We start from the raw sequence: 144,179 nt of genomic DNA, 5'->3' as shown, positions 1-144,179 counted from the left end.
CATATAGGAGGACGGAGGAGGAAGGTCCTTAGCCCTGGCAGGCAGTACTCTCTCTCTCTGTGTCTCTCTGTCGCTCTCTGTGTCTCTCTCTGTCGCTCTCTGTCTCTCTCTCTCTCTCCCTCTCTCTCTCTCTCTCTCTCTCTCTCTGTGCTGCGATCCAATAAAAAGCTGCTTTCACAGCAAGATCCTCCATCGATCTCTCCTCACCCTGTTACCCCCAGTTACCCCCCACATTACACCTCTTAATGAAGGGCTGGTTCTAATGGGCCTATCAGGAGGAATTAGACCTCTTAGTGAAGGGCTGGTTCTAATGGGCCTATCAGGAGGAATTAGACCTCTTAGTGAAGAGCTGGTTCTAATGGGCCTATCAGGAGTAATTAGACCTCTTAGTGAAGGGCTGGTTCTAATGGGCCTATCAGGAGGATTTAGACCTCTTAGTGAAGGGCTGGTTCTAATGGGCCTATCAGGAGGACTTAGACCTCTTAGTGAATGGCTGGTTCTAATGGGCCTATCAGGAGGACTTAGACCTCTTAGTGAAGGGCTGGTTCTAATGGGCCTATCAGGAGGGTTTTGACCTCTTAGTGAATGGCTGGTTCTAATGGGCCTATCAGGAAGAATTAGACCTCTTAGTGAAGGGCTGGTTCTAATGGGCCTATCAGGAAGAATTAGACCTCTTAGTGAAGGGCTGGTTCTAATGGGCCTATCAGGAGGAATTAGACCTCTTAGTGAAGGGCTGGTTCTAATGGGCCTATCAGGAGGACTTAGACCTCTTAGTGAAGGGCTGGTTCTAATGGGCCTATCAGGAGGAATTAGACCTCTTAGTGAAGGGCTGGTTCTAATGGGCTTATCAGGAGGAATTAGACCTCTTAGTGAAGGGCTGGTTCTAATGGGCCTATCAGGAGGAATTAGACCTCTTAGTGAAGGGCTGGTTCTAATGGGCCTATCAGGAGGAATTAGACCTCTTAGTGAAGGGCTGGTTCTAATGGGCCTATCAGGAGGAATTAGACCTCTTAGTGAAGGGCTGGTTCTAATGGGCCTATCAGGAGGAATTAGACCTCTTAGTGAAGGGCTGGTTCTAATGGGCCTATCAGGAGGAATTAGACCTCTTAGTGAAGGGCTGGTTCTAATGGGCCTATCAGGAGGACTTAGACTTCTTAGTGAAGGGCTGGTTCTAATGGGCTTATCAAGAGGAATTAGACCTCTTAGTGAAGGGCTGGTTCTAATGGGCCTATCAGGAGGAATTAGACCTCTTAGTGAAGGGCTGGTTCTAATGGGCCTATCAGGAGGAATTAGACCTCTTAGTGAAGGGCTGGTTCTAATGGGCCTATCAGGAGGAATTAGACCCCTTAGTGAAGGGCTGGTTCTAATGGGCCTATCAGGAGGAATTAGACCTCTTAGTGAAGGGCTGGTTCTAATGGGCCTATCAGGAGGATTTAGACCTCTTAGTGAAGGGCTGGTTCTAATGGGCCTATCAGGAGGAATTAGACCTCTTAGTGAAGGGCTGGTTCTAATGATCCTATCAGTTATTATTTGAGGTACCAGATGATCTAACAGATGAGAAATGTTGATTAAAACATCAGCTACAGTATATCTGCTGGCTCTTGAATGACACGGCCATTTAGGATTATTTACTCAATAGGTTGATTATTTAAAAGGTCATTTGTGTATTTTTAATTCTTTGGAATACTATCCATGTAAGAAGGTGGCTTTTGCTTATCTAGTTGTAGTTTTAGTGGCGTTTCTTAGTTTTCTATAGGATTCCCAGTCAGTTGGATCTTTGTCTCTACGGTACTTAACTCAGGGCAGGTCCCTTAACTTTCACTGTTCTTTATGTGGAACTCTGTGTTGTTGTATGTTGTCGAACTGCTTTGCTTTATCTTGGCCAGGTCACAGTTGTAAATGAGAACTTGTTCTCAACTGGCCTACCTGGTTAAATAAAGGTGAAATATATATATTATATATTATATATATATAAAAAAAATGTTTTATCACAAACCTTTGTGAAATCAGTGAAAAAGTGATCCCATGCATTCTGGGATGTCGGGATTAGTTGGGATCTTTGCCAGGTTATGGGTATCAAGTCATCAATTAAATAATCAATATTTACATTTGTACATTGTCTTAAATGAATACGTTTTGGGTGGTGCTTTAGGTATCTTCCTTTTCCTGCCATAGTAGATGATGTAATGATCACCGATACAGTCTGGAAGGACACCTGTATTTAGACTCCTGTCAGGACGTCACCATAGTAGATGATGTAATGATCACCGATACAGTCTGGAAGGACACCTGCATTTAGACTCCTGTCAGGACGTGTCACCATAGTAGATGATGTAATGATCACCGATACAGTCTGGAAGGACACCTGCATTTAGACTCCTGTCAGGACGTCACCATAGTAGATGATGTAATGATCACCGATACAGTCTGGAAGAACACCTGCATTTAGACTCCTGTCAGGACGTCACCATAGTAGATGATGTAATGATCACCGATACAGTCTGGAAGAACACCTGCATTTAGACTCCTGTCAGGACGTCACCATAGTAGATGATGTAATGATCACCGATACAGTCTGGAAGGACACCTGCATTTAGACTCCGGTCAGGACGTGTCACCAAGAGCCAATCCAGAAAAATCCCATTATGGGTTTGTAGATTTGACACTTGTTAGATCTTTAATTAATTGAATTAAAACCAGATTTCTAATAGTGTTTCTATCGTTAGCAGAGGATTTATACAGACCTATCTTAATAAAGTCACCTAAGATAACCATTGAATGAATATTGGTGATAATGTTGTTTATGGAGTATACTGGGGTATTTTGGTGGTCTGTAAATGTCACAGGAAGGCCAAAAAGATCATCAAGGACAACAACCGCCTGAGCCACTGCCTGTTCACCCTGCTATCATCCAGAAGGCGAGGTCAGTACAGGTGCATTAAATCTGGGACCGAGAGAGTGAAAAACAGCTTCCATCTCAAGACCATCAGACTGTTAAACAGCCGTCACTACAGTAGGCAGTCACCAGCCGGTTACGTAACCCTGCACCATAGAGGCTGCTGCCCCATTTACATAGACTTAAAATCACTGGCCACTTTAATAATGGAACACTAGTCACTTTGATAATGTTTACATATTTTTCCTTTACTCATCTCGTATGTATATAGTGTATTCTATTCTAGTGTATTTAGTCTATGTCACTCTGACATTTTTAACTCAGTGTCTGAAATGTTTTTATTCAGCCATGGCTCTGAATGATTCGTGTGGGTTGATGAGTTTCTCCCCGCGCTCTGAGCACGTCTATTATGGGTAGCAAGCCACGGATGTTTCCATGGAGAAGCCTTTAGTATCTGTTATTCTATCTGCATTAGACATGATTAAATAATAACAATAAAATGAATAAAACTAAATCGAATGCGTCACTCGACTGAAGATGATGTTCGGTTGGTTATCTTCTCTGATTCAGTTTAGAGATGCTGTTGGGTTTTTGCAGACCTACGGATTATCTCAGCATAACTCGCTGGCTGAGCTCCTGGGATTCTCTCTGCTGACTGTTCTGGATCTCTGTTGTAGTTCTGTTGGATGGGTCCTGTGGGTGATTCCCATGGATGCTACTGGAGCATAGCTGTCTCTCTAGGTAGAGGTCCTGGGATTCTCTCTGCTGACTGTTCTGGATCTCTGTTGTAGTTCTGTTGGATGGGTCCTGTGGGTGCTTCCCATGGATGCTACTGGAGCATAGCTGTCTCTCTGGGTAGAGGTCCTGGGGGTTTGCTGGTCCTTTTCTCAGGATGCGTTGTGTTGTCCAGGGATATGGGGGTTGTGTTGCCTTGGCTCAGACTCCATTTGAGGTTGTTGGTGGTTGGTTGGTCTTAGCAGGCAGGCCTCCCTATTAGCAGGCAGACGTCCCTATTAGCAGGCAGGCCTCCCTATTAGCAGGCAGGCGTCCCTATTAGCAGGCAGGCCTCCCTATTAGCAGGCAGACGTCCCTATTAGAAGGAAGGTGTCCCTGTTAGCAGAGGTTAAGAGGACATAGGTTGTGGAGCCAGAGAGGGATAGATGTACAGTATTCTTTCTAACAAAGATACAGTATCTACATATATCTCAGGATATTGTGTATCTCTGGAAATAATGGCCATGGCCGTTGGCTCAACTTTCTCAACTATATTAGCTCACATAGCTACAAGGATGCCCTTTCAAATCAAATCAAATGTTATTCGTCACGTACACATATTTAGCAGATGTTATTGCGGGTGTAGCGAAGTGCTTGCGTTCCTAGCTCCAACAGTGCAGTAGTATCTAACAATTCACAACAATACACACAAATCTAAAAGTTAAATAATTGAACTAAGAAATATATTTGGTTTATTTAAAAGAATCATGAAACCACTAACACAATAAATTCATTTGAATTGGTGAAAATCGGTTTTATAATTTTTGGGAGTGAAAATACACTCCGAGTGCAACCCAATTCTACATGTAGAAACGAGCAAAAATGACGGTTGTTAGTCACCCACCGACGGATGGTCCGGTCCCTATAACACACCACGCCGACAGGAAGTGAAAGAACATTTGACAAACAACAATCAGTCTGATGTGTTCTCCTTAGTAGTTTGAAAAGCCCTTCAGTTCTGTCAATAAATAATGCTCTAGAAGAGTAAACACCTAACAATTTATACTGAACAAAAATGTAAACACAACATGCAACAATTTCAACAATTTTACTGAGTTAAAGTTCATATAAGGAAATCAGTCAATTGAAATAAATGCATTAGTCCCTAATCTATGGATTTCATATGACTGGGCAGGGGCGTAGAAATTGGAAAAAACGAATTCCGATTGGCTGATTGGCGTAGAAATTGGTGAGCCTGGGAGGGCATAGGCCCACCCACTGGGGAGCCAGGCACACCAATTTCTACGCCAATCAGCCAATCGGAATTCGTTTTTTTCCAAACAAAAGGGCTTTATTACAGACAGAAATAATCCTCAGTATAATCAGCTGTCCAGGTGACTGGTCTCAGACGATCCTGCAGGTGAAGAAGCCGGATGTGGAGGTCCTGGGCTGGCGTGGTTACACGTGGTCTGCGGTTGTGAGGCCAGTTAGACGTACTGCCAAATTTTCTAAAACAACGTTGGTGGTGGTTTATGGTAGATAAATGAACATTCAATTCTCTGACAACAGCTCTGGTGGACATTCCTGCAGTCAGCATGCCAATTGCACATCCCCTCAAAACTTGAGACATCTGTGGCATTGCGTTGTGTGACAAAACTGCACATTTTAGAGTGGCCTTTTATTGTCCCCAGTACAAGTGGCACCTGTGTAATGATCATGCTGTTTAATCAGTTTCTTGATATACCACACCTGTCAGGTGGATGGATTATCTAGGAGAAATGCTCACTAACAGGGACTTGAAACCATTTTTATTTGTGTGTACTAAACTTTTCTGGGATCTTTTATTTCAGCTCATAAAAGATGGAACCAACACTTTATATGTTGTGTTTATAATTTTGTTCAGTTTACAAGAAATGATATCTACAAAGGTAAACAATTAGCAACCAGATAAGTGAGACAGTATGAAAACATAAGATGGGTGATGTGTTTTGGAAATGTTGTGGTTCTCATATAGAAGTTAAGAAATCATCCATTCACAGATCCTCATCCTCAAAGTCCGTTGTACAACAATCCAATTATGCCGTGATGTCACTATTTATGTGAAAATGTGACCAAAAATGTCCAAAAGGTTTGGCTCTTACAACAATAACTTTGGTTGAAGGTCGACATCACCGCCTGAAGACACACCAACACAGTTGTTCAGATCCCAATCCAATTCAGTCCTTTATATGGCATTTTCATTTGATCCATCAAACAAGCTAAACAGCTTATATTTCTGGGGCCATCTGGCAAGAAAAACAAGATATATGCCCTCCTCTCCCCTTTCCCTGTAAAACCTGAAATAGCCACAGACCAAAGCCCAGAAAGACCAAGGGACCTCATCTCAAACAATCCGCAGGGATAGAATGAAAGGCAGACCAAGGGACCTCATCTCAAACAATCTGCAGGGATAGAATGAAAGGCAGACCAAGGACCTCATCTCAAACAATCTGCAGGGATAGAATGAAAGGCAGACCAAGGACCTCATCTCAAACAATCTGCAGGGATAGAATGAAAGGCAGACCAAGGACCTCATCTCAAACAATCTGCAGGGATAGAATGAAAGGCAGACCAAGGACCTCATCTCAAACAATCTGCAGGGATAGAATGAAAGGCAGACCAAGGGACCTCATCTCAAACAATCTGCAGGGATAGAATGAAAGGCAGACCAAGGGACCTCATCTCAAACAATCTGCAGGGATAGAATGAAAGGCAGACCAAGGACCTCATCTCAAACAATCTGCAGGGATAGAATGAAAGGCAGACCAAGGACCTCATCTCAAACAATCTGCAGGGATAGAATGAAAGGCAGACCAAGGACCTCATCTCAAACAATCTGCAGGGATAGAATGAAAGGCAGACCAAGGACCTCATCTCAAACAATCTACAGGGATAGAATGAAAGGCAGACCAAGGACCTCATCTCAAACAATCTGCAGGGATAGAATGAAAGGCAGACCAAGGACCTCATCTCAAACAATCCACAGGGATAGAATGAAAGGCAGACCAAGGACCTCATCTCAAACAATCTACAGGGATAGAATGAAAGGCAGACCAAGGGACCTCATCTCAAACAATCTGCAGGGATAGAATGAAAGGCAGACCAAGGGACCTCATCTCAAACAATCTGCAGGGATAGAATGAAAGGCAGACCAAGGACCTCATCTCAAACAATCTGCAGAATGGGGAGACCATTTCAATAGAAATAGAAATAGAAAAATAACAAATAATTAAAGAGCAAAAATAAAATAACAAAAACGAGGCTATATACAAAGGGTACCGGTAAAGTGTCAATGTGGAGGTTATATACAGGGGGTACCGGTAAAGTGTCAATGTGGAGGTTATATACAGGGGGTACCGGTAAAGTGTCAATGTGGAGGTTATATACAGGGGGTACCGGTAAAGTGTCAATGTGGAGGTTATATACAGGGGGTACCGGTAAAGTGTCAATGTGTGGGGGAACCGGTTAGTTGAGGTAATTGAGGTAATATGTACATGTAGGTAGAGTTATTAAAGTGACTATGCATAGATAATAACAGAGAGTAGCAGCAGCGTAAAAGAGGGGGGTGGGGGGCACACACAATGCAAATAGTCTGGGTGGCCATTTGATTAGATGTTCAGGAGTCCTATGGCTTGGGGATAGAAGCTGGTAAGAAGCCTTTTGGACATAGACTTGGGGCTCCAGTACCACTTGCCGTGCGGTAGCAGAGAGAACAGTCTATGACTAGGGTGGCTAGAGCCTTCCTTTGACACCGCCTGGTATAGAGGTCCTGGATGGCAGGAAGCTTGGCCCCAGTGATATACTGGGCCATACGCACTACCCTCTTGTAAGAATAATCAAAGATAAATACTAGAGGTCGACCGATTATGATTTTTCAACGCTGATACTGATACCGATTATTGGATGACCAAAAAACCCGATACCGATTAATCGGTCGATTTTTATATATTTGTAATAATGACAATTACAACAATACTGAATTAACACTTATTTTAACTTAATATAATACAGCAATAAAATCAATTTAGTCTCAAATAAATAAATGAAACACGTTCAATTTGGTTTAAATAATGCAAAAACAAAGTGTTGGAGATAAAAGTAAAAGTGCAATATGTGCCATGTAAAAAAGCTAACGTTTAAGTTCCTTGCTCAGAACATATGAAAGCTGGTGGTTCCTTTTAAAATGAGTCTTCAATATTCCCAGGTAAGAAGTTTTAGGTTGTAGTTATTATAGGACTATTTCTCTCTATACCATTTGTATTTCATATACCTTTGACTATTGGATGTTCTAATAGGTACTTTAGTATTGCCAGCCTAATCTTGGGACTCTGCTTGCACAGAATGCAAGAGAAGTGACAATTTCCCTAGTTAAAAGAAATTCATGTTAGCTGGCAATATTAATTAAACACTGTCACATGTTACTGTCATGTCCGATTTAAAAATATATACTTGTGTATTGATTTTAAGAAAGGCATTGATGTTTATGGTTAGGTACACATTGGTGCAACGACTTTTTTTTCGCAAATGTGCTTGTTAAATCACCCGTTTGGCGAAGTAGGCTGTGATTCAATGATAAATTAACAGGCACCGCATCAATTATATGCAACGCAGGACAAACTAGATAAACTAGTAATATCATCAACCATGTGTAGTTAACTAGTGATTATGTTAAGATTGATTGTTTTTTATAAGATACGTTTAATGCTAGCTAGCACCTTACTGTCACGTCCGTTGTAAGAAGGAGACCAAGGCGCAGCATGAGTATCGTTCCACATCATTTATTTGAATGTGAAACTTAGCCAGACAAACAATAAACTAAACACAAAATAACAAACCATGACGACAGAGGTGCAACATGCACTAACTCAATATAATCTCCCACAAACACAGGTGGGAAAAACAACTACTTAAATATGATCCCCAATTAGAGACAACGATGACCAGCTGCCTCTAATTGGGAATCATACAAAAAAAAACATAGAAAAAATAAACTAGAGCACAACATAGAAAAATAAAACTAGATAAACCCCCCAGTCACGCCCTGACCTGCTGTACCATAGAAAATAAGAGCACTCTATGGTCAGGACGTGACACTTACCTTGGCTCCTTGCTGCACTCGCATAACAGGTAGTCAGCCTGCCACGTAGTCTCCTAGTGAAGTGCAATGTAATCGGCGATAATCGGTATAAAAAAATGCTGATTACCGATTGTTATGAAAACTTGAAATCGGCCCTAATTAATCAGCCATTCCGATTAATCGGTCGACCTCTAATAAATACACAACGCAGAGGACTAGAGGTCAAGAGGGAATTAACGATACATGGAAATAGTTGTTTTTCAGTTCAACATCTGTTTAGAATCTGTTTAGGAATTTCAGTCCAGGACAGCTACGGCAAGTTCTCATTGGTCCGAATTGTCTATACATTGGGCCTGAAACAGGATACTTAGTATTTGGCCATTGGCCCAATTTTACTGCAAATAATTCTAATTGGTCAACCACAGACTATGGTTGTGTTATAAATTACATCCTGTCCCTTTGTTCTGTGGAGGAGAATCATTGAGGACAGGGAAGAATGACCATCTACTTCCCAGCATAACAACTATGATTTGTTCTCTTTGAATAAACCTATTTTTCTCCCCCTGATTTGCTTTAGGGTCTGTGTTATTGAAGAATAACATCAACTGCTAACACACTGTAGTGCCTTGCAGTCAGAAGTCGAGCAGTTGCCATACCAGGTAGTGATGCAACCAGTCAGGATGCCCTCGATGGTGCAGCTGTATAACTTTTTGAGGATCTGAGGACCCATGCCAAATCTTTTTAGTCTCCTGAAGGGGAATAGGCATTATCGTGCCCTCTTAACGACTGTCTTGGTGTGTTTTTACCATGATAGTTCGTTGGTGATGTGAAAGCTCTCAACCTGCTCCACTACAGCCCTGTCGATGAGAATGGGGGTGTGCTCGGTCCTCCTTTTCCTGTAATCCACAATCATCTCCTTTGTCTTGAGCACGTTGAGGGAGAGGTTGTTGTCATGGCACCACACTGCCAGGTGTGTGTCTGTGTGTGTGGACATGTTTTCCTACATTGTCAGGACCAGAATGTCCTGACAAGTGACCAGAATGTCCTGACAAGTGACAAGAATGTCCTGACAAGTGACCAGAATGTCCTGACAAGTGACCAGAATGTCCTGACAAGTGACCAGAATGTCCTGACAAGTGACCATAATGTCCTGACAAGTGACCAGAATGTCCTGACAAGTGACCAGAATGTCCTGACAAGTGACCAGAATGTCCTGGCAAGTGACCAGAACGTCCTGACAAGTGACCAGCATGTCCTGACAAGTGACCAGAATGTCCTGACAAGTGACAAGAATGTCCTGACAAGTGACCAGAATGTCCTGACAAGTGACCAGAATGTCCTGACAAGTGACCAGAATGTCCTGACAAGTGACCATAATGTCCTGACAAGTGACCAGAATGTCCTGACAAGTGACCAGAATGTCCTGGCAAGTGACCAGAACGTCCTGACAAGTGACCAGCATGTCCTGACAAGTGACCAGAATGTCCTGACAAGTGACCAGAACGTCCTGACAAGTGACCATAATGTCCTGACAAGTGACCATAATGTCCTGACAAGTGACCAGAACGTCCTGACAAGTGATCAGAACGTCCTGCCAAGTGACCAGAATGTCCTGACAAGTGACCAGAATGTCCTGACAAGTGAACAGAATGTCCTGACAAGTGACCAGAATGTCCTGACAAGTGACCAGAATGTCCTGCCAAGTGACCAGAATGTCCTGACAAGGAAGGAAAACAAGACATTTCAGGAAAGTCAGGACTTGTTTCATGTCTTGAATTTGTTAAAATGCTATTTTTGTCTTAAAGGTTAGATTTAGGGTTTGGGATTAAGGTTAGAGTTAAGGTTAGGGTTAGGAGTTAGGTTTAGAGTTAGAGTTAGGGGTTTGGGGTTAAGGTTAGTTTAAGGGTTAAGTTTAGGGTTATGGAAAATAGGATTTTGAATGGGAATGCATTTTTCCACATAGATAGACCTAATCCATACACAGGTTGATGAAGCCAACACACAGAGCTGTCGTGCCAAAGCTGTTAGCTGTGTTAGTTAATCAAACCAATCTAAATGGGAGGGCTCTTTCAACAGACAGACAGACAGACAGACAGACAGACAGACAGACAGACAGACAGACAGACAGACAGACAGACAGACAGACAGCTGTGGTACTAAGCCAGAAGGCTATGAAGGGAACCAGGGAATCGTAGTGAGTGTTCTAGCTCGGGGGATAGGAGGATGTATAAGAGATGGATGGAGGAATAGAGTGAGGGAATGTCCTTTACACCTTTCATCCCTCTCCTCTTAGCATCATGGCTCCCCTGTGAGTGTTGTTGTCTGGCGGGTAAACAGAGAGGAGAGGAGGGGAGACTCTGGCTCCCGATCTGACAGGAATAGAGAGGGAGCAAGAGAGAGAGCAAGAGAGAGGGGGGAGTGAGAGACAGAGAGAGTGAGAGTCAGAGAGTAAGAGAGTTATAGAGTGAGAGAGTGAGAGAGTGGAGTTAACAGCATGGAGCTAGCCAGTGGAGCTAAGAGCATGGAGCTAGCCAGTGGAGCTAACAGCATGGAGTTAGCAAGTGGAGCTAACGGTATGGAGTTAGCCAGTGGAGCTAACAGCATGGAGTTAGCCAGTGGAGCTAACAGCATGGAGCTAGCCAGTGGAGCTAACAGCATGGAATTAGCCAGTAGAGCTAACAGCATGGAGCTAGCCAGTGGAGCTAACAGCATGGAGCTAGCTAGTGGAGCTAACAGCATGGAGCTAGCCAGTGGAGCTAATAGCATGGAGCTAGCCAGTGGAGCTAACAGCATGGAGCTAGCCAGTGGAGCTAATAGCATGGCGCATGGAGCTAGCCAACAATTAGTGGTCTCCCTCCCTTCACTGGCTCCTTATGTCACATTTTAAACCGGATAGTTTGGGCCTGGATGCTGATTGGCTGAAACAGCATTTCAGCATGTGTATATTAGACGATATACCACGGTATGACGCAAAAATACTTATTTACTGTTCTATTTATGTTGATAAAAAGTTTGCAATAGCAACAAGACACCACTGGGTTTTATGGTATATGGCCAATATATCACCCCCCTCAAACCTTATTACTTCATTAACCAGCAGATCACCTCAGGGTACCTCAGAGGTCCAGTCCAGCTGACTTGCATTAACCTCAGAAGAAGGTTGACATGTCCTTAATAAATACAGGTGGGATTACCATGTCCTTTTAATGCAGGTGTCCTGATAATGCAGTATACTGTAGATACTTGTTATTATAATGCAGTATACTGTAGATATTTGTTATTATAATGCAGTATACTGTAGATACTTGTCCTGATAATGCAGTATACTGTAGATATTTGTCCTGATAATGCAGTATACTGAAGATAATTGTCCTGATAATGTAGGGCCGTTCTGTATCCCAGCAGTCTGATATACATGACTGTCTCTGTGTCCCCACCCCTTCCAGTCCAGTAGTCTACATGACTACTGGGGGAAGAGGGAGCGAGAGATGAAGAGAAGAAGGGAGAGATGAAGAGGAGGAGGGAGAGAATAGGAGGGAGAGAGGAGGGAGAGAGGAAGAGGAGGAGGGAGACAGGAAGAGGAGGAAGAGGAGAAGGTAGAGGAGGAGGGAGTGAGGAGGGAGAGAGGAAGAGGAGGAGGGCGAAAGGAAGAGGAGGAGGGTGAGAGGAAGAGGTGGCGGGAGAGAGAAAGAGGAGGGAGAGAGGAGGAGGAGGAGGGAGAGAGGAAGAGGAAGGGAGAGAGGAGGAGGAGGGAGAGAGGAGGAGGAGGAAGGAGAGAGGAAGAGGAAGGGAGAGAGGAAGAGGAGGAAGGAGAGAGGAAGAGGAGGAAGGAGAGAGGAAGAGGAAGGAGAGAGGAAGAGGAGGAAGGAGAGAGGAAGAGGAGGTGAGAGAGATGAAGAGGAGGTAGGAGAGATGAAGAGGAGGCAAGACAGAAGACAAGGTGGAGGGTGAGAGGAAGAGGAGAAGGGAGAAAGGAAGAGGTGGAGGGAGAGAGGAAGAGGAGGAAGGAAAGAGGACGAGGAGGAGGGAGGTTCTGCATGAGGTTCTTCTGTCTCTCTTCTACTCCTCATCCCAAATCACTCTGTCTCTGCCTCCTCTCTCTCAGCCCCCCCCCCCCCCCCCCCCCCCCTCTCTCTCTCTCATTCCTCCCTGTGAGGGTCATTCATCATGTTGGGTCTGGGGCCAGACTCAGCCTGAGTTTAAATTCCTCCAGGACAATATGTTTTCCACTCCTGTGAAACACAAACGCCTACCACAGTGATTTCCCCTGAAGGGAAATACTGGAGACGCAATTATTTCTACCAACATCTAATGACAGATGAAGAGGAGTGTTGAGAAAAACTAAAAACAGAGGGATTGCTATTTGATAGATAATAAGCGTACTTGATAACTTCTTCATAGTTATGGTTTGGTGTTGTGTTTTATCCCATGTGAAAAGACATGGACAAGAGGGGACAAGAGGAGCAAAGGGAGCCTCCAAGCCAGATGGCAGAGAAGAGAGGATGAGGAGAGGAGGACTGTCAGAAGAATACTCAGTCTCTCCCTCTTCCTCTCTATTCCTCTCTCTCTCTCTCTCTCTCTTCCTCTCTATTCCTCTCTCTCTCTCTCTCTCTTCCTCTCTCTTCCTCTCTCTCTCTCTCTCTCTCTCTCTCTCTCTCTCTCTTCCTCTCTATTCCTCTCTCTCTGTCTCTCTCTCTTCCTCTCTATTCCTCTCTCTCTCTCTCTCTCTCTTCCTCTCTATTCCTCTCTCTCTCTCTCTGTCTCTCTTCCTCTCTCTTCCTCTCTCTCTCTCTCTCTTCCTCTCTATTCCTCTCTCTCTCTCTCTCTCTCTCTCTCTTCCTCTCTATATATATATATATATATATGTATATTTCACTGTCTCTCTGAATCCCCACTCTACTCTCTCTCCCTCCCCACAGGGCAAAAACTAGTTGAATCAATGTTGTTTTCACATCATTTCAACCCCATAAATTAATGTGATGATGTTCAATGTGGAAAACTAATTGGATTTGCATCAAGTCAACAACATAAGGTCATTTTGGGGTTTTTTCACCCAACTTTGAAACTCTATCCAATGACATGGTGATTTTGTTGTTGTTGATTTCACGTTGAATTCATGATAGTTGACAACTCAACCAAATGTAAATCAAAACTAGATGTTGAACAAACATCTGCACCCTGTGGCTCTCCATTCATTTTAGACATACTGTACCTAAGAAATCCAGCACAAAGCTGTTGAATGAGTTCCCCTGAGTCAAGGCCACCACAAATACCACAAGCTTTTAGTCTGGCAGCCTTGTAAAAGTCTACCGTTTCACCTCTGTATTGATCGAGACAGGCACTGGTCAAGTTATGAAACGGCTTTCAGTACTTTTGAGATAGAGAACATTCCAGTAAATTGAAGGATTAAACACAATATATGTGTCCCAAATAATATTCTATTCCCTATGGGCCCTCGTCAAACAGCACCCTGTTCCCTATGTGGCCCTGGTCAAACAGCATCCTGTTCCCTATGGGCCCTGGTCAAACAGCACCCTGTTCCCTATGTGGCCCTGGTCAAACAGCATCCTGTTCCCTATGGGCCCTGGTCAAACAGCACCCTGTTCCCTATGGGGTCCTGGTCAAACAGCACCCTGTTCCCTATGGGCCCTGGTCAAACAGCACCCTGTTCCCTATGGGCCCTGGTCAAACAGCACCCTGTTCCCTATGGGCCCTGGTCAAACAGCACCCTGTTCCCTATGGGCCCTGGTCAAACAGCACCCTGTTCCCTATGGGCCCTGGTCAAACAGCACCCTGTTCCCTATGGGCCCTGGTCAAACAGCACCATGTTCCCTATGGGCCCTGGTCAAACAGCACCATGTTCCCTATGGGTCCTGGTCAAACAGCACCATGTTCCCTATGGGCCCTGGTCAAACAGCACCCTGTTCCCTATGGGCCCTGGTCAAACAGCACCCTGTTCCCTATGGGGCCCTGGTCAAACAGCACCCTGTTCCCTATGGGACCTGGTGAAACAGCACCCTGTTCCCTATGGGCCCTGGTCAAACAGCACCCTGTTCCCTATGGGCCCTGGTGAAACAGCACCCTGTTCCCTATGGGGCCCTGGTCAAACAGCACCCTGTTCCCTATGGGGTCCTGGTCAAACAGCACCCTGTTCCCTATGGGCCCTGGTCAAACAGCACCCTGTTCCCTATGGGCCCTGGTCAAACAGCACCCTGTTCCCTATGGGACCCTGGTCAAACAGCACCCTGTTCCCTATGGGCCCTGGTCAAACAGCACCCTGTTCCCTATGGGGTCCTGGTCAAACAGCACCATGTTCCCTATGGGCCCTGTTTGACCAGGGTCAAATGCAAATCAATTTATAACATTTTTGACATGTGTTTTTCTGGATTTTTTTGTTGTTATTCTGTCTCTCACTGTTCAAATAAACCTACCATTAAAATTATAGACTGATCATTTCGTAGTCAGTGGGCAAATGTACAAAATCAGCAGGGGATCAAATACTTTTTTCCCTCTGTATCTGCACTGTTTTGACCAGGTTGTTATCTGCACAACGTTTTGACCAGGTTGTTATCTGCACTGTTTTGACCAGGTTGTTATCGGCACTGTTTTGACCAGGTTGTTATCTGCACAACGTTTTGACCTGGTTGTTATCTGCACAAGGTTTTGACCAGGTTGTTATCTGCACTGTTTTGTCTTTCACTTATTGTTAAAATAATTGTATATCTTGATGATAATAATCAATAATCAATAAGCCTTGACTAATTCCCAAGGTTTGTAAGACAATGGGTTAAATAATTAGGCAAGGACTCGGCTTTCTGCAAAAGGTTCATTCAGCTTTATTCAGAGAACGTTCTGGCGTCAGGATAACAAAACAGTCATTATATAGTTTCTTCCTTACTTACGCACATGCATTTACACACAAACTGTTGGTGACCTGCATCTCCCCTTTGACTTCCCACACTGTTTATCACTATCCTGCTCAGCCTGTTCCTTTCCCTCAAGGTTAGGAACCCCTTGAAGTTTTTACTCCCTTTACCATCTGGCCCCTGCCCTCTTGGGCACATTAAATACACACACACATTTCTCTCCATCTCCAGCCTCTACTAGACTTTCTGGGACTAATCGATCATTACATTGATTATTCATTAACCATGCTACGTGACTTATAATTCATCATGGTTTATTGATTCATTTACCTTTATTAGATCATTCTCTTAGCACTTATTTTCTTTGGTGTGAATAAATAAAACCTAAAAGACTTGAAATATCAGCATAATGGAAAGTGACAACCAGCCAGTCAGAGACAGGAGAGTGAGTGACATCCAGCCAGTCAGAGACAGGAGAGTGAGTGACAACCAGCCAGTCAGAGACAGGAGAGTGAGTGACAACCAGCCAGTCAGAGACAGGAGACTGACATCAGCCAGTCAGAGACAGGAGAGTGAGTGACATCCAGCCAGTCAGAGACAGGAGAGTGAGTGACATCCAGCCAGTCAGAGACAGGAGAGTGAGTGACATCCAGCCAGTCAGAGACAGGAGAGTGACAACCAGCCAGTCAGAGACAGGAGAGTGAGTGACAACCAGCCAGTCAGAGACAGGAGAGTGACATCCAGCCAGTCAGAGACAGGAGAGTGAGTGACAACCAGCCAGTCAGAGACAGGAGAGTGAGTGACATCCAGCCAGTCAGAGACAGGAGAGTGAGTGACAACCAGCCAATCAGAGACAGGAGAGTGAGTGACAACCAGCCAGTCAGAGACAGGAGAGTGAGTGACATCCAGCCAGTCAGAGACAGGAGAGTGACATCCAGCCAGTCAGAGACAGGAGAGTGAGTGACAACCAGCCAGTCAGAGACAGGAGAGTGAGTGACAACCAGCCAGTCAGAGACAGGAGTGAGTTGATAGCATGAAGCCATCTTGAACGTCGATAGCAGGCTAAATCACACACACACACACACACACACACACACACACACACACAAGATAGCAGGTTAAATTAGGCCACATGAATCCCGCCTGCAGACAGACGAACGCAGCCTCTAGAGCAGAACTCATTTACACAGAGCTCCAAATAAGATCCAGTGTTGGTAAAACCCAATTCATTCATTCTGCTTGATTCTATTCACATTTTGATGAGATGTTAAATTTGAAGATAATTGAATTAGACTCACTGATTGGACTACTTTGGCAAGTTTGAGCGCACACACACACACGTTACACAGATGTAAGAGAACACACACACACACACACACACACACACACACACACACACACACACACACACACACACACACGCACACACCCACCCAGCCTTCCCTGCTGAATTATGCATAGTTGTATCACTTCTCTGGATAATGTAATGTTTCTACGTGGTATATGTGAGTATTCTGGCGTTGCCTAGGGATATTCTCCACCAATGTGAATTCCATTTATTCACATTCAGATTCTCTGCTGTTTTCAAACAATTGAAATGGTAATATCTGATGCCTCTCTAGTAGAAAAACACGATGGTGTGTTTGGTGAATTCATTTAACGCTACTCTTCCTCTGCAGTTTAGCCTCTGCTCACATTACTCTGTTTCTGTACGCGCAATGTGTTCTTATCGTTTCAAAGAGACATTTCTCAAACTACACAGTCTTAACTGGTTTACTGTCTCCTTACGTACCAAATCCTAACTAGGTGTTGACGGAGAACAGGAGAGGAAAAAGTCCAGGTACCATTCACTGCATCCATAATATACACTGACTGGACAAAACATTAAGAACACCTGCTCTTTCCATGACATAAACTGACCAGGTGAATCCAGGTGAAAGCTATGATCCTTTATTGATGTCACTTGTTAAATCCACTTCAATCAGTGTAGATGAAGGGGGAGGAGACGGGTTAAAGAAGGAGTTTTGACCCTTGAGACATGTATTGTGTATGTGTGCCATTCAGAGGGTGAATGGCCAAGATCAAAGATTTAAGTGCGTTTGAACGGGGTATGGTAGTAGGTGCCAGGCGCACCGGTTTGTTTCAAGAACTGCAACGCTGCTGGGTTTTTCATGCTCAACAGTGTCCTGTGTGTATCAAGAATGGTCCACCACCCAAAGGACATCCAGCCAACTTGACACAACTGTGGGAATCATTGGAGTCAACATGGGCCAGCACTCATGTGGAAAGCTTTCGACACCTTGTAGTCCATGCCCCGACGAATTGAGGCTGTTCAGAGGGCAAAAGGGGGCTGGTGCAACACAATATTAGGAAGGTGTTGTTAATGTTTGGTATACTCAGTGTAGGTCCACCCACACAGACAGCGTGGTGAAGAAGGAGCAGCAGCGCCTCTTCAATCTCAGGAGGCTGAAGAAATTTGTCTTGTCACCTAAAACCCTGACAAACTTCTACAGATGCACAATCGAGAGCATCCTGTCGGGCTGTATCATAGCCTGGTACAGCAACTGCACCGTCCTCAACCGCAAGACTCTCCAGAGGGGGGTGCAGTCTGCACAATGCATCACCGGGGGCAAACTGCCTGCCCTCAAGGACACCTGCAGCACCCAATGTCACAGGAAGGCTAAAAGATAATCAAGGACAACAACCACCTGAGCCACTGCCTGTTCACCTCGCTTCCATCCAGAAGGCGAGGTCAGTACAGGTGCATCAAAGCTGGGACTGAGAGACTGAAAAACAGCTTCTATCTCATGGCCATCAGACTGTTAATCAGCCATCACTAACTCAGAGAGGCTTCTGTCTACACTGAGACCCAATCACTGGACACTTTAATAAATGGATCACAAGTCACTTTAAATAATGCCACTTTAAATAATGCCACTTTAATAATGTTTACATATCTCACGTCTATACTGTATTTTATACCATATATTGCACCTTGCCTATGTCGCTCAGCCATCGGTCATCCATATATTTATACGTTCATATTCTCATTCACCCATTTAGATTTGTGTGTATTAGGTCGTTTTTGGGGAATTGTTAGATTACTTGTTAGATATTACTGCACTCGCATTAACATCTGCTAACCATGTGTATGTGACCAATGAAATTAGATTTGGAGATTTGCACAAATGTGTTATGTGCATGCATCTCAACCAAGGCTTCAGTCCTAAGCAATTCAACAGTAGTTACACGATGGATGGTTGTGTAAAAACAGTAAGCTCTCTGTTTAAAGCAGCGATGGTAACATGAATAAGATATACAACGTGGGCAGTATACTGAAGCAGCAGTCAGGAGATAAACACACTCACACAGGCCTTGTGACAGAGCTGTATCACCCATCTGTTGAACTGAGTTACTCCAGTGCATGTGAGCAGAGCTGTACCACCCATCTGTTGAATTGAGTTACTCCAGGCCTTGTGACAGAGCTGTACCACCCATCTGTTGAACTGAGTTACTCCAGGCCTTGTGACAGAGCAGTACCACCCATCTGTTGAGCTGAGTTACTCCAGGCCTTGTGACAGAGCTGTACCACCCATCTGTTGAACTGAGTTACTCCAGGCCTTGTGACAGAGCAGTACCACCCATCTGTTGAACTGAGTTACTCCAGGCCTTGTGACAGAGCAGTACCACCCATCTGTTGAACTGAGTTACTCCAGGCCTTGTGACAGAGCTGTACCACCCATCTGTTGAACTGAGTTACTCCAGGCCTTGTGACAGAGCTGTACCACCCATCTGTTGAACTGAGTTACTCCAGGCCTTGTGACAGAGCAGTATCACCCATCTGTTGAACTGAGTTACTCCAGGCCTTGTGACAGAGCAGTACCACCCATCTGTTGAACTGAGTTACTCCAGGCCTTGTGACAGAGCTGTACCCCCCATCTGTTGAACTGAGTTACTCCAGGCCTTGTGACAGAGCTGTACCACCCATCTGTTGAACTGAGTTACTCCAGGCCTTGTGAGCAGAGCTGTACCACCCATCTGTTGAACTGAGTTACTCCAGTGCATGTGAGCAGAGCTGTACCACCCATCTGTTGAACTGAGTCACTCCAGGCCTTATGACAGAGTTGTACCACCCATCTGTTGAACTGAGTTACTCCAGTGCATGTGAGCAGAGCAGTACCACCCATCTGTTGAACTGAGTTACTCCAGGCCTTGTGAGCAGAGCTGTACCACCCATCTGTTGAACTGAGTTACTCCAGTGCATGTGAGCAGAGCAGTACCACCCATCTGTTGAACTGAGTTACTCCAGGTCTTGTGACAGAGCAGTACCACCCATCTGTTGAACTGAGTTACTCCAGGCCTTGTGACAGAGCAGTACCACCCATCTGTTGAACTGAGTTACTCCAGTGCATGTGAGAAGAGCTGTACCACCCATCTGTTGAACTGAGTTACTCCAGGCCTTGTGACAGAGCAGTACCACCCATCTGTTGAACTGAGTTACTGCAGTGCATGTGAGCAGAGCTGTACCACCCATCTGTTGAACTGAGTTACTCCAGGCCTTGTGACAGAGCTGTACCACCCATCTGTTGAACTGAGTTACTGCAGTGCATGTGAGCAGAGCAGCGCACGATGGAGACTCAGCAGGGTCCACTCCTAACTACTAACCATGATGCACTGCTCTGTGTGTGAGATTTCTCTCTCTTTATTCCTTACAAGTCATACTCTCTCTCTCACAGCGAAGGGAACAAAAATACCCCCCCCGACCATAGCCCCCACCAAACCCCCCCATAGCCCCCCACTGGGAGTGAACAGAGAAAGACAACAGTAGGATGTTTTAATGCTCTCCCCACCAAACCCCCCCATAGCCCCCCACTGGGAGTGAACAGAGAAAGACAACAGTAGGATGTTTTAATGCTCTCCCCACCAACCCCCCATATCCCCCCACTGGGAGTGAACAGAGAAAGACAACATTAGGATGTTTTAATGTTCTCCCCAGTGACCCTCAACTAGTAGATGTTGTTTCTTCCTTCAACAGACTGTCATTATCTAAATCACTGTCTACCTCTTCTCTGAGATAAACCGAACCCTATTCCCTATATATTGTTCACTACTTTAGACCGGGGCCCATAGAGCACAATGTAGGGAATAGGGTTCCATTCAGAACGCTGGGCCCGTCTGTGTTTATCTCAGAGGGAGACAGTGAGGCATCTTGGGGAGATGCTGCTATGAAACACCATTCCTGTGTGTCCTCTGCATGCCACGGCAAGGTCTCAACCACACACACAACTAACTAGGGACATTTTGAAGGAACGGGCCACGAAACCAGACTTTTGCAAAGGTCCACCAACTGCAACTTTAAAAGAAGAGAGAGCCATGAAAGCCAGACATTTCGTCATTAATCCCAAAAATCCCCCCAACTGTAGAAACCTTTTTTATTCGTTTGGCACAGCGGACATGATCTGTTCCTCTCTTCCGCCCTCGGAAACAGGGAAAGAGGGAAGACGGTCCCGCTCTACATAGTTCCTGGGAAGGTAATGAGAGGAACTGAATGATACTCAGCCTGTCAGGTTGGTGGACACACACACCAGGGAGTCTGATGTAGGCAGCGACAGGAGATCTGTCACTATGGGCGGCCCCTTTAAAGGCTCTGATGAGTTCATTACAGTATGTTTAGGCAGTGTGTGTGGCCCAGGCCTAATTGGCTAGTATTCATTATCATTTACAGAACCCCCCCCCCCATCCATCCAATACACACCAGGGTTGCACCACCTCCACAGTCCTACCTGGCCAATTACAGAGGGGAAACCATGGACAGGTCCCTACTACTGACAGAACTCAGGTTATAATGAGGCCCTGCTCAGCGGTGTGTGTGTTGAGGTGTGTGTTTAAAGGAGTGTGTGTCAAGGTGTGTGTGTGTGTGTGTTTCAAGGAGTGTGTGTGTCGAGGTGTGCGCTGTGTGTGTGTGTGTGTGTGTGTCAAGGTGTGTGTGTTTAAAGGAGTGTGTGTGTCGAGGTGTGCGCTGTGTGTGTGTGTGTGTGTGTGTGTGTCGAGGTGTGTGTGTGTGTGTGTGTGTGTGTGTGTGTGTGTGTGTGTGCGCATACGTGTGAGAAGTAAGTAAGAAGCAAGCACGAGCTAGAGACAGCAAGCAACCCTCTGATGTTTAAAGGCCTTTCCAGTTTTCATATTGCTGACAGATGGACATCCCAGAGAACAGCTCAATACCTGACGGCTCAGAGTCACAGAGTGTAGCCATGATCGATATACCTTACATGTACTGGAGTCTACAGCATCATCTCTGAAGGGAACCCTCGGCTGTGTTTCAGACGGCAGGGACCATAGGGCTCTGGTCAAAAGTAGTGCACCGTATACAGAATATGATGTGATTTGGAACACAGTCCTAGATCGTTCACCCTATTGGACTGAAAATAGTCTCTTTAGGGATAAAGACTTGGGGAACTTCCCTGGAAGAAATTGCTCCACATTTTCTGTCCAAAAAGATTAGTGGTTGGACATATTCCATTGAGACATCTACAAGTTGTGAAATTTTGTCTGAAGAATTGTGGCTTTAAGACGAATCAATCCCGTGGATTGTCAAATGGTTTCTTACTGTATCTTCCATCAGGAGTGAGGTGGAGAGGAGTAAGATTAGGTGCCTGTGTATCTCAGTTTACACTGGGGCCTGTGTGTTAGAGCAGCCTGGAGGAAAGGCTTTGTAGCAGACTGGAACAGCCTTAGGCAGACTGACTCTCTGTGAGGGTTTCAGTGGTTTGCATCTCTAATGGCACCCTACTGTATGCCCTATGTAGTGCACTACTTTTGAACAGGGCCCATAGGGTTCTGTTAAAAAGTAATGCACTATGTAGCGAATAGGGAGCCATTTGGGATGCAGCTTCTGAATCATTTGAGCAGGGCTTGTGTCTCCTCTTTCAGAATATCTCACGGATGTGATTGATACATTATGTGATGGATACGGTATGTGATGGATACACAATGTAGGATGTGATGGATACGTTATGTGATGGATACAGTATGTGATGGATATGTTATGTGGGATGTGATGATATGTTACGTGATGGATATGTTATGTGTGATGTGATGGATACGTTATGTGATGGATACGGTATGTGATGGACACACTATGTAGGATGTGATGGATACGTTATGTGATGGATACGTTATGTGATGGATATGTTATGTGTGATGTGATGGATATGTTATGTGTGATGTGATGGATACGTTATGTGATGGATACAGTATGTGATGGATACGCTATGTAGGATGTGATGGATACATTATATGGGATGTGATTGATATGTTATGTGATGGATACGGTATGTGATGGATACGCTATGTCCCGTGTGGCTCAGTTGGTAGAGCATGGTGTTTGCAACGCCAGGGTTGTGGGTTCGATTCCCACAGGGGACCAGTACGGAGAAGAAAAAATGACTAAAATGTAAAAATGTAAATGATGGATACGCTATGTGGGATGTGATTGATATGTTATGTGATGGATACAGTATGTGATGGATACGCTATGTAGGATGTGATGGATACATTATGTGGGATGGGATTGATATGTGATGTGATGGATACGCTATGTAGGATGTGATGGATACGCTATGTAGGATGTGATGGATACATTATGTGGGATGTGATTGTTATGTTGTAGGATGTGATGGATATGTGATGGATACATTATGGGAGGATACGTTATGTGATTGATGTTTTATGTGATGTAGTGATGGATATGTTATGTGATGGATACATTATGTGATGGACACTTTGTGATGTAGTGATGGATATGTTATGTGATGGATACGTTATGTGATGGATACATTATGTGATGGATACGTTACTTTATGTGATGGATACGTTATGTGATGGATACGTTATGTGATGGATACATTATGTGATGGATACGGTATGTGATGGATAAGTTATGTGGGATTTGATGGATACGTTATGTGATGGATACGGTATGTGATGGATACATTATGTGATGGATATGTTATGTGTGATGTGATGGATAAGTTATGTGATGGATACGTTATGTGATGGATACGTTATGTTATGTGATGGATACGTTACGTTATGTGATGGATACGGTATGTGATGGATACGTTATGTGATGGATATGTTATGTGTGATGTGATGGATAAGTTATGTGATGGATAAGTTATGTGATGGATACGTTATGTGATGGATACGTTATGTTATGTGATGGATACGTTACGTTACGTTATGTGATGGATACGTTATGTGATGGATACGTTATGTGATGGATAAGTTATGTGATGGATACATTATGTGATGGATATGTTATGTGATGGATACATTATGTGATGGATACGTTATGTGATGGATATGTTATGTGATGGATATGTTATGTGATCGATACATTACGTTATGTGATGGATAAGTTATGTGATGGATACATTATGTGGGATGTGTCGGATGTGAGGGATGCGTTATTGCCCAGACCTGGGTTCCAATCGTATTTGAAATCTTTGAAATTCTTTGAGCGTTTTCTTTCATTTGTCAGGAGTGCAAGGCACTTTTGGGACTTGTTCTACTGGTTCCGTCGCAACAGGCAAACTCAATCAAGCACAGATATAGGATTTGAAATGATTTTGAATAGTAAGGAACCCAAGTCTCTCTATTGCCTATCCATTACATCATGTTTGATTTGTGTTTTTGATGGACATCAAATAACATTGGAGGGAACATTCTCACAGAGGTCGATGTACATCATTGAAACTGAATGACTTCAGAGACAAGCCCTATTCACCAAAGGGGGAGTGAAAAGAGAAGCCCTATTCACCAAAGGGGGAGTGAAAAGAGAAGCCCTATTCACCAAAGGGGAGTGAAAAGAGAAGCCCTATTCACCAAAGGGGAGTGAAAAGAGAAGCCCTATTCACCAAAGGGGAGTGAAAAGAGAAGCCCTATTCACCAAAGGCAGACTCATTACGATGAATAAAATAAACCATCACCACCAATATTATACACATACAGAGCACTCATATGTTCAGCTTGACTTGTTCTGCCCAGTCCTACTGTATAACCCAGGTTGAATTGTTCTGCCTAGTCCTACTGTATAACCCAGGTTGAATTGTTCTGCCTAGTCCTACTGTATAACCCAGGTTGAATTGTTCTGCCTAGTCCTACTGTATAACCCAGGTTGAATTGTTCTGTCTAGTCCTACTGTATAACCCAGGTTGAATTGTTCTGCCTAGTCCTACTGTATAACCCAGGTTGAATTGTTCTGCCTAGTCCTACTGTATAACCCAGGTTGAATTGTTCTGCCTAGTCCTACTGTATAACCCAGAAGAGAAGCAAAATGTTTTTTCTATCACATTGTGAGGAAGATATCTTTGCACAGTAACTACCTTCAACAAGTACAATGGGTATAATTAGACCATAATTAACAGCTATAGGCCCAAAGCGAAATATGCTAAATATGTTGTCATCACATTTAAAAGCACAGCAGTGCTTTATACAGGTTAGATTATACAGCACTAATAATCTATTTCATACAGGTCAGATTATACAGCACTAATAATCTATTGTGTACAGGTCAGATTATACAGCACTAATAATCTATTGTGTACAGGTCAGATTATACAGCACTAATAATCTATTGTGTACAGGTCAGATTATACAGCACTAATAATCTATTGTGTACAGGTCAGATTATACAGCACTAATAATCTATTTCATACAGGTCAGATTATACAGCACTAATAATCTATTGTGTACAGGTCAGATTATACAGCACTAATAATCTATTGTGTACAGGTCAGATTATACAGCACTAATAATCTATTGTGTACAGGTCAGATTATACAGCACTAATAATCTATTTCATACAGGTCAGATTATACAGCACTAATAATCTATTGTGTACAGGTCAGATTATACAGCACTAATAATCTATTTCATACAGGTCAGATTATACAGCACTAATAATCTATTTCATACAGGTCAGATTATACAGCATTAATAATCTATTTCATACAGGTCAGATTATACAGCATTAATAATCTATTTCATACAGGTCAGATTATACAGCACTAATAATCTATTTCATACAGGTCAGATTATACAGCACTAATAATCTATTGTGTACAGGTCAGATTATACAGCACTAATAATCTATTGTGTACAGGTCAGATTATACAGCACTAATAATCTATTGTGTACAGGTCAGATTATACAGCACTAATAATCTATTGTGTACAGGTCAGATTATACAGCACTAATAATCTATTTCATACAGGTCAGATTATACAGCACTAATAATCTATTGTGTACAGGTCAGATTATACAGCACTAATAATCTATTTCGTACAGGTCAGATTATACAGCACTAATAATCTATTGTGTACAGGTCAGATTATACAGCACTAATAATCTATTTCATACAGGTCAGATTATACAGCACTAATAATCTATTGTGTACAGGTCAGATTATACAGCACTAATAATCTATTGTGTACAGGTCAGATTATACAGCACTAATAATCTATTGTGTACAGGTCAGATTATACAGCACTAATAATCTATTTCATACAGGTCAGATTATACAGCACTAATAATCTATTTCATACAGGTTAGATTATACAGCACTACTAATCTATTGTGTACAGGTCAGATTATACAGCATTAATAATCTATTTCATACGGGTCAGATTATACAGCACTAATAATCTATTGTGTACAGGTCAGATTATACAGCACTAATAATCTATTGTGTACAGGTCAGATTATACAGCACTAATAATCTATTTCATACAGGTCAGATTATACAGCACTAATAATCTATTGTGTACAGGTCAGATTATACAGCACTAATAATCTATTTCATACAGGTCAGATTATACAGCACTAATAATCTATTTCATACAGGTCAGATTATACAGCACTATTTATCTATTTCATACAGGTCAGATTATACAGCACTAATAATCTATTTCATACAGGTCAGATTATACAGCATTAATAATCTATTTCATACAGGTCAGATTATACAGCACTAATAATCTATTTCATACAGGTCAGATAATACAGCATTAATAATCTATTTCATACAGGTCAGATTATACAGCATTAATAATCTATTTCATACAGGTCAGATTATACAGCACTAATAATCTATTTCATACAGGTCAGATTATACAGCACTAATAATCTATTGTGTACAGGTCAGATTATACAGCACTAATAATCTATTGTGTACAGGTCAGATTATACAGCATTAATAATCTATTTCATACGGGTCAGATTATACAGCATTAATAATCTATTGTGTACAGGTCAGATTATACAGCACTAATAATCTATTGTGTACAGGTCAGATTATACAGCACTAATAATCTATTTCATACAGGTCAGATTATACAGCATTAATAATCTACTGTATACAGGTCAGATTATACAGCACTAATAATCTATTGTGTACAGGTCAGATTATACAGCATTAATAATCTATTGTGTACAGGTCAGATTATACAGCATTAATAATCTATTGTGTACGGGTCAGATTACACAGCACTAATAATCTATTGGGTACAGGTCAGATTATACAGCACTACTAATCTATTGTATACAGGTCAGATTATACAGCATTACTAATCTATTGTATACAGGTCAGATTATACAGCACTAATAATCTATTGTGTACAGGTCAGATTATACAGCATTAATAATCTATTGTGTACAGGTCAGATTATACAGCATTAATAATCTATTGTGTACAGGTCAGATTATACAGCATTAATAATGTGTTTCATACAGGTCAGATTATACAGCACTAATAATCTATTTCATACAGGTCAGATTATACAGCACTAATAATCTATTGTGTACAGGTCAGATTATACAGCATTAATAATCTATTGTGTACAGGTCAGATTATACAGCATTAATAATGTGTTTCATACAGGTCAGATTATACAGCACTAATAATCTATTTCATACAGGTCAGATTATACAGCACTAATAATCTATTGTGTACAGGTCAGATTATACAGCATTAATAATCTATTGTGTACAGGTCAGATTATACAGCACTAATAATCTATTGTGTACAGGTCAGATTATACAGCACTAATAATCTATTGTGTACAGGTCAGATTATACAGCACTAATAATCTATTGTGTACAGGTCAGATTATACAGCACTAATAATCTATTGTGTACAGGTCAGATTATACAGCACTATTTATCTATTTCATACAGGTCAGATTATACAGCACTAATAATCTATTTCATACAGGTTAGATTATACAGCACTACTAATCTATTGTGTACAGGTCAGATTATACAGCATTAATAATCTATTTCATACGGGTCAGATTATACAGCACTAATAATCTATTGTGTACAGGTCAGATTATACAGCACTAATAATCTATTGTGTACAGGTCAGATTATACAGCACTAATAATCTATTTCATACAGGTCAGATTATACAGCACTAATAATCTATTGTGTACAGGTCAGATTATACAGCACTAATAATCTATTTCATACAGGTCAGATTATACAGCACTAATAATCTATTTCATACAGGTCAGATTATACAGCACTATTTATCTATTTCATACAGGTCAGATTATACAGCACTAATAATCTATTTCATACAGGTCAGATTATACAGCATTAATAATCTATTTCATACAGGTCAGATTATACAGCACTAATAATCTATTTCATACAGGTCAGATAATACAGCATTAATAATCTATTTCATACAGGTCAGATTATACAGCATTAATAATCTATTTCATACAGGTCAGATTATACAGCACTAATAATCTATTTCATACAGGTCAGATTATACAGCACTAATAATCTATTGTGTACAGGTCAGATTATACAGCACTAATAATCTATTGTGTACAGGTCAGATTATACAGCATTAATAATCTATTTCATACGGGTCAGATTATACAGCATTAATAATCTATTGTGTACAGGTCAGATTATACAGCACTAATAATCTATTGTGTACAGGTCAGATTATACAGCACTAATAATCTATTTCATACAGGTCAGATTATACAGCATTAATAATCTATTGTATACAGGTCAGATTATACAGCACTAATAATCTATTGTGTACAGGTCAGATTATACAGCATTAATAATCTATTGTGTACAGGTCAGATTATACAGCATTAATAATCTATTGTGTACGGGTCAGATTACACAGCACTAATAATCTATTGGGTACAGGTCAGATTATACAGCACTACTAATCTATTGTATACAGGTCAGATTATACAGCATTACTAATCTATTGTATACAGGTCAGATTATACAGCACTAATAATCTATTGTGTACAGGTCAGATTATACAGCATTAATAATCTATTGTGTACAGGTCAGATTATACAGCATTAATAATCTATTGTGTACAGGTCAGATTATACAGCATTAATAATGTGTTTCATACAGGTCAGATTATACAGCACTAATAATCTATTTCATACAGGTCAGATTATACAGCACTAATAATCTATTGTGTACAGGTCAGATTATACAGCATTAATAATCTATTGTGTACAGGTCAGATTATACAGCATTAATAATGTGTTTCATACAGGTCAGATTATACAGCACTAATAATCTATTTCATACAGGTCAGATTATACAGCACTAATAATCTATTGTGTACAGGTCAGATTATACAGCATTAATAATCTATTGTGTACAGGTCAGATTATACAGCATTAATAATCTATTGTGTACAGGTCAGATTATACAGCATTAATAATCTATTGTGTACAGGTCAGATTATACAGCACTAATAATCTATTTCATACAGGTCAGATTATACAGCACTAATAATCTATTGTGTACAGGTCAGATTATACAGCATTAATAATCTATTGTGTACAGGTCAGATTATACAGCATTAATAATCTATTTTGTACAGGTCAGATGATACAGCACTAATAATCTATTGTGTACAGGTCAGATTATACAGCATTAATAATCTATTGTGTACAGGTCAGATTATACAGCACTAATAAACAGCAGACTCCTACAGGGATAAAATAAGCGAAGAGCAGAAGTTGGCAAAAACAACAATAGACAAGTGTAATGTGTTGTCAGCTGATATATTGGGTCCAGATGAAACGTGTCAGGTTGTTGTTGAGACGGAGCGGTGAGGAGCATCTAGGACTGGCTCGACACCCCCGCTTTATCTTTCAATCCACGGCTTCCTTCAAATTATTTCTGCTGCTTTTCAAAAGTCACATGAAAAGCTTCTAAAATGAAATCAGGCGGAACGTAGCGAGGCTAAAACAAGGGAAATAACAAGCTGGTTTGATATCTCAAAAGGCAGTGAAAGGTCGGTTTTGTTCAAGCCATAAAGACAGACACATGCAGAAAGCAACAGAATAAGTGATACAGCTAGCTACGATGTTGATCCGCCACAAAAGATGAGAATTCAGAGATGAAACGGATATACCTAACAGTATGTTAAATAAGGACTGGAGCCACTCTAGTATTGTATAGTGTCTAGTATTGTATAGTGTCTAGTATTGTATAGTGTCTAGTATTGTATAGTGTCTAGTATTGTATAGCGTCTAGTACTGTATAGCGTCTAGTACTGTATAGCGTCTAGTATTGTATAGTGTCTAGTATTGTATAGTGTCTACCATCAGGTCTAGTATTGTATACTGTACCATCAGTGTGTAATGTATGTTTATGGCTCCATACAGTAATGTAACCATGGTTATCTGCACCAGTGTGCCTATCTAGATGATAGTCCCAGTTCTCTGCTATTGTGAGAATGTGCTCCCATCCACCATAGAAGACCGTTGATGAGCCTCTCTTGTATTGTATAGAGTGTATCGTTATTATAATGGCTACAATACACACCCACAACCAAGCACCTAAGCATGGCTATGCGCCACTGAACAACACAAGGTGTGCTTTCTTTCTCCATACAAGTAAAACTGGAGATGAGCCTCCATTTCAACAGCAAATCAAACTCAATCACATCAAAAGTGAATGCCTGTCTGTTCGTCAGTAGTACCCGTCTCATATCAACTTCCATTAGAAGTAACACTCTGGCTTTAGATAACCTCAATCTGACAACGCTGTGTAGTAGCAGGGAGGCGTTGTATTGTGAGACGTTGATCTTGCCAGTAACACTGACAGATTGGTGTCAGGTTTCTGAGAGTTTAACACACTAACACAGGGCCACAGCTCCTCATCACCTCTCAGAGTTCCAGTTCCTCATCACCTGAGAGTTTAACACAGGGTTACAGTTCCTCATCACCTGTAGGGTTTAACACAGGGTTACAGTTCCTCATCACCTGTAGGGTTTGACACAGAGTTACAGTTCCTCATCACCTGTAGGGTTTAACACAGGGTTACAGTTCCTCATCACCTGTAGGGTTTAACACAGAGTTACAGTTCCTCATCACCTGTAGGGTTTAACACAGGGTTACAGTTCCTCATCACCTGTAGGGTTTAACACAGAGTTACAGTTCCTCATCACCTGAGAGTTTAACACAGGGTTACAGTTCCTCATCACCTGTAGGGTTTAATACAGAGTTACAGTTCCTCATCACCTGAGAGTTTAACACAGAGTTACAGTTCCTCATCACCTGAGAGTTTAATACAGGTGTCATGACATGCCCTCTTGGGTGAGGATCATGGGTGCCAGATTCCCCCTCCCCTCTCTCTCGCCACAGTTTTATGACGGTCGTAAATACCTAAAACTCTCTCCCACTCTGCAGAAATGGAAGTTAAAAATCCCTTTGTTACCACTGATAGAGACTTTGCACTACGGTAACATCAAAAGGTTGAATAATGAAACAATATCTCTCTAATCCAAACAGTTGGAATGGTCCATGGGTACTTTAAGAAGAATTACGGAAGATCAGTTGTTGTTTTGGGATCTCATTAAGTATGATATAACAACATAACTATGTCTGAATGGGTATATTTCCCAGTTGTCAGGTTTACATCCAAATGTTGTGGGCGGCAGGTAGCCTAGTGGTTAGAGTGTAGAGGCGGCAGGTAGCCTAGTGGTTAGAGTGTAGAGGCGGCAGGTAGCCTAGTGGTTAGAGTGTGGAGGCGGCAGGTAGCCTAGTGGTTAGAGTGTAGAGGCGGCAGGTAGCCTAGTGGTTAGAGTGTAGAGGCGGCAGGTAGCCTAGTGGTTAGAGTGTAGAGGCGGCAGGTAGCCTAGTGGTTAGAGTGTAGAGGAGGCACGTAGTCTAGTGGTTAGAGTGTAGAGGTGGCAGGTAGTCTAGTGGTTAGAGTGTAGAGGCGGCAGGTAGCCTAGTGGTTAGAGTGTGGAGGCGGCAGGTAGCCTAGTGGTTAGAGTGTAGAGGTGGCAGGTAGCCTAGTGGTTAGAGTGTGGAGGCGGCAGGTAGCCTAGTGGTTAGAGTGTAGAGGCGGCAGGTAGCCTAGTGGTTAGAGTGTAGAGGCGGCAGGTAGCCTAGTGGTTAGAGTGTAGAGGCGGCAGGTAGCCTAGTGGTTAGAGTGTAGAGGCGGCAGGTAGCCTAGTGGTTAGAGCGTTGGACTAGTAACTGAAAGGATTCAAGATCGAATCCTTGAGCTGACAAGGTAAAAATCTGTCGTTCTGCCCCTGAACAAGGCAATTAACCCGCTGTTCCCCGGTAGGCCGTCATTGTATATATGAATTTGTTCTTAACTGACTTGCCTTGTTAAATAAAAAATAAATACAGAGTTACAGTTCCTCATCACCTGAGAGTTTAACACAGAGTTACAGTTCCTCATCACCTGTAGGGTTTAACACAGGGTTACAGTTCCTCATCACCTGTAGGGTTTAACACAGAGTTACATATATGTATGTATACTTTGACAATGTAAGTAATTATGAACTTACCATGTCAATAAAGTCAATTTAATTGAGAGGTGAGAGGAGAGAGAGAGACATGGCATCTCAGAGAGACAGAGACATGGCATCTCAGAGAGACAGAGACATGGCATCTCAGAGAGACAGAGACATGGCATCTCAGAGAGACAGAGACATGGCATCTCAAAGAGAGAGAGATTAGGTTTAAAAATAAGCTGAACTGGACACCTTAATGAGGCAGTGAATGAACTGAGAGAGAAAGCACGCAGGGCATTCTACGCCATTAAAAAGCAAATTCAAATTGAAATACCTATTAAAATTTGGCTAAAACTAATTGAATATGTCATTGAACCAATTGCACTTTATGGCAGCGAGGTGTGGGGTCCACTTGCAAAACAAGATTTCATCAAATGGGACAAACAGCCCATTGAAACCCTGCATGCAGAGTTCTGTAAGATTCTCCTACTTGTCCAGAGGAAAACTACAAACAATGCATGCAGGGCAGAATTAGGCCAATATCCACTAATAATAAAATCTCAAAAAAGAGCAATTAAGTTTTGGAAACATCTAAAATACAGTGACCCCCTCTCATATCATTACCAAGCCCTGCAATGCCAAGAGCTGAGCATAGAAAAGAGTCCCCTCATCCAGCTGGTCCTGGGGCTGAGTTCACAAACCTGTTCTACTAACACACTGAAGCCTCAGGACCAGAACATCCAATCAATCAGAATAAACCAAATTACAACACAGTCCAAAAAAAACTACATTGTTTATTGGGAAACACAAGCACAATCACAAAGCAAAATGCAGTGCTATCTGGCCCTAAATCGACAGTACACCGTGGCTAAATATTTGACCATGGTTACTGATCAAAACCTTAGAAAAACCTTGACAAAGTACAGGCTCAGTGAGCACAGCCTTGCCATTGAGAAGGGTAGACACAGGAAAACCTGGCCCCCTGTAGAGGAAAGGCTGTGCAACCACTGCACAACAGCAGAACCTGAGACGGAGCTGCATTTCCTGACAAAATGTAAAAAATATTAAACAATTAGAGAGTGTCATTTTCCCAAATTTGAAACCCTTATTCAAGGTTTTAAAGACCTCTCTGATGAGGATAGGCTACCCGTCCTGTTGGGGGAGGACGCAGAGAGCTGTGTGTTGGCAGCACACTACATTGCTGCCAGCCATAAGTTGAGGGACAGTGTCTGACAGACCAATCAACCTGCATATGTCCTCTACTGTATGATTATTGTTATTGTTGAATGTATGGTTATTTTGACCCTTGGTTATTGTTGTTACTGTTGTCACGTTGACATTTTTGATTCTCATTTTTGTATTGTAAATATCCAAAAGAAGCTTTGGCAATATGTACATTGTTACGTCATGCCAATAAAGCAAATTGGATTGACACACACGAGAGAGAGAGAGAGAGAGAGAGAGAGAGAGAGAGAGAGACAGAGAGAGAGGGCATCTCAACTTGCTTTGGCAATGTTAACATATGTTTCGCATGCCATAAAGCCCTTAAATTTAACATTTAATTGAGACATGGTATCTCGGGAAGAGAGAGAGTGTGAGAGAGACATGGCATCTGAGAGAGAGAGAAACATGGCATCTCAGAGAGAGAGACATGGCATTTCAACTTGCTTTGGCAATGTTAACATATGTTTCGCATGCCATAAAGCCCTTAAATTTAACATTTAATTGAGACATGGTATCTCGGGGAGAGAGAGAGAGAGAGAGACATGGCATCTGAGATAGAGAGAGACATGGCTTCTCAGAGAGAGAGAGAGGCATGGCATCTCAGAGAGAGAGAGGCATGGCATCTCAGAGAGACATGGCATATCAGAGAGAGAGAGAGGGGCATGACATCTCAGAGAGAGGGAGACAGGCATGGCATCTCAGAGAGAGGGAGACATGGCATCTCAAAGAGACATGGCATCTCAGAGAGATACATAGTTACAACACTACATTGCCATAATATGACATTTGAAAAGTCTATTCCTCTGAAACATTTTCATTTGTATTGTTTATTAGCTGTTTCCCTTGCTTTGGTAATATAAACATATGTTTCCCATGCTAATAAAGACCCTTGAATTGATAGAGAGAGAGAGAGAGAGAGAGAGAGCGAGAGCGAGAGAGAGAGAGAGAAAGAGAGAGAGAATGAAGGAGAGAGAGAGAGAGAGAGGAGTGTGAAGGCATCTCAGAGAGAGAGAGAGAGAGAGAGAGTGTGAAGGCATCTCAGAGAGAGAGAGAGAGAGAGAGAGAGAGAGAGAGAGAGAGAGAGAGTTTAGGAGAGGGTGACTGATGCTGAACTGGTCTTTGCCTTTTAAACAGGAGGGGTAACAGGAGGGCAACAGCACACATCATATGTGCCAACCTGTAATGATAACAATAACAGACCATAAGACTATGGCACTTTTCATAATGCTACAGCAGATTTAATTCAGGATATCTGTGTGCTCTGGCTTGATGCTGGACAAAGGGTCCAATACACCTGGTCATCAGTTACTTCAATATGACTATTATGAGCCCCTGATATTTTCTGCTTCTTTGTGCTGCCATACAACTGGAATGAGGTCAGGAAAACTGCCCAAAGCAGTGCTCAGAGAGGCACTCGTCTTAGGCACTTTGTTCTAAGAGAGCAGAAAGAAAGAAATAGAGAGAGTGAGAGAACAGTCACTGAACCGTGTCTGTGATAAGGCTGACAACACTGCTGGCTAGATCAGCTTTAACACCCTACTGGCAGCCATCTTGTAAAAGCTTGAGAAACCTCCAGAGGATGCTTTGGAAGTGATGGAGGATTCCGGAACACTAGAACACTGGCCACTCTCCATTTTTAACAGACAACTACATCCACTTTACAGCCATTTTAACAGACAAGTACAGCCAAGTACAGGCACTTTAAGGCAATACTATCAGACATGGGCGCTATAAATATTCTCATCCACTAACAGGTTGTGAGAGGAGTGCTAGGGGAAAACGCAGGACTCCTCCTGTAAATGTTTGAGACAACTTTCTGGTTTTCCATTTTATGAATGTATGGTACTGCCTTCCCTGTAGCTCAGTTGGTAGAGCATGGTGTTTGCAACGCCAGGGTTGTGGGTTCGATTCCCACGGGGGGCCAGCACAGAAAAAAAAATGTATGAAATTGTATGAAATGTATGCATTCACTACTGTAAGTTGCTCTGGATAAGAGTGTCTGCTAAATGACTAAAATGTAAATGTAAAATGTACTGGATGAAACTAAACCCTTACTGATCAAGTAGGTGCTTCTGTCCCAAACTACAGGTGCATCTCATTTCTGAGACCACTGACTAAGGTTTTTCATGGTCCTTCGGGACAGATATTTGTCATGGTCCTTCGGGACAGATATTTTTCATGGTCCTTCAGGAACAGATATTTTTCATGGTCCTTCAGGACAGATATTTTTCATGGTCCTTCAGGACAGATATTTTTCATGGTCCTTTAGGAACAGAAATTTAGAGATAAGGAATCTAGTGAGGAGCTCAACCTGGTCTAGACAGCAGCTTTACGGAGGTAAGCTGTCGTCCCTGCTCTCTTCTGGCTTCCGTCGTAGCAGTTAGCCAGTCCTCTGTCCTTTCAGAAGTTTCCTATTGGCCGTAGCAGTTAGCCAGTCCTCTGTCCCTTCAGAAGTTTCCTATTGGCCGTAGCAGTTAGCCAGTCCTCTGTCTCTTCAGAAGTTCCCTATTGGTCTTAGCAGTTAGCCAGTCCTCTGTCCTTTCAGAAGTTCCCTATTGGTCTAAGCAGTTAGCCAGTCCTCTGTCTCTTCAGAAGTTCCCTATTGGTCTAAGCAGTTAGCCAGTCCTCTGTCCTTTCAGAAGTTCCCTATTGGTCTAAGCAGTTAGCCAGTCCTCTGTCTCTTCAGAAGTTTCCTATTGGCCGTAGCAGTTAGCCAGTCCTCTGTCCTTTCAGAAGTTCCCTATTGGTCTAAGCAGTTAGCCAGTCCTCTGTCTTTTCAGAAGTTCCCTATTGGTCTAAGCAGTTAGCCAGTCCTCTGTCCTTTCAGAAGTTCCCTATTGGTCTAAGCAGTTAGCCAGTCCTCTGTCTCTTCAGAAGTTTCCTATTGGCCGTAGCAGTTAGCCAGTCCTCTGTCCTTTCAGAAGTTTCCTATTGGCCGTATCAGTTAGCCAGTCCTCTGTCCCTTCAGAAGTTCCCTATTGGCCTTAGCAGTTAGCCAGACCTCTGTCCCTTCAGAAGTTCCCTATTGGCCTTAGTAGTTAGCCAGTCCTCTGTTCCTATCCTTTTTTAAAAAGACAAAATCAAATCGAATGTAAAACCAGCGAAATACAGCACGACACAAATATTCAACAAAAACAATGACATTTCTCAATAAGAAGCTCCCCAATCAATAATGTAAATTGCCCGTGCAGCACCAGCACATTCAATTGTAATCTATTTTGTAGTTTGTTCCAGTAATGAGGTGCTTTTAAACTAAAAGCCTAGTTCAGTACCCGAGGAACATCAAGAGTTAGTGAAGGGGTTTGGTATCCCAAGATTTTATATTTTAACAGCAAAGTTAGGTAAGTCAATCAATCACATGTATTTATAAAGCCCTTTTTACATCAGCCGATGTCAAAGTGCTGTACAGAAACCCAGCCTAAAACCCCAAACAGCAAGCAATGCAGATGGTAACTCAGAAGCTTGTATGGTTGAGCTTTGTTAACAAAACTTGAATAATGAAGTGACCAACGGGACTTTAATGAGGACAAACCAAACCTTTTGATACAGGATGCAGTGATGAGTATTAAAAACTGTCACCTGTGATAAAGCAAATGGTGCTATGGTAGACGGCATCCAATGGTTTAAGAGTAGTGGCTGCTGCAATCTGGTGAATGGTGTCACCATAGTCAACAACTGTCTGGAAAGTCGCTTTCTGCTATTTAGGAAAAGGCAAGATCGATAATAAAAAAAATAAGCCCATATTAAATGTTTGCTTTTTAACTAGATCCGTATGTTTTTTAAAACAGTACATTTTTGTCAATACAGATGCCCAGATATTTATAGGGGCGAACCCGATCGATGGGAGAACCATCCAATGAATAAATATGTAGTCTATCAAACGTTTTTGCGAGAATTACAGAACATAGATTTAGTCTTGCCCGCATTAAGCAGTTTTATACCAACCAGGGCGTTCTGTTAGGTAACAAGGTCAGATCTAACATGGCCTGTTCAACAGTTGGGGCAATGGCATAAGTAACAGTCTAGTCTGCATACAGAAACATATTACACGTTAACAGAGACCAATACTATTTATATAAATAGTAAAAGAGAACAGGTCCCAATACTGACCCCTGCAGTACACATTTTGTAATATCCAGGAAACTAGACTTGCCACCATCATCAGAAATCCCATATTGTGTCCTGTCTGACATAATTCTCAAACCCCTTACCAGAATCCTGATCCAGGCCTATTTCATCCAGGCCCATTTCATCCAGGCCTATTTCATCCAGGCCCATTTCATCCAGACCCATTTCATCCAGGCCCATTTCATCCAGGCCTATTTCATCCAGGCCTATTTCATCCAGGCCTATTTCATCCAGACCTATTTCATCCAGACCTATTTCAGTCAGACCTATTTCATCCAGACCTATTTCATCCAGACCTATTTCATGCAGGCCTATTTCATCCAGGCCTATTTCAGTCAGGCCTATTTCATCCAGGCCTATTTCATCCAGGCCTATTTCATCCAGGCCTATTTCAGTCAGCCTTTGAATGAGTAATAGTCAACAATGTCAAAGGCCTTGGAAAAGTCTATAAGGCAGCACAATGGTTTGTACCATATAAACAACTTAACACATCATCTTGAACAAGCATAGCAACTGAAATGTTGCTACAGTGCCTTCAGAAAGCATTCATACCCCTTGACTTATTCCAGTGTTGTTACAGCCTGAAATCAAAATTAATTAAATATATCTTTTTTCACACCCATCTACACGCAATACCTCATAATGACAAAGCGAAAACATGCTTAGATTTTTATGCTAATTTATTGAAAATGAAAAACAGAAATACCTTATTTACATAAGTATTCAGATCCTTTGCTATGAGACACAACATTGAGAGAATGCCAAGAGTGTGCAAAGCTGTCATCAAGGCAATGGGTGGCTACTTTGAATAATCTAAAATATATTTTGATTTGTTTAACACTTTTTTGGTTACTACATGATACCATGTGTGTTATTTCAGAGTGTTGATGTCTTCACTATTATTCTACATGTAGAAAATAGTAAAAATAAGGAAAAACCCTGGAATGAGTAGGTGTGTCCAAACTTTTGACTGGTACTGTAATTATTCAGACCCCTGAGTCAATACTTTGTAGAAGCACCTTTGGCAGTGATTGCAGCTGTAAGTCTTTCTGGGTAAGTCTCAGAGCTTTCCACACTTGGATTTTGCAATATTTGCCCATTATTCTTAAAAAAATTCATCAAACTCTGTCAAATTGGTTGTTGATCATTGCTAGACAACCATTTTCAGGTCTTGACAGATTTTCAAGTAGATTCAAGTCAAACGTGTAACTCAGCCACTCAGGAACATTCACTGTCTTCTTGGTCAGCAACTGTAGTGTAGATTTGGCCTTGTGGTTTAGGTTATTGTCCTGTTGAAAGGTGAATTCATCTTACAGTGTCTGATGACGTCAGTTGTACAACTGAATGCCTTCAACTGAAATGTGTCTTCCGCATTTAACCTAACCCCCTCTGAATCAGAGAGCCGACAACCAGGTTTTCCTCCAGGATTTTGCATGTGCTTAGCTTCATTCCGTTTCTTTTTTTATCCTGAAAAATGCCCAAGTCCTTAACGATTACAAGAACACCCATAAAATGATGCATCCACCACTATGCTTGAAACTATGGAGAGTGGTACTCAGTAATGTACTGGATGTGCTGTATTGAATCTGCCTCAAACATTGCACTTTGTATTCAAGACAAAGCTATTTGCTTTGCCAAATGTTTTGCAGCTTTACTTTAGTGCCATGTTGTAAACAGGATGCATGTTTTGTACAGGCTTTGTTCTTTTCACTCTGTCATTTAGGGTAGTATTGTGGAGTAACTACAATGTTGTTGATCCATCCTCAGTTTCCTCCTATCACAGACATTAAACTCTAACTGTTTTCATGGTGAAATCTCTGTGCTGTTTCTTTCCTCTCTGGCAACTAAGTTAGGAAGGACCATTGCATCTTTGTAGTGTATTGACACACCATCCAAAGTGTAAATAATAACTTCACCTCAAATGGATATTTCATGTCTGATTAAAAAAAATATATATATAGGTGCCGTTCTTTGCGAGGCATTGAAAAACCTCCCTGGTCTTTGTGGTTGAATCTGTGTTTGAATTTCACTGCTTGACTGAAGGACCTTACAGATAGATAATTGTGTGGGCGGTACAGAGATTAGGTAGTCATTCAAAAATCATATTAAACACTATTATTGCACAAAGAGTGAGCCCATGCAACATATGTGACTTGTTAAGCATATTTTTACTCCTGAACACAGTTAAGCTTGCCATAACAAAGGGGTTGAATAGTTATTGACTCAAGACATTTCAGATTTTCATTTTTTATTAATTTGTAAAAATGTCAAAAAAAATAATTCCACTTTGACATTATGGGGTATTGTGTTTAGGACAGTGACAAGACATCTCAATAGAATCCATTTTAAATTCAGGCTGTGTGAACACTTTCTGTAGGTACTGTATGTCCAGGGGCTGTATGTATCAAGCATCTCAGAGCAGAAGTACTGATTTAGGATCAGGTTTGATCATAATGAATAAGAATACATGGACAGGGAAAACCAGTTCCTAGATCAGCCCTCCTCTAAGACGCTTGATACAGTGCTTTCGGAAAGTATTCATATCCCTTGACTTTTTCCACATTATGTTACAGCCTTATTCTAAAATGGACTAAATTGTTTTTTCCCTCATCAGTCTACACACAATACCCCATAATAACAAAGCAAAAACAGGTTTTTACACATTTTTGTAAATGTATTACAAATGAACTGAAATACCTTATTCACATTAGTATTCAGACCCTTCGCTATGAGCCTCGAAATTGAGGTCAGGTGCATTCTGTTAGCATTGATCATCCTTGATACGTCTTAACAACTTGGAGTCAACCTGTGGTGAATTTTATGAATTGGACATAATTTGGAAAGACACCTGTCTATATAACGTCCCACAGTTGACAGTGCGTGTCAGAGCAACAAACAAGCCATGAGGTCGAAGGAATTGTCCATAGAGCTCAGAGACAGGAATATGTCGAGGCACAGATCTGGGGAAGGATATCAAAATGTCTGCAGTATTGAAGGTTCCCAAGGAGACAGTGGCTTCAATCATTCTTAAATGGAAGAAGTTTGGAACCACCAAGACTCTTCCTAGAGCTGGCCGCCTGGCCAAACTGAGCAATCGGGGGAGAAGGGCCTTGGGCAGGGAGGTGAACAAGAACCCGATGGTCACTCTGACAGAACTCCAGAGTTCCTCTGTGGAGATGGTTGTCCTTCTGAAAGGTTCTCCCATCTCTGCTGCACTCCACCAATCAGGCCTTTATGGTAGAGTGGCCAGACGGAAAGCACTCCTCAGTAAAGCCCAATTGGAGTTTGCCAAAAGGCACCTAAAGGACTCAAACCAGTAGAAACAAGATTCTCTGGTCAGATGAAACCAAGATTGAACTCTTTAGGCTGAATGTTAATCATCACGTCTGGAGGAAACCTGGCACCATCCCTACAGTGAAGCATGGTTGAGGCAGCATCATGCTGTGGGGATGTTTTTCAGTGGCAGGGACTGGGAGACTAGTCAGGATCAAGGCAAAGATGAACAGAGCAATGTACAGAGAGATCCATGATGAAAACCTCAGACTGGGGTGAAGGTTCACCTCACAAAAGGACAACGAACCTAAGCCCACAGCCAAGACAACGGAGGAGTGGCTTCGGGACAAGTCTCTGAATGTCCTTGAGTGTCCCAGCCAGAGCCTGGACTTGAACCCGATTGAACATCTCTGGAGAGACCTGATAATAGCTGTGCAGCAACGCTCCCCATCCAACCTGACTGAGCTTGAGAGGATCTGCAGAGAAGAATGGGAGAAACTCCCCAAATACAGGTGTGCCAAGCTTGTAGCATCATACCCCAGAAGACTCGAGGCTGTAATCGCTGCCAAGGGTGCTTCAACAAAGTACTGAGTAAAGGGTTGAATACTGACGTAAACGTGATGTTTTTTATAAATTAGCAAAAATATATAAAAACCATTTTGGGACTTTCATTATGGGGTGTTGTGTGTTGATTGATGAGGGAAAAAAACAATTTAATCCATTTCAGAATAAGGCTGTAACATTACAAAATGTGGAAAAAGTTAAAGGGTCTGAATACTTTCTGAATGCACTGTACATACGGCCTCAGGTCTAAAACCAGACTGGTGCACTTTTAGAAGAGAATGACAATTTAAAAGCTGAGAGTTGGCCAGGGATTCTAAAAGTTTGGAAAGGCAAGTTAACTTGGAAATTGGCCGGTAGTTACCCTTAAACCCAGCCCCAGTGCTTTCTCACTGAAGCATCTGTCTCAGACTCTCCATGGTCTGTTGCTCCCAGGGGGGCGATGCAGAGCCTAATACCCCAGCTCAGTGCACTGTTTCCTGCCTTGCTACCTCCTGGAGACCCCCTCATCGGTCTGGAGGGGAGAGATAAGGACTGGCTTAGCTTCTCTGAGTCTGAAGTCACACTTCCCATCAACCATACATGTGGTATATACAGGTGTGTTAGTCACTGTCTGTTTCTGAAATGGGAATAGGGTCCAAACTCTGGTCAAAAGTAGTGCAATATATAGGAAATAGGGTGCCACTTCGGATGGCGCTGCCCATTCTCTCAGACGCCATAATGGGACCGGTACAATGATGCAATGTCCATGAGGAAAACACTGTAGCCTTGTTTCCCAGAGGACATGAAATCCTGCTGCAGAAGTGATGTCACTTCCTGTGGAGAGCAGGTCGTGATGTCATAGGTCTCGCAGACATTGCTTGCATTAACTGATGGTGGTGTGCCACGTCATCGACTGGAAGATTGCTGTAACATATGAGTTGGTTAGCTGATATGTAAAATACCTCTCCAGACTGTAAGATCTGGAATGCATCAGCAACACCTTGTCAGAAGAACACACCCACTGTTGGGAACTCCAACAGAAGCGTTGACTGTGAAAACTAAAACAAACCTATATTTTGCAACAAAAAAGAAAGTATTACCCCATTCTTATAAAAAAAAGGTGTATTTTATTTTATGTTGAAATAGAAAATATTGCAAGGTTTGTCTTTTTCTGGTCCAGGTATAGAGAATGACTGAGGCCTCTATTGGCTAAAGGTCATATTAGAATGAGTAGCGCCATTGAGGGCTTCCACAATTTGAATGTAGTCGACTTCCAACTTCATTGGCTGAGCCCTCCTGGTGACCCTTTTGGAGTAATGTCCAACTGGGTCATCGGGAGGGATCAGCCAATCGTGAAGAAGAAGGTTGACTACTTTTTAAGATGGAGATTGCCTCAATGGCGCCGCCCATGCTGTCACAGAAATGGCACAGAAACAAAGAGGAGTCCTCTATCTCTCTAGGTCAAGTATGTGGAGCCTCCAGGTTTACTATTTTTATTTTAGATTTTTTTCTGTCTTATGCACATGTCTGAGTATAATTTTTTTTCTCTCTTCCTGCGGAAAGAAGACAGGACTAACAGAGGATAGAACACGACCTCTGACCCATACAGAACTTTATTTTTATTTTTTTAAATGAGGTCACAGTTCATAAGCATCCTGAATAATGTGTGTCTCTCAAACTCGTCTCTTGAGAATATATATTTCCATAAAGCCTGTACAAAGCTGCTGTAGCTGAACAGTGATTGTTGAAACGGACCCACTCTGCAGAATGTTAACATTGGCTACTTATTGTCAAAGACGGACGGGGAGGTTGTTCCGTTGACGTTTTGGAATTTTCATTATCGATTTTTATTTTTTTTAACATTCATAATGTGTTGTGATGACATGCTGATGAATCTGAGAACAGTCATGTCTGTCTGTGTCTTTGTACCATCCAAGAGCCAGTCCCAGTTGGTTTCCAGGACCTAGGAAGTGTGAGGGCTAACGCTAACCCAAACCCCTGGTCCCTTGTCTGGAATTGTGTTCCTCTGTTATGGTCCGTTCAAACAGCAAAAGCCGGGAAGGATTAGCTTGTTTTGGAACTAATTGTTTATTACTGATTAACAAAACCCTAGAGGGTGTCGTGAACTATCCCTAGACGGACCGAGCCACTTTAAAGAATTACAATTTCTTTGTCTTGTATCAGAAAAATATACAAGCTTATGTTTGTTGCAAGATTCTTACTTGCCAGAGAAAAGTTGTTTTTAAAGAACTTAATAATAAAATGTCAGTGTTTTGGCCTTAGTTTCATTTTATACATTTTAGATTGAATTCTTCTCTTTTAAGGTGGCTCGCTGATGCTTTCAACTCTTGTGCACATTAAAGACGTGAGTGAGTGGAAATTCATTGTGCCTTTTTTGTTTTTAATTTCTACGGAAAAAGAAAAAAAAAAGACAAATGTACTAATGAAAAAAGCAACAAAATGCTAGGTGTTGGAGCATCCAGAATGGGAGATGTTCGTGTGGTGTCTCATTGCTGGAGTCTGCCACTAGGATAGTCAATGCTGTGCTCTGCTGAAGAGAGTGATTGTTCTACTCCTATTTTGTTGTTTGATAATTGTAACCCATTTTGACATATCACCCCTCCTTCCACCTACAGTGTCTTCAGAAAGTATTCATACCTGTTTCAAAATTGATTAAATCAACAACCAAAAAATTCTCACCCATCTACACATAATACCCCGTAATGACCAAGACAAGGAAATACTATAATCTTAATTTGGAGAAATATTTACACCCCTAAGTTGATATGTTGGAGTCACCTTTGGCAGCGATTACAGCTGTGAGTCTGGGTAAGTCTCTTGAGATTTGCACACCTGGGAAGTGAGACATTTGCTCATTATGCTTTTAAAAATTCTTCATTTTGTCATTGTTTGTTGATCATTGCTAGACAGCCATTTTCAAGTCTTGCCATAGATTTTCTAGCTGATTTAAGTCAAAACTAAGTAGGTCACTCAGGAACATTCAATGTTGTCTTGGTGAGCTACTCCAGTGTGTATTTGGCCTTGTGTTTTGGGCTGTTGCCCTGCTGAGAGGTGAATTTGTCTCCGTGTCAGCTATAAAGTAGACTGAACCAGGTTTTCCTCAATGATTTTGCCTGTGCTTACAGTAGCTCTATTCTGTTTCTTTTTATCCCTCCCCAAAAAGCTCCCTAGTCCTTACTGATGACAAGCATACCCATAACATGATGCAGATGACAAGCATACCCATAACATGATGCAGCCACCACCATGCTCAGTGATGTTGGATTTGCCCCAAACATAACTTTATGTCCTGAATAAAAGAGTTAATTTCTTTGCCACATTTTTCACTGTTTTACTTTAGTGCCTTCTTGCAAACAGGATGCATGTTTTGGAATATTTTTATTCTGTACAACCTCTTTTTTTTTTTTTCACTGTCATTTAGATTAGTATTGTGGAGTAACTACAATGTTGATCCATCCTCAGTTTTCTCCCATCACAGCCAATTTGTAAGTCGCTCTGGATAAGAGCGTCTGCTAAATGACTTAAATGTAAATGTAAATGGATGCAGACACTACTCACTTATATAAAGCTTGGAAGAGAACTCTCCAGTCAAACTATCTGCCAATCAGTTAACATGTTGGAGCTACTGGTGTGCTGAGGGAGCTCACCTGGACAGACATGACACAGCCATCTGCTCACCTACAGCCCCATGAATACACCAGCTTCTCCTGGAATTAGAGGACTCAAAGCACCAATAAAATATGATTTTCATACGACTTACCGGTTATAAAAATAGTCGCACACGTATATATATATATATATATATGTCATGTGTCTTTTACTGAGGAGTGGCTTCTGTGGCTTCTGTCTGGTCACTCGACCATAAAGGCCTGATTGGTGGAGTGCTGCAGAGATGGTTGTCCTTCTTGAAGGTTCTCCCATCTCCGCAGAGGAACTCTGGAGCTCTGAGTGACCATCTGGTTCTTGTTCACCTCCCTGACCAACACCCTTCGCCCCCATTTGCTCAGTTTAGCCGGGCGGCCAGCTCTAGGAAAAGCCTTGGTGGTTCCAAACTTCTTCGTTCAATAACTATTTTGGTACCCTTCCCCAGATCTGTGCCTCGACACAATCTTGTCTCAGAGCTCTGCGAACAATTCTTTTGACCTCATGGCTTGGTTTTTGCTCTGACATGCATTGTTAACTGTGGGACCTTATATAGACAGGTGAGCACCTTTCCAGATCATGTCCAACTAATTGAATTTACCACAGGTGGACTCCCATCAAGTTGTAAAACCATCTCAAGGATGATAAATGGAAACAGGATGCACCTGAGCTCAATTTTGAGTCTCATAACAAAGGGTCTGAATATTTATGTAAATAAGGTATTTCTGTTTTTTTTAATACAATTGCAAGCATTTCTGTTTTCACTTTGTCATTATGGGGTTGTGTGTGTAGAATTGATGAGGAAAAAAATGTATTTAGTCCATTTTAGAATAAGTCTGTAACGTAACAAAATGTAGAAAAAGGGAAGGGGCCTGAATACACACATACACATATATATATATATATATATATATATACACACACACACACACACACACACACACACACACACACACACACACACACACACACACACATACATACATACATATATACACACACACACATATATATATATATATATACACACATTCACACACACATATATAAACACACACAAGGTGAGAGAAAAAAGTATTTTATCCCCTGCTGACTTTGTACATTTGCCCACTGACAAAGAAATGATCAGTCTATAATTTTTATAGTAGGTTTATTTGAACAGTGAGAGAATAACAACAAAAAAAATCAAGAAAAACACATGTCAAAAATGTTATAAATTGATTTGCATTTTAATGAGGGAAATAAGTATTTGACCCCCTCTCAATCAGAAAGATTTCTGGCTCCCAGATGTCTTTTATACAGGTAACGAGCTGAGATTAGGACCACACTCTTAAAGGGAGTGCTCCTAATCTCAGTTTGTTACCTGTATAAAAGACACCTGTCCAGAGAAAGCAATCAATCAGATTCTAAACTCTCCACCATGGCCAAGACCAAAGAGCTCTCCAAGGATGTCAGGGCCAAGATTGTAGACCTACACAAGGCTGGAATGGGCTACAAGACCATCGCCAAGCAGCATGGTGAGAAGATGACAGCAGTTGGTGCGATTATTCACAAATGGAAGAAACACAAAAGAACTGTCAATCTCCCTCGGCCTGGGGATCTCACCTCGTGGAGTTGCAATGATCATGAGAACGGTGAGGAATCAGCCCAGAACTACACAGGAGGATCTTGTCAATGATCTCAAGGCAGCTGGGACCATAGTCACCAAGAAAATAATTGGTAACACACTACGCCGTGAAGGACTGAAATCCTGCAGCGCCCGCAAGGTCCCCCTGCTCAAGAAAGCACATGTACATGCCCGTCTGAAGTTTGCCAATGAACATCTGAATGATTCAGAGGACAACTGGGTGAAAGTGTTGTGGTCAGATGAGACCAAAATGGAGCTCTTTGGCATCAACTCAACTCGCCGTGTTTGGAGGAGGAGGAATGCTGCCTATGACCCCAAGAACACCATCTCCACCGTCAAACATGGAGGTGGAAACATTATGCTTTGGGGGTGTTTTTCTGCTAAGGGGACAGGACAACTTCACCGCACCAAAGGGACGATGGACGGGGCCATGTAGCGTCAAATCTTGGGTGAGAACCTCCTTCCCTCAGCCAGGGCATTGAAAATGGGTCGTGGATGGGTATTCCAGAATGACATTGACCCAAAACACACGGCCAAGGCAACAAAGGAGTGGCTCAAGAAGAAGCACATTAAGGTCCTGGAGTGGCCTAGCCAGTCTCCATAGGCAGCATTCCTCTTCCTCCAAACACGGCGAGTTGAGTTGATGCCAAATATATATATATTTGGCATCAACTCAACTCGCCGTGTTTGGAGGAAGAGGAATGCTGTCATGCATACATACATACGGCAAGTATTCAGGCTCCTTCCCTTTTTCCACATTTTGTTACGTTACAGCCTTATTCTAAAATGGACTAAATACATTTTTCCCCTCATCAATTCTACACACACACACACACACAAATATATAATTGTTTGGAATAATCTTTTGGTTCAACCATAATGCATAATAAGCAGCATCAACAGGGGAACATATTGGGTGTATGCTGATAACCTGCAGAAAGAATAGATTTTAATACTGTTTTTTAATACTCTAAATATTGTTCATAATAAGGGTCTGAGATCTAAGTCATTATTCAGACCACTAGGGGTCAATGTTTTTAGACAGGATATCCAGTAGGCTTCCCTCTGTAGTAGTAAGACCTCCATGCTACCTCCTCTCCTCTGTAGTAGTAGGACCTCCATGTTACCTCTCCTCTGTAGTAGTAGGATCTCCATGTTACCTCCTCTCCTCTGTAGTAGTAGGATCTCCATGTTACCTCCTCTCCTCTGTAGTAGTAGGACCTCCATGTTACCTCTCCTCTGTAGTAGTAGGATCTCCATGTTACCTCCTCTCCTCTGTAGTAGTAGGACCTCCATGTTACCTCCTCTCCTCTGTAGTAGTAGGATCTCCATGTTACCTCTCCTCTGTAGTAGTAGGATCTCCATGTTACCTCCTCTCCTCTGTAGTAGTAGGACCTCCATGTTACCTCCTCTCCTTGGTAGAGCAACATGCCCCATGCGGTGTATTTGAGGGAGGAGATGGGACGGTTAGCTTCAACAAAGTGAGCTGCTACTGGATGGATAGTCAGTGTTCTTACACCTGATTGAGCTGCGGTGTTCAGCTATGCGTCGTTTCAGACGGCTTACAACAGCTGGTAGTCTTAGCTAGATGAATACTGGCACTTGCTATGAACCATCTGGTGGTCTCAAGATGTGTGAAGTTCTATTTCATTTGTAAAGAGCTATTTTTTTCACAATTTGCAGGCTTTCAAACATGTGCAGCCAATTCACCAGCCCATCAATAACTCACAAGTAGTTTGTTACAAAACCACGATAGCATCTATAGCTCTCATCTCAAAGAACAACTTCATTTTCTCTGGGCTATTTATCCAAGTCTACGCTAGAAAAGTTTTTGATATCTGATCTCAGTTTATTCTTCAAGGCCAGGCCAACAGAATCCTTGTATTTTGGTTTCACATTTCTGGGTGACAGGAGGGCAGGCACGCAGAGTTAGGGGCCTCAGGCTGTAGCCTAGAAAGTGACATAGCAACTGAGGTAATTTCCTATTGGACAAGGATATGAAAATCCTCACGCTGGTTTTTGTTAAACGCTATGAACACTGAAGATCCTTCAGATGCTGAATCTCAGACACTGATTGTTCCCCTATTCACTTTTGACCAGAGCCCTAGGCTAAGTAGTGCACTACGTAGGGAATAGGGTGCCATTTGGGAAGCAGACTGTTTCTAGGAACGACTCCAAATCTCTTACAACAACAACAGAGACCAGAGAGAACAGCACATCAGCTGAGAGCCAACAGATTCATTGTCTCATCGGTAAATAACTAACATGAAAGTGTTCTGTTGTCTCACTGTTACATCAAGCCTTTGAATGAGCGGCATTCATTGTATTGGAAAACCAAAAAGGTACATAGTTGTCCATTTGTGTCGGTGTAAAATAGGGAACAAAATAAGGGACATAATAAGGGACATTATGGTTCATTTTGTTATATTTCTAGCCACAGGATATGTGGAACTGTGAACAGACTGTCTCAAATGGGGAGAACCTCAATTGTTTTTCAAAACATAATTGGTTGTCAAAGACGGTATCATATATATATATATATATATATATATATACTGCTCAAAAAATAAAGGGAACACTAAAATAACACATCCTAGATCTGAATGAATGAAATAATCTTATTAAATACTTTTTTCTTTACATTGTTGAATGTGCTGACAACAAAATCACACAAAAATAATCAATGGAAATCCAATTTATCAACCCATGGAGGTCTGGATTTGGAGTCACACTCAAAATTAAAGTGGAAAACCACACTACAGGCTGATCCAACTTTGATGTAATGTCTTTAAAACAAGTCAAAATGAGGCTCAGTAGTGTGTGTGGCCTCCACGTGCCTGTATGACCACCCTACAACGCCTGGGCATGCTCCTGATGAGGTGGCGGATGGTCTCCTGAGGGATCTCCTCCCAGACCTGGACTAAAGCATCCGCCAACTCCTGGACAGTCTGTGGTGCAACGTGGCGTTGGTGGATGGAGCGAGACATGATGTCCCAGATGTGCTCAATTGGATTCAGGTTTGGGGAACGGGCGGGCCAGTCCATAGCATCAATGCCTTCCTCTTGCAGGAACTGCTGACACACTCTAGCCACATGAGGTCTAGCATTGTCTTGCATTAGGAGGAACCCAGGGCCAACCGCACCAGCATATGGTCTCACAAGGGGTCTGATAATCTCATCTCGGTACCTAATGGCAGTCAGGCTACCTCTGGCGAGCACATGGAGGGCTGTGCGTCCCCCCAAAGAAATGCCACCCCACACCATGAATGACCCACCGCCAAACCGGTCATGCTGGAGGATGTTGCAGGCAGCAGAACGTTCTCCACGGCGTCTCCAGACTCTGTCACGTCTGTCACGTGCTCAGTGTGAACCTGCTTTCATCTGTGAAGAGCACAGGGCGCCAGTGGCGAATTTGCCAATCTTGGTGTTCTCTGGCAAATGCCAAACGTCCTGCACGGTGTTGGGCTGTAAGCACAACCCCCACCTGTGGACGTCGGGCCCTCATACCACCCTCATGGAGTCCGTTTCTGACCGTTTGAGCAGACACATGCACATTTGTGGCCTGCTGGAGGTCATTTTGCAGGGCTCTGGCAGTGCTCCTCCTGCTCCTCCTTGCACAAAGGCGGAGGTAGCGGTCCTGCTGCTGGGTTGTTGCCCTCCTACGGCCTCCTCCACGTCTCCTGATGTACTGGCCTGTCTTCTGGTAGCGCCTCCATAATCTGGACACTACGCTGACAGACACAGCAAACCTTCTTGCCACAGCTCGCATTGATGTGCCATCCTGGATGAGCTGCACTACCTGAGCCACTTGTGTGGGTTGTAGACTCCGTCTCATGCTACCACTAGAGTGAAAGCACCGCCAGCATTCAAAAGTGACCAAAACATCAGCCAGGAAGCATAGGAACTGAGAAGTGGTCTGTGGTCCCCACCTGCAGAACCACTCCTTTATTGGGGGTGTCTTGCTTATTGCCTATAATTTCCACCTGTTGTCTATTCCATTTGCACAACAGCATGTGAAATGTATTGTCAATCAGTGTTGCTTCCTAAGTGGACAGTTTGATTTCACAGAAGTGTGATTGACTTGGAGTTACATTGTGTTGAAGTGTTCCCTTTATTTTTTTGAGCAGTAATACACACACACACACACACACACACACACACACACACACACACACACACACACACACACACAGCTGAAATATACAAATCTGTACACAGAAAGATTCAGGTAGGAAAAGTCTTCCAGCATTACATTTTCTGATACATCACTTGAAGGCTAAGTGTTGCAGCATGCACCATAATCAATGACTACAACAACTACTTTACAATCTTTCTCAGAAGTAAGACGTGTCAATATTAAACACATCAAGAACCATATTCACTATGTTTTGGGAGGCGAGTAAGCTAACAGACGATATAAATGAGTACATGGAAGTAAGTCTGTCTGTATATGTTGACAAAGGCCTCGTGGTAGGCTTAGCATGAAGTCTACATTTTAAAAACGTTGCTGTAAGGTTGGGTGTTTGACAAAGCAACTTGTGGGAACCTCCAGTCCAGAGGAACATACGTCTAATATGTGTACATATATTATCACCGTGCCAACCCACACATTCTAATATGATTAACAATATGGTTTCAGAAACAAAGTACATATTTCAATATGAATCATGTCTCTTTCAGTCTTACCAAATCAGATGTCAGTAAGGCAGATACATGGAAAAATCCCTGAGTTGACAAAACATTGTTTAATATTGAGTATCGTCCCTTTTGCCCTTAGAACAGCCTCAATTCGTCAGGACATGGACTCTACAAGGTGTTAAAAGCGTTCCACAGGGATGCTGGTCCATGTTGACTCCAATGCTTCCCACAGTTGTGTCAAGTTGGCTGAATGTCCTTTGGATGGTGGACCATTGTTAATACACACGGGACACTGTTGAAAAATACAGCAGCGTTGCAGTTCTTCACACACTTAAACTGGTGCACCTGGTGCCTACTACCATACCCCGTTCAAAGGCACTTAAATATTTTGTCTTGCCCATTGATCCTCTGAATGGCACACATACACAATCCATGTCTCAACTGTCTCAAGGCTAAAAAAATCCTTATTTTACCTTTCTCTTCCCTTCGTCTACACTGATTGAAGAGGATTTAACAAGTGACTTCAATAAGGGATCATATCTTTCACCTGGTCAGTCTATGTCATGTAAAGATCAGGTGTTCTTAATGTTTTATACACTGGGTATAATCTGTCAATGGGCTGCAGGGCAGACAATCCTTTTCAGTTGGTAGAGGAGAGTGGCCTTGCCTTGAGATAATACAACCACATCTTCATTAAAGAGTTAGAGTTGAATTACACCTACAGTAGGACTCCTATTAGCTGAATACTACAGTGAGATATAATAAGCCCTGTTTATATAAAACCTTATCCATTCCTCAGCCCTTCCACCTCCATTTAAACCACATGTCAACTACTTCAGCATTACATTTGACTATTCACATGATTCAGGAGCGATTAACAAGTCAGGGGCAATAAGGAGCAATCTGCTGAACACTAAATACCTTGGAGTCAGGGGCAATAAGGAGCAATCTGCTGATCACTAAATACCTTGGAGTCAGGGGCAATAAGGAGCAATCTGCTGATCACTAAATACCTTGGAGTCAGGGGAAATAAGGAGCAATATCCTAAAAACTCAGACCAACCTCTAACAAGAAAAATGAGATGATTAATAGACAGAGAATCATTACAAGAATTATTTGATTTGCAAAACTTCCTTTAAATGAATACCTCTTGGGCTCTATTATAATGATACTGCCCCGAGAAGCCATTTCCTATCTCTCCTCTGTCTGTGAGGTGGGAGAGAGACAATCCACCTTTTTCACTAGGCTGTGAGCCCCATCTCAGCCACCAGAACCAAATCTCTCACTGGACAAGAGACTACTGTTAGCCAGGCTGGCTACGATATGTAGGCTAATTTGTAAACGTCACGCGCTGCGTCCCGTAAGTGTCTGTTGTCGGCGCTGGGGCTGTAGTCAGAGACTAAGTCCTGCTGGTCGTCTGACGGTGTAGAAGGTTCCGGAGAGTCTGGTCTGTCCATTCGCTCAGTGTCCTCTGACTGGGATGATGACTCGGTGTCTGTGCTGTTGAATCCAAGGATCTCAACCACTGAGTTTGGCAAATCCTACACAGATAATAAACATAAGATTAAAGATCTGGTTGGAACCATAGGTCAATACAAGGTGTTGAAGTGTGTTAGCTATGAATATAGGTACAATCGAGTCTGAGTTCAGTAAGGGTTTCAGAATACAGGCACAAACATTCTGAAGGTGTCTAATGTTCTGCCATGGAGTTGGACACATCTTAAAAGGTTATCATCAGAAGAAACTATTAAAAATGTGTGTCACAGACAGTTTTGATGAGGTTTAGATTCAACTGCATTTATTCACACACCTTGTGTATATAGTTATACCACCAAGTTGGAGAAATCCTACACAGTTTTCTTAGTTTTATAAAATAAATAAAAATACATATTAAAAACATACGTCACAGATAGGTTTTTTGAATGAGGGTTAGATTCAACTGCATTCATTCATACCCCCTGTGTGTTTCTAACACTGTTGGGTAAATACTATAAAGATGTTGTTGGAATAAACAAACAAGTTAACGAGGGTTGTGTTGAAAACCCCCTTCACACCCTTCTACTGGAAACTACACAAACCAATTGTATCCCACTTCCTTTCCCTCTCCACACTCAGCAAACCCTCCATTATTTACCATGGTCCTTCGAGCCGGATGGGTGAGCTTCTCAAAACCCATGTATGTATTTCAGAATATACTGGAAGCACAAACGTTCTGAAGATAGGACATCTATCTATGGATACATACCTTACAACTCTTCAGCTGCAGGCATATAGCTTCAGCTTTGTTGAGGATGGCCGTGATGTCCAGTTTCATCGGCAGTTCATTTATGAGCTGGAAAGAAGAGAGGAGGACATTCTTTGATCAGTGACTTGCTAAAGCAGAGATGGGGAACTGACGGCCTGCGGGCAGATCAGGAAAACATACACTACTGTACAAAACTTGAAAACATCCTTGTTTTTTAAAAAGCTAATTTTTTGTCCTTTTAAAATAACATCAAATTGATCAGAAATACAGTGTAGACATTGTTAATGTCGTAAATGACTATTGTTGCTGGAAACGGCTGACTTTAATGGAATATCTAAATAGGCCCGTTATCAGCAACCATCACTCCTGTGCTCCAATGGCACGTTGTGTTAACTAATCCAAGTTTATCATTTTAAAAAGGCTAATTGATCATTAGAAAACTCTTTTGCAATTATGTTAGCACAGCTGAAAACTGTTGAACCGATTAAAAAAAGCAATAAAACTGGCATTCTTTAAACTAGTTGAGTATCTGGAGCATCAACATTTGTGGGTTCGATTACAGGCTCAAAATTGTAATTTCTTCTGAAACTCGTCAGTCTATTCTTGTTCTGAGAAATTAAGGCTATTCCATGCGAGAAATTGCCAAGAAACTGAAGATCTCGTACAACGCTGTGTACTACTCCCTTCACAGAACAACATAAACTGGCTCAAACCAGAATAGAAAGAGGAGTGGGAGGCCCCGGTGTACAACTGAGCAAGAGGACAAGTACATTGGAGTGTCTAGTTTAAGAAACAGATGCCTCACAAGTCCTCAACTGGCAGCTTCATTAAATAGTACTGGCAAAAACACCAGTCTCAACGTCAACAGTGAAGACGCGACTCCGGGATGCTGGCTTTCTAGGCAGAGTTGCAAAGAAAAAGCGATCTCTCAGACCGGCCAATAAAAATAAAAGATTAACATGGGCAAAAGAACACAGAGCCTGGACAGAGGAACTCAATGTTGACGTTGAGACTAGTGTTTGCGTAGCGAGAGAAACAAAAATCTATGCGTAGGCAGATAGTCCCACATCTAAAACAGGGAGCTATCGGAAATTGGTAGAATGAGTGTAAAGTAGAAATGGAGCCTGTTGTATTCGGAGGAAATTATGCTATACAAGCGTTTACATCTTTTTCAAAAGAGCAACAACAAATCCTCTTGAGAGCAGCGGGACAGGAACATTTTACATAGCGGTGTTTGATCAATGAAGGGGACATGTGGGATTCTATTTTACCATTACTTAATGAGATACCATTATTTCCTTATGGAGTTATGACTTGCCTAGTTAAATAAAGGTTAAATAAATAAAATAAACAATTATCAAGAATTGTAATTCTAAGATGATTGGGTATTCAAATGTGTTTATTTGAGTTAACATGCAGTGTTTGTTTTTGAATCACGATGTGAATCATGTGTTCAAAGTGGAAACTACCAGTTCCCAGGGTCCTGGTCTTGGGTAAATATACACATGTACTTTGTTCAGTCTACATATAGAAATACAAATATATGTAATGAGGGTTGACAGTTACTCCAAATGGATTGTGATGTGTATTGCTGATTTCATGAAATGGATTGTGATGTGTATTGCTGATTTCATGAAATGGATTGTGATGTGTATTGCTGATTTCATGAAATGGATTGTGATGTGTATTGCTGATTTCGTTTCAATAGAAATTTCACCAGATTAGGTCTGCTGGAGTGTTGGGATTCCCCCCATGGGTTAGGGTGTTAACTCCCTGCTGGAGTGTGGGATTCCCCCCATGGGTTAGGGTGTTAACTCCCTGCTGGAGTGTTGGGATTCCCCCCATGGGTTAGGGTGTTAACTCCCTGATCTGGCAACTCTTCCGAAAGGTTGCCAGTAAAATAGGGGAGTAAGAACTAAGTAGGAAAATGGTTTCAACAGTAACAGTATATATTGTTATGCTATTTGACATTTGTCATAGAGATAATGCTATTAAAAAAAATTGGAATGTAATAATTTGTGATATAGTCAAAGCGTCTGGATTTCCTGAAATAGAAATGAATTGAACTAAAACTGTTGTTCTGATCTGTCCTCTCTATAGGTTATCATGGAAGGTGACGTCAGATGGTGTCTTAATGCATGTAGGAATCATTTGGCCACAAACAGTGTGTGAACCACAAAACCCTCCCAAACCGGCTGAAGAAAGAGCAACAAAGGCGTTCAATGTGACAGTGACCTTTAACACTCCTATCTGAGTCCAAGCCATTAACCTGGGTACAGGCGGCAGGGGCGCTGAGACCGCGCATGTGGAGTGAGCATGGAGAGATATAACATACAAACTTCTCTCATGCTAGCGTGCTGATGGGAGAAATTGACCAGACAGAATGGTGATAGCGGCTCAGGTGAGAGACTTGTATTAGTGGGAAAAACATTTCTTTACATTGAAATCGGGACATTATCAAGGGCCATCTAATGTGACAGGCAAGAGTTACATGTGCCGTTGGGAAGATGAACTGCAACGCTATCTGAAGAAGACACACTAGAATGATAAGTGCAGGGAGAAGGGAGGTCTACACACTGCAAACAATTTGGACTAAGTACGCATTGAGAAACCGATCTTTCATTACCAGGAAAACAGGGACAAAGGGGGGCTGTAATGAGAAGATTTATTACCGGCAATAAAAGTTCCCGTTTATAAATGTACATTCTAACCGGGATGATGTGTGCTAGGATGAGAAGACTCAAAGTAAAGGACTAAGGACTGTCATTCTCAATTTGGGTTGGATCATTTATAAAATGTTTTAGTTATGATTCAGCGAGAGAGAGAGTTGTTCTCAAACTGGAGGCGTGGGGGCACTGCTAAAATGTATTAGCCCCAGGAAGGCTCTAGAAACCTTATCTTTAAGTGTCCTCCGAGAGGGAGGTATTAGAGAACTCACTGGATGATAGCTTGGGTCAACCATGAAGATGTATCTTTTGTTTTACCATGTCATCAGAATATTAATGTTAAATCGCATCAATACATAGAGATTCCTGGATGATACGGTATAATTAATTGCATACAAGGTTCATAGTCTGTCTTGCGATAACACCCAAGGATGAAAATGAAGGAGACGGCATGGAGACCAGTGTCACATGGCTATAGAACGTAACGGATAGACGGTTCTGTCCCCAGTCCTAGTAGCATCAAGGCTGGTGTGAATTATTAAACATGTACTTTCTCTCTTTCCTGTTCAAGTCAATATGTTTTTAGGTGTCGTGGAACATAAGACTGATCACTGTTCCAGAGGAGGGACTGATGTATATTGACTAATTGATTTAGGATTGTTTTAGTATGTTTCTAACTGTAGAAGTGCATTAGGAGTTGTGACTAGTGTGTTATGGGTTAGATGGTATGATACATGTGTAAATGTCTCTGTAGCAGGAGGTGAGGTACACATGAGGCCTGTGTTTGAGACAGAATGTTTACATCAGACTGTTAAGTGGGATGGAATGTGATCAGGGTGATAGAATGGTATCATCCACAGAGACTGTGTATATTGTTACAGGAGATAGTTCGTAGGAAAGGGAGGACAGCTAACTGTGCACAGTATAGGGACTATTACACAGACCCAGATCATGGTGAGAGTAGCAGAGATCATGTTGGCATTTCAGACACTACTGTCAACTTTCATTAAACCTGTGAGGTTGTCAGGTCCAATGCCATTACTCTCTCCTCATTACATGCAGTAGCTATTCTCAGAACAGGAAGTGAAGGAGGATATAGTCAGGGGTCATGTTAGTAGTAACAGTAGTTATTCTCAGGACAGGAAGTGAAGGAGGATATAGTCAGGGGTCATGTTAGTAGTAACAGTAGTTATTCTCAGGACAGGAAGTGAAGGAGGATACAGTCAGGGGTCATGTTAGTAGTAACAGTAGTTATTCTCAGGACAGGAAGTGAAGGAGGTTATAGTCAGGGGTCATGTTAGTAGTAACAGTAGTTATTCTCAGGACACGAAGTGAAGGAGATTATAGTCAGGGGTCATGTTAGTAGTAACAGTAGTTATTCTCAGGACAGGAAGTGAAGGAGATTATAGTCAGGGGTCATGTTAGTAGTAACAGTAGTTATTCTCAGGACAGGAAGTGAAGGAGGATATAGTCAGGGGTCATGTTAGTAGTAACAGTAGTTATTCTCAGGACAGGAAGTGAAGGAGGTTATAGTCAGGGGTCATGTTAGTAGTAACAGTAGTTATTCTCAGGACAGGAAGTGAAGGAGGATATAGTCAGGGGTCATGTTAGTAGTAACAGTAGTTATTCTCAGGACAGGAAGTAAAGGAGGATACAGTCAGGGGTCATGTTAGTAGTAACAGTAGTTATTCTCAGGACAGGAAGTGAAGGAGTTTATAGTCAGGGGTCATGTTAGTAGTAACAGTAGTTATTCTCAGGACAGGAAGTGAAGGAGGATATAGTCAGGGGTCATGTTAGTAGTAACAGTAGTTATTCTCAGGACAGGAAGTGAAGGAGATTATAGTCAGGGGTCATGTTAGTAGAAACAGTAGTTACTTTAGTAGCATTGTTGGGATATCAGTTTATGAGGACTCATGTCACATGGCTTGGTAGCTGGTAACTGGGGGACCGATGGGAGTACCGGGAGCTGTTATTCACCTCACAGACTAGTGATCTGGCCATAATGGGACAGTCTATGTTGTCAGGAAATGACCCATGCGTTGCAGTGTGTATATTCCCAGGTGGAAGCAGCACATGAGGAGCAGGAGATAACCGAGGGCAGGGCTGAATGCTGGAGGCTGAGTGTACATCAAGATACACCAGGCGGAGGTGTTGGGACAGTGTTGGTCTGGTCCACACACAGTACTCCTTACAGCACCTGCAGTGGTAAAGATCATCATGTCTCTGTAGCAGGGGGTGTTGGGACAGTGTTGGTCTGGTCCACACACAGTACTCCTTACAGCACCTGCAGTGGTAAAGATCGTCATGTCTCTGTAGCAGGGGGTGTTGGGACAGTGTTGGTCTGGTCCACACACAGTACTCCTTACAGCACCTGCAGTGGTAAAGATCGTCATGTCTCTTCTCGGTGGGTTTACACTTCTCACGTGAAGTGAGGTCCAGCTGCATAATGTGTGAGCTTGAAGACACCATGACAGAGGAAGTGGAGCTAAAGAGAGAGAAAGACTAGACTCCACTGTAGACAGGCAGATGGGTTGGGTCTGGGAGCCACTTTAAACACCATAGTTGGGTTAGCTGCTTTATTGGTTAATGGATCAGATGGGTTGGGTCTGGGAGCTACTTTAAACACCATAGTTGGGTTAGCTGCTTTATTGGTTAATGGATCAGATGGGTTGGGTCTGGGAGCTACTTTAAACACCATAGTTGGGTTAGCTGCTTTATTGGTTAATGGATCAGATGGGTTGGGTCTGGGAGCCACTTTAAACACCATAGTTGGGTTAGCTGCTTTATTGGTTAATGGATCAGATGGGTTGGGTCTGGGAGCCACTTTAAACACCATAGTTGGGTTAGCTGCTTTATTGGTTAATGGATCAGATGGGTTGGGTCTGGGAGCCACTTTAAACACCATAGTTGGGTTAGCTGCTTTATTGGTTAATGGATCAGATGGGTTGGGTCTGGGAGCCACTTTAAACACCATAGTTGGGTTAGCTGCTTTATTGGTTAATGGATCAGATGGGTTGGGTCTGGGAGCCACTTTAAACACCATAGTTGGGTTAGCTGCTTTATTGGTTAATGGATCAGATGGGTTGGGTCTGGGAGCTACTTTAAACACCATAGTTGGGTTAGCTGCTTTATTGGTTAATGGATCAGATGGGTTGGGTCTGGGAGCCACTTTAACCACCATAGTTGGGTTAGCTGCTTTATTGGTTAATGGATCAGATGAAAGGAAAGATGGTGGGGTAATTGTACACTAAACAACATGTTGGAGGCATTAATGTGAAAGTCTATCCAGTGCTGAGTTAACTCAAGAGGATGTAGTGTTGATTAGGGCTACGCACCCGCCTATCAGGTGACCCGCCTATCAGGTGACCCCGCCTATCAGGTGACCCCGCCTATCAGGTGACCCCGCCTATCAGGTGACCCCGCCTATCAGGTGACCCCGCCTATCAGGTGACCCGCCTATCAGGTGACCCGGCCTATCAGGTGACCCCGCCTATCAGGTGACCCGCCTATCAGGTGACGTGCCTATCAGGTGACTAGGAAGGAGATGGGGAGCAAAGTGAGGATGACATGGCTTGGGAACACCTCTCGGAACCTGTGGTCTGACGGTGAAGACTGGGTGAAAGCATGAGGAGGCTTTTGAGGGCTTTCATTTTTGTGGAATCCAGCAGAAAAGTGTTCTGAAGACAAAGTCAGGCGAAGAGAGAGTGGGAAATGTCATGTTGTCATGCATATATAATTGTGCATATCTTAACACATTGTTAATGCTGTTGTGTTTTGGTGTTTATTTGTACTTTGCAAGTCTTGCGCTATCACTCTCTTAGGAAGCAGAAAGTTGAAATAGAAGTCAACAGCTCCAGTGGACAAGTTATTATCAGTGTTCTGTAATACATGGAAATGAGAGGGTTTGGTGTGATCATAGAACAGAGGCCATAAGTCTCGGAGTTTGTAAACCTCACTGTGAATGAGAATTATGTTTATTTTGTGTTTTATTATCATTGGTTTTCCATTTATAGGTAATTTCCAAGTGTATGTAATGTTGAACAGTATGATATCAGATATTCAAAAAGGGGGGGAGACTGATAGGTTTCTGAGCTTGAATGAAGCTTGGAAGGGGCTGATTGCAGGGAAACGATCACGTGGCAGTACAGATAAGGGGAGGAACCGTTGAAGGCCCAATATCCCTTAGCTCCCTGCCAGGCAATAATGATGCAATGTTTGGCGATACCGAGGAGACTCCATCCAAAGTGGGGTCGGTAAGCTACCACGGGTGGGACCATGTCTTTGTCTAATGCAGCTGTATTGACCCTCTGGGAAGAATAAACTTGGTTTAAAGCGTTCATAGTGACCGTTGAGTTTTTACTCTGAACTCATTGGAACCTAACAACGCCTACGTAGATATTCCATTTAAAAAAATCTGACGTTTCAAGCTACAAAAGTAATTTACAACATTAACAATGTCTACACTGTCTTTCGGATCAATTTGATGTTACTTTAAAAAAAATGGGCAAAATATGTGCTTTTCTTTCAAAAACAAGGACATTTCTAAGTGACCCCAAACTTTTCAACTCACTGTTGAGAGTTACACAAGGTGTAATTTATACATGTGGTTGTACATCAGCAGATTCTATCATGTCAGTCAGTAACCACATTTCCATCCACAGATTCTCCCATGTCAGTCAGTAACCACATTTACATCCACAGATTCTATCATGTCAGTCAGTAACCACATTTCCATCCACAGATGTTATGCTAGTAAAGTCATACTGTATAAAAACACATCACAACATCTATGATGGAAACAGGAAGTTTCGGTACAATTTCAGAAATGTGACAGATAATTTGTTCGTTCGACATGGTGGGATGTTTTTCTAATCGGTAAAATGTTTTGTGAGAAATGGCGTTGGAAACGCCTTTACGCGCAAATATTGATAGAATAACCATCATATGGGAGTAAACGCGGAGTCACGTGATGGCTGATCCTCCAGCTAGGACTCAGGAAACCACGCAGTTTATTAGGCTACAGATGAATAAGTTCTGATGAACTTCACAGGGAGGTGAAAGTGCACAGTGATACTCCTTTTGATAGGTCACTCAACTAGCCCATGTCATCAAAGGGGTCAGATCAGCTTTCATATTGCAGATGCAATTGTCTGCATCATTTCCAATCCCCCATTTTGGTTACTACATGATTCCATATGAGGTATTTCATAGTTTTGACGTCTTCACTATTATTCTACAATATAGAAAATATTTTAAAAAATAAAGAAAAACCCTTGAATGATTAGGTGTCCAAACTTTTGACTGGTACTGTATGGGGCTGCAGGTAGCCTAGTGGTCAGAGCGTTGGGCCAGTAACCGAAAGGTTGCTGGATCGAATCCCCGAGCCGACAAGGTAAAAATCTGTCGTTCTGCCCCTGAACAAGGCCGTCACTGTAAATAAGAATTTGTTCTTAACTGACTTGCCTAGTTAAATAAAGGTTAAAAAATATAGATAAAAAAATACACCTTCTCATTCAAGGGGTTTTTCTCTATTTTGACATATATATAAAGAAATATATAGTAAAAATAAAGAGGTGTATTGTTTTTTTTCCAAAAACTTCCTGTATGGGGCGGCAGATACCATAGTGGTTAGAGCATTGGGCCAGTATCCGAAAGGTTGCTGGATCGAATCCCCGAGCTGACAAGGGAAAAAAATCTGTCGTCCCCATTCGGAAAGTATTCAGACCCCTTGACTTCTTCCACATTTTGTTACGCTGTTATTCTAAAATGGATTAAATAAATTAAATAAAACATCCCTATCAATTCTACCCACAATACCCCATAATGACAAAAAACTGTTTAGAAATTTTTGCAAATGTATTAAAAATAAAAACTTGTAGTAACCGACTTGGGGCTGTTAGTCGCTCTCTCACTGCAAACATTTCTTTCTATCCAATGGCAAAATGTGTAGAATTCTGTAAAACTTTTTCACCCCGCTTTCAAGACGGGGGCAGCTAAAAAAAAAAAAAAAAGTTTTGCCCGCAAGGTGGCGGGGGCCCAACAAAATGTTGCTTAGGGCCTCCAAAATGCTAGAGCCAGCCCTGACTGCATGTGTGGATATGGATGTGGGTATGCAGACCAGTGAGCCACTGCGGCCCCTCGTGATGAGTTAAGATTTTTTGGCGGCCCCTACCCCATCAAAGTTGCCCGTCCCTGTGCTAAAGTGATGACACGGATAAACACTTCAAAACTGAATACCATTTTCAGTTGACTCATTTAACAGAAAACAGACAGTGTATTCTGTGTGGAAATAACACCTGTGTTGCAATGCGACTAGGCAGTGAGAGCCTGTTAGTTAGAAGACCACATGCTCCTGCTAGGTGATAATTAACTGCTTCTTTCAGTCATCATAAAACACAGTGTAAAGCTCATTCTCTCTCCATGTTTCTCTCTCCCCACTCTCTTTCCCTCTCTCTCCCTCCCTAAAAGTCCCCCCTCGCTCTCTTTCTCCCCCTCCCTAAAAGTCCCCCCTTGCTCTCCCCGCTCTCTTTCTCCCCACTCTCTTTCTCCCCCTATCTACTGCCGCCTCCCTCCCCCTCCCACCTGGTGTTTTAGCTAGTGTATAGATAGATAGAGCCTGCAAGGTCTCCATGGTTACCATCTACTAGCTGTCTACCAACTGCAGAAAGAACAGCTGTGATCACATCAGGAAGTAACCTCAAGGTAAAATGTTGAATGATTTAAATGGTACTAAAGCATCCTTACAGGCTATCACGTATATGACACAGCCAAGATAACTCCAGATTACATCAGCCGATATTTCCAGAGTGATTACCAAACCTATCATTAGTCATTTTCAATATACAAAAACACTAAACATGCAGAAAAACAATCCCATTCCACTCCTGAGAAAACAGGAGAAAAAACTACTTCTATGGTTTTCATTGACCATCATCAGTACATTTAGATGGAGGAGACTTTTAATAGTGAGTGGTTGAACACCACTAAAAGACAGAGGGGACCAGACATCAATGTTTCTGTGGTGCTGTCCCTCCCTCTCCCCTTCTCCCCCACCCTCACCTTCCCCCTCTCACCCTCTACCCCACTCTCACCTTCTCCCTCCCCTTCTCACCTTCTCCCTCACTCTCCCCTTCTCCCTCACTCTCCCTCCCCCCACCCTCCCCTTCTCCCCTTCTCCCTCCCCCTCACTCTCCCCTTCTCCCCCACCCTCCCCTTCTCCCCTAATCCCCCACACTCCCCTTCTCCCCCACTCTCCCCTTCTCCCCCACCCTCCCCTACTCCCCCACTCCCCTAATCCCCCGCACTCCCGCACCCTCGCCTTCTCCCCCACTCTCGCCCACTCTCGCCCACTCTCGCCCTCTCTCTTTCCCCACTCTCGCCCTCTCTCTTTCCCCACTCTCGCCCTCTCTCTTTCCCCACTCTCGCCCTCTCTCTTTCCCCACCCTCGCCCTCTCTCCCCCACTCCTCCCCCACTCTCGCCCTCTCCCCCACCCTCCCCTTCTCCCCCACTCTCTCCTTCTCCCCCACTCTCACCTTCTCCCCCACTCTCTCCTTCTCCCCCACTCTCACCTTCTCCCCTTCTCCCCCACTCTCCCCCTTCTCCCCCACTCACCTGATAGGAGTTAAAATGACCCTTTTTATTTTAGGAGGTAGGGCAGGTCATATTTAGTATAATGTTGACCCAACCAACCTTGCACACACACAGAGAGACAGATACAAGTGAACACACACATACACACCAAATGTAAGAACACACACCTTGAGGATCTCATTGAAGCCGTATTGTTCCTCCATAATCTGGTGTTTCTCTGAATCCAGGATGGCACAGCACACCAGCAGGTGGAAGTTCTGGCACGGCAGCCCAGTCCACATTACCTGAAGCCAACCCAGAGACAATCAGAGTCAGTGTGTGTGTGTGTGTGTGTGTGTGTGTGTGTGTGTGTGTTACAGTATCTGCATCATTATGTCTGATAAATCAAACAAATTGTTGTGATTCTGTGAAACATAATTAAATGAATGCTAATTGGATTGTGTTTCCTCGCAATGCCTCTGGACGAATGGAGAGATGATGAAATGAAAAGTAAACTACAGACCCTTTAATCAGGCTACTGATTCACCTCCGGGGAGTTAGGAGGAGAGGAGGAGGTGAGACTGAGGAGCAGCAGGACCAGAGAGTCAGGGGACAGAGAGGGGCCACCGATTGATCAAGTGCTCACTGTAATGACTGATTGGTCTCTTTGATTGATTGGCTGGATTGACTGTGTGGGCTGATCGATCATTAGAGAACAGCCGATTGATTAACGGTAAACGCCTTGAATGTCTGTGACTCACCTCCCAAAGACGCAGGACATCAGGGAAACTCAGTTCTCTCTTGAAGCGAATCAGGAGCCAGCGGAAGCAGAAGTACAGGTGACCAGAGTCCTGGGCCCCTGTAAGATGGACACACACACACACACACACACACACACACACACACACACACACACACACACACACACACACACACACACGGTTAGCAGAAGTACAGATAGCCTCTGTAACATCATAAGGTTAGAATGAAGGGAACCCGACAACATCTCAGGTATTGTCTTTAGACATCATGAGCTGAAAAGCCATAGATCCAACCATCCCTGAGAGGGTTAAATCCACTCTGAATGTGTCAGAGTTGTGAGCATCTCTGATCAAGGAGCTGAAGGAAGGTCAATAGTGAGGAGGTGGAGGAGGGTTGAGGAAGAGGCTCGTAAATTAAAGTCACCCAATCATAGACCTTAAGCCTCTTTTGTCCCCTCTCCTTCTCTTCTTTCTCTCCTTCACCCCCCCACCCCTCCAAAAAAGACAATCACGTCCATCACAGTCGTCCTCTTCCTGCCCTCAATCTAACCTTTCCTGCTCAAATTAAAGCGATAAATAACACATTTCATTTACATATTATTGAATTTACTTGGTTTATTGTTCTTGGATGGTCTCTAAATTCCGAAGGAGCTGTTGTTGTTATCCGGCGAGGTAACGAACAGCAGACCAGTTTTAGTAGGGTGGCTGAGCGAGCCCAAATTAATCAAGAAAATTAATGACTATAAAGTATGCGGTGATAAATCAACATCGTCCCAATCGGACTGCACTGTAGCGCTAGCCGCATTTAAACAGCCTAATTCAAAACAACTTATCAGGAACTGTTTAGGGATGCAGCTGCCCCCTACGACCTCTAGCAAACAGGAAAGACTTTCCAAACAGAACACACCATATTTATCTCATTAGGAAGTCACAGTCAAACTTGGATAAAGTCTTGTTTTTCCTTCGAAGACAAATGTGGCGTCGTCACTTGTGAGAGAGAAAGCACACGGGTAATATTTCATTGGCTCTATCAAGATGATTATCTAGTACACTTATGATGAGGATGAATGTGTGTTCCGTTGTCACGGTGAACGTTCCATTCTGTGGATTCTAAATGGTAGTAATGGCTGTTATTCATTAGGGAGGGACTGGACTACCCGGACTACAATAATGGACGCTAAACTTAGTTTTCTGTAAGGATTTTTTTTTAAGCATGCCCTGTTTGTGTGTGTTCCCCTCACCCAGGTAGTTCCAGAAGGACAGTTCCAGTAGTCGTAGCAGTGTGTGTGGGTGTGTGTGTGTGGGGTGTTCCCCTCACCCAGGTAGTTCCAGAAGGACAGGTCCAGTAGTCATAGCAGTGTGTGTGTGTGTGTGTGTGTGTGTGTGTGTGTGTGTGTGTTCCCCTCACCCAGGTAGTTCCAGAAGGACAGGTCCAGTAGTCGTAGCAGTGTGTGTGTGTGTGTGTGTGTGTGTGTGTGTGTGTGTGTGTGTTCCCCTCACCCAGGTAGTTCCAGAAGGACAGGTCCAGTAGTCGTAGCAGTGTGCTGAGCTGGATCAGCTGAGTCTTCATACCCTGCATCTGCTCCTCAAAGTTCTGGTGCTGAGAATTTAGACACAATACAAACACTTTTACACTATATAGACACCTGCTTGTCAAACATCTCATTCCAAAATCATGGGCATTAACATGGAGTTGGTCCCCCTTTTGCCGCTATAACAGCCTCCACTCTTCTGGCAAGGCTTTCCACTAGATGTTGGAACATTACTGCTATAACAGCCTCCACTCTTCTGGGAAGGCTTTCCACTAGATGTTGGAACATTGCTGCTATAACAGCCTCCACTCTTCTGGGAAGGCTTTCCACTAGATGTTGGAACATTACTGCTATAACAGCCTCCACTCTTCTGGGAAGGCTTTCCACTAGATGTTGGAACATTGCTGCTATAACAGCCTCCACTCTTCTGGGAAGGCTTTCCACTAGATGTTGGAACATTGCTGCTATAACAGCCTCCACTCTTCTGGGAAGGCTTTCCACTAGATGTTGGAACATTGCTGCTATAACAGCCTCCACTCTTCTGGGAAGGCTTTCCACTAGATGTTGGAACATTGCTGCTATAACAGCCTCCACTCATCTGGGAAGGCTTTCCACTAGATGTTGGAACATTGCTGCTATAACAGCCTCCACTCTTCTGGGAAGGCTTTCCACTAGATGTTGGAACATTGCTGCTATAACAGCCTCCACTCTTCTGGGAAGGCTTTCCACTAGATGTTGGAACATTGCTGCTATAACAGCCTCCACTCTTCTGGGAAGGCTTTCCACTAGATGTTGGAACATTGCTGCTATAACAGCCTCCACTCTTCTGGGAAGGCTTTCCACTAGATGTTGGAACATTGCTGCAGGGACTTGATTCCATTCAGCCACAAGAGCTTTAGTGAGGTCGGGCACTGATGTTGGGCGATTAGGCCTGACTCGGCGTTCCAATTCATCCCAAAGGTGTTCAATTGGGGGTTGAGGTCAGGGCTCCGTGCAGGCCAGTAGTCAAGTTCTTCCCATACCGATCTCGACAAACCATTTCTGTATAGACCTCGCCTTATGCACGGGGGCATTGTCATGCTGAAACAGGAAAGGGCCTTCCCCAAACTGTTGCCACAAAGTTGGAAGCACAGAATCGTCTAGAATGTCATTGTATGCTGTAGCATTAGATTCCCCTTCGCTGGAACTAAGGAGCCGAAACCAAGAAAAACAGCCCCAGACCATTATTCCTCCTCTTCCACACTTTACAGTTGGCACTACGCATGGGGCAGGTAGTGTTACCTTGGCATCCGCCTAACCCAGATTCGTCCGTCGGACTGCCAGACGAAGCGTGATTCATCGCTCCAGAGAATGCCTTTCCACTGCTCCAGAGTCCAATGGCGGTGAGCTTTACACCATTCCAGCAAACGCTTGGCATTGCACATGGTGATCTTAGGCTTGTGTGCGGCTGTTCAGCCATGGAAACCAATTTCATGAAGCTCCTGAAGAACAGTTCTTGTGCTGACGTTTCTTCCAGAGGCAGTCTGGAAGTCGGTAGTGAGTGTTGCAACCGAGGACAGACAATTTTTACACGCTTCAGCACTCCACGGTCCCATTCTGTGAGCTTGTGTAGCCTACCACTTTGCATGCTGAGCCGTTGTTGCACCTAGACATTTCCACTTCACAATAACAGCACTTAAAGATGATCGGGGCAGCTCTAGCAGGGCAGAAATCAGACGAACTGACTTGTTGGAAAGGTGGCATCCTATGAAGGTGCCACATTGAAAGTCACTGAGCTCTTCAGTAAGGCCATTCTACTGCCAATGTTTGTTTATGGAGATTGCATGGCTGTGTGCTCAATTTTATACACCTGTCAGAAACGGGGGTGGCTGAAATAACCGAATCCACTGATGTGAAGGCGTGTCCACATACTGCTGTATATAGAGTTTGTACAGTAATACAGACAGATGAACTAGGGATGCTTTTAAAGAAGAAAAAATTGATGTCAGTCGGCCAGCCAGCCATTCAGCCAGCCATTCAGCCTGTCGGCTAGTCAGCCAGTCATTCAGCCAGCCAGTCACATAACACCATATTGATGCCCTCTACTCCTCAATCACCAGCTTTCCTTTTACCTTCCTCACTAACAAGTTGCTATCTGGCAGGTGTTTAAATCAATAACCCTGATGTAGCCATGTTTTATGTGTTAATGGGTGGGACGACAGCGACAGTGCTGGAGATGACATGGTCTTTGGGTTTCCTTTGAATAACAAGGGCCTGTCAGGTACAAGACCACTCAGCCGAGTAATATCATGATTGCTGTTTACCCTAACCTGTGTGTGTGTGTGTGGCTGTTTAACAGGGTAGACCAGCCCTGGGCTACAGTATCTATAAAGCTATGAATGGTTAATGAACACGAAATCCCCTTTAAATGACTTCAGCAGCTACGTGGAGGAAAGAATAGAGGAAACAGACAGGAAGCTGGATGGTGTTGTAACAGAGAACAGACAGAAAGCTGGATGGTGTTGTAACAGAACAGACAGGAAGCTGGATGGTGTTGTAACAGAGAACAGACAGAAAGCTGGATGGTGTTGTAACAGAGAACAGACAGGAAGCTGGATGGTGTTGTAACAGAGAACAGACAGAAAGCTGGATGGTGTTGTAACAGAGAACAGACAGGAAGCTGGATGGTGTTGTAACAGAGAACAGACAGGAAGCTGGATGGTGTTGTAACAGAGAACAGACAGAAAGCTGGATGGTGTTGTAACAGAGAACAGACAGGAAGCTGGATGGTGTTGTAACAGAGAACAGACAGGAAGCTGGATGGTGTTGTAACAGAGAACAGACAGGAAGCTGGATGGTGTTGTAACAGAGAACAGACAGAAAGCTGGATGGTGTTGTAACAGAGAACAGACAGGAAGCTGGATGGTGTTGTAACAGAGAACAGACAGGAAGCTGGATGGTGTTGTAACAGAGAACAGACAGAAAGCTGGATGGTGTTGTAACAGAGAACAGACAGGAAGCTGGATGGTGTTGTAACAGAACAGACAGGAAGCTGGATGGTGTTGTAACAGAGAACAGACAGGAAGCTGGATGGTGTTGTAACAGAGAACAGACAGGAAGCTGGATGGTGTTGTAACAGAGAACAGACAGAAAGCTGGATGGTGTTGTAACAGAGAACAGACAGAAAGCTGGATGGTGTTGTAACAGAGAACAGACAGAAAGCTGGATGGTGTTGTAACAGAGAACAGACAGGAAGCTGGATGGTGTTGTAACAGAGAACAGACAGGAAGCTGGATGGTGTTGTAACAGAGAACAGACAGGAAGCTGGATGGTGTTGTAACAGAACAGACAGGAAGCTGGATGGTGTTGTAACAGAACAGACAGGAAGCTGGATGGTGTTGTAACAGAACAGACAGGAAGCTGGATGGTGTTGTAACAGAACAGACAGGAAGCTGGATGGTGTTGTAACAGAACAGACAGGAAGCTGGATGGTGTTGTAACAGAACAGACAGGAAGCTGGATGGTGTTGTAACAGAACAGACAGGAAGCTGGATGGTGTTGTAACAGAACAGACAGGAAGCTGGATGGTGTTGTAACAGAACAGACAGGAAGCTGGATGGTGTTGTAACAGAACAGACAGGAAGCTGGATGGTGTTGTAACAGAACAGACAGGAAGCTGGATGGTGTTGTAACAGAACAGACAGGAAGCTGGATGGTGTTGTAACAGAACAGACAGGAAGCTGGATGGTGTTGCAATAGGTTGGATAATAAGACAGAAAAAAAATAATTCAGAACACAAATCATAGAGCTGGAGTGACATCAAAAAGCGTGAGGGCTCTGCTCAGCTATTGGTGGAGGCTGTGAGAGAGTGGTCTTGGATGCATCCTTTGTGAAATGCACCATGGGAACCCAGCGTGGTCAGGTAATCAGGTCACCCTCTACCAACACTTACCTAGTTGGCCTCCCTCTCTCGTTAAACAGGAAGAACTGTGCTGTCATATACCTACACAGAGGTCAGTGAAGGTCTCACCCACAGACATGGAATGACTGGAATGGACATCCTCATTTAATTTGCTTTGGTGTGAGGGGCTTTGTCCATTCTAGTAATTATATTTCTATGTATGTTCTAATAATTCAGATGTTCTCAGTTTTACCCATCTGGTCCATGAAGGAGACAGAGCACTAGAAGGTTATGTCCCTGCTAGTTTATCTAGCCTATTTCTATGGTCTTATTACATTATGTCTGTTCTAGTATATCTAGTTCTATGTTGTCAGTCTCACCATCTGGTCCATAAAGGAGACAAAGCACCAGAAGGCGTCCACCTCGTTCTCCATCACATAGAGGATCGGAGACAGCAGGTCACTTATACCCTGGACATAGCCTGGTGACAGAGAGAAAACAACCTGGTTTAGTCAGTCAGTCAGTCAGTCAGTCAGTCAGTCAGTCAGTCAGTCAGTCAGTCAGTCAGTCAGTCAGTCAGTCAGTCAGTCAGTCAAAGCCTGGTGGTGACAGAGAGAGGATTTGAAACAGTTCTGGAGAGCTTTCATACCAACACAATCTTGGCCCCAGGAGGTGGGTGGCATCTTAATTAGGGAGGACTGGCTCGTGGTAATGACTGGAGCGGAATCAGTGGAATGGTATCAAATACATCAAACACATGGTTTCCGTGTGTTTTACACCATTCCACTCCTTCCGTTTCAGCCATTATTATGAGCCCTCCTCCCCTCAGCAGCCTCCACTGATCACGTCTGGTGCTGAGTGGCATGTAGTATTTACTGTTGGTGAATCCTCAGTAAAAACCCAGTAGAGGCTGAGTACATTCAGTATGACAAGCTTTGTCTTACCCAGGTCAAAGTCATTCAGTATGACAAGCATGGTCTTACCCAGGTCAAAGTCATGCAATATGACAAGCGTGGTCTTACCCAGGTCAAAGTCATTCAGTATGACAAGTGTGGTCTTACCCAGGTCAAAGTCATTCAGTATGACAAGTGTGGTCTTACCCAGGTCAGTCATTCAGTATGACAAGCGTGGTCTTACCCAGGTCGAAGTCATGCAGTATGACAAGTGTGGTCTTACCCAGGTCAAAGTCATACATGCAGTAGGTCATGAGGACATCGTGCAGCAGAATCAGTCCTGGGTTGTCTGGTCCTTCATAGAAAGTGTTGGTCCTATCTGTCCTGTTCACGTCTTTCTCTGTGGAGGAAATCAACACAGTCAGAGACCTTAGAATCAGAATCTCCTTTATTCACCAAATACATTTGCATGTAGAGGATTTGACTCAGTGAAATGGTGCCGCTACAGGGTTACAGGCAGACAATAACAGACTAAATATATAGATGTAGAATTTACACAATCCATCGTGACTGACTGTCTTCAGACAAAGTTTCTGTCCTGTTTTACTTCTTTCTCTGTAGAGGGAACTAACAGCCACCAGGGTCAGTATTCATAAAGAGTAGGAGGGTCTTTCTCTGTAGAGGGGAACTAACAGCCACCAGGGTCAGTATTCATAAAGAGTAGGAGGGTCTTTCTCTGTAGAGGGGAACTAACAGCCACCAGGGTCAGTATTCATAAAGAGTAGGAGGGTCTTTCTCTGTAGAGGGAACGAACAGCCACCAGTATTCATAAAGAGTAGGAGGGTCTTTCTCTGTAGAGGAAACTAACAGCCACCAGGGTCAGTATTCATAAAGAGTAGGAGGGTCTTTCTCTGTAGAGGGAACGAACAGCCACCAGTATTCATAAAGAGTAGGAGGGTCTTTCTCTGTAGAGGAAACTAACAGCCACCAGGGTCAGTATTCATAAAGAGTAGGAGGGTCTTTCTCTGTAGAGGGAACGAACAGCCACCAGTATTCATAAAGAGTAGGAGGGTCTTTCTCTGTAGAGGGAACGAACAGCCACCAGGGTCAGTATTCATAAAGAGTAGGAGGGTCTTTCTCTGTAGAGGGGAACTAACAGCCACCAGGGTCAGTATTCATAAAGAGTAGGAGGGTATTTCTCTGTAGAGGAAACTAACAGCCACCAGGGTCAGTATTCATAAAGAGTAGGAGGGTCTTTCTCTGTAGAGGGAACGAACAGCCACCAGGGTCAGTATTCATAAAGAGTAGGAGGGTCTTTCTCTGTAGAGGGGAACTAACAGCCACCAGGGTCAGTATTCATAAAGAGTAGGAGGGTCTTTCTCTGTAGAGGGGAACTAACAGCCACCAGGGTCAGTATTCATAAAGAGTAGGAGGGTCTTTCTCTGTAGAGGGGAACTAACAGCCACCAGGGTCAGTATTCATAAAGAGTAGGAGGGTCTTTCTCTGTAGAGGGGAACTAACAGCCACCAGTATTCATAAAGAACATAATGAGTGAGATGACATGGACAGAAGGAACCTGATCATAGATCAGTAACTCCAACTCAGAGACACTTTATGAATACAGGCTCTGACTTCACCACACATCTTGTCTGCCTGATTGTCCTTAAACAAAAAGTTTACTACCAGGAGTTGAAATCAGAAATGAAACCAGCAGCACTTCAACAGTTCAGCATTGCTCCGTGCCAGCCGCCTCTCATTTCCATATTCATTTCAGTTGACATTTACAGAGAGCACACAACTCTAACCCTGTTACAACCGCAGCCTAATTTCAATCCTTTGAATAGAAGGAGGGGGGGGGACTCAGAGAGGGAGAGGGAGAGAATAAAGAGACAGAGGGAACAGAAATGCCAAGTCCATTGAGGAGCCAGCCAGATCCAGTATGGATCATTCCTCAGCGATCAGGAGGAGATGAGATCCCATTACCTGGCTGACATGGGCCCTGTCCCAAATGACAACCTACTCCCCATTTAGTGCACATAGGGCTCAGGTCAAAAGTAGTGCACTATATCTAGGGTATAAGATGTCATTTGGGACGCAGCCATGGGGCTGGGTTCTACAGGCTGACGACGCTGATGGAATATTGAATAAATAAAACATGGGGTTGATCCGATGGGAGCCAGATTGATTCCAGGCCCAGCTCAGTCTTCAAGTAGCTAAACTAGGAAAGGTGTCACACTTTGTTTCAAATGGTTTTGCTGAGCAGTTTGGGGTGAGACCCAGACAAATGTGGCCAACTTTTGTTCTTCCCTGGCTGGGGGGGGAAGTTAAGTTGCTGACTGAGGCTGTTGGAACAAGGAGTCTAACTCATTAACATATTGGAAAGGTCTCCTGTTTGTCACAGCGCCCATTGTTCAAACCACATAACCATCCTACTGTCAGACCAATAGAATCAAATAGAATTCAACTGTTGTCCATCGGTTAGAAGGGAAAACTGTCTTCCGGCTTCCCCAACAACCCCAGACAGAGCGCCCCCCCAGACAGAGCCCCCCCCCAGACAGAGCCCCCTCCCCAGACAGAGCCCAAGGGTCAGCAGCAGCGCCCCTGGATGAAGAGGAATCGTGGGGGGTTAAGTCCCTTGATCAAGGGCACAATGACAGGATATGTTACATGGGATGAAAGCCTTTTGGCTGCTGGTCGAACCGCCAGGCTATTATCTGGTGACTAACATTCTGTTAGAAGTGATGATGATGATGATGACCTATTAGACTCCTGACTAACATTCTGTTAGAAGTGATGATGATGATGATGGTGATTACCTATTAGACTCCTGACTAACATTCTGTTAGAAGTGATGATGATGATGGTGATTACCTATTAGACTCCTGACTAACATTCTGTTAGAAGTGATGATGGTGATGATGATGATGATTACCTATTAGACTCCTGACTAACATTCTGTTAGAAGTGATGATGATGGTGATTACCTATTAGACTCCTGACTAACATTCTGTTAGAAGTGATGATGATGATGATGACCTATTAGACTCCTGACTAACATTCTGTTAGAAGTGATGATGATGATGGTGATTACCTATTAGACTCTTGACTAACATTGTTAGAAGTGATGATGATGGTGATTACCTATTAGACTCCTGACTAACATTCTGTTAGAAGTGATGATGATGGTGATTACCTATTAGACTCCTGACTAACATTCTGTTAGAAGTGATGATGATGGTGATTACCTATTAGACTCCTGACTAACATTCTGTTAGAAGTGATGATGATGATGATGATTACCTATTAGACTCCTGACTAACATTCTGTTAGAAGTGATGATGATGATGATGATGATGATGACCTATTAGACTCCTGACTAACATTCTGTTAGAAGTGATGATGATGATGATGACCTATTAGACTCCTGACTAACATTGTTAGAAGTGATGATGATTACCTATTAGACTCCTGACTAACATTCTGTTAGAAGTGATGAAGATGGTGATTACCTATTAGACTCCTGACTAACATTCTGTTAGAAGTGATGAAGATGGTGATGATTACCTATTAGACTCCTGACTAACATTCTGTTAGAAGTGATGAAGATGGTGATTACCTATTAGACTCCTGTGGTCTCTAAACATGCTGTTGTGTTTCTCCTGCTCCTCACTCACTGACTTCCACTGGAGCTTCATACGGAAGTACTCATCCCTGAGGAAAGAGGATGAGAAGAGAGGGGGAATAAGTACTCATCCCTGAGGAAAGAGGATGAGAAGAGAGGGGGAATAAGTACTCATCCCTGAGGAAAGAGGATGAGAAGAGAGGGGGAATAAGTACTCATCCCTGAGGAAAGAGGATGAGAAGAGAGAGGGAATAAGTACTCATCCCTGAGGAAAGAGGATGAGAAGAGAGGGGGAATAAGTACTCATCCCTGAGGAAAGAGGATGAGAAGAGAGGGGGAATAAGTACTCATCCCTGAGGAAAGAGGATGAGAAGAGAGGGGGAATAAGTACTCATCCCTGAGGAAAGAGGATGAGAAGAGAGGGAATAGGTACTCATCCCTGAGAAGAGAGGATGAGAAGAGGATGAGAAGAGAGGGAATAGGTACTCATCCCTGAGGGAAGAGAGGAAAGTAAAGGAGTGAGACGACGGGGAATATTTCACATATGACATTAGTGACAGGGGGGAAGAAAATAGATAGTTCCATATCGCAATATTACTTTGGACCATATTATAGATACCTTGATTTTGCTAGGTAGTGTTAGCTAGCGCTAGTTCGCTTTACCTGTGCCAAAACACTGGTATTTTTCATCCTATAGCTTGTTCTCCCATCTTATTTTTAAAAGCCCAGTGCAGTCAAAATCTTGATTTCTCTGTCTTTTAAATATATTTCCACACTATGAAGTTGGAATAATATTGTGAAAATGATAATGACATTTTAGTGTAAGAGCTGTTTGAAAAGACCGCCTGAAATTTCCATCTGTTTTGGTGGGATGGAGTTTTGGCCTTAAATTAGTTAATAGACCAATAAGAAAGAGAGTTCCAAACCTCTCTGCCAATAACAGCAAGTTTTCAGTTTTCCCCTCCCCACTCAGACTACTTAAAAAAAAAAAAACTGTTGCATTGGACCTTTTAAATAGTGACCCAACATGTTTTCAGCACTTATTTCCATGACTGATCAAAACTCATTTTCTCATCGTCTTTCTACAGCAGACAATTAGTTATGTAATGTTTGGAACATCAAATTGCAAATATGGAATCGTAATACATATAGAATCAGCACATAAGTATCGTGATCATATCGTATTGTGAGGTCCCTGACAATTCCCAGCCCTAATCTCATTTAGGGTGTGTTGACTGTGTGGCGTTTAAACAGAATAGTATGGACCTCTACTTCCCTTCAACTGGTTTTCAACATAACCGGGTGCTGAGCTATGAGAACTAGTTCTCTCTTCATACTGTGCTTACAACGCCATCTGAACAGAAACATTTGTTTTCAAACTGAAAAGTATTAGCCATTCTTAAATACAAGTTACATTACTTGTAAATGTAAAGCTTACTGATTCATAAAACGTTGTAAAGATCTCTCTACGAGCATAAAGACAACATGAAGTGAGAGTTGTTGGGTTTTCCTATCCTAGTATTATATCAACAGAGCTGTTACGACGCAGATCTGACAGAGATGTGTCAACCATGGAGGAGCGCCCGGTCTCCTAATGAGTAGGAGTGTCTCTGACGTTTTCCTCCCAGTCTCCTAATGAGTAGGAGTGTCTCTGACGTTTTCCTCCCAGTCTCCTAATGAGTAGGAGTCTCTCTGACGTTTTCCTCCCAGTCTCCTAATGAGTAGGAGTGTCTCTGACGTTTTCCTCCCAGTCTCCTAATGAGTAGGAGAGTCTCTCTGACGTTTTCCTCCCAGTCTCCTAATGAGTAGGAGTGTCTCTGACGTTTTCCTCCCAGTCTCCTAATGAGTAGGAGAGTCTCTCTGACGTTTTCCTCCCAGTCTCCTAATGAGTAGGAGTGTCTCTGACGTTTTCCTCCCAGTCTCCTAATGAGTAGGAGTGTCTCTCTGACGTTTTCCTCCCAGTGTCCTAATGAGTAGGAGTGTCTCTCTGACGTTTTCCTCCCAGTCTCCTAATGAGTAGGAGTGTCTCTCTGACGTTTTCCTCCCAGTCTCCTAATGAGTAGGAGTGTCTCTCTGACGTTTTCCTCCCAGTCTCCTAATGAGTAGGAGTGTCTCTCTGACGTTTTCCTCCCAGTCTCCTAATGAGTAGGAGTGTCTCTCTGACGTTTTCCTCCCAGTCTCCTAATGAGTAGGAGTGTCTCTCTGACGTTTTCCTCCCAGTCTCCTAATGAGTAGGAGTGTCTCTCTGACATTTTCCTCCCAGTCTCCTAATGAGTAGGAGTGTCTCTGACGTTTTCCTCCCAGTCTCCTAATGAGTAGGAGTGTCTCTGACGTTTTCCTCCCAGTCTCCTAATGAGTAGGAGTGTCTCTGACGTTTTCCTCCCAGTCTCCTAATGAGTAGGAGTGTCTCTGACGTTTTCCTCCCAGTCTCCTAATGAGTAGGAGTGTCTCTGACGTTTTCCTCCCAGTCTCCTAATGAGTAGGAGTGTCTCTGACGTTTTCCTCCCAGTCTCCTAATGAGTAGGAGTGTCTCTGACGTTTTCCTCCCAGTCTCCTAATGAGTAGGAGTGTCTCTGACGTTTTCCTCCCAGTCTCCTAATGAGTAGGAGTGTCTCTGACGTTTTCCTCCCAGTCTCCTAATGAGTAGGAGTGTCTCTGACGTTTTCCTCCCAGTCTCCTAATGAGTAGGAGTGTCTCTGACGTTTTCCTCCCAGTCTCCTAATGAGTAGGAGTGTCTCTGACGTTTTCCTCCCAGTCTCCTAATGAGTAGGAGTGTCTCTGACGTTTTTCCTCCCAGTCTCCTAATGAGTAGGAGTGTCTCTGACGTTTTCCTCCCAGTCTCCTAATGAGTAGGAGTGTCTCTGACGTTTTCCTCCCAGTCTCCTAATGAGTAGGAGTGTCTCTGACGTTTTCCTCCCAGTCTCCTAATGAGTAGGAGTGTCTCTCTGACGTTTTCCTCCCAGTCTCCTAATGAGTAGGAGTCTCTCTGACGTTTTCCTCCCAGTCTCCTAATGAGTAGGAGTGTCTCTGACGTTTTCCTCCCAGTCTCCTAATGAGTAGGAGTGTCTCTGACGTTTTCCTCCCAGTCTCCTAATGAGTAGGAGAGTCTCTCTGACGTTTTCCTCCCAGTCTCCTAATGAGTAGGAGTGTCTCTGACGTTTTCCTCCCAGTCTCCTAATGAGTAGGAGTGTCTCTCTGACGTTTTCCTCCCAGTCTCCTAATGAGTAGGAGTGTCTCTGACGTTTTCCTCCCAGTCTCCTAATGAGTAGGAGTGTCTTACGTTTTCCTCCTGGTCAGACGACTCCTCTCCTCCTGGGTGCTCTCCCAGGGGAAGTAGCCCAGTAGAAACTTCCATCCCTCCTTCCTCAACACATGACACAGACCCTAGGAGGGAAGGAGAGACAGAAAGAGGGATGGGGGAGAGAGAGAGAGAGAAAGTAAGAGAGGAGAGACGAGCAGCTTTTATTTCCACAGTCCTACAGTAAGTAACAAACAAAAACAGGCCTAACAGAGCTATTTCAGTTTCAACTCAGCCTTCGACTTCCAACTGTTGCTTCAGAGAGAGAGCGATGTCGAGAGACAAAACAATCTCTGAAAAGCGGCTGACCCCCACTTTTATATCCGTCATGTAGAGACTACAGAGAGGCATCAGATACTGCCTTTAATGAGTGTTCTGCCTCACTGCTCAAGGCCACAGCCACAGGCCATACTCACAATGCAGTATGGATGAGCTACTGCAGCTAGCTCTGTCAAGGATGAACAGTATATGTAGGAATTAAAAGCACTGATGGGTTTGTGCTGTTGCTACTCTCTTAATTAACAGCAGAGGGCGTGTGTGTGGTGTGTGTGTGTGTGTGTGAGACAGAGACTGTCCCGTTTGAACATGTGTTTCAGTGTGTTATATCCTGCTGTATTTAGTTGGTTCCTGGTGCTTCAGTGTGTTATATCCTGCTGTATTTAGTTGGTTCCTGGTGCTTCAGTGTGTTATATCCTGCTCTATTTAGTTGGTTCCTGGTGCTTCAGTGTGTTATATCCTGCTGTATTTAGTTGGTTCCTGGTGTTTCAGTGTGTTATATCCTGCTGTATTTAGTTGGTTCCTGGTGCTTCAGTGTGTTATATCCTGCTGTATTTAGTTGGTTCCTGGTGTTTCAGTGTGTTATATCCTGCTGTATTTAGTTGGTTCCTGGTGCTTCAGTGTGTTATATCCTGCTGTATTTAGTTGGTTCCTGGTGTTTCAGTGTGTTATATCCTGCTGTATTTAGTTGGTTCCTGGTGTTTCAGTGTGTTATATCCTGCTGTATTTAGTTGGTTCCTGGTGCTTCAGTGTGTTATATCCTGCTGTATTTAGTTGGTTCCTGGTGTTTCAGTGTGTTATATCCTGGTGTTTCAGTGTGTTATATCCTGGTGTTTCAGTGTGTTATATCCTGGTGTTTCAGTGTGTTATATCCTGCTGTATTTAGTTGGTTCCTGGTGTTTCAGTGTGTTATAATCCTGCTGTATTTAGTTGGTTCCTGGTGTTTCAGTGTGTTATATCCTGGTGTTTCAGTGTGTTATATCCTGGTGTTTCAGTGTGTTATAATCCTGGTGCTTCAGTGTGTTATAATCCTGGTGCTTCAGTGTGTTATATCCTGGTGTTTCAGTGTGTTATATCCTGGTGTTTCAGTGTGTTATAATCCTGGTGCTTCAGTGTGTTATATCCTGCTGTATTTAGTTGGTTCCTGGTGTTTCAGTGTGTTATATCCTACTGTATTTAGTTGGTTCCTGGTGTTTCAGTGTGTTATATCATACTGTCTTTAGTTGGTTCCTGGTGTTTCAGTGTGTTATATCATACTGTCTTTAGTTGGTTCCTGGTGTTTCAGTGTGCTATATCCTGGTGTTTCAGTGTGTTATATCCTACTGTATTTAGTTGGTTCCTGGTGTTTCAGTATGTTACATCATACTGTCTTTAGTTGGTTCCTGGCACCACATTTGACGTGTTCCTTACCCCTTTGAATATGGTCTGTTTGAGGTGTGAGATGTTCCTCATGCGTCCCTCAGGGTCCATGTTGGTGTTCCACTCCTCCGCCCCAACAGGCTCCCTACGCCGGACCGTTGGCCGCACGCCAAGATCAATCTACCAGGACAGGACAGATAGGGAGAGTACGGAAATACTGCATTAACTACGCATGGTACTGCTACACCAATAACACACTATAGAGAGAGGGAGGGGACTGAGATATCAAATTAGCAAAATACCTTGTCAAAATCTAAGAATTTAAACAAAGAAAGACATTAAAAATGTAAAGACTCAGTGACCATAGCCTGGCTACAGAGACAGGACACCATAGAAAACATGGAAGGTCAGACTCAGTGACCACAGCCTGGCCATAGAGACACCATAGAAAACATGGAAGGTCAGACTCTGTGACCATAGAGACACCATAGAAAACAAGCTGGTCCTTTACACAAACACCAACAGACCCCACAGAGCCCCAGGAAATCAACACAATTAGACCCAACCAAATCATGAGAAAACAAAAAGATGATAATTTCAATGTGTCAAGTAATTAACAAAAAAACAGAGCAAACTAGAATGCTATTTTGCCATAAACAGTGAGTACACAGTTGCAGAAAATGAGGTGGAAACTGAGGTGCCCTTCCTAACCTCCTGCCAAATGTATGACCATACTAGAGACACATATTTCCCTCAGATCACACAAATCCACAAACCCAATTTTGATAAACTCCCATATCTACTGGGTGAAATACCACAGTGTTCCATCACAGCAACAAGATGTGTGACCTGTTGCCACAAGAAAAGGGCAACCAGTAAAGAAGAAACACCATTGTAAATACAACCCATATTTATGTTTATTTATTTTCCCTTCTGTATTTTAACCATTTGCACATCATTACAACACTGTATATAGACATATGTTTACTGTAAATTGTTAATGATCTATTTCACTTGCTTTGGCAATGTTAACATATGTTTCCCATGCCAATGAAGCCCTTAAATTGAACACAGACAGACAAGACAGGATAAGGGGTGTCAAGTCCAACTCATGAGGGTCACGACCCACTTGAAATCCAACAAAACCCCAAGCTTAAATGGAAATCATTTAAAACACTATTTCAAGTGTGTGTGTGTGTGTGTGTATATGTCATATATAACTCTGTGTCCAGTACTAGCCTACACACATGTCCAATTGACAGCTGTGTGATGGTCTGTTTGCCAGGCCAACAACCTGGTACAATACAGTAGCTACTACATTCTGTCCTCATTTCAGCCACTTAAGTCAATTGAACAGTTCTGCTCAGAGAGATAGAAGAAGCGGATCCAGCCAGGAAGAAAGACTAACTAAAGCCTAAGCTACGAAGCGGAGAACCGTTTCCATGGGGACAGGGCTGATAAGGGGGGGGGGAGAAGGATGGACTGTAAATAGGAGTCAATAATTCATGAGCTTTGTGATAAGCAGGGATGTGTGTGTGTGTGTGTGTGTGTAGCACCATAACTATCCAACATCCAGCCAGCCAATACACAAGATAGCGCTATTTTGTTACGCCTTCATTGGAAAATAACTAGGAAGAGATTTAGGAATATCTTTCCTCATATCAGTGAAAATATTTTGCTGAAGGTGTGGGTTGTATAAACAGAACAAGAGAGTGCACGAAGCTTCTACATACAGTGGATTCAGATAGTCAAGGGGTCTGAGTACTTTCTCCACATTTTGTTACGTTACAGCCTTATTCTAAAATGGATTATATCATTTTTTCCCCTGTCATCAATCTATACACAATACCCCATAATGACAAAGCAAAAACAAGTCTTTAAATCTTTTGAAAAAAATATTATAAAAAATAAAACACTGAAATATGACATTTCTAAGTATTCAGACCCTTCACTCCGTACTTTGTTGAAGCATCTTTGTCAGCGATTACAGCCTCGAATCTTCTTGGGTATGAAGCTACAAGCTTGGCACACCTGTATTTGGGGAGTTTCTCCCATTCTTCTCTGCAGATCCTCTAAAGCTCTGTCATGTTCGATGGGGAGAGTCGCTGCACAGATATTTTCAGGTCTCTCCAGAGATGTCTGGGCTCTGGCTGGGCCACTCAGACATTGAGACTTGTCCCGAAGACACTCCTGCATTGTCATGGCTGTGTGCTTATGGGTCGTCCTGTTGGAAGGTGAACCTTCGCCCCAGTCTGAGGTCCCTGCCACTGAAAAACATCCCCACAGCATGATGCTGCCACCACCATGTTTCACCGTAGGGATGGTGCCAGGTTTCCTGCAGATGTGACACTTGGCATTCAGGCCAAAGAATTCAATCTTGGTTTCATCAGAACATAGAATCTTGTTTCTCATGGTCAGATTCCTTTAGGTACCTTTTGGCAAACTCCAAGCGGGCTGTCATGTGCCTTTTACTGAGGATTGGCTTCTGTCTGACCACTCCACCATAAAGGCCTGATTGATGGAGTGCTGCAGAGATGGTTGTCCTTCTGGAACTGTGGAGCTCTGTCAGAGTGACCATCGGGTTCTTGGTCACCTCCCTGACCAAGGCCCTTCACCCCCATTTGCTCAATTTGGCCGGGCGGCCAGCCCCTGGAAGAGTCTTGGTGGTTCCAAACTACTTCCATTTAATAATGGTGAAGGCCACTGTGCTCTTGGGGACCTTCAAAGCTGCATATCTGATCAGCTTCGTATAGTGTGGCTCTTTATACAGAGGTTGTTTTAAAAGGTAAAGTAGCATATTTACACTATTGATCTTTCTCCCTCTTTTCTAATGATTTCCACAAGGTAATAAAGTGGCCAGCCAGGAGGTTCATGTAATCAAAATCTAATTAAAAAAATCTGGCGTGCGTTGCATTCCTCCTCGACTCAGAGGTTACACTCTGCATCATCAGCCAATCGAAGTGTGTGTGAGAGAGCGAGAGAAAGAGGTCTAATTTATTTACTATTTACTCACCACAGATCTAAATAATGTATAAACCTTTATTTAAACCAGGTAGATTGAAAACACATGGCGCTTGCAATGCCAAGGGTCGTTGGTTCGATTTTCGCTGGAGCCTCCCATACGTAAAATGTATGCACACGACTAAGTCTGGTTTGATAAAAGCATCTTCTAAATGGGATAGGGGATACGTAGTCAGTTGAGGAAAACAGTCCTAACGTTGAAAGGGGAGACCTAGTCAGTTGAGGAAAACAGTCCTAACATTGAAAGGGGAGACCTAGTCAGTTGAGGAAAACAGTCCTAACATTGAAAGGGGAGACCTAGTCAGTTGAGGAAAACAGTCCTAACATTGAAAGGGGAGACCTAGTCAGTTGAGGAAAACAGTCCTAACGTTGAAAGGGGAGACCTAGTCAGTTGTACAACTGAAATGTGTCTTCCTCGTTTAACCCTCAATCAGAGCAGTGTCAGGGGGGGGGGGGGGGGGCTGCCTTTAACCACGCCGTCGCTGCCCGGGGAGCAGTTGTTGTTGGGGATAACTGCCTTGCTCAAGGACAGAACGGCAGATTTGTCCACCTTGCCGGCTCGAGGATTCGAAACAGCGACCTTTCTGTTACTGGTCCAACACTCTTAACCGCTAGGCTACCTGCTGCTTCACGGCATATATTATTACAGCCTGACCAAGATACTGCACTATATCTATTTATTATTCATATATTATTACTGTTATTATTAAACATCATGACCAAGATAGTGCACAATTTATTATTCATATATTGATTACTGAGAACACGTTCTCTATTACAATAACACCTAGATGGTTATTAGAACCAGGAGGCGGCGGCGATGGTGCACTGTAGTGAAGATAGTTATTAGAACCGGGAGGAGGCGGCGATGGTGCACTGTAGTGAAGATAGTTATTAGAACCAGGAGGAGGCGGCGATGGTGCACTGTAGTGAAGATGGTTATTAGAACCAGGAGGAGGCGGCGATGGAGGCATATAGCTGGTGTCTAGAAACAATGTCCCCACTCTGGCCTACAGACCTACCCATGTCCCCACTCTGGCCTACAGACCTACCCATGTCCCCACTCTGGCCTACAGACCTACCCATGTCCCCACTCTGGCCTACAGACCTACCCATGTCCCCACTCTGGCCTACAGACCTACCCATGTCCCCACTCTGGCCTACAGACCTACCCATGTCCCCACTATGGCCTACAGACCTACCCATGTCCCCACTATGGCCTACAGACCTACCCATGTCCCCACTCTGGCCTACAGACCTACCCATGTCCCCACTCTGGCCTACAGACCTACCCATGTCCCCACTCTGGCCTACAGACCTACCCATGTCCCCACTCTGGCCTACAGACCTACCCATGTCCCCACTCTGGCCTACAGACCTACTGAGAAACAAAGTTCAAACAACATTTTTAAGTGGATTTCTCATTTCCAGACGTTTCTGAGAAGCACAGCAAGTGTGACATTTTGCCGTTCCACTCTGGGTGCCATTCCACTGAGTGGGTTGTGTGTGGTGACTATTTCTATGTTTAGCAAGGCACATGTCATCCAACATCACACTCAACCACACCTGTGGAGAGGAGGCTAGCTAGCAGCACAGGTTGCCTTGGCAACGCTGAGAGCAGAGGGTCACTTCTAATTAAAACAGAGGCAATTAGAGAGGAACTGGGTGGCTGTTACCACAACCTCCTGGTTTAATGGAGACAGACGGTAGAGCTGTGTGTGTGAGGAAAAAGGGAACTTCTGTCTGAGAGTACCATCTAGCCAGTCTGCACTGGTCCTGGCTGAGAGTCCCATCAAGCCAATCTGCTCGGGTCCTGGCTGAGAGTCCCATCTAGCCATTCTGCACTGGTCCTGGCTGAGAGTCCCATCAAGCCAGTCTCAGCCAGGACCCGAGCAGACTGGCTTGATGGGACTCTCAGCCAGGACCAGTGCAGAATGGCTAGATGGGACTCTCAGCCAGGACCCGAGCAGATTGGCTTGATGGGACTCTCAGCCAGGACCCGAGCAGAGTCCCATCAAGCCAGTCTGCTCGGGTCCTGGCTGAGAGTCCCATCTAGCCAGTCTGCTCGGGTCCTGGCTGAGAGTCCCATCTAGCCAGTCTGCTCGGGTCCTGGCTGAGAGTCCCATCTAGCCAGTCTGCTCGGGTCCTGGCTGAGAGTCCCATCTAGCCATTCTGCACTGGTCCTGGCTGAGAGTCCCATCAAGCCAATCTGCTCGGGTCCTGGCTGAGAGTCTCGTCTTGCCAGTCTACACTTGTCCTGGCTGAGAGTCCCATCAAGCCAGTCTGCTCGGGTCCAGGCTGAGAGTCCCATCAAGCCAGTCTGCTCGGGTCCAGGCTGAGAGTCCCATCTAGCCAGTCTGCTCGGGTCCAGGCTGAGAGTCCCATCTAGCCAGTCTGCTCGGGTCCAGGATGAGAGTCCCATCTAGCCAGTGAGACAGGTGGGCACTAGGCAGTAAGCAGCCGTGCTTCACATCTCAGAAGATTGCTACAGTAGGTCATGTCGATGTGGTTCTGGAGACGTTAAACACTGTCAGATCTGATCACCTGTATGTGTTTCCTAAGCCTGTGTTTATCCCCAAGACAGGTCAACTCAAATCAAAGTTTATTTGTCACGTGTGCCGAATACAACAGGTGTAGACCTTACAGTGAAATGCTTACTTATAGGCTCTAACCAATAGTGCAAAAAAGGTATTAGGTGAACAATAGGTAAGTAAAGAAAAAAACAACAGTAAAAAGACAGTGAAAAATGCTCGGTCCTCCTTTTCCATTAGTCCACAATCATCTCCTTAGTCTTGGTTACGTTGAGGGATAGGTTGTTATTCTTGCACCACCCGACCAGGTCTCTGACCTCCTCCCTATAGGCTGTCTCGTCGTTGTCGGTGATCAGGCCTACCACTGTTGTGTCGTCTGCAAACTTAATGATGGTGTTGGAGTCGTGCCTGGCCATGCAGTCGTGGGTGAACAGGGAGTACAGGAGGGGACTGAGCACGCTCCTCTGAGGGGCCCCCGTGTTGAGGATCAGCGTGGCAGATGTGTTGCTACCTACCCTCACCACCTGGGGGCGGCCCATCAGGAATTCCAGGATCCAGTTGCAGAGGGAGGTGTTTAGTCCCAGGATCCTTAGCTTAGAGATGAGCTTTGAGGGTACTATGGTGTTGAACGCTGAGCTGTAGTCAATGAATAGCATTCTAACATAGGTGTTCCTTTTGTCCAGGTGGGAATGGGCAGTGTGGGTGCAATCGAGATTGCATCATCTGTGGATCTGTTTGGGCGGTATGCAAATTGGAGTGGGTCTAGGGTTTCTGGGATAATAGGGTTGATGTGAGCCATTACCAGCCTTTCAAAGCACTTCATGGCTACGGACGTGAGTGCTACGGGTCTGTAGTCATTTAGGCAGGTTGCCTTTGTGTTCTTGGGCACAGGGACTATGGGGGTCTGCTTGAAACATGTTGGTATTACAGACTCAATCAGTGACATGTTGAAAATGTCAGTGAAGACACCTGCCAGTTGGCCAGCACATGCCCAGAGCACACGTCCTGGTAATCTGTCTGGCCCCGCAGCCTTGTGAATGTTGACCTGTTTAAAGGTCTTACTCACGTCGGCTACAAAGAGCATGATCACACAGTCGTCCGGAACAGCTGATGCTCTCATACATGCCTCAGTGTTGCTTGCCTCAAAGCGAGCATAGAAGTGATTTAGCTCGTCTGGTAGGCTCGTGTCGCAAGCCCTGCCACATAAGACGAGCGTCGGAGCCGGTGTAGTATGATTCAATCTTAGCCCTGTATTGTCGCTTTGCCTGTTTGATGGTTCGTTGCAGGGCATAGCAGGATTTCTTATAAGGTTAGAGTCCCGCACCTTGAAAACGGCAGTGCTACCCTTTAGCTCAGTGCGAATGTTACCTGTAATCCATGGCTTCTGGTTGTGGTATGTACGTACAGTTACTGTGGGGACGACGTCCTCAATGCACTTATTGATAAAGCCAGTGACTGATGTGGTGTACTCCTCAATGCCATCGGAAGAATCCCGGAACATGTTCCAGTCTGTGATAGCAAAACAGTCCTGTATTTTAGCATCTGCTTCATCTGACCACTTTTTTATAGACCGAGTCACTGGTGCTTCCTGCATTAATTTTTGCTTGTAAGCAGAAATCAGGAGGATAGAGTTGTGGTCGGATTTACCAAATGGAAGGCGAGGGAGAGCTTTGTACGCGTCTCTGTGTGTGGAGTACAGGTGATCTAGAATTTTTTTCCCTCTGGTTGCACATTTAACATGTTGATAGAAATTTGGTAGAACTGATTTAAGTTTCCCTACATTAAAGTCTCTGGCCACTAGGAGCGCCACCTCTGGGTGAGTGGTTTCCTGTTTACTCATTTCCTTATACAGCTGACTGAGTGCAGTCACGAAAAGTATAGCTTTAAACTCTCTAGGCAAGTAGTGTGGCCTGCAATTTATCACAATATACTCCACTTCAGGCGAGCAAAATGTAGAGACTTCCGTAGATTTCGTGCTCTAGCTGTTGTTTACAAATATGCACAGATCGCCCCCCCCCTCCTTTTACCGGAGTATGCGGTTCTATCTTGCCGATGCAGCGTATATCCCACTAGCTGAATATCCATGTTATCTTTCAGCCACGATTCCGGGAAACATAGGATATTAGTTTTGATGTCCCGTTGGTAGGATATTCGTGATCGTACCTCGTCTAATTTATTGTCCAATGATTGCACGTTGGCGAGTAATATTTACGGTAACGGCAGCTTTCCCACGCACCTTCTGCGGATCCTCCCAAGGCATCCCGCTCTGTGTCCTCTGTACCCGCATCTCTTCCTCTTGCAAATAACTGGGATGTTGGCCTTGTCGGGTGTTTGGAGAATGTCCTGTTTGTCTGCTTGTTGTAGAAAGAAATCTTGGTCTAATCCGAGGTGAGTGATCGCTGTCCTGATATCCAGAAGCTCTTTTTTGCCGTAAGATACGGTGGCAGAAACATTATGTACAAAATAAGTTACAAATAACGCGAAAAAACACATAGTAGCACAATTGGTTAGGAGACCGTAAAACTGCTGCCATTTCTTCCGCCGCCATTTTCCAGTTCCAGAGTGTGTGTGTGTGTGTGTGTGTGTGTGTGTGTGTGTGTGTGTGTGTGTGTGTGTGTGTGTGTGTGTGTGTGTGTGTGTGAGTATGTGCGTTCATTCCCAGTGTCTACTCTGACTCACCCTGGTGATAACCTCAAAGCCTGGTTCCTCCTGCTGGTTGATGTCCAGTCCAGGTATGGCCTCATTCAGCAGGTCAGCCACCTCCCCGACAGGCCTCTGCTGCAGTAGCTCCGCGTCTGGACCCCGGAGCGCATCAAACAGGTAGTTGGTCACCCTGGAGAAACCACCCAGAGTAGTGGTGACTGGGTCCTGAGAAAACCTCTGTTGGGGGAGAGGGAGGAGAGAGGGAGGAGAGAGGGAGTAAAGCAGAACAGGGGAGAGAGAGAGAAGAGGAAAAAGGAAGAGGATTGCGGGGACAAGAGAGGAGTAGAGCGGGAGAGAGGGAGAGGAGAGAGGAGGAGAGCGGGAGAGAGGGAGAGGAGTAGAGCGGGAGAGAGGGAGAGGAGAGAGGAGGAGAGGGATGACAGGGAAGATAAGGGTCATGAAGGAGGTCATTGTTAACGCTGTGGCACCAGACAGATGTAGTTTAGCTGCAGTCTCATTATAAGCACTAAGATGACAAGGGCTTATTTTAGCTATGTGCTATTTTCACCTAATCACAGGTGTGAAATGTTACATTTGGAAGTACCCACAGCTAGATGACTTACTGCACATTTCAACTTTCGATTTTCATCAAAAGCAACGGGGAAAGCATCTCAAGAGCACAACAGCATTGGTTATCATCTCAGATTCCCAACCTAGTACCCTCCCCCGGCCCCCCACTGCCTGAAACACTTTCAACTCTCCAGACTGCGTACTCTTACGATGAAGAAGTAAAAGCCTACAATATCACATCACCAAGAAAACTAATGCTTCTCAAGGACTCTTTTTTTTTTTTAACTCTCGCTACAAAAGTACCACAGGAATCAAAGACTTTACAGAAAAGAGGCCAATCTATTTCTCCTGCCGTTGGTTACCGGCCGGCCGAGACGCTGCTCATTCATCTTCGCAATTGGATTTTTTAGAGTCGCATTAGAAAACAATATTCCAGCAGCGTTAACCCCTTTGTGAAGAGAGGCCACCCAATGTTATTAGCAAGTCAAGGCTCATTAGCTTCTCCTCCACAATCCCTGCTTTACTAAATGGCTCCTGTAATACTGATCTAGGGCAGGAGCGAGGAGGCTGGGCTGGGAGGGAGGCACCCTGAACCTTAATGATGATGAGTACAGTACTCTCACTCAGCCAGGCAGCCTCAGCAGCCAAGCTAATGTCTATGAGATGTCGCTGCTATTCCATAACGCAGTCGGGATCTAAAACAATGTGCAACTACAGTTAGGCCTGTTATCTGCCCACAACGCATTACCAGACGTCGTTAACAACATGCCCCGGTTCGTTTGGAGAGAACAGAGGCACGGCCCACTTTTAATTATAAAGGATAACACTAAGACCTGCGCTGACGGAGGTTCTATTTCAAACAGAAAAAAGATTTTTATTACAAGAGTCAAAATGTCAACGAGAAGGACAATAGATAAATGATCCAATTAAAAGTCCCTGAGGCGACCTAAAAACAACTCCTGCCAACTATTCCCTCTGTCTGCTGGCCATGTAGCCTGGTGCTGATGGCGAACAAAGTTTATTACCCAGATCTCCCCTGTTCAGAGCATGTACCCCCCCGTAACCCCCATCCTTTATTACCCAGTTCTCCCCTGTTCAGAGCATGTACCCCCCTGTAACCCCCATCCTTTATTACCCAGTTCTCCCCTGTTCAGAGCATGTACCCCCCTGTACCCCCCATCCTTTATTACCCAGTTCTCCCCTGTTCAGAACATGTACCCCCCTGTAACCCCCATCCTTTATTACCCAGTTCTCCCCTGTTCAGAGCATGTACCCCCCTGTAACCCCCATCCTTTATTACCCAGTTCTCCCCTGTTCAGAGCATGTACCCCCCCCCCCCCGTAACCCCCATCCTTTATTACCCAGTTCTTCCCTGTTCAGAGCATGTACCCCCCTGTAACCCCCATCCTTTATTACCCAGTTCTCCCCTGTTCAGAGCATGTACCCCCCTGTAACCCCCATCCTTTATTACCCAGTTCTCCCCTGTTCAGAGCATGTACCCCCCCCCCCGTAACCCCCATCCTTTATTACCCAGTTCTCCCCTATTCAGAGCATGTACCCCCCTGTAACCCCCATCCTTTATTACCCAGTTCTCCCCTGTTCAGAACATGTACCCCCCTGTAACCCCCATCCTTTATTACCCAGTTCTCCCCTATTCAGAGCATGTACCCCCCTGTAACCCCCATCCTTTATTACCCAGTTCTCTCCTGTTCAGAGCATGTACCCCCTGTAACCCCCATCCTTTATTACCCAGTTCTCCCCTGTTCAGAGCATGTACCCCCCCCCCTGTAACCCCCATCCTTTATTACCCAGTTCTCTCCTGTTCAGAGCATGTACCCCCCTGTAACCCCCATCCTTTATTACCCAGATCTCCCCTGTTCAGAGCATGTACCCCCCTGTACCCCCCATCCTTTATTACCCAGTTCTCCCCTGTTCAGAACATGTACCCCCCTGTAACCCCCATCCTTTATTACCCAGTTCTCCCCTGTTCAGAGCATGTACCCCCCTGTAACCCCCATCCTTTATTACCCAGATCTCCCCTGTTCAGAGCATGTACCCCCCTGTAACCCCCATCCTTTATTACCCAGTTCTCCCCTATTCAGAGCATGTACCCCCCTGTAACCCCCATCCTTTATTACCCAGTTCTCCCCTATTCAGAGCATGTACCCCCTGTAACCCCCATCCTTTATTACCCAGTTCTCTCCTGTTCAGAGCATGTACCCCCCTGTAACCCCCATCCTTTATTACCCAGTTCTCCCCTGTTCAGAGCATGTACCCCCCTGTAACCCCCATCCTTTATTACCCAGTTCTCTCCTGTTCAGAGCATGTACCCCCCTGTAACCCCCATCCTTTATTACCCAGTTCTCTCCTGTTCAGAGCATGTACCCCCCTGTAACCCCCATCCTTTATTACCCAGTTCTCTCCTGTTCAGAGCATGTACCCCCTGTAACCCCCATCCTTTATTACCCAGTTCTCCCCTATTCAGAGCATGTACCCCCCCGTAACCCCCATCCTTTATTACCCAGTTCTCCCCTGTTCAGAGCATGTACCCCCCTGTAACCCCCATCCTTTATTACCCAGTTCTCCCCTGTTCAGAGCATGTACCCCCCTGTAACCCCCATCCTTTATTACCCAGTTCTCCCCTGTTCAGAGCATGTACCCCCCTGTAACCCCCATCCTTTATTACCCAGTTCTCCCCTATTCAGAGCATGTACCCCCTGTAACCCCCATCCTTTATTACCCAGTTCTCTCCTGTTCAGAGCATGTACCCCCCTGTAACCCCCATCCTTTATTACCCAGTTCTCCCCTATTCAGAACATGTACCCCCCTGTAACCCCCATCCTTTATTACCCAGTTCTCCCCTGTTCAGAGCATGTACCCCCCTGTAACCCCCATCCTTTATTACCCAGTTCTCCCCTGTTCAGAGCATGTACCCCCCTGTACCCCCCATCCTTTATTACCCAGTTCTCCCCTGTTCAGAACATGTACCCCCCTGTAACCCCCATCCTTTATTACCCAGTTCTCCCCTGTTCAGAGCATGTACCCCCCTGTAACCCCCATCCTTTATTACCCAGTTCTCCCCTGTTCAGAGCATGTACCCCCCCCCCCGTAACCCCCATCCTTTATTACCCAGTTCTTCCCTGTTCAGAGCATGTACCCCCCTGTAACCCCCATCCTTTATTACCCAGTTCTCCCCTGTTCAGAGCATGTACCCCCCTGTAACCCCCATCCTTTATTACCCAGTTCTCCCCTGTTCAGAACATGTACCCCCCCCCCGTAACCCCCATCCTTTATTACCCAGTTCTCCCCTATTCAGAGCATGTACCCCCCTGTAACCCCCATCCTTTATTACCCAGTTCTCCCCTGTTCAGAACATGTACCCCCCTGTAACCCCCATCCTTTATTACCCAGTTCTCCCCTATTCAGAGCATGTACCCCCCTGTAACCCCCATCCTTTATTACCCAGTTCTCTCCTGTTCAGAGCATGTACCCCCTGTAACCCCCATCCTTTATTACCCAGTTCTCCCCTGTTCAGAGCATGTACCCCCCCCCTGTAACCCCCATCCTTTATTACCCAGTTCTCTCCTGTTCAGAGCATGTACCCCCCTGTAACCCCCATCCTTTATTACCCAGTTCTCCCCTATTCAGAGCATGTACCCCCCCGTAACCCCCATCCTTTATTACCCAGTTCTCCCCTGTTCAGAGCATGTACCCCCCTGTAACCCCCATCCTTTATTACCCAGTTCTCCCCTATTCAGAGCATGTACCCCCTGTAACCCCCATCCTTTATTACCCAGTTCTCTCCTGTTCAGAGCATGTACCCCCCTGTAACCCCCATCCTTTATTACCCAGTTCTCCCCTATTCAGAACATGTACCCCCCTGTAACCCCCATCCTTTATTACCCAGTTCTCCCCTGTTCAGAGCATGTACCCCCCTGTAACCCCCATCCTTTATTACCCAGTTCTCCCCTGTTCAGAGCATGTACCCCCCTGTAACCCCCATCCTTTATTACCCAGTTCTCCCCTATTCAGAGCATGTACCCCCCTGTAACCCCCATCCTTTATTACCCAGTTCTCCCCTGTTCAGAGCATGTACCCCCCGTAACCCCCATCCTTTATTACCCAGTTCTCCCCTATTCAGAACATGGCTGCGCCCCAAATGGCACCCTATTCACTATATAGTGCACTACTTTAGACCAGAGCCCCTTTCCCTATATAGTGCACTCCTTTAGACCAGAGCCCTATTCCCTATATAGTGCACTACTTTAGACCAGAGCCCTATTCACTATATAGTGCACTACTTTAGACTAGAGCCCTATTCCCTATATAGTGCACTACTTTAGACCAGAGCCCTATTCCCTATATAGTGCACTCCTTTTGACCAGAGCCCTATGGACAATAAAGGGAATAGTGTGCCATTTGGGACAGAGTTAATTTCTCCTACCCTGGCTTTCAGAGAGGCCTCATAAAACAAACCAACAAAATGTGCTGCTCTCATTTAGTCACCGGCCTGCTCAGAACAAACTCGTTAAGTCACCGGCCTGCTCAGAACAAACTCGTTAAGTCACCGGCCTGCTCAGAACAAACTCGTTAAGTCACCGGCCTGCTCAGAACAAACTCGTTAAGTCACCGGCCTGCTCAGAACAAACTCATTTAGTCACCGGCCTGCTCAGAACAAACTCATTTAGTCACCGGCCTGCTCAGAACAAACTCATTTAGTCACCGGCCTGCTCAGAACAAACTCGTTAAGTCACCGGCCTGCTCAGAACAAACTCGTTAAGTCACCGGCCTGCTCAGAACAAACTCGTTAAGTCACCGGCCTGCTCAGAACAAACTCGTTAAGTCACCGCCCTGCTCAGAACAAACTCATTAAAATAACAGAGTTTGTTCTGTGAATCCTGAGACCCGTATAGAGGCTGGGAGGAGACCCGTATAGAAGCTGGGAGGAGACAAGTATAGAGGCTGGGAGGAGACCCGTATAGAGGCTGGGAGGAGACCCGTATAGAGGCTGGGAGGAGACCCGTATAGAGGCTGGGAGGAGACCCGTATAGAGGCTGGGAGGAGACCCGTATAGAGGCTGGGAGGAGACCCGTATAGAGGCTGGGAGGAGACCCGTATAGAGGCTGGGAGGTGGAGGATTTAAGGCAGTGACTACATGGTAAAGTATTGCTGGAGCGTCAAGCAAGCATTGACTGTATTGAGTGAGACAGCTGTGCCGAGGCAGGTTCTAGACTAGGGTGTGAGGAGGCAGGTTCTAGACTAGGGTGTGAGGAGGCAGGTGCTAGACTAGGGTGTGAGGAGGCAGGTGCTAGACTAGGGTGTGAGGAGGCAGGTGCTAGACTAGGGTGTGAGGAGGCAGGTTCTAGACTAGGATGTGCAGGCTGTACCGTAATAAGTCCGAAGGTGGCATCATCTAGCAGGTTCTCAAAGGACTGGGACATATCTCTGCTGTGGGGGCTGACCTGGAGGAGGGAGGCATCTGTGGTCGACCTAATGGGGAGGACAGAAAGAGAAAGAGAGAGAGAAATTACAATAAGTGAGATATGACAGAAGTGAGATATGACAGAATAGAGGAGCAAAGTTCAAGCCTCAGAGTGTCTGTATCATGGACTCATCATGAGACTAGTCTGGAAGAGAAGCTCCAAGAGTCGGTGGTTTCAGGGCCGAAACTTTGGTTTAGAAGTGTGGGGGGGTGACATAATTATTATATTTTTTATTTTTATCCAGTCGGATAAACACTCCAAACAGCCTCCCCAACCGCTCGGAGGCCTCCGCATGGTCCTAAAGCACACCGTTACTTCTTTTTGTATCACATTCCAATGATAAAATCCCACGCCCCCAGTGAAAGTGGCGTCTCCTGTCTCAGGGAACAAGCTTGTCTGGAAGAGAAGCTCAGAGAGTCACTGGTCTCAGGGAACAAGCTTGTCCAGTATTGGATTCTGCCATTACAGAATCCAATATTGTGTCAACCACTTAACAGTCCTTCACTAAGCTGTACTCAGATCCAGCCTGTAGACCTCTACAGAAGCCCTTAACAGTCCTTCACTAAGCTGTACTCAGATCTACCCTGTAGACCTCTACAGAAGCCCTTAACAGTCCTTCACTAAGCTGTGCTCAGATCCAGCCTGTAGACCTCTACAGAAGCCCTTAACAGTCCTTCACTAAGCTGTGCTCAGATCCAGCCTGTAGACTACTACAAGTCACAGGACTTAACTGTGTGTTGTTAGTGTCTGGCTGATGTGTGGAGTAGACTACTTCTAGTGCTAACAGCCCCACAGCCAGTGGTAGTGTCCCAAATGACACCCTATTCCCTTTATAGTCCACAGGGCTCTGGTCAAAAGTAGTGCACTAAATAGGAAACAGGCTGCCATTTGGGACATGAGGAGAGTCTTTGCTATGGTTAAGATGATCTCCACTAGGACTTGTCCCTCCATGAATTATTGAAGAGCTCTATTGATTTTTCCTGGAAATTGAATAGGGACTCTTAACAGACTAAACATTTAACACGTAAAAAAAACACCAGGTGTGACAACGGTTGCTTCACATCGGGACGTATTCACATCGGGACGTAGCACGGGGAAACACTGTCTGCTGCTTGCGGAAACATAACACACTTCGTTCAGTAACATCCCTGTACTAGAGTAGGTAGGCTCAGTGACTAGTGTTATGCATATCATACAGTGGGTTCAAACAGGGGTTGTGTCCCAAATGTAGGGCCCTATAAAGATCTGCGTTGCGGAGAAGCGGACGGAATTACGGAATCCAAACATTACAACGGAATTCAACAACATTAAAACATTTAACTATTGAAGCTAGTAGGACATCACCTAAATGTATTGAAGCTAGTAGGACAACACCTAAATGTATTGAAGCTAGTAGGACATCACCTAAATGTATTGAAGCTAGTAGGACAACACCTAAATGTATTGAAGCAAGTAGGACATCACCTAAATGTATTGAAGCTAGTAGGACATCACCTAAATGTATTGAAGCAAGTAGCACATCACCTAAATGTATTGAAGCTAGTAGGACATCACCTAAATGTATTGAAGCAAGTAGCACATCACCTAAATGTATTGAAGCAAGTAGCACATCACCTAAATGTATTGAAGCAAGTAGGACATCACCTAAATGTATTGAAGCAAGTAGGACATCACCTAAATGTATTGAAGCAAGTAGGACAACACCTAAATGTATTGAAGCAAGTAGGACATCACCTAAATGTATTGAAGCAAGTAGGACATCACCTAAATGTATTGAAGCAAGTAGGACATCACCTAAATGTATTGAAGCAAGTAGGACATCACCTAAATGTATTGAAGCAAGTAGAACATCACCTAAATGTATTGAAGCAAGTAGGACATCACCTAAATGTATTGAAGCAAGTAGGACAACACCTAAATGTATTGAAGCAAGTAGGACATCACCTAAATGTATTGAAGCAAGTAGGACAACACCTAAATGTATTGAAGCAAGTAGGACATCACCTAAATGTATTGAAGCAAGTAGGACATCACCTAAATGTATTGAAGCAAGTAGGACATCACCTAAATGTATTGAAGCTAGTAGGACAACACCTAAATGTATTGAAGCAAGTAGGACAACACCTAAATGTATTGAAGCAAGTAGGACATCACCTAAATGTATTGAAGCAAGTAGGACATCACCTAAATGTATTGAAGCAAGTAGGACATCACCTAAATGTATTGAAGCAAGTAGGACATCACCTAAATGTATTGAAGCAAGTAGGACATCACCTAAATGTATTGAAGCAAGTAGGACATCACCTAAATGTATTGAAGTTAGCAGGACATCACCTAAATGTATTGAAGTTATTCAAAAATTCTATAACTTTCCCAAGATGATCATAAAACATGAACAAAATAAGTCAGTGATGAATAAATTCCTTCAACTTCCTGAAGAGGCCAGGTCACAGGAATGCCCCTGTCTGTGTGTGCCCGTTTGTCTACCACTTTCTGTAGCCGTTAGCGATGATGCTAATGAAAAATAAACAAATAAAAAACGCCACCTGGCAAAATGGTAGCCTATTCCCTTTATAGTGCACTACTTCAAAAGATGTACACTATATAGGGAATAGGGTCACATTTGGGACAGTAGTGTGATGAAGTTAATTTGCCTGTTTGAATAGTCCTGCAGTCCCAGAAAACCAACAAAGCAGTTGTTAAGGCGTGCAAACTCATTAAAAACCTCTGCCAGCTGTAATATACTCTGGGATTTTAATATTCAGAGCTGTTTCAAATAAACTCAACTGTGCTCAGTTTGGCTCATTTAAAGCAGAGGAGAGAGTGAGGCTCCATCCCAAACGACACCCCGTTCCCTATAAAGTACTTTAGAAAGTAGTGCACTTCATAGGGAATAAGGTGCCATTTATAGGGGTATAATGGGTGGCCTATTGCCACTCCGGACAGGAGAGAAAATGAGAAGAGAGACAGGCGGGTCGAGGATTAAAAAGTGAACAACAATAGGAGGGTCATTCTGTAACTCCTCCAGACTCCTGGGGCCAATTCAGTGACATTGAAACATTCCTAATTGATATTTGGGGAAAAGGTTGATTACAAATGAAAGCTGATTGTAATGGGCTTTTATCTGTGGATGAGTCTGCCTATACTAGGATGGAAGCAAATATAAGTAATTATAACTTCACAACAAATCATACAAATAATTATGTACATTTAACAGGAATATGTTAATGTATCGACAAACGATTATGCATTTTTATTTGTCATTAAGTTAATTTAGGAAAATCCGATGGAAGGTTGACATTTGAATGAATTGTAATTTGTGTTGTTTAAAGGCCCAGTATGGTCCAAATTCAGTGTTTCATATCATAATGTACAACTGATGTATTTGCTATGCTTTATCTTGACCAAGTCGCAGTTGCAAATGAGAACTTGTTCTCAACTAGCCTACCTGGTTAAATAAAGGTGAAATAAATAAATATCATATTGTACAACAGCTGATGAAACTAACACTGTAAAAGAATGAAAACATTTGATCAGTTTAATTTCCTGATAATTTCTAGTTGAAAATAAACTATATACACAGGACCTTCTAATCAGCAGGTTGGCATGGGCGGGAGTTTCAGCTTCCCATGGTGACATCACAATGCGGTAAATTAGTTAATAGACCAATAACAAAAAGAGTTCCAAACCTCTCTGCCAATAAAAGCTAGTTTTCCATTTTCCCCTCCTCACTTAGATCCCTCCCAGACAGTCTTAGCAAAATTCTTGCCAGAGAAATTACATTTTTGTCCATTTTAAATGGAAATTATTATACATTTACATTACATTTAAGTCATTTAGCAGACACTCTTATCCAGAGCAACTTACAAATTGATAGTATGGTACTTCAATAAACCAGCAAACCAAGCTGTCATCTTGTGAACCAGTGGATGTAAAGAATTTAGCTAAAGCATTTACTACAAATTGAATGAACAATGTTGTAAGCTTGCCTTGCTGTTCATTAAAACATGTTTCAAAGTCAAACACTAGTCATTGTTCTTTATTGTAGTAACATTGGAGATTGAAGATGTTTGTAACGGAGCTGAAGTAACTATTGTAGTAACGTTGGAGATTGAAGATGTTTGTAACGGAGCTAACTATTTTCTAGCTTATTGTGTAGTTGATGATGAAAAGAGCTGTATGCCTATGGAGCTGTGTGGCCCATCTGTATGGACCCTAAAACGTTTGGTATAAATAATAGTTCAGAACAGTGGTTTTAATTGCTTCAACTGGTTAATCATTAATCCCCAAGAAATTGCAGAAAATTACAGAGTGAAGGAAGTGCAACTGTCAAACTACTATTATGAAATAAAAGTCCTGCTTCAGTACAACTCCACATTGAACCACAGCCAGAAGATGACTACATTACTACTCCACATTGAACCACAGCCAGAGGATGACTACATTACTACTCCACATTGAACCACAGCCAGAGGACAGCTACATTACTACTCCACATTGAACCACAGCCAGAGGACGACTACATTACTACTCCACATTGAACCACAGCCAGAGGATGACTACATTACTACTCCACATTGAACCACAGCCAGAGAACAGCTACATTACTACTCCACATTGAACCACAGCCAGAGGATGACTACATTACTACTCCACATTGAACCACAGCCAGAGGATGACTACATTACTACTCCACATTGAACCACAGCCAGAGGATGACCACATTACTACTCCACATTGAACCACAGCCAGAGGACGACTACATTACTACTCCACATTGAACCACAGCCAGAGGATGACTACATTACTACTCCACATTGAACCACAGCCAGAGAACAGCTACATTACTACTCCACATTGAACCACAGCCAGAGGATGACTACATTACTACTCCACATTGAACCACAGCCAGAGGATGACTACATTACTACTCCACATTGAACCACAGCCAGAGGATGACCACATTACTACTCCACATTGAACCACAGCCAGAGGACGACTACATTACTACTCCACATTGAACCACAGCCAGAGGATGACCACATTACTACTCCACATTGAACCACAGCCAGAGGACGACTACATTACTACTCCACATTGAACCACAGCCAGAGGATGACTACATTACTACTCCACATTGAACCACAGCCAGAGAACAGCTACATTACTACTCCACATTGAACCACAGCCAGAGGATGACTACATTACTACTCCACATTGAACCACAGCCAGAGGATGACTACATTACTACTCCACATTGAACCACAGCCAGAGGATGACCACATTACTACTCCACATTGAACCACAGCCAGAGGATGACTACATTACTACTCCACATTGAACCACAGCCAGAGGATGACCACATTACTACACCACATTGAACCACAGCCAGAGGATGACTACATTACTACTCCACATTGAACCACAGCCAGAGGATGACTACATTACTACTCCACATTGAACCACAGCCAGAGGATGACCACATTACTACTCCACATTGAACCACAGCCAGAGGATGACCACATTACTACTCCACATTGAACCACAGCCAGAGGATGACTACATTACTACTCCACATTGAACCACAGCCAGAGGATGACCACATTACTACTCCACATTGAACCACAGCCAGAGGATGACTACATTACTACTCCACATTGAACCACAGCCAGAGGATGACTACATTACTACTCCACATTGAACCACAGCCAGAGGATGACTACATTACTACTCCACATTGAACCACAGCCAGAGGACGACTACATTACTACTCCACATTGAACCACAGCCAGAGGATGACTACATTACTACTCCACATTGAACCACAGCCAGAGGACGACTACATTACTACTCCACATTGAACCACAGCCAGAAGATGACTACATTACTACTCCACATTGAACCACAGCCAGAGGATGACTACATTACTACTCCACATTGAACCACAGCCAGAGGATGACTACATTACTACTCCACATTGAACCACAGCCAGAGGATGACTACATCACTACACCACATTGAACCACAGCCAGAGGATGACTACATTACTACTCCACATTGAACCACAGCCAGAGGGCACATTATTGTTCTGCGGTTCTCATTTGTTTCTCATATGGTAAGTATGTGTTGTTGCATGAGAAATCATGTATAAGGAAAGCTATTACTGCCGTCAGTAGTGGCATTGTGAAAAACACAAGGCTCGTCTTCAATGAATTGCGAGGTAAGCAATCCTTTGGCGGCTTCTGCTGTGCATGAGTGATGTCCCATTCCATAGGGTTATTTATCTCTCCCTACGACTAAATGCTCCGTTTGAGGGATACTCCCCCACCGAGGGACACTCGAAAACGAGGGGAGGCTAAGATGGGTTATTGGAATTGAGAGTCTCTCTCGCGCTCCCCACCCCCCCCCCAATTGGTCCTAAGAGACCAGTAGACTGTTTAGCCTGACACAGCAGGTGGAAGGTAAGAGAAGGCCACACCAACACAATGTAGCCAGCCACACACAGAACACACAGCAACTCACCACCCACAGCATTAGCATAGAAATGGTGTTGAAACACAACCGTTAAAACCGTCCAATCCACTGAAGTAAAGGGGAGCCTTTAACAACCCATCACAGCATGGCAGCATCTAGAAAGAGATAAACTGCAATAGCAGCTCCCCGCATGCAAATAAATCCCACAGCCTTCGTTCCAAATGGCACCCAAATCCCATATATAGAGCACTAACTCCTACCAGAGCCCCTCTATATAGGGGATAGTGTGGTGTTTGGGACGCCACCACGGTGTAAAGGCGGTTATTATTATTACTAGAGAGGGGAAACCGCTGCTAAAAGGCCACTGAGAAACTGTCTAACAAAACACCTGATAGATGAACAGACAGATCTGTGATTCTGTTGGACACATATAGGGCTGAGACTGGCACCCTATTCCCTGTTTACTGCACAACGTTAGACCAGAGCACTATTCCCTGTTTACTGCACTACGTTAGACCAGAGCCCTATTCCCTGTTTACTGCACTACGTTAGACCAGAGCCCTATTCCCTGTTTACTGCACTACGTTAGACCAGAGCCCTATTCCCTGTTTACTGCACTACGTTAGACCAGAGCCCTATTCCCTGTTTACTGCACTACGTTAGACCAGAGCCCTATTCCCTGTTTACTGCACTACGTTAGACCAGAGCCCTATTCCTTGTTTACTGCACTACGTTAGACCAGAGCCCTATTCCCTGTTTACTGCACTACGTTAGACCAGAGCCCTATTCCCTGTTTACTGCACTACGTTAAACCAGAGCCCTATTCCCTGTTTACTGCACTACATTAGACCAGAGCCCTATTCCCTGTTTACTGCACAACGTTAGACCAGAGCCCTATTCCCCGTTTACTGCACTACGTTAGACTAGAGCCCTATTCCCTGTTTACTGCACAACGTTAGACCAGAGCCCTATTCCCTGTTTACTGCACTACGTTAGACCAGAGCCCTATTCCCTGTTTACTGCACTACGTTAGACTAGAGCCCATGTGAGTGAGTGAGTGTCTCTCCTCCCAGGTTCTGTAGCAGCGCAGCAGAACCACCATAAATCTCTGCTGGATGAGCAATGAAGCCTCCTGTAAATGACATTCATGTTAAGTAACACCGACCGTACAAACACCGGTCCGCTTAACTGGGGACTCTGTCCCCACAGCGCCGCCGGGGACTCTGTCCCCACAGCGCCGCCGGGTATAGTACCATGCTGCTGTCACAGTATATGGTAAAACAAACGGGACCACACTACTTTCTACTCCTCATGGGGAGGTAATCAATGTGTACGGAAATAATGAAACACAAAACCAAACAGACAGACCCATGGTTGTCCTGTAGTGTCCTTTCATAGATGTCAGGTATTGTAGTCAGTGTTAAAACCTCTACTCCTGAGTCAACACAGTCCTGGTTACTGTACCAAACAGTGTACACTGAACGCTGGCCAACAGGACACGTTCACATCAATATTGTGATGGATACAGTCATGCCTTCATAAAACATTATAATACCTTGTAAACAATATCAGCAGTAACACCAGTTGATGAGATTGCCAATAATAATCATATGAATTAAATGAGGCTACCGGTACTCATAAGGGACATACAGTGCATTCAGAAAGTATTCAGACTCCTTGATTTTTTCCCCCCACATTCTGTTATGTTACAGCCTTATTCTAAAATTGATTAAAGAAACAAAAATACTCACCAATCTACACACAATACCCCATAATGACAAAGGGAAAAGAGGTTTTTAGAAATGTTTGCAAATGTCTTAAAACTAAATAAACAGAAATAACTTATTTACAAATGTATACAGACCCTTTGCTAGGAGACTCGGAATTGAGCTCAGATTAATCCTGTTTCCATTGATCATCCTTGAGATGTTTCTACAACTTGGTGTCCACCTGTGGTAAATTCAATTGATTGGACATGATTTGGAAAGGCACACACCTGTCTATATAAGGTCCCACAGTTGACAGTGCATGTCAGAGCAAAATCCAAGCCATGAGGTCGAAGGAATTGTCCGTAGAGCTCCGAGACAGGATTGTGTCGAGGCACAGATCTGGGGAAGGCAACCAAAACATTTCTGCAGTGTTGAAGATTCCCAATCATTTTTTATCCACCAAGACTCTTCCTAGAGCTGGCCGCCCAGCCAAACTGAGCAATCAGGGGAGAATGGCCTTGGTCAGGGAGGTGACCAAGAACCCAATGGTCACTGACAAAGCTCCAGAGTTCCTCTGTGGAGATGGTTGTCCTTCCGGAAGGTTCTCCCAACTCTGCAGCACTCCACCAATCAGGCCTTTATGGCAGAGTGGCCAGACAGAAGCCACTCCTCAGTAAAAGGCACATGACAGCCTGCTTAGAGTTTGCCAAAAGGCACCTAAAGACTCTCAGACCATGAGAAATAAGATTCTCTGGTCTGATGAAACCGAGATTGAACTCTTTGGCCTGAATGTTAATCATCACGTCTGGAGGAAACCTGGCACCATCCCTACGGTGAAGCATGGTTGAGGCAGCATCATGCTGTGGGGATGTTTTTCAGTGGCAGGGACTGGGAGACTAGTCAAGATTGAGGCAAAGTACAGAGCGATCCTTGATGAAAACCTGCTCCAGAGCACTCAGGACCTCAGAATGGGGCGAAGGTTCACCTTCCAACAGGACAACGCCCCTAAGCCCACAACCGAGACAACGCAGGAGGGGCTTCGGGACAAGTCTCTGAATGTCCTTGAATGGCCCAGCCAGAGCCCGAACTTGAACCCGATCGAACATCTCTGGAGAGACCTGAAAATAGCTGTGCAGCAACGCTTCCCATCCAACCTGACAGAGCTTGAGAGGATCTGCAGAGAAGAATGGGAGAAACTCCCCAAATACAGTTGTGCCAAGTTTGTAGCGTCATACCCAAGAAGACTCAAGGCTGTAATCGCTGCCTTAGGTGCTTCAACAAAGTACTGTGTAAAGGGTCTAAATACTTATGTAAATTATATTTTTAATACATTTGGAAAAAAAAGTCTAAAAAGAGTTTTTGCTTTGTCATTATTGGGTATTGTGATGTCATTATGGGGTATTGTGATGTCATTACGGGGTATTGTGTGTAGACTGATGAGGGAGAGAAAAAAAAAGTGAATCCATATTAGAATAAGGCTGTAATGTAACAAAATGTGGAAAAAGTCAAGGGGTCTGAATACTTTACGAATGCACTGTACGTATATTATCACAATACTAACTGGATACAGTCACAGTTGATGAGTTAATTATACAGGGTGCCGAGCTGATGACGTGAAACACAACAATACTACATCTTCTAGTAGCCTACAGACAACGAAGAACAAGGGCCCTTCCTGCCATCCAGGACCTGTATACCAGGCGGTGTCAGAGGAAGGCCACCCAAGTTGTAGACTGTTCTCTCTGCTACCACACGGCAAACGGTACCAATGTCTGGAAGCAACAGGACTGAACAGCTTCTATCCCCAAACCATAAAACTGCTAAACAAGACTCACACACAATGGACTCTACCCACATGCTCACACACACAGCTCAAACCCCAACACACATAACATGCACACACACGCATACTGACCCCCCCCCCCCCCACACACACACACACGCATACTGACCCCACACACACACACACACCTCACCACATATGCTGATACCGTCTATTATCTATCATTTTACCCCTACCTATATGTACATATCTACCTCAATTACCTCGTACCCCTGCACATCAACTCAGTACTGGTACTTCCTGTATATAGTCATGTTATTACCTCATACCCCATCACATTGACGCAGTACTGGTACTTCCTGTATATAGCCATGTTATTACCTCATACCCCAGCTCATCAACTCAGTACTGGTACTCCCTGTATATAGTCATGTTACTACCTCATACCCCTCTACATCAACTCAGTACTGGTACTCCCTGTATATAGCCATGTTATTACCTCATACCCCAGCACATTGACTCAGTACTGGTACTTCCTGTATATAGCCATGGTATTACCTCATACCCCAGCACATTGACTCAGTACTGGTACTCCCTGTATATAGCCATGTTATTACCTCATACCCCAGCACATCAACTCAGTACTGGTACTTCCTGTATATAGTCATGTTATTACCTGGTACTTCCTGTATATAGTCATGTTATTACCTCATACCCCAGCACATCAACTCAGTACTGGTACTTCCTGTATATAGTCATGTTATTACCTCATACCCCAGCACATCAACTCAGTACTGGTACTCCCTGTATATAGCCATGTTATTACCTCATACCCCAGCACATCAACTCAGTACTGGTACTTCCTGTATATAGTCATGTTATTACCTGGTACTTCCTGTATATAGCCATGTTATTACCTCATACCCCAGCACATTGACTCAGTACTGGTACTTCCTGTATATAGCCATGTTATTACCTCATACCCCAGCACATTGACTCAGTACTGGTACTTCCTGTATATAGCCATGTTATTACCTCATACCCCAGCACATTGACTCAGTACTGGTACTCCCTGTATATAGCCATGTTATTACCTCATACCCCAGAACATTGACTCAGTACTGGTACTTCCTGTATATAGTCATGTTATTACCTCATACCCCAGCACATTGACTCAGTACTGGTACTCCCTGTATATAGCCATGTTATTTTTACTCACTGTGTATTTATGCCTCGTGTCACGTTCTAAATGTTTTCAATTTAACTCCGTGTTATTGGTAAAGGGCCCGTCAGGAAGCATTTCACTGTTAGTCTACACCTGTTGTTTACGAAGCATGTGACAAATAACATTTGATGTGATGAAGTACTACAAATGCTTTTCAAAACTGGTTGAACGGCCATTTTTACCCTGTAGGGACCTGCAACAAGTAGGATAAATTACACTTGCCGACAATTACTTGCCTCCAACCAAATTAATTACAATTTTGAATAATTTGGTCCAGCCCATTTTTTTTGTTGGAAGTGAAAAATCTTAATTAAAATAAAATACAGATATTTTTTATTTAACTAGGCAAGTCAGTTAAGAACAAGTTTTTTTTGTTTTTTACAATGACGGCCTACCCCGGCCAAACACGGACGACGCTGGGCCAATTGTGTGCCACCCTATGGGACTCCAAATCACAGCTGGATGTTATACAACCTGGATTTCGAACCAGGGAATGTAGTGACGCCTCTTGCACTGAGATGCAGTACCTTAGACCGCTGCGCCGTTCGGGAGCCCCGAATTTCAGTTTAGTTCACATTTTTTGGGGTCCTGTGCCAGTTGTAAATCAAACAAATAAACGTGTGAACACCATTAGATTTGTGAATTTTGACATATGTTAGAAGAAATAGTGAATTGTGTAATGATATTAATATATTTGACTGCAACTGAATGGACTGACTTCCATAGACCCTGAAGCCCTCTAGTGGTGAATATAGGAATTACACTGACACCCACTTAATTTACCATCATACGCAAGGAAACAGTTTAACCTCTCTTTCTGGCCATTATATCTGCTAACAAAAGATGCAGAGAGGAACCTACAGGGGGATAGCAGCAGAGAGGCACCTACAGGGGGGATAGCAGCAGAGAGGAACCTACAGGGGGGATAGCAGCAGAGAGGCACCTACAGGGGGGATAGCAGCAGAGAGGAACCTACAGGGGGGATAGCAGCAGAGAGGCACCTACAGGGGGATAGCAGCAGAGAGGCACCTACAGGGGGATAACAGCAGAGAGGAACCTACAGGGGGATAACAGCAGAGAGGCACCTACAGGGGGATAGCAGCAGAGAAGAACCTACAGGGGGATAGCAGCAGAGAGGCACCTACAGGGGGGATAGCAGCAGAGAGGAACCTACAGGGGGGATAGCAGCAGAGAGGAACCTACAGGGGGATAACAGCAGAGAGGCACCTACAGGGGGATAGCAGCAGAGAAGAACCTACAGGGGGATAGCAGCAGAGAGGCACCTACAGGGGGATAGCAGCAGAGAAGAACCTACAGGGGGATAGCAGCAGAGAGGAACCTACAGGGGGGATAGCAGCAGAGAGGAACCTACAGGGGGGATAGCAGCAGAGAGGAACCTACAGGGGGATAGCAGCAGAGAGGAACCTACAGGGGGGATAGCAGCAGAGAGGCACCTACAGGGGGGATAGCAGCAGAGAGGCACCTACAGGGGGGATAGCAGCAGAGAGGCACCTACAGGGGGGATAGCAGCAGAGAGGAACCTACAGGGGGGATAGCAGCAGAGAGGAACCTACAGGGGGATAGCAGCAGAGAGGAACCTACAGGGGGGATAGCAGCAGAGAGGAACCTACAGGGGGATAGCAGCAGAGAGGAACCTACAGGGGGATAGCAGCAGAGAGGAACCTACAGGGGGATAGCAGCAGAGAGGAACCTACAGGGGGATAGCAGCAGAGAGGAACCTACAGGGGGATAGCAGCAGAGAGGAACCTACAGGGGGATAGCAGCAGAGAGGAACCTACAGGGGGGATAGCAGCAGAGAGGAACCTACAGGGGGGATAGCAGCAGAGAGGAACCTACAGGGGGGATAGCAGCAGAGAGGAACCTACAGGGGGATAGCAGCAGAGAGGAACCTACAGGGGGGATAGCAGCAGAGAGGAACCTACAGGGGGATAGCAGCAGAGAGGAACCTACAGGGGGATAGCAGCAGAGAGGAACCTACAGGGGGATAACAGTTACTTCTCCAATGAATGTATTCTGCCTTCTTCAGAGTTAACCATGTACCTGGTGTGACTGTCCGTGATAAACATGAGACTTGAGATCCCCCTCTAGCCTCTCCCCCGGACACAGCATGCGTGTTTTTAGCTTTATCTTTCTCTCTACGTTGCTGGAAAAGGTAAGCCCTAAAGTAAGCATTTCAATGCTAGTCTAAAGCTGCCTGTTGTTTATGAAAGCATGTGACAAATAAAAATGCATTCAATTTTTCTGTTTTTAACTGAACCTGGCAGAGTGGAAGCGGAACAGAAACCACTTTCAGGATGTGTACCAAATGGCACCCTATTCCCTATGTAGTGCACTACTTTCTACCAAGGCTCATAGGACTCTGGTCAAAAGTAGTGCACTATATAGGGAATAGGGTACCATTTGGGACACAACCTCAGTTTCAAGGCCTCTTCCCATGCGGCCACAGAACTAACCAGAGCACCTGGTGTGTGGGCGCCGGGTCACTGTATTTTTACAGCAGGACAGGCTACATCTGGCTGGGGGGGGGGGGGGGGGTCATACTATCATACAAGCAATCATCTCCAGCACTGGGAAAGACTTGACTTTCAATTGTAGAGCGCGGTGTGTTCTAGAGTGTGTCTGTCCAGGGCGTGACAGCTCTGCTCTGTCCACTAGTGACTGTCTGTATAAACGGTAATTGTGTTCACCGTGGGACTGGGCTTGGGCCTTGGCTGACATAGGATAGTGGCCCTTTGAGGAACACAAAGATCCCCACATACCCAGTGTTACCAGTGGCAATACATACAACACTATTCCCTGGCTTTTCATTGCTAAAGTCAAACCACATTTTTTTTTTTACATTTGAATGAAGTGGAATGCATGGAATAAGTTGTATTAGACTCCCTCGCCTAGCCCCACTGCCTCGACTAGCCCCACTCCCTCGCCTAGCCCCACTGCCTCGCCGAGCCCCACTGCCTCGCCGAGCCCCACTCCCTCGCCGAGCCCCACTCCCTCGCCGAGCCCCACTCCCTCGCCGAGCCCCACTCCCTCAGTTCTGTCTTTGAGAGACTAAGTTGAGTGTGTTTATGTCTTCTGTCAGCAGCATGTATATTTACTGTCTGGTCTACGTACTGTGTCAGCAGCATGTATATTTACTGTCTGGTCTACGTACTGTGTCAGCAGCATGTATATTTACTGTCTGGTCTACGTACTGTGTCAGCAGCATGTATATTTACTGTCTGGTCTACGTACTGTGTCAGCAGCATGTATATTTACTGTCTGGTCTACGTACTGTGTCAGCAGCATGTATATTTACTGTCTGGTCTACGTACTGTGTCAGCAGCATGTATATTTACTGTCTGGTCTACGTACTGTGTCAGCAGCATGTATATTTACTGTCTGGTCTACGTACTGTGTCAGCAGCATGTATATTACTGTCTGGTCTACGTACTGTGTCAGCAGCATGTATATTTACTGTCTGGTCTACGTACTGTGTCAGCAGCATGTATATTTACTGTCTGGTCTACGTACTGTGTCAGCAGCATGTATATTTACTGTCTGGTCTACGTACTGTGTCAGCAGCATGTATATTTACTGTCTGGTCTACGTACTGTGTCAGCAGCATGTATATTTACTGTCTGGTCTACGTACTGTGTCAGCAGCATGTATATTTACTGTCTGGTCTACGTACTCTGTCAGCAGCATGTACTTCCTGAGACAGTCCAGGAAGCCTTCACTACCTCCCTGGTGAAAGTGCAGGGCAGGCAGCTCAACCCCCATGTTGCGGTCTCTGAGGGTGAACACCAGGTAGGACCAGCCCTCCTCCTTCACCCTGACTGAGGCCAGGTCACTGAGACGGAAGAACAGCCGGGAACCCTTACTCTTCTCTGGGATGGGAGCGGGTTTAGGAGGAGCACCTGGAGAGAGAGGTTTAGATACAGGATATACACAGACATAGAAACACAATGAGGAGAGGGAGGGAGAGAGAGAGAGAGAGAGATGGAGGGGGGTTTAGATACACAACACTGCGCATGTACTCACACACAGAAGAGACACACAAATTAGAGTATGTGTGTGTATTCTCTCTAAGGTATTTCCTAATGCAGAGAGACAAGCAGCACAACGTTCATGCCACACTTCATCTATAGTTGTATAGATCCATGTGTAATGCTTTTTAATTTGACTCGCTTGACATTTAAATGTCTGCAGAGCAGGAAGTAGCAGGAGGCCTGATTAATCCCCCAGCGGCCTGCTGGAGAAGATTGATCGTACTGTGGGAAAACTGAAGCAATTAGTCTCCTCTCCTCCAACCAACTTAATCAGGGTCGCTCCACTAAAGCAGCTTCTGGACGTGAAGAGGAGAGGTGATTTGGAATTCCAGCCAGAGAGGAGGGAGGGAGAGAGAGAAATATATATACACACACATAAATATATATACATGAGAGAGCGCTGCACGCTTAACCTTGTTTAGTCTTGCCAGGAAGAACCACAGAACGGCAAGGCCAAGAACAACAATTATGTTGCATTGTGGTTCCAGTACTAGACTTGACAGTTGAAAGAAACCAGACATTTTTCATTGCAGTAGGCTACAGGTAATGACAATATATCAGCTGGACAGGTAATGAATAGTGACATTTTGGCTGTCCATAGAGGAAGCATGATGATGCTAAATCATTGATATGTTCTCCATTACTTTCCCTGACTAAATAAAAGGTCAAATAAATGGCCATTCTACTGTGGCCTACCGGGACCTAATGGGGCCTAATGTGTCCTGCTCTGTTCTAGGGTGTTCTGCTGTGTTCTAGGGTGTTCTGCTGTGTTCTAGGGTGTTCTGCTGTGTTCTAGGGTGTTCTGCTGTGTTCTAGGGTGTTCTGCTGTGTTCTAGGGTGTTCTGCTCTGTTCTAGGGTGTTCTGCTCTGTTCTAGGGTGTTCTGCTCTGTTCTAGGGTGTTCTGCTCTGTTCTAGGGTGTTCTGCTCTGTTCTAGGGTGTTCTGCTCTGTTCTAGGGTGTTCTCTTCCACTCACCTTCTCCACTGTTGCTGGGTTTCTTCCTGAACTGAACAGTGTGAACCATGTCCCACTCTGTCTCACAGCTCAGCTGGTGCTCCACCTGCCTGGGAGGCTTGTCTCCTGGGTTTTGGCTTGTACCCTGGTGCCGCTGGCCCCATTCAAACACGGAACTAGACTCCTGGGAGAGAGAATACAGGTATACTCAGACTCACCCAAATACGGTACCATCTATATACAGTACACACACACCAACCCATATACAGTACTATCTATATACAGTACACACACCTACCCATATACACTACTGTTCAAAAGTTTGGGGTCACTTAGAAATGTCCTTGTTTTCCATGAAAACATACATGAAATTAGTTGCAAAATGAATAGGAAATATAGTCAAGACATTGACAAGGTTATAAATAATGATTTTTAATTGAAATAATAATTGTGTCCTTCAAACTTTGCTTTTGTCAAAGAATCCTCCATTTGCAGAAATTACAGCCTTGCAGACCTTTGGCATTTTAGTTGTCAATTTGTTGAGGTAATCTGAAGAGATTTCACCCCATGCTTCCTGAAGCACCTCCCACACGTTGGATTGGCTTGATGGGCACTTCTTACGTACCATACGGTCAAGCTGCTCCCACAACAGCTCAATAGGGTTGAGATCCGGTGGCTGTGCTGGCCACTCCATTATAGACAGAATACCAGCTGACTGCTTCTTCCCTAAATAGTTCTTGCATAGTTTGGAGCTGTGCTTTGGGCCATTGTCCTGTTGTAGGAGGAAATTGGCTCCAATTAAGCGCCGTCCACAGGGTATGGCATTGCGATGCAAAATGGAGTGATATCCTTCCTTCTTCAAGATCCCTTTTACCCTGTACAAATCTCCCACTTTACCACCACCAAAGCACCCCCAGACCATCACAAACTGAAATGGTCCACACACACAGACAGCGTGGTGAAGAAGGCGCAACAGCGCCTCTTCAATCTCAAACTTTTACAGACGCAAAATCGAGAGCATCTGTCGGGCTGTATCACCGCCTGGTACGGCATCTGCTCCGCACAGAACCATAAGGCTCTCCAGAGGGTAGTGAGGTCTTCACAACGCATCACCGGGGGCAAACTACCTGCCCTCCAGGACACCTACAGCACCCGATGTCACAGGAAGAACAAAAAGATCATCAAGGACAACAACCACTCGAGCCACTGCCTGTTCACCCCGCTTCCATCCAGAAGGCGAGGTCAGTACAGGTGCATCAAAGCTGGGACCGAGAGACTGAAAAACAGCTTCTATCTCAAGGCCATCAGACTGTTAAAACAGCCATCACTAACATTGAGTGGCTGCTGCCAACATACTGACTCACTCTTTAGCCACTAATAATAAAAAATTGGATGTAATAAATGTATCACTAGTGACTTTAAGCAATGCCACTTTATATAATGTTTACATTACCCTACACTACTCATCTCATATGTATATACTGTACTCTATACTATCTACTGCATCTTGCCTATGCCGTTCGGCCATCGCTCATCCATATATATTTATATGTACATATTCTTATTCATTCCTTTACATTTGTGTGTATAAGGTAGTTGTTGTGAAATTGTTATATTACTTGTTAGATATTACTGCACGGTCGGAACTAGAAGCATTTTGCTACACTCGCATTAACATCTGCTAACCATGTGTATGTGACAAAGAAAATTTTATTTGATTGCCTCCACCATGCTTGACAGATGGCGTCAAGCACTCCTCCATCTTTTCTGCGTTTCATGAATGTTCTTCTTTGTGAACTGAACACCTCAAACTCAGATTCGTCTGTCCATAACCCTTTTTTTCCAAATCTTCCTCTGGCCAGTGTCTGTTCTTTTGCCCATCTCAAACTTTCCTTTTTAATTGGCCAGTCTGAGATATGGCTTTTTCTTTGCAACTCTGCCCCTAGAAGGCCAGCATCCTGGAGTCGCCTCTTCACTGTTGACGTTGAGACTGGTGTTTTGCACGTTCTATTTAATGAAGCTGCCAGTTGAGGACATGTGAGGCGTTTGTTTCTCAAACTAGACAAAAATGTAATTGCCCTTTAGCTCAGTTGTGTGCACCGGGGCCTCCCACTCCTCTTTCTATTCTGGTTAGAACCAGTATGTGCTGTTCTGTGAAAAGGGTTTTCTAATGATCAATTAGCCTTTTAAAACGATAAACTTGGATTAGCTAACACAACGTGCCATTGGAACCCAGGAGTGATGGTTGCTGATAATGGCCTCTGTACGGCCATGTAGATATTCCATTAAAAAAAAATCTGCAGTTTTTCAAAATGTCTAAGTACAACATTTTGGGGTCACTATCTATATACAGTACACACACACATACCCCTATATACAGTACTATCTATATACAGTACATAGTTCTGGCTGGCTGACTGGGTAGGTAGTGGTACAGATAATTACAGCAAAGGCTGGAAATACTATGAGAGAGGCTATTCAAATTAAACCGGTTTTGACATAGAAAGAGAATAGGGGATGTTTTTTTTCTCCACAGAGAACCTAACTGACAGACATCTGTCCTGAGTGGCTGATAGAGAGACGAGAGTTAGTTTCTATGAAGAGATGAGCTAGCTATGTGTTTTCATCACGACCGGGATGAACCATTTTAGATTCAGGAATCAGGATATACTTCTGGGCTTTGGTTTCCTGTTGCATCTCTGCTCTCAGGGTTTTTATTTCAGTCAGAGATCACTAGAACATCTTTATTCTAGTGCAGCAGAGAAACAGACAGGAAACATGAAGCGATGCTGCTGTCACATGACCAAGGTGATTGGAGCCAGACTGTGGTTTGACAGTCATCATCAAGCTCTCAAGACAACTGATGTGTCACCATGGATACAGCCAAGCCAATATATAAAATGTGGAGTGTTGTCATCATAATTCTGACTAATGTTCCCATTAAGCTGCGCGGACACCGCGCAGAAGAAATATCAGCCCGCGCAGAGAAGCACGAGATTGAACTTCATAGAGTTTTCCCCCCTTTAGTTAACACTATCAACGTGTCCCTTTACTGTGGGAATTGTGATCGAATCAATGCGTTATTAGCCACTTTCAACGCAACATACCGAAACAAAACGAATTGTGAAAGACTTAGTAGGCAAAACTAACTATGCAAGAGATTTTCTTTTGTAGGCAGAACACATCGGTGTATGATTATTGTGTTGACAGGCACCACTCAGCCCGTACTCTACACAGACCGGAGGCATAACCAATCAGAGCTGCAGTAGGCCTATATAAACTGGGTGGTTCAAGCCCTGAATGCTGATTGGCTGACAGCCGTGGTATATCAGGCCGTATACCACGGGTATGACAAAACATTTAGTTTTACTGTTCTAATTGCGTTGGTATTAGCCCAGTTATAGATAATCTGTAGTCAGCAATAGGGGAGTGATTGCTTCCTACAAGACCATAAAACATGTACATTTCTATACATCTTTGAAACATGAGTCAGGTAAAGAGCTAATTTTGTCTTAAAGGGGCAGTTTTATTATTTTGAGACAGGCTTGAATAAGCTAAGTATCCAATAGGCAGAGGGGAGTATAATTTCTCTGATTCTCTGTAATAATGTCAGAATAATCATGCATTTTATCTTGTAAAGTGGTTTCTTGCATCAAACAACATTTCCAGTCACCACCTTGTCTGAAGGACAAGTGGATAAAACAGGATCATGTCAAGACCTGCATGTTGTTTTTTCAAAAGTCTCATGGAATGTAGGTCTACATTGAACACCACACATTGGCTGCTACTGTAGGCTGAATGATAGAACAGCTATTTCCATGTTAAACAAATTGCACTGTCTGTATTATCAGCACCAGCCAACAGTTGTGGCCAAGCCAATTAGCAGTGTTACTATATACCAGTAAGATTGCTAAGAGTCTAATCTTGTTAGTATTTTAATATATGTACATGTGTACACTTTTTATGATGACCTGAAACATGGAATATTAAATCTAAAGATATGCAAATAAAGTCTAACCTTGGCAGCACACAGCATGGCAGAGTGGTCAACATCTTCCATGGGTTTATATTCCAGCACTATGTCTCCATCCTGGTAGAAATGAGGAGAACGAATGTTCAGTCTGATCTGTGGACATTATAACAGGAAAGGATACATCTCATTGTGTTGCATATTGACATACCTGGTCCAGGACACGCAGGGATCCTGAAGTGAGAGAATCCTGCTCCTCACTCCTTTCTGGGTTGGTGTGTATAAAAACTCCATCATGCTCATATAGAACCTGAGAGAGAAAGAGGGAAACACATTCAGAGATGAATACAACTCATGTTATGTTGTTGTTGGAGACTTGGTAAACAAATAGGCCTAATGTACCTAGCTAGCTGGCTAACTTCATCCAAATCAAGTGCCGTTTGCATGTAACAATGTAATGGGATACATTTGCTGTATTGTTTACAATTTTGCTGGCGGCTCTTTGAACATTGACCAATTTAACATTCTGTCACCGTTCTACCTTATCAGGAATGTGATGTGGCTAGCTAGGTAGCTGGCTCGACCAACTTCCTGACAACTTTTAAACTGTTGTGCATGTTTGTTTTGGTGGTTGCTAGTAACGTTACAAGTTAGCTCAACTTGTCACTATGAAAGTTAACAACACGAGCCTGTTGGTGTTCTGGAAGTCGACAGTTTCACAGTTTTACAAGTAACTTCTTATGACCGCAAACCACTTCGACCTGAATCTGCCAACTGGACAGGCAACTTCTACTGGCTAACGTTGGTTGTCAAGTGTCGCCCAGGGCTTTTTCAACTTCTAGCCAACTGATTTCGGTTAAACTATTTACAAAACCTCACAGACAACATGATCCGTTGACAATGCGAACAAAACAAAGTATATAAAACTTTTTTTTTAAATGCCAGAAATGTGTTTTCTCAGCACCTTGAATCCCGCTGAAGTCGCCATGTCGCCTGTCTCAGCTGACGACGACGTAGTGGGACAGGTCACGTGTTTCCAGTAGAACACGTAACTAAAGACTCACCAAGTTGCTGAATCCCTTTTTACGTTCTTTTTTATTTCACCTTTATTTAACCAGGTAGGCCAGTTGAGAACAAGTTCTCCTTTACAACTGCGACCTGGCCAACATAAAGCAAAGCAGTTCAACAACATACAACAACACAGAGTTACACATGGAGTAAAACAAACATACAGTCAATAATACAGTAGGGAAAAAAGTATATATGATATTTTACACATTCATTGTAAACCAACGACGCAATTAACGAGATCATTGACATAGTTGAGTATATCTCGCATACAACAGCTATTATTAATTGAACTGTTTATTGTTCAAGCTTCCACTTCCGTAAACATCCGCCAGGGAACATTAGCGTTAACAGGGGTGTAGTCATTATCCCGATTCTGTTGTCAAACGTTTCGTAAACAGAACGAAACGGGGAGGGACCTACCTTAATCTGTCACATAGAATCTCTCGCTTTTTTCCAACTGTTTTGACTAATGATTACACCCAGCCGTAAGAAGTGGTGGCACCTTTGGACTTTGTCATAGGATGTTGTTTAACGTTTCATTTAGGGCTATTATTCCAGACAAAGGGTGAAAAGCCCTGTACATATTCAGGCAAATCATCAAATCAAATTGTATTTGTCACATGTACCGAATATAACAGGTTCACCTTACAGTGAAATGCTTACTTACAAGCCCTTAACAAACAATAAAGTTTTATGAAAAATAAGTGTTAAGAATTACTTACTAAAATAAACTGAAGTAAAAAATAAAAAAATAAAAAGAAGAAAATAGAAAAATAACAAATAATTAAAGAGCAACAATAAAATAACTGTAGCGAGTCAAAGACTGGTGTCATACCTTAAGTGAGCAGGTGATTAAATAAACTCTCTCTCTTCAATTCAAAGGGCTTTATTGGCATGGGAAACATGTTTACATTGCAGAAGCAAGTGAAATAGATAATAATCAAAAGTGAAATAGACAATAATAAACAACAAAAGTTGAAAAGGAATAGAGACATTTCAAATGTCATATTATGGCTATGTGCAGTGTTGTAACGATGTGCAAATAGTTAAAGTACAAAAGGGAAAATAAATAAGCATAAATATAGGTTGTATTTACAATGGTGTTTGTTCTTCACCGGTTGCCTTTTTCTTGTGGCAACAGGTCACAAATCTTGTTGCTGTGATTGGACAACTGTGGAACTGTATTTCCACCAATAAATATGGGAGTTTATCAAGATTGGATTGTTTTCAAATTCTTTATGGATCTGTGTAATCTGAGGGAAATATGTGTCTCTAATATGGTCATACATTTGGCAGGAGGTTAGGAAGTGCAGTTCGGTTTCCACCTCATTTTGTGGGCAGTGTGCACATAGCCTGTCTTCTCTTGAGAGGCTGGTCTGCCGATGACGGCCTCTCTCAATAGCAAGGCTATGCTCACTGAGTCTGTGCATAGTCAAAGCCTTCCTTCATCTTGGGTCAGTCACAGTGGTCAGGTATTCTGCCACTGTGTACTCTCTGTTTAGGGCCAAATAGCGTTATAGTTTTCTCCGTTTTTTCTTGATTGGTGAGCGGACCCCAGACCTCACAACCATAAAGGGCAATGGGTTCTATAACCGATTCAAGTATTTTTTGCCAGATCCGAATTGGGATTTCAAATGTGATGTTCCTTTTGATGGCATAGAAGGTCCTTCTTGCCTTGTCTCTCAGATCGTTCACAGTTTTGAGGAAGTTACCTGTGGTGCTGATGTTTATGCCAAGGTTTGTAGATGGAATTTGTATTTGTGGTCCTGGCGACTGGACCTTTTTTGGAACACCATTATTTTTGTCTTATTTATGCTGCAATAGTTTATGTGTCGGGGGGCTAGGGTCGGTCTGTTTTTTCTGGAATATTTCTCCTGTCTTATCCGGTGTCCTGTGTGAATTTAAGCATGCTCTCTCTCTTCTTCTCTTTCTTTCTCTTCTTTCTTTCTTTCTTTCTCTCGGAGGACCTGAGCCCTGGGACCATGCCTCAGGACTACCTGGCCTGATGACTCCTTGCTGTCCCCAGTCCACCTGGTCGTGCTGCTGCTCCAGTTTCAACTGTTCTGCCTGCAGCTATGGAACCCTGACCTGTTCACCAGATGTGCTACTGTCCCAGACCTGCTGTTTTCAACTCTCTAGAGACAGTAGGAGCGGTAGAGATACTCTCAATGATCAGCTATGAAAAGCCAACTGACATTTACTCCTGAGGTGCTGACCTGTTGCAACCTCGACAACCCCTGTGATTATTATTATTTGACCCTGCTGGTCATCTATGAACATTTGAACATCTTGGCCATGTTCTGTTATAATCTCCAACCGACGCAGCCAGAAGAGGATTGGCCACCCCTCATAGCCTGGTTCCTCTCTAGGTTTCTTCCTAGGTTCTGGCCTTTCTAGGGAGTTTTTCCTAGCCACCGTGCTTCTACACCTGCATTGCTTGCTGTTTGGGGTTTTATGTCTGGGTTTCTGTACAGCACTTTGTGACATCAGCTGATGTATGAAGAGCTTAATAAATACATTTGATTGATTGGTTTACTGTCAAGGCCCAGGTCTGGCAGAATCTGTGAAGAATATCTAGGTGCTGCTGTAGGCCCTCCTTGGTTGGGGACAGAAGCACCAGATCATCAGCAAACAGTAGACATTTGACTTCAGATTCTAGTAGGGCGAGGCCGGGTGCTGCAGACTGTTCTAGTGCCCTCGCCAGTTCATTGATATATATGTTGTAGAGGGTGAGGCCGGGTGCTGCAGACTGTTCTAGTGCCCTCGCCAGTTCATTGATATATATGTTGTAGAGGGTGAGGCCGGGTGCTGCAGACTGTTCTAGTTCCCTCGCCAGTTCATTGATATGTATGTTGAAGAGGGTGAGGCCGGGTGCTGCAGACTGTTCTAGTTCCCTCGCCAGTTCATTGATATGTATGTTGAAGAGGGTGAGGCCGGGTGCTGCAGACTGTTCTAGTTCCCTCGCCAGTTCATTGATATGTATGTTGAAGAGGGTGAGGCCGGGTGCTGCAGAATGTTCTAGTGTCCTCGCCAGCTCATTAAGATATATATGTTGAAGAGGGTTGGGATCAAGCTGCATCCCTGTCTCACTCCACGGCCCTGTGGAAAGAAATGGGTGTGTTTTCTGCCAATTTTAACCGCACACTTGTTGTTTGTGTACATGGATTTTATAATGTTGTATGTTTTTCCCCCAACACCACTTTCCATAAATGTCTATAGCTGACCATCACGCCAAATTGAGTCAAAAGCTTTTTTGAAATCAACAAAGCATGAGAAGACTTTGCTTTTGTTGTGTTTTGTTTGTCAATAAGGGGGTGCATGGTGAATATGTGGCCTGTCCTACGGTAATTTGGTAAAAAGCCAATTTGACATTTGCTCAATACATTGTTTTCACTGAGGAAATGTAGGAGTCTGCTGTTAGTGATAATGCAGAGAATTTTCTCAAGGTTGCTGTTGACACATATCTCACTGTAGTTATTGGGGTCGGATTTGTCTCCACTTTTGCGGATTGGGGTGATCAGTCCTCGGTTACAAGTTTTAGGAAAGATGCCAGAGCTGAGGATGATGTTAAAGAGTTTAAGTATAGCCTAGTGAAATTTGTGGTCTGTATAATTTATAATTTAATTTAGGATACCATCAACACCACAGGCCTTTTTGGGTTGGAGGGTTTGTGTTTTGTCCTATAGTTCATTCAATGTAATTGGAGAATTCAGTGGGTTCTGGTAGTCTTTAATAGCTGACTAAAATGTTCTATTGTTCATGTATGTGTTTTTGCTGTTTGTTCTTTATTATAAACATTTTTTTTTTCAAAGTGGTTTACCCATACATCTCCATTTTGGATAGATAACTATTTGTGTTTTCCAATTTTCCCAGAAGTGGTTAGAGTCTATGGATTCTTCAATTACATTGAGCTGATTTCTGATGTGCTGTTCCTTCTTTTTCCGTAGTGTATTTCTGTATTGTTTTAGTGATTCACCATAGTGAAGGCGTAGTCTCAGGTTTTCTGGATTTCTGTGTTTTTGGTTAGATATGTTCCTCAATTCCTTTCTTGGGATTTTGCACTTTTCATCAAACCATTTGTCATTGTTGTTCATTTTCTTAGGTTGTCTGGTTGAAATGTTTCGATTTGATAGTGAAGCTATTTAGGCTTTCTACTGCCAAGTTTACACCTTCGCTATTGCAGTGAAACGTTTTTCCAGGAAGTTGTCTAAAAGGGATTGAGTTTGTTGTTGATTAATTGCTTTCTGGTAGGTTTCTACACTACTTTCCTTCCATCTATAGCATTTCTTAATAGTATGCCGTTTGTTCAGCTTGGATGCCTCATGATTAAATATTGCTCTGTTCAAGTAGAATGTGATTTTGCTTTGATCTGATAGGGGTGTCAGTGGGTTCTCTCTTTCTCCTCTCTCTTTCTAATGTAGAATTTAGTGCATCTTGTTCTCACTTAATAGCAAATTAAAGCTGGAATTGCTCCATTTACAGACCAGCTCACACATTTACCTCTTCTGGCTCCTGTAAGACCTCTGTCTTCACAGAAGAGAGAGAGAAGCGGGAGAAATAGTGTGTGAGAGAGAGAGAGCGAGAGAGAGAAGGAGAAGGAGTCTCTGGGATGGATGAGGCTAATATTTCAGGAGAGACAGAAGGATAAGGAGTCTCTGGGATGGATGAGGCTAATATTTCAGGAGAGACAGAAAGAGAAGGAGTCTCTGGGATGGCCCCTGGATGAGTCTGAAGGGAAGTGTGTATCACTTTCTCATAAACTGTTCAAACTCACCACTCAGTCTGTTCCCACTGGAGGCTATAGCAGTCAGTAATAATGCTCGAAGTTCAAGTACACACACTCCGTGAAGAACTGCTTGGTCTCTGGTTCACTCAACCACAAACATGATGATGACTCCCACAGTTAGACAGAGTATGAGTGCAGTTTGGTATATGGCAAAAAATGAATACTCTCCCCATGGTGCCCTCCTACTCACGCACGGACACGCACGAGCACAAATATATACACACACACCGACTAACGTCTTTAAAAACACAGGTCACTGTTTTCATGAGGTTATTGATGTCATTCTGTAAAAAGTGTCAGTGAACTTCTCCAGGAAACGTGGCCATTAGTTTTCCTGGTGTGATGTCACCACCTTGGTCTGTGTTCACGGTTCCCATTAGTTTTCCTGGTGTGATGTCACCACCTTGGTCTGTGTTCACGGTTCCCAGTAGTTTTCCTGGTGTGATGTCACCACCTTGGTCTGTGTTCACGGTTCCCAGTAGTTTTCCTGGTGTGATGTCACCACCTTGGTCTATGTTCATGGTTCCCATTAGTTTTCCTGGTGTGATGTCACCACCTTGGTCTGTGTTCACGGTTCCCAGTAGTTTTCCTGGTGTGATGTCACCACCTTGGTCTGTGTTCACGGTTCCCAGTAGTTTTCCTGGTGTGATGTCACCACCTTGGTCTCTGTTCACGGTTACCATTAGTTTTCCTGGTGTGATGTCACCACCTTGGTCTGTGTTGACGGTTCCCATTAGTTTTCCTGGTGTGATGTCACCACCTTGGTCTATGTTCATGGTTCCCATTAGTTTTCCTGGTGTGATGTCACCACCTTGGTCTGTGTTCACGGTTACCAGTAGTTTTCCTGGTGTGATGTCACCACCTTGGTCTATGTTCACGGTTCCCATTAGTTTTCCTGGTGTGATGTCACCACCTTGGTCTGTGTTCACGGTTACCAGTAGTTTTCCTGGTGTGATGTCACCACCTTGGTCTGTGTTCACGGTTACCATTAGTTTTCCTGGTGTGATGTCACCACCTTGGTCTGTGTTCACGGTTACCATTAGTTTTCCTGGTGTGATGTCACCACCTTGGTCTCTGTTCACGGTTACCATTAGTTTTCCTGGTGTGATGTCACCACCTTGGTCTCTGTTCACGGTTCCCATTAGTTTTCCTGGTGTGATGTCACCACCTTGGTCTGTGTTCACGGTTCCCAGTAGTTTTCCTGGTGTGATGTCACCACCTTGGTCTATGTTCATGGTTCCCATTAGTTTTCCTGGTGTGATGTCACCACCTTGGTCTGTGTTCACGGTTCCCAGTAGTTTTCCTGGTGTGATGTCACCACCTTGGTCTATGTTCATGGTTCCCATTAGTTTTCCTGGTGTGATGTCACCACCTTGGTCTGTGTTCACGGTTCCCAGTAGTTTTCCTGGTGTGATGTCACCACCTTGGTCTATGTTCATGGTTCCCATTAGTTTTCCTGGTGTGATGTCACCACCTTGGTCTATGTTCATGGTTCCCATTAGTTTTCCTGGTGTGATGTCACCACCTTGGTCTATGTTCATGGTTCCCATTAGTTTTCCTGGTGTGATGTCACCACCTTGGTCTATGTTCATGGTTCCCATTAGTTTTCCTGGTGTGATGTCACCACCTTGGTCTATGTTCATGGTTCCCATTAGTTTTCCTGGTGTGATGTCACCACCTTGGTCTATGTTCATGGTTCCCAGTAGTTTTCCTGGTGTGATGTCACCACCTTGGTCTATGTTCACGGTTCCCAGTAGTTTTCCTGGTGTGATGTCACCACCTAGTGGTCTTATGTATTATTGGCTTCTAACATGTACAGCAAGAGGAGGATGTATTTTATTGTCATGAATGTTGCCCTAGAGGCAGCCTGCAGAGTGGTCGCTAGCTGGCACAACCACAAAGTCATAAAATATCAATTTTAACCTAACCTTAACCACACTGCTAACCCTAATGACTAATCCCAAACTTAAAAGAAGACCAAAAAGCAAATGTTTGTTTTCATGAATTTTTACAATATAGCCTATTTTTACTTTGCAGCTGGCCCATCGAATGAAAATCACGCAGTTCTGCCTCCAGGGCAAGATTAATGACAATAAACGTCAACCTGCGAGGAGGATGGGCCTCCTCCCGTCTGAGGGAGAATCTCAAACGTCCTCTCTCTCCTCCTCTCCTTCTCAAAACACATTGCGAAAAAGCTAGAGGTTCTTCCCCTCTGATCTACTCCTCCAATGGGTTTTGAGAAGGAGCCGAGGAGATATTAAGTTTCTCCCTGACACTTGTTCCTCTCAAGGTTTCTTCCTTCTAAGGAGATGTTTACTTGTCACTATACTGCTGCTTGCATAGGGATCTAGGCCGGCTTACGGTAAAAGCACTTTGTGACTGATGATATAGAAAGGGATTTATGGATGGAATTTGATTTGTAACCCAATCTCTGTATATATAGGGCTGCCTCTAACCCAATCTCTGTATATATAGGGCTTCCTCTAACCCAATCTCTGTATATATAGGGCTGCCTCTAACCCAATCTCTGTATATATAGGGCTGCCTCTAACCCAATCTCTGTATATATAGGGCTGCCTCTAACCCAATCTCTGTATATATAGGGCTGCCTCTAACCCAATCTCTGTATATATAGGGCTGCCTCTAACCCAATCTCTGTATATATAGGGCTGCCTCTAACCCAATCTCTGTATATATAGGGCTGCCACTAACCCAATCTCTGTATATATAGGGCTGCCTCTAACCCAATCTCTGTATATATAGGGCTGCCTCTAACCCAATCTCTGTATATATAGGGCTGCCTCTAACCAATCTCTGTATACAAAAAAAAATTGCCCCACCTGCTTTGCATGTTGTGCCCTCCTCAGCATCTTAAATAAGCATGCCCCACTCAAAAAATGTAGAACTTGGAATAGATATAGTCCTTGGTTCACTCCAGACCTGTCTGCCCTTGACCAGCACAAAAACATCCTGTGGCGTACTGCATTAGCATCGAATAGCCCCCGTGATATGCAACTTTTCAGGGAAGTTAGGAACAAATATACACAGGCAGTTAGAAGAGCTAAGGCTAGCTTTTTCAAACAGAAATTTGCATCCTGTAGTACTAACTCAAACATTTTCTGGGACACTGTAAAGTCCATGGAGAATAAGAGCACCTCCTCCCAGCTGCCCACTGCTCTGAGGCTAGGAAACACTGTTACCACTGCTAAATCCACTATAATTGAGAATTTCAATAAGCATTTCTCTACGGCTGGCCATGCTTTCCACCTGGCTACCCCTACCCCGGTCAACTGCCCGGCACCCTCCACAGCAACCCGCCAAAGCCCCCACCATTTCTCCTTCACCCAAATCCAGATAGCTGATGTTCTGAAAGAGCTGCAAAATTTGGACCCATACAAATCAGCCGGGCTAGACAATCTGGACCCTCTCTTTCTAAAATGATCTGCCAAAATTGTTGCAACCCCTATTACTAGCTTGTTCAACCTCTCTTCCATATCGTCTGAGATTCCCAAAGATTGGAAAGCTGCTGTGGTCATCCCCCTCTTCAAAGGGGATGACACTCTAGACCCAAACTGTTACAGACCTATATCTATCCTACCCTGTCTTTCTAAGGTCTTCGAAAGCCAAGTTAACAAACAGATTACCGACCATTTCGAATCCCACCGTACCTTCTCCGCTATGCAATCTGGTTTTAGAGCTGGACATGGGTGCACCTCAGCCACACTCAAGGTCCTAAACGACATCATAACTGCCATCAATAAGAGACATTACTGTGCAGCCGTATTCATCGACCTGGCCAAGGCTTTCGACTCTGTCAATCACCACATTCTTTTTGGCAGACTCGACAGCCTTGGTTTCTCAAATGATTGCCTCGCCTGGTTTACCAACTACTTCTCTGATAGAGTTCAGTGTGTCAAATTGGAGGGCCTGTTGTCTGGACCTCTGGCAGTCTCCATGGGGTGCCACAGGGTTCAATTCTTGGGCTGACTCTCTTCTCTGTATACATCAAGGATGTTGCTCTTGCTGCTGGTGATTCTCTGATCCACCTCTACGCAGACGACACTATTCTGTATACCTCTGGCCCTTCTTTGGACACTGTGTTAACTAACCTCCAGACGAGCTTCAATGCCATACAACTCTCCTTCCATGGCCTCCAACTGCTCTTAAACGCAAGAAAAACTAAATGCATGCTATTCAATCGATCACTGCCCGCACCTACTAACCCGTCCAGCATCACTACTCTGGACGGCTCTGACTTAGAATACGTGGACAACTACAAATGCCTACGTGTCTGGTTAGACTGTAAACTCTCCTTCCAGACTCACATTAAGCATCTCCAATCCAAAATTAAATCTAGAATCGGCTTCCTATATCGCAACAAAGCACCCTTCACTAATGCTGCCAAACATACCCTCGTAAAACTGACCATCCTACCGATCCTCGATTTCAGTGATGTATAAAATAGCCTCCAACACTCTACTCAACAAACTGGATGCAGTCTATCAGAGTGCCATCCGTTTTGTCACCAAAGCCCCATACACTACCCACCACTGCGACCTGTACGCTCTCGTTGGCTGGCCCTCGGTTCATACTCGTCGCCAAACCCACTGGCTACAGGTTATCTACAAGTCTCTGCTAGGGAAAGCCCCGCCTTATCTCAGCTCACTGGTCACCATAGCAGCACCCACCTGTAGCACGCGCTCCAGCAGGTATATCTCTATGGTCACCCCCAAAGTCAATTCTTCCTTTGGCCGCCTCTCCTTCCAGTTCTCTGCTGCCAATGACTGGAACGAACTGAAAAAATCTCTGAAGCTGGAGACTCATATCTCCCTCACTAGCTTTAAGCACCAGCTGTCAGAGCAGCTCACAGATCACTGCACCTGTACATAGCCCATCTGTAAACAGCCCATCTATCTACCTACCACATCCCCATACTGTATTTATTTATTTATCTTGCTCCTTTGCACCCCAGTATCTCGAATTGCACATTCATCTTCTGCACATCTACCATTCCAGTGTTTAATTGCTATATTATAATTACTTCGCCACCATGGCCTATTTATTGCCTTAACTTACCTCATTTGCACTCACTGTATATAGACTTTTTGTTTTATTTTGTTCTACTGTATTATTGACTGTATGTTTTGTTTATGTGTAACTCTGTGTTGTTGTATGTGTCGAATTGCTATGCTTTATCTTGGCCAGGTCGCAGTTGTAAATGAGAACTTGTTCTCAACTAGCCTACCTGGTTAAATAAAGGTGAAATAAATAAAATAAAAATGTTATTTTGTCATTAATACGTGTCACATATCAGTTTGCAAAAAAAAAGATCATTGAGGTAATAAAGCCGCATACAAACGTGATCTCTTTCTGTTTTGTTGAGTCTAGCAGCTCTAACATGTAGGTGTTTCAGCCCAGCTCAGCTCTTTCTGTTTTGTTGAGTCTAGCAGCTCTAACATGTAGGTGTTTCAGCCCAGCTCAGCTCTTTCTGTTTTGTTGAGTAAAGCAGCTCTAACATGTAGGTGTTTCAGCCCAGCTCAGTGCTTTCTGTTTTGTTGAGTAAAGCAGCTCTAACATGTAGGTGTTTCAGCCCAGCTCAGTGCTTTCTGTTTTGTTGAGTAAAGCAGCTCTAACATGTAGGTGTTTCAGCCCAGCTCAGTGCTTTCTGTTTTGTTGAGTAAAGCAGCTCTAACATGTAGGTGTTTCAGCCCAGCTCAGTGCTTTCTGTTTTGTTGAGTCTAGCAGCTCTAACATGTAGGTGTTTCAGCCCAGCTCAGTGCTTTCTGTTTTGTTGAGTCTAGCAGCTCTAACATGTAGGTGTTTCAGCCCAGCTCAGTGCTTTCTGTTTTGTTGAGTAAAGCAGCTCTAACATGTAGGTGTTTCAGCCCAGCTCAGTGCTTTCTGTTTTCTTGAGTAAGGCAGCTCCAAAATGTAGGTGTTTCAGCCTAGCTCAGTGCTTTCTGTCTAACCCAGGACCTCCACATCCGCCATCTTCACCTCTGGGATCATCTGAGACCAGCCACCTGGACAGCTGATGAAACTGAGAAGTATTTATGTCTGTAAGAAAGCCCTTTTGTGGGGAAAAACTATTTCTGATTGGCTGGGCCTGGCTCCCCATCTGTGCCCCTGCCCAGTCATGTGAAATCCATAGATTAAGGCCTAATGAATTTATTTCAATTGACTGATTTCCTTAAATGAGCAGTAGCTCAGTAAAATAGTTGAAATTGTTGCATGTTGCAGTTCTACTTTTGTTCAGTATATATAAATAAAAACATGTAAGGATCATGTCTGTAACATGTTATGTTTCTTACTACATAATGGATGTTGAAGTCAGATTTATTTCTCAAATTATGTAAATTGCCTTTTTTTCTGTTAGTAATTTTATTTTGAAAAATGTGTGTCATGTTTGGTTTATGATATTAGAAAAGAAGAAGAGGACATCATTATATTATTACTTACCGATAGATGTTCTTTACTTATTGTTTAGTTGAATTGATTTAATATTAGATCAGTTGTTTCTCAATGTACCATCTGGCTTCTAAGAGAGCTCTGGAAGTGAAACCAATACGGTATTACTATAATAATAATATAATAATATAATGATTACCAGTTATTTATGCACTACTTTACCTCCCAGAAAATAAATCATTTAACTGAAATATTATTTAGTCGTTGTCTTTGTTAATTGGAGAAGAACATTTCTTTATTCATTAGACAAAACATGGAGGACACTACCCAACCTCCCATTCTGTCTCATTGATCAAACAAATTATTTATAAAATGATTCAATAGTCAGTTATTGAAAAGAGAATCAGGTCTACACTTTCATTCTTACACAAAGCAGCACAAAGATTGCATCACCCGATCAGTCCGTACAGAAATAACTGAAAAATGCCTCAAGCTTAATATATCCCCCTGGACTGGTTGGTTCTGATTCAGATGCGTTGGGTTAAATGATGAAGACACAATATTGTTTGTTTTTCACCTTGTTAACAATGCTTAGTTCACACAAAAAGTCATAAGCATTTTTTTGTCATATGTCATAAAATCATTAAAAAGCAGTACGATTCAGCTATAGAATTAACTGTTTTCTAAGTGAAGAGCAGAAAGCCAGTAAAGGTGCTGTGGTGATTATTGTCATCAAAGATGTAATAGCCTGCCATCAGACGAGTGTAGACTTCATCTCCTGCATCCAGCTTCAGTGTGACACCATTGGATCCACCATCCTCTGAGTCTGAAACATCATCGGTCACAGTCACCATTAGAAGTCCATTTTTATACAGCGACACTCTTCTCTTCTTGCTGGAGGCTGTAAAGGCAGTGTATGTGAAGTAGTAGACTCCATTAACCGGTGCTCTGAAGACACCTGTCACTGGACTGTAAGCCTCACCAATATTGTTGAAGACATGTTTGTAGACCAGGATGCCATCATCACTATTTGGTCCTTTGGATTCAGACAGCGAGGCTGAGAAGGCCACCTTCGGTCTCTCTCTGTTCTCTCTCTTCAGTTCCTCCACGGTGGCTCCCATCTCATTCAGTTTGGTGCTCTGTTGAGCCACAATGGCTCTCAGCTCCTGGAGAAGGTCTCTCTGTTCCTCCATGTTGGCTCCCATCTCATTCAGTTTGGTGCTCTGTTGAGCCACAATGGCTCTCAGCTCCTGGAGTAGGACTCTCTGTTCCTCCACCTGGCTCTCGCTGACCCTCTGTGTGGTTTCCATAAAGATTGGCTTCTTGTCATTGTCTCTACTTTGAAAAACCTGCAGCTCAGAGAGACAGCTGCAGAGAACAAACAGCAGAACAACGAAGGTCCTCATCTTTCAGATCAACTCTGGGATCCTTTGGTATCAAACACCTAAACTCAAGAATTCTACACAGATGAATAGTTAACCATTTACTCAGCCATTTATTGTTAATACTTAACTGTCCTTGGATAGGTGCCGATGTTGCATCTTCTGCTGTTTAAGTTCAAAGTTTTTATTTATCCAATGGCAGACAGTAAACACTCTCTGCTGTGTCATAAAAAGATATACGATGTAGAGTGCAGAAAGTCAGTTACAGATATGCTCCGGTACTTTGGCAACTAACAAAGTACTTTTTTAAACCTCCCGCTTTGGGCTGGATGTGTATAGGGTGTATAGGTCATACATGCTTAATCTATGAGCAGAATTATTTTACCTTAATTAACCATCAAATCCCTAGTTTAAAAGCAACTCTTTTTTTAAAGAATGTTCTCTATATTTCCCCCAACGTGGACCAGTCCCCTAGCAATTCAAGTTCTAGCCAATGAGCGTCAGCCTCTTGCATTTGAGTGACAGCTAGCAAGAGGCCTGCCCAGCGTTATCCAGTCAGTGGACACAGCAGAGAGAGAGATCAATGACGTAATGCACATATGCGACGTAGTATGCCATTTCCGGGCTTGTGAGTGGGCTTGTGAGTGCTACTTTCAGAACAACTGGCTAAAAAGTATACAAAAGTACCGGAGTATCTCTTTAAGGTGGTGATTAATGTCATCATAGACATGATGTCCTGACTTCATACTAGTGTATTGTAATGATACAGTCCATTTTTATCTGATCTAAGTCTGTGGATGTGGGACCACATCATTACAGCAATTGCACTCATCATTGAGAACAGACATTCAGGGTCAAATACACTACATGACCAAAAGTATGTGGACACCTGCTCGTCCAACATCTCATTCCAAAATCATGTGCATTAATATGGAGTTGGTCCCCCCATTGTTGCTACAACAGCCTCCACTCTTCTGGGAAGGCTTTCAACTAGATGTTGGAACATTGCTGCGGGGACTTGCTTCCATTTAGCCACAAGATCATTAGTGAGGTCGGGCACTGATGTTGGGTGACCAGGCCTGGCTCGCAGTCGGCGTTCCAATTCATCCCAAAGGTGTTCAATGGGGTTGAGGTCAGGGCTTTGTGCAGGCCAGTCAAGTTCTTACACACCGATGTCAACAAGCCATTTCTGTATGGACCTCGCTTTGTGCATGGGGGCATTGTTATGCTGAAACAGGTTGCCACAAAGTTGGAAGCACAGAATAATCTAGAATGTTATTGTATGCTGTAGAATAAAGATTTCCCTATACTGGAACTAAGGGGCCTAGCCCGAACCATCAAAAACTGCACCAGACCACCAAATTTTACAGTTGGCACTATTCATAGAGGCAGGTAGCGTTCTCCTGGCATCCACCAAACACAGATTCGTCCATTGGACTGCCAGATGGTGAAGTGTGATTCATCGCTCCAGAGAACATATTTCAACTGCTCCAGAGTCCAATGGCGGCAAGCTTTACACCACTCAGGTCAACGCTTGGCATTGAGCATGGTGATCTTAGGCTTGTGTCCGGCTACTCGGCCATGGAAACCCATTTCATGAAGCTCCCGACAAACAGTTATTGTCCTGACGTTGCTTCCAGAAGCAGTTTGGAACTCGGTGGTGAGTGTTGCAACTGAGGACTGACAATGTTTACGCATTACGCGCTTCAGCGGTTCCATTCTGTGAGCTTGTGTGGCCTACCACTTCACGGCTGAGCCGTTGTTGCTCCTAGACATTTCCTCTTCACAATAACAGCACTTACATTTGACCGGGGCAGCTCTAGCAGGGCATACATTTGACGAACTGACTTGTTGGAAAAGTGACATCCTATGACGGTGCCACGTTGAAAGTCACTGAGCTCTTCAGTAAGTCCATTCTACTGCCAATGAGATTGCATGGCTGTGTGCTCGGTGTTATACACCTGTCAGCAACGGGTGGGGCTGAAATAGCCGAATCCACTAATTTTAAGGGGATTCACTATATACAGTCGTGGCCAAAAGTTGAGAATGACACAAATATTAATTTCCACAAAGTTTGCCGCTTCAGTGTCTTTAGATATTTTTGTCAGATGTTACTATGGAATACTGAAATGTAACTACAAGCATTTCATAAGTGCCAAAGGCTTTTATCGACTATTACATGAAGTTGATGCAAAGAGTCAATATTTGCAGTGTTGACCCTTCTTTTTCCAGACCTCTGCAATCCGCCCTGGTAATCTGTTAATTAACTTCTGGGCCACATCCTGACTGATGGCAGCCCATTCTTGCATAATCAGTGCTTGGAGTTTGTCAGAATTTGTGGGGTTTTGTTTGTCCACCCGCCTCTTGAGGATTGACCACAAGTTCTCAATGGGATTAAGGTCTGGGGAGTTTCCTGGCCATGGACCCAAAATATCTATGTTTTGTTCCGAGCCACTTAGTTATCACTTTTATCACAAGGTGCTCCATCAAGCTAGAAAGGGCATTGTTCATCTCCAAACTGTTCCTGGATGGTTGGGAGAAGTTGCTCTCGGAGGATGTGTTGGTACCATTCTTTATTTATGGCTGTGTTCTTAGGCAAAATTGTGAGTGAGCCCACTCCCTTGGCTGAGAAGCAACCCCACACATGAATGGTCTCAGGATGCTTTACTGTTGGCATGACACAGGACTGATGGTAGCGCTCACCTGGTCTTCTCCGGACAAGCTTTTTTTCCGGATGCCTCAAACAATTGGAAAGGGGATTCATCAGAGAAAATTACTTTACCCCAGTCCTCAGCAGTCCAATCCCTGTACCTTTTGCAGAATATCAGTCTGTCCCTGATGTTTTTCCTGGAGAGAAGTGGCTTCTTTGCTGCCCTTCTTGGCACCAGGCCATCGTCCAAAAGTCTTTGCCTCACTGTGCGTGCAGATGCACTCACACCTGCCTGCTGCCATTCCTCAGCAAGCTCTGTACTGGTGGTGCCCCGATCCCGCAGCTGAATCAACTTTAGGAGACGGTCCTGGCGCTTGCTGGACTTTCTTGGGTGCCCTAAAGCCTTCTTGACAACAACTGAACCACTCTCCTTAAAGTTCTTGATGATCCGATAAATGGTTGATTTAGGTGCAATCTTACTGGCAGCAATATCCTTGCCCGTGAAGCCCTTTTTGTGCAAAGCAATGATGATGGCACGTGTTTCCTTGCAGGTAACCATGGTTGACAGAGGAAGAACAATGATTCCAAGCACCACCCTCCTTTTGAAGCTTCCAGTCTGTTATTCGAACTCAATCAGCATGACAGAGTGATCTCCAGCCTTGTCCTCGTCAACACTCACACCTGTGTTAACGAGAGAATCACTGACATGATGTCAGCTGGTCCTTTTGCGGCAGGGCTGAAATGCAGTGGAAATGTTTTTGGGGGATTCAGTTCATTTGCATGGCAAAGAGGGACTTTGAAATTAATTGCAATTAATCTGATCACTCTTCATAACATTCTGGATTACATGCAAATTGCCATCATACAAATTGAGGCAACAGACTTTGTAAAAATTAATATTTGGGCCATTCTCAAAACTTTTGGCCACGACTGCACGCAAAAGTATCAGTCAGCAGAATCACCCATTCGTATGGTTGAAATGACATGGGTAATATCTGAGTGGTGCAAATGGATATTCAGGTAGACTTACACATTTATTTATATAATTTTAATTTAACCTTTATTTAACTAGGCAAGTCAGTTAAGAACAAATTTTTATTTATAATGACGGCCTACCCCGGCCAAACCCGGATGACGCTGGGCCAATTGTGCGCCGCCCTATGGGAGTCCCAATCACGGCCGGATGTGATACAGCCTGGATACGGACCAGGGACTGTAGTGACGCCTCTTGCACGGAGATGCAGTGCCTTAGACCGCTGTGCTACTCGGGAGCCCCTCGGGACCCCACATGGCGATAGACTGGCCAAGCAGACCTCCACATGGCTATAGACTGACCAGGTAGACTTCCACACGGCGATAGACTGACCAGGTAGACCTCCACATGGCTATAGACTGACCAGGTAGACTTCCACACGGCTATAGACCGACCAGGTAGACCTCCACACGGTGATAGACTGACCAGGTAGACCTCCACACGGTGATAGACTGACCAGGTAGACCTCCACACGGTGATAGACTGACCAGGTAGACCTCCACATGGTGATAGACTGACCAGGTAGACCTCCACACGGTGATAGACTGACCAGGTAGACCTCCACACGGCGATAGACCGACCAGGTAGACCTCCACACGGTGATAGACCGACCAGGTAGACCTCCACACGGTGATAGACCGACCAGGTAGACCTCCACACGGCTAAAAACTGACCAGGTAGACCTCCACATGGTGATAGACCGACCCGGTAGACCTCCACATGGTGATAGACTGATCAGAATGGTAGAGTAAGTAAGGGTCTGTGCATTATATACAGAATATACATAGATTGTGTGTAGAACAGACATCGTCTGTTGTGTAGGACAGATATCTTCCGTCATGTAGAACAGTGAATTGAATGCATCAGCTATACATTACATTTCTATCTGCTACAATCTGAACATTTCACCTCACTGAATGTTTAATCAGCTGATCTGAAGCAGGAAGCTCCAGCCCCAGAGAATGACGCAGCTCTGATGGCTGCCTGCCTCGTGTGGAACCAACCAGCCAGGCTTCAGACATGGTTGGTTGTAGTTACCGGAGTGAGAGGAGCTAACCACAGGGACAGACAGGGTTTGCAATGTACATGCATACCAATACTCATGCTCTCCAACCCACACATTTAAAAGCATTGAATTGGTGTAGGACTGTGCATGGGCTAGAGGGAGTTTCCACCATCTCTCTTACACCAGTCCAACAACATATTTTCATGGAACCGGTGTTTAGAGCCACATCAACAGTAGTGAAAGACCAAAGACACCAAATACCCTCACATCATTTACATGCTGCCAGCCTCTATAACAACCCAAACCATGAAGACTGCTTCAAATGTGTAGGGCAGGGCTGCCCAACCATGTTCCTGGAGTGCTACCCTCCTGTAGGTTTTCCTTTCAACCCCAGTTGTAACTAACCCAATTCAGTTCATCAACCAGCTAATTATTAGAATCAGGTGCGCTAGATTAGGGTTGGAGCGAAAACCTGCAGGACCGTAACTCTCCAGGAACAGGGTTGGAGTGAAAACCTACAGGACAGTAGGTCTCCAGGAACAGGATTGGAGAGAAAACCTACAGGACGGTAGATCTCCAGGAACAGGGTTGGAGAGAAAACCTACAGGATGGTAGATCTCCAGGAACAGGGTTGGAGAGAAAACCTACAGGACGGTAGAGCTCCAGGAACATGGTTGGAGAGAAAACCTACAGGACGGTAGAGCTCCAGGAACATGGTTGGAGAGAAAACCTACAGGACGGTAGATCTCCAGGAACAGGGTTGGAGAGAAAACCTACAGGACGGTAGATCTCCAGGAACAGGGTTGGAGAGAAAACCTACAGGACAGTAGATCTCCAGGAACAGGGTTGGAGAGAGAACCTACAGGACGGTATATCTCCAGGAACAGGGTTGGAGAGAAAACCTACAGGACGGTAGATCTCCAGGAACAGGGTTGGAGAGCCCTGGTGTAGGGGAATCTCTCTTTATCACGGTGTGGACACATATAGGTCTACCTGGTCACCATATGGTTAAGTATTATGTAGGCTCGAGGCTGTAGTGACTGGGTTTAACCAGTCAGCAAATGAAATGCTTTTCATCCTGGTGCAGAATAAACCAGGGCAGAGTAGCACATCTGGGCTCAAACACTATTCCATATCATTACCAACACTATTCCATATCATTACCAACACTATTCCATATCATTACCAACACTGTTCCATATCATTACCAATACTTTAGCTGTGACTGAGCGTGGAACTAAAAGTGAAAACCCTGCCTATCTGGCTCAAGCAAACATTGTTGAATAGTCTTTGAACCCAGGTCTGTAGAGTAGAGACCAATCATGAATCTCTCCCTGTTTCCCTGCAGAAATCCACCAGACATGTCATTAATAACATGAGATCTGGAATGAAGTCTCCCTCCCTGTAGGTCTCCTCTTGGTTTAGCCGGCGCCAGAACAACTTCTATACATGGTGTTGGTGATCACAGTCCGTTGGTATCGTCTCAGGAAGTTACACTTTTAGAACATGTCCTCCTCCAATCAGAAGCAGTAGAACATGTTCTCCTCCAATCAGAAGCAGTACGTGACTACCTAACACTATGTATTCTGAATATGTTTGAGTCTAAGTTCAAAACGGTTAGAGGATGTGTAGTGAAGCTTCAATTGTTTCATTAAAAAGAATGACAATGTATTTGACACCTATGTGTTGTAAATAGTTATAATTGTTCTATTACAAAACACGACACTAGCAGTTAAAAAAATTACAATTCCAGAAAGTGTGCTTTCATCCACAATTGTTATTTCATTTTACAATCATTAACAAGACTATTGTACACTTTCCTACACCTGCGTATCGTTTCCCCAAAGCTTGTAAAAAGCAGATAAAACATCAACGTTATTCATACTCTTCATACGTTTTTTGGGTTGTTTTTTTAACAATGTATTTTTTTTTGTCATTTACATTTTTCACAGAGCAACTCGGCAAACAGGAAGAAAACGTAGTATAACAAAAGCATTGATAGTGACGGGTCAGTGCAAAAAATCTGCATTTTAAATCAGAGAGAAAGATCGAGATCTGCCATTTTTTTGTTGTTGTTATTATTGAAAAAGCACAATGCCTGTATTCATAAAGGGTCTCAGAGCAGAAAGGCTGATCTAGAATCAGTTCAGTCTTTTAGAAGTTAAATCAATAAGGTTACAGAGACGGGTGGGACTCCTACCGAGAAGCTTTATGAACACAGGCCAAGAAAAGAGCTGGATGACAGAATCAGAGGGCTTTCACCACTTCACCACCACAGAAGAAGAAGCAGTACCAAGGGCTTGGACACATTTCCATACAACATGTACTTTAGTTTATCAACAATAAAGATCAGTTTTTTTTTCTTCTTTCTCTAAAGTGAAACAAAATGAAGCCTTCAGAGACGGATCACGCCATCATGCACATTATCCTCGCCACCCCAAAAAAGGCCTAAAAATCTGGGGTATGAGTGTTTATGATTTCTAATTTAGTACGGTCTGTTGGTTTGTGTTCATTTGAGAGAGGTGGGGACAGTGTGTGTGTGTGTATTTCACGACAGTGTGTGAGTGTGTATTCACACTAGTGTGTTAGAAGTCCATCTGCTAGGTTGTAGAAAGACAGAGGAGGCAGATTCCTTCCTTTCATGTTCTCTTCACCTCTTCATCACTCAGAGGTCTCATACGGATGGGTCAGGAGAGGGTGTCGTCAGTCTCATACGGATGGGTCAGGAGAGGGTGTCGCCAGTCTCATACGGATGGGTCAGGAGGGGGTGTCGTCAGTCTCATATGGATGGGTCAGGAGGGGGTGTCGCCAGTCTCATATGGATGGGTCAGGAGGGGGTGTCATCAGTCTCATATGGATGGGTCAGGAGGGGGTGTCATCAGTCTCATATGGATGGGTCAGGAGGGGGTGTCGCCAGTCTCATACGGATGGGTCATCAGAGGTCTCATATGGATGGGTCAGGAGGGGGTGTCGTCAGTCTCATATGGATGGGTCAGGAGGGGGTATCAGAGGTCTCATATGGATGGGTCAGGAGGGGGTGTCATCAGTCTCATATGGATGGGTCAGGAGGGGGTGTCGTCAGTCTCATACGGATGGGTCAGGAGGGGGTGTCGCCAGTCTCATACGGATGGGTCATCAGAGGTCTCATATGGATGGGTCAGGAGGGGGTGTCGTCAGTCTCATATGGATGGGTCAGGAGGGGGTGTCGTCAGTCTCATATGGATGGGTCAGGAGGGGGTATCAGAGGTCTCATATGGATGGGTCAGGAGGGGGTGTCGTCAGTCTCATATGGATGGGTCAGGAGGGGGTGTCCTCAGTCTCATATGGATGGGTCAGGAGGGGGTGTCGTCAGTCTCATACGGATGGGTCAGGAGGAGGTGTCGTCAGTCTCATACGGATGGGTCAGGAGGGGGTGTCGTCAGTCTCATACGGATGGGTCAGGAGGGGGTGTCGTCAGTCTCATACGGATGGGTCAGGAGGGGGTGTCGTCAGTCTCATACGGATGGGTCAGGAGGGGGTGTCGTCAGTCTCATACGGATGGGTCAGGAGGGGGTGTCGTCAGTCTCATACGGATGGGTCAGGAGGGGGTGTCGTCAGTCTCATACGGATGGGTCAGGAGGGGGTGTCGTCAGTCTCATACGGATGGGTCAGGAGGGGGTGTCGTCAGTCTCATACGGATGGGTCAGGAGGGGGTGTCGTCAGTCTCATACGGATGGGTCAGGAGGGGGTGTCGTCAGTCTCATACGGATGGGTCAGGAGGGGGTGTCGTCAGTCTCATACGGATGGGTCAGGAGGGGGTGTCGTCAGTCTCATACGGATGGGTCAGGAGGGGGTGTCATCAGTCTCATATGGATGGGTCAGAAGGGGTGCCAATGAATGAATATTACAGTATAAAGAATAGTATATAAGCCAGCACATTGTTCCATAGAGGGAGAAGTGTAGTGAGTAAAGTGTATGATGACTCAGAGGGAGAACAGCAGTCTTCATGTCATAAGGAGGGAGATGAGAGGGGAGGCTGAGGGCCGAGGCAACAGTCCTGGTTGCTTAAGGGGGGGAAAGGGGGAGGATGGGGTAAGTTGGGACGTGGAGGTGGGGGGTAAGTTGGGACGTGGGGGTTAAGCGGATGAGCAGCAGCCCCCTGCGGCCGTGGCGGCTTGAGGGTCATCGTCCACGATCTGTACCCCCCTTCGTGATGTCGTTGACTGGCTGGCTCCGTTACCCTTCGCCCTCTCCTCTGCTTGGGCCGTCTCCATCATTCCTGTCAACAAAAGGGAGACGAAAGGGAGAGTCAGTACTGTGGGAGACAAAGTCCTACCAACAAAAGCTGAAAATCCTACAACCAAGAAAAGCCAAACATCCTACAAACAAAAGCTTTAAGTCCAATCTACAAAATTCAGAAGTACTACCAACAGAAATCAAAATCCTACCAGTTGGTCCATCATAATATAATCGTTTCAAGTATTTTCTTTTTGTCTCAACCTGAGCCATTACATTCATCATCACTATTCCATAACATGTGAGAACGGCTGTTTACTTTTACACAGGTCAAGGAACAGTTCTTCTATTCCCTTGTTTAATTTGGCTGATGTGTGATAGTGTTTCGCCCCCACTGACTCTGCATACCTGTGAGGAGAGGAGTCCACAGAGAAAACAGAACAATCAGTTAGACCAATCACCATTCAGTTGTCAACTCAGACAAATGTGCGTTTAGTTAGCAATATTCTGACCAATCACGTTTAGTTAACATTCAGACCAATGACCATTCAATTACATCAACATTCACAAACAAAAGAAGGCTGTCGACTTGACGTTTAGACAACGTTATGAAAGGGTACTCCAAAAGCAGTACAGCACCATAAGCTGATGACTGAACACCCCTGCTGTACAAGGTCTCTATGGTAAAGTTACAGGAGAAGAGTGATTAAACAAACCCTTCTGCCTCTTCAACTGATACATGTCTCTCCTTCTCCAGATCTACTTTATTACCTAAGAGAAGAACAAAGAGGATGTATTAGTTTATTGATCACATACTGTATATTTAACATTAGCACCACCAACTGTACGTCTAGTAGACTGAAGGCACACTTTATTTAACCAGGAAGAGACCATTGAGGTTAGAACCCTCTCATGTGATGGGGGAGTGACTGCAACAGTTATGTTTATCTTGACAGCGTTAGTTTAACTCATGATTTACAATGCACAAGTCATTGACCACCACACACAATTACGCCACATATACACACACAGTTTTATATTTTTGTTCAGTGTGTGTGTGTAGTGTAAAAAAAAAAAAAAAAATATTATATATACACACACACATACATTATATATATATATATATATATATATATATATATATATATATATATAAATAACAAAAATATAAATTGCAACATGTCTTGGTCTCATGTCTCATAAGCTGAAATAAAATAACGAAGAAATGTTCCATACTGACAAAAATGTCTCTCAAATTTTGTGCACAAATGTGTTTACATTCCTGTTGGTGAGCATTTCTCCTTTGCAAAGATAATCCATCCACCTGACAGGTGTGGCATATCAAGAAGCTGATTAAACACCATGATCATTACACAGGTGCACCTTGTGCTGGGGATAATAAAGGGCCACTCTAAAAAAAAATTGCAGTTGTCACACAACACAATGCCACAGAAGTTTCAAGTTTTGAGGAAGTGTGCAATTGGCACCAAAGCTATTGCCAGGGGATTGAATGTTCATTTCTCTACCATAATTTCTATCTGTAATAAAGCCCTTTTGTGGGAAAAGATCATTCTGATTGCTCAGTAGATGGGCCTGGCTCCCAAGTGGGTGGGCCTACGCTCTCCCAGGCCAACCTATGGCTGCACCCTTGCCCAGTCATGTGAAATCCATAGATCAGGGCCTAATGCATTTATTTCAATTGACCGAATTCCTTGTATGAACTGTAACTCAGTAAAATCGTTGAAATTGTTGCGTTAATATTTTTGTTCAGTATATGGTCATTTTCCCCCCTAATTTGAGTGAGAAAACAAACAATTAAAATAACTTTCCTTTCCTACAGCAGTTAGTCGAGTTAAGATTAGATCCCATAAATCGGTTGACCAATATGTGATTATTATTATCATCATCATCATCATCTGACCCTGCAGGTCATCTATAAACGTTTATAACAGTACATGGCCAAGATGTTCAATCTCCACCCAGCACAGCCAGAAGAGGACTGGCCACCCCTCATAGCCTGGTTCCTCTCTAGGTTTATAATCTCCACCCAGCACAGCCAGAAGACAACTGGTCACCCCTCATAGCCTGGTTCCTCTCTAGGTTTATAATCTCCACCCAGCACAGCCAGAAGAGGACTGGCCACCCCTCATAGCCTGGTTCCTCTCTAGGTTTCGGCCTTTCTAGGGAGTTTTTCCAAGCCACCTGCATTGCTTGCTGTTTGGTGTTTTAGGCTGGGTTTCTGTACAGCACTTTGTGACATCGACTGATGCAAAAAGGGCTTTATAAATACATTTGATTGATTGACCAATATAATTAAAAAAATATTTTGGCCGATATTAGCCTTTTACAAAAATATTTGTATCTTTATTCCACAGCTAAAGCGCAGGTATTATATACATAGAATAAACAAATCCATCTGAAGAGGGCGCTCTATGGACTGCTCACTGAGCATCATTCAGCTCTACATCACAACGTGAGAGAGTAGCCAGGGTGGGTTGGCAGTGAGTAGTTTGCCACAGACAGCAACAGCATATTTGATTAAATAAATAAAGTACACTTCACCAAGCAAGCAGCCCTGTCCTCATCACATTTTTCACTTCGTTAACGTTAGTTAGGCTTGTAGCTAGCCGGCACGGTAGTTAGCCTAGCTAGCTAGCAATCTGTGCTACTTGTGTGCGAACACTGGACTGGTGGCAAAGTGACCAATCATCCTTGATACTAAAAGAACACCGTTACTGTCTGGCCCCATTATGTTACTGGATTTTAGGTCGGTTTTCTGAAATATACAAAAAGCAAGACAGATGGCACAGATCAATCATTCAGGCCATGTGCATTCATGATGAGATTAGATAGTTAGCCAGCTAGTTAAATTATAACGTGTGACTAAATCCAGTGTGGTAAGGATTTTCTAGCATGAACATTTTTGGTCATCAGCACATGCCATTAGTTGAAATAATAAATGTTGTATTGAATAAGTGTGTAATTTACATGATGGTTTCAGTAAGAAAACATTTTTCATAATTAACAGCTAGCGTGTGCTTGTCATAACAAGCTCTCACTGGGAGGTTACCATGAAGTGTTTTACATGACCTGACATCTAGTGGTGATATTACGAACTGCACCTCACTGCCTAGGTTGTGAACAGTGCCGTTTCAGATTGACTTTGAGACCTTCTTGTTCATTAGTGTGCTTGTGGTGATTCAGCGGACACCTCTGTATTCTTATACACTGCCATAGATGGGTACAACTTAAATATTTGTCTAAGAAGGTAAACTGAACAACGGTTTTGTATTTACTTTCATATTTATTTAGGATATAGTAGCTTTTTGGTGGTCATCTTGTAAAACAACAAATAAAATGTTCTTAAATTATGCGTTATTTTTAATATTTAGTTAAGAAATCATAATTTGGAGTATCTGTTAAACCTTTAGAACACAATTTGAGAAAAAGTGTGTTTTTCATGCCACCTCTAAAAACAATATATCGAAATCGGTGACTTTTGCCTCCCTAAAATCGGTATTGGACCCAGAAATCCCATATGGGTTGGGCTCTAGTTAAGATATCACATCAAGGGCTCTAGTTAAGATATCACATCAAGGGCTCTAGTTAAGATATCACATCAAGGGCTCTAGTTAAGATATCACATCAAGGGCTCTAGTTAAGATATCACATCAAGGGCTCTAGTTAAGATATCACATCAAGGGCTCTAGTTAAGATATCACATCAAGGGCTCTAGTTAAGATATCACATCAAGGGCTCTAGTTAAGATATCACATCAAGGGCTCTAGTTAAGATATCACATCAAGGGCTCTAGTTAAGATATCACATCAAGGGCTCTAGTTAAGATATCACATCAAGGGCTCTAGTTAAGATCACCTAAATATTGAGGAGGATGTAACCACAACAATGTCAACAATTATTTCCTCCGTGCAACTCGTCCTGCATTTGAAAGGTTCCCTAGCTGCTGGTTGGAGAGAACTTTGTGAAAGTCAGGGTTGAAAGTTCTAGGCTTTAGTTGTAACATTTCAGAGGGAGAGAGCAATGGCATGTGTTTGAAGCAAATTTAGCTGTCTGACAGCTGTCTTATGTGACTGAAATGTGGAGGCAACAGAATATCCGAGACAAACAAACTATATTCTAGACACCCTCCATCCTGGCAACATTGTAATGAAATTATTAGGATTTCTATTTAATTGCAGGGCCCATAACTAAACTAAATTCTCCGCACCACTTCAAGATGGATCCAGTTACAGGGTGAAATGTGACAAACAATAAAAGAAGTGTTGAAAAGTTAGCTATGGTCTGCAATAACTTACCTACTATACATAAACAAATCTCATTCCCCAACATTTTCCTCAATTCTTTGACCCAGTTTTTCACCTACAAAGCAAAAACATTACATTTCATATCGATTTACAGTTCAAGAAAACAAATTTCAACATTAGAACACGAGACACTGATGCAAATTAAATATGAATATGTAAATCAAAAGAAAACATTTTCAGTAATTTATCTGGACATTTCTACGTAGCTCATTTTTGAAATGATGTTCTTCTCTTCAGAGGCTGTGTTCCTAATAGCACCCTGTTTCCCTATGGGCCCTGGTCAAATGTAGTGCACTGTATAGGGAATAGGGTGCCCTTTGGGACACAGCCCTGCTGTTCTCCCTGAGGAGATCATAGCTACCTTCTGGAAAGAGTCCTCATCTGTGATGTCATAGACCAATATGGCTCCATTGGAGTCTCTGTAGTAGATGGGCCCTAACGCGTGGAACCGCTCCTGACCTGCTGTATCCTGGGGTGGAGAGAGAGTCCACTGTTCAAGCCTCTGGAAAAACACTGTTTGACATGGACACTGACTGGCTACAAGAACATTACACACAATAAGGAAGAAACACCTGCAAGCCAGACTGACTCAGCCAAATAATGTCAACTATGTATCTCTCCCTGCCTGCAACAGACTGACTCAAATCTAAATGGACGCCAAATTCATGTTCCTATTGCATCAAATGAGGCAGGACCATATGTTACAGGACAGGGAGAGATCACTGCAGGACCATATGTTACAGGGCAGAGAGAGATCACTGCAGGACCATATGTTACAGGGCAGAGAGAGATCACTGCAGGACCATATGTTACAGGGCAGAGAGAGATCACTGCAGGACCATATGTTACAGGACAGAGAGAGAGATCACTGCAGGACCATATGTTACAGGACAGAGGGAGAGATCACTGCAGGACCATATGTTACAGGACAGAGAGAGATCACTGCAGGACCATATGTTACAGGACAGAGAGAGATCACTGCAGGACCATATCATTTTTTCGAGGAGGAACAGGAAGTCAAAGCAGATGAAGGGAGCTACATCCTGTTCCCCATATGAGCCCTGGTCAAAAGCAGTGCACCATGTAGGGAACAGGATGCCATATGGGACCCAGAGGAGTGTCCGACACGCTGAGAGAGAGCAGGCCTTACCCATATGGCCAGGTTCACCCTCTTCCCTGTGATGTTGAGCTTCTTGGTGAGGAAGGAGGCCTGGAAGAGACAAAACACATTAGTCATGTGTCTGGAGAAACACACACAGTAACAGGCCCTGGTTTAACTGACAGTATTAACTACATTCAGCTCCTATCAACAAGCTGCTGTGAAGAAACACGTAAGATACACAGGGAGGAACAGGGACAGACATCAGCTGTGACACGGGCCCTGGTGAACAGGGACAGACATCAGCTGTGACACGGGCCCTGGTGAACAGGGACAGACATCAGCTGTGACGGGCCCTGGTGAACAGGGACAGTCTCCCCCTTGCCAAGTCTTGCCTGGCAGTGGATGTGTGTCATTTGGAAAACGATCCCCTTTTAGCCCAGTCATCTACCTGGAACACCATTCACGCTTGGAACACGTTCCTTCTTAGTATGGAAGAACTACACTATATACTTTGACAACTTTAGTAAGTCATTCTGTTCCCATCCACAGTAATGATCTGGTTCTAAGTATCTCTGTTGAGGTATCATCATCATCATCATCTCTACATTCTCTTCCTCATTAAGACACAAAGGGATTCCATAATGAAAAGATCTCTGTTGAGAAATGAAAGTGGAATAGTAAGACATTTAGTTGAATGGGTTTTCTACTCAGGAAAGAGAGGCAGTAACTTTCTAATTCACCCGGCTGTCAGAGGAAAGATCACCAGAAAAAACATCCTAATTTCTTTCTCAGACTGACATTTCAGCATCTGCCTGCCTCCGAGCTTTAGAGTTTTAAAGGAACTGACAGTTTGAGAGAGTGAGAGAAACAGTGAGAAACAGATGAGTTTTAAAATAGCTCAAAACAGCATGAAGATACAACAACATGTGTTAATGTCATTAAGGCCCAGCCAGATTTACTAGGCTAGCTGAGGACAACGAAAGCTCGCTCTCAGTCCACCAGCATATGATCACCATCACGTGTTGCTCAGCAGGGTTCTAGAACTCCAGTCAGTCCCTGTATCCACGGTAACACGCCATCCAGACTGAGCTATTCCGCTGTACTGTCACGCAGGCTAATCCAGGAAAACCTGAGGATACTGATGGGATTACTAGGCCTCGTTAAAACACTGGGGAGCAGCAGTGCTAGCTGTGTCACTACAGATCCTGGTTCGATTCCTGACTGTGTCGCAGCCAACCACGACCGGGAGACCCATGAGGCGGCGCACAATTGGCCCAGCGTCATCCGGATTAGGGGAGGGTTTGGCCACCTGGGATGTCCTCGTCCCATCACGCTCCTTGTGGCGGGCCGAGCGAAGGCACGGTCGCCAGCTGTACGGTGTTTCCTCTGACACATTGGTGCGGCTGGCTTCTGGGTTAAGTGTGCATTGTCAAGAAGCAGTGCGGCTTGGCGGGGTCTTGTTTCGGAGGACGCATGGCTCTCGACCTTCACCTCTCCAGAGTCCGTACAGGAGTTACAGCGATGGGACAAAACTGTAACTACCAATTGGATACCCCGAAATTGAGGAGAAAAAGGGGTAATAAATAAATAAAAATACATTGGGCAGCATTTAGATGTTTTTATTTGGATACAGATAACTAATGAATGTCAGGGGAAGTAATCTGAAGACAAAGCCTACTGTGTGAGGTATTATAGCTAGGGTAAAGTATTGACAATCAGTGTTCAGTTCATACATGATACAACACCTCTCAGATGTCCTGTTGTTATGGTTTTTCTTTCTGCAGCTATAAGACAAGACAACACAGGCCATTTCCACACCTTTCACCCAGGCATCCAGATGCCCAGTTAGGGTAGAGACATGTTCAACATGTGCCTTGGTGGAGGATGGCATAAAGACTGCATATTGGTTCCTGACTCCCTGCCCCACAACTAAACCAGTTACCTCCAAAGCAGCTCGTTTCCTACAAGACAGAAGCTAACAATGAAAGTAAAAAGGGGTGAACTCAGACAACATACCGCATCCCAATCACAGACCGCATCCCAATCACAGACCGCATCCCAATCACAGACCGCATCCCAATCACAGACCGCATCCCAATCACAGACCGCATCCCAATCACAGACCGCATCCCAATCACAGACAACCTTTCTCCAGCAGGAGGATATTTTTACCCAGCATCCTCT

The 144,179-nt window shown here is 43.8% G+C and overlaps 4 protein-coding genes across 7 annotated transcripts in view; all 4 read right to left on the bottom strand.

Moving 5' to 3' along the window:
- Positions 1-51,088: 51,088 nt before the first annotated feature.
- Positions 51,089-115,101, bottom strand: LOC115189702 (TBC1 domain family member 15). Of its 2 annotated transcripts, XR_003876977.1 has the most exons (18): positions 114,982-115,101; positions 114,229-114,327; positions 114,066-114,137; positions 110,069-110,231; positions 108,736-108,961; positions 93,758-93,860; positions 87,837-88,037; positions 79,657-79,785; positions 77,953-78,056; positions 74,667-74,761; positions 71,334-71,450; positions 70,538-70,638; positions 66,246-66,345; positions 64,746-64,843; positions 64,173-64,289; positions 53,749-53,835; positions 52,471-53,044; positions 51,089-52,424 (listed from the first exon to the last, which is right to left on the bottom strand). XR_003876977.1 is itself a non-coding variant. In XM_029748242.1 (17 exons), the coding sequence occupies exons 1-17, from the start codon at positions 115,003-115,005 to the stop codon at positions 52,820-52,822; spliced, it is 2,061 nt and encodes a 686-aa protein (XP_029604102.1). In that variant the 5' UTR covers positions 115,006-115,101; the 3' UTR covers positions 51,089-52,819. The 2 variants fall into 2 exon arrangements, 1 of the variants encoding a protein (XP_029604102.1); XM_029748242.1 differs by having other exon boundaries at positions 51,089-53,044.
- Positions 115,102-120,082: 4,981 nt separating this feature from the next.
- On the bottom strand, positions 120,083-121,682 carry LOC115189710 (uncharacterized). Its single transcript, XM_029748254.1, has 2 exons — positions 121,655-121,682; positions 120,083-121,042 (listed from the first exon to the last, which is right to left on the bottom strand). The coding sequence occupies exon 2, from the start codon at positions 121,014-121,016 to the stop codon at positions 120,171-120,173; it is 846 nt and encodes a 281-aa protein (XP_029604114.1). The 5' UTR covers positions 121,017-121,042; positions 121,655-121,682; the 3' UTR covers positions 120,083-120,170.
- Positions 121,683-126,551: 4,869 nt separating this feature from the next.
- LOC115189705 (uncharacterized protein RP612) overlaps positions 126,552-144,179 on the bottom strand; it is a 579,758-nt gene continuing 562,130 nt past the window's right edge. For 2 of the 3 annotated variants that reach the window (XM_029748246.1, XM_029748248.1), the window contains one exon: positions 126,552-127,559. In XM_029748246.1, coding sequence (XP_029604106.1) covers positions 126,966-127,559 — 594 coding nt within the window. In that variant the 3' untranslated portion in view covers positions 126,552-126,965. The remainder of the gene's footprint in view (positions 127,560-144,179) is intronic. The other variant, XM_029748247.1, reaches the window with a different exon arrangement.
- Positions 134,038-144,179, bottom strand: part of LOC115189711 (ras-related protein Rab-21) — a 30,494-nt gene continuing 20,352 nt past the window's right edge. Inside the window, exons 2-7 of the mRNA XM_029748255.1 lie at positions 142,044-142,103; positions 141,255-141,362; positions 140,885-140,948; positions 137,285-137,339; positions 136,888-136,976; positions 134,038-136,611 (exon numbers count right to left, since the gene is read on the bottom strand). Coding sequence (XP_029604115.1) covers positions 136,469-136,611; positions 136,888-136,976; positions 137,285-137,339; positions 140,885-140,948; positions 141,255-141,362; positions 142,044-142,103 — 519 coding nt within the window. The 3' untranslated portion in view covers positions 134,038-136,468. The remainder of the gene's footprint in view (positions 136,612-136,887; positions 136,977-137,284; positions 137,340-140,884; positions 140,949-141,254; positions 141,363-142,043; positions 142,104-144,179) is intronic.

This window comes from Salmo trutta, unplaced genomic scaffold, assembly GCF_901001165.1.
Source record: "Salmo trutta unplaced genomic scaffold, fSalTru1.1, whole genome shotgun sequence".
Lineage (NCBI taxonomy): Eukaryota > Metazoa > Chordata > Actinopteri > Salmoniformes > Salmonidae > Salmo > Salmo trutta.
The sequence above is the reverse complement of the archived record's forward strand: the minus strand, read 5'-3'. Positions and strand labels throughout refer to the sequence as shown.

Bases quoted from the DNA above. Each gene is read 5' to 3' on its own strand.
- LOC115189702 (XM_029748242.1), bottom strand. From the start codon at position 115,005: ATGGCGACTTCAGCGGGATTCAAG. The intron at 114,328-114,981 runs GTGCTGAGAAAA...TTTCTCTCTCAG, and splicing joins CGACTTCAGCGGGATTCAAG to GTTCTATATGAGCATGATGG. The intron at 53,045-53,748 runs GTATGTATCCAT...TTATCTGTGTAG, and splicing joins TGCAGCTGAAGAGTTGTAAG to GATTTGCCAAACTCAGTGGT.
- LOC115189710 (XM_029748254.1), bottom strand. From the start codon at position 121,016: ATGGGAACCGTGAACAGAGACCAAGGTGGTGACATCACACCAGGAAAA.